This window comes from Crinia signifera, chromosome 6 (assembly GCF_055691185.1).
Source record: "Crinia signifera chromosome 6, ASM5569118v1, whole genome shotgun sequence".
NCBI classification, from domain to species: domain Eukaryota; kingdom Metazoa; phylum Chordata; class Amphibia; order Anura; family Myobatrachidae; genus Crinia; species Crinia signifera.
This window is the reverse complement of record NC_139222.1, coordinates 805,485-939,901: the sequence shown is the minus strand read 5'-3', so window position 1 is coordinate 939,901 and position 134,417 is coordinate 805,485. Positions and strand designations below refer to the sequence as shown.

The 134,417-nt window shown below is 47.5% G+C and overlaps 2 protein-coding genes across 9 annotated transcripts; one reads left to right on the top strand and one right to left on the bottom strand.

Annotated features, from left to right (window-relative positions):
• Positions 1–30,003: 30,003 nt before the first annotated feature.
• Positions 30,004–87,083, bottom strand: LOC146009804 (uncharacterized). 4 transcript variants are annotated; one of them, XM_083150281.1, is made up of 5 exons: positions 86,976–87,083; positions 68,496–68,574; positions 65,167–65,264; positions 63,516–65,049; positions 30,004–31,313 (listed from the first exon to the last, which is right to left on the bottom strand). In XM_083150281.1, exons 2-5 carry the CDS (start codon positions 68,527–68,529, stop codon positions 30,046–30,048), a joined length of 2,934 nt encoding a protein of 977 aa, XP_083006407.1. In that variant the 5' UTR covers positions 68,530–68,574; positions 86,976–87,083; the 3' UTR covers positions 30,004–30,045. The 4 variants fall into 4 exon arrangements, with proteins under 4 accessions (XP_083006407.1, XP_083006410.1, XP_083006408.1 ...); XM_083150284.1 differs by having other exon boundaries at positions 30,004–31,310; XM_083150282.1 differs by lacking the exon at positions 86,976–87,083 and adding an exon at positions 86,492–86,602.
• Positions 87,084–87,174: 91 nt separating this feature from the next.
• On the top strand, positions 87,175–127,580 carry LOC146009820 (uncharacterized). Of its 5 annotated transcripts, none has more exons than XM_083150329.1 (6): positions 87,175–87,319; positions 91,591–91,743; positions 92,819–93,010; positions 100,788–100,866; positions 102,333–102,653; positions 124,916–127,580. In XM_083150329.1, the coding sequence occupies exons 2-6, from the start codon at positions 91,639–91,641 to the stop codon at positions 126,304–126,306; spliced, it is 2,088 nt and encodes a 695-aa protein (XP_083006455.1). In that variant the 5' UTR covers positions 87,175–87,319; positions 91,591–91,638; the 3' UTR covers positions 126,307–127,580. The 5 variants fall into 5 exon arrangements, with proteins under 5 accessions (XP_083006455.1, XP_083006451.1, XP_083006454.1 ...); XM_083150325.1 differs by having other exon boundaries at positions 124,913–127,580; XM_083150328.1 differs by lacking the exon at positions 87,175–87,319 and adding an exon at positions 87,326–89,040 and having other exon boundaries at positions 124,913–127,580.
• The last annotated feature ends 6,837 nt before the right edge of the window (positions 127,581–134,417 follow it).

Sequence of the window (134,417 nt, the reverse complement as noted above, 5' to 3'; positions counted from 1 at the left end):
GGGAAATAAAGCACTGCCACACCGCACGGTCACCGCCACTCTTTGTTATTACAGCTCTTCCTGCCACAGCACAAGAGTCCGACGACCTTCGTTGAGGAAGAGGGGGAAAGAGGAGGACTTTGGGGGACAGTGTGTGTGGTGTGTGCACTCGGGGTGAGGGAGCAGCTTTCCATACTGCTGCCCGCTGTTAGACAGGCGCTGCAGGCGGCGTGCATGCAGTGACAGTGAGGGCTGAGGCAGCTTTAGCAGAGCAGCATGGCGCCTTTTCAGCATGGCGCCTCCCTGCTTTGCAGGAGCTGCTGAGTGGGTAGCGCCGGCCCTGCACCTTCCTCCCCCCAGTGTCAGTGCATGTCCTCGTGTTCTGTTGCTCCTCTTCCTGTGAAGAATGTCTCCCACCTGCACCTTCCTCCCCCTAGTGTCAGTGCATGTCCTCGTGTTCTGCTGCTCCTCTTCCTGTGAAGAATGTCTCCCACCTGTACCTTATTAAAGCCCTTGATATATTTGAAAGTTTCTATCATGTCCCCCCTTTCCCTTCTCTGCTCTAAAGTATACATATTAAGATCTTTTAGTCTTTCCTGGTACGTTTTGTGATGTAGGCCATGCACCATTTTAGTTGCTCTTCTTTGTACAGTCTCTAGTGTATTTATATCCTTCTGGAGATATGGCCTCCAGAACTAAACACAATACTCTAGGTGAGGTCGTACCAATAACCTATACAGTGGCATTATTACTTCTTTCTTTCTACTGCTGATACCTCTCCCTATGCAACCAAGCATCTGACTTGCCTTCTTCATTGCTTTGTTACATTGCCTACCTGCTTTTAAGTCCCCTGAAATAGTGACACCTAGATCCCTCTCTTCCTCAGTAGTTTCCATTATAGTGCCATTTATACTATATTGAGTCTTTGGATTTCTGAGACCCAAGTGCATGATTTTGCATTTTTTGGCATTAAACTGTAGTTGCCATTCTCTTGACCATTTCTCTAATCTGCCTAGATCCTCAATCATTTGTTTTACCCCTCCTGGTGTGTCTACCCTGTTGCATACCTTTGTGTCATTTGCAAAAAGGCACATTTTACCCTCAATTCCATTTGCAATATCACCAATAAAGATATTAAAAAGCACCGGTCCAAGTACAGATCCCTGGGGTACTCCACTTGTAACCATTCCCTCCTTTGACTGTACTCCGTTTACTACAACTCTCTGTTTTCTGTCCTGCAACCACGCTCTTATCCATTCAACTATCTTAGAATCCAATCCCAAGCTTTCAAGTTTATTTAACAGTCTGCGATGTGGGACAGTGTCAAAAGCTTTACTAAAGTCTAGATAAGCTACATCTACAGCCCCACCTTGATCTATTACTTTAGTCACCCAGTCAAAAAAGTCAATAAGATTTGTTTGACATGATCTTCCCCCAGTAAACCCATGCTGTTTTGGATCCTGTAAATTGCTGGTTTTGAGATATTCTACAACTCTTTGTTTTAAGAGTGTTTCCATCAATTTCCCTACTACTGATGTAAGGCTCACTGGTCGATAGTTGCTTACCTCTTCCTTGCTTCCACTTTTGTGCAGTGGGACTACATTCGCTGTTTTCCAGTCCTCTGGGATTACTCCAGTAGCTAGTGACTGGTTGAATAATTCTGTTATTGGTTTTACCAGCTCCCCTTTAAGCTCTTTTAGTATCCTTGGATGTATCCCATCTGGCCCCATTGATTTATCCACTTTCAGTTTTGAGAGTTCTGTGAGGACTTTCTCCTCTGTAAATGTACTTGTCTCTCCCTCAGTTTTCTGACTATACTTGCAACTTAACTGTGGCCCCTTCCCCTCTCTTTCAGAAGTGAATACTGAGCAGAAATAATTATTAATATTATCTGCTATTACATTGTCCCCCTCAAGAAAACTTCCACTCTCTGTCTTCAGTCTAATTATTCCACTTTTTGTTTTTCTCCTTTCACTTATATACCTAAAAAAAGTTTTCCCCCCTTTACCCACTGACTGGGCCATTTTCTCTTCAGCCTGTGCTTTTGCACATCTGATTACCTTCTTAGCCTCCTTCTGTCTAACAAGATGCACCTCTTTGTCCTCATTCTTCTGCGTCTGCTTAAATTTCTTAAAGGCCAACTTTTTTGCTTTCACAATACTTGCTACTTCTTTTGCAAACCACAATGGCTTCCTTTTTCTTGTGTTTTTCCTAACTCTTTTGACACAAAGTTCTGTTGCTTTTAGAATTGCACTTTTTAATTTTTCCCACTTATCCTGCACTCCTTCCAAGTTCCTCCACTCTGCCAAAGAATCCCTTACAGAGTTTCCCATCTCTACAAAATCAGCCTTCCTAAAATCTAACACCTTTGTTTTTGTGTGCGATGAGTCAGTCTCTGTCTTTATTTTGAACCATACTGCTTGATGGTCACTGGATCCCAGATTTTCAACCACATTTATGTCAGATATTCTGTCACCATTTGTAAGTATTAAGTCTAATATTGCATCCTTACGAGTGGGCTCCCTCACCAATTGCTGGAGAGATGCTCCTTGCAAGGAATTCAGCATGTCCCTACTTCTGGTGGAACTTGCAACAGGCAGCTCCCAGTTTACATCAGGTAGATTAAAGTCTCCCATGATTATCACCTCTCCTTTTAATGCCATTTTATTGATGTCCTGCAATAGGCTCTTGTCTAGTTCCTCTTCCTGACCTGGTAGTCTGTAGATCACCCCTATACGAAGAATCGCCTTCTCCCCTGTTTCTATGGTCACCCAAAGGGCCTCCGTTTTTTCTTCAATACTTTGTATTAAGGTAGTCTTTATATATTTTTTCACATATATTGCAACCCCTCCTCCAATTTTTCCCATTCTGTCCTTCCTAAATAAAGTATATCCTGGTATAGCTATGTCCCAGTCATGATTTTCATTGCACCATGTCTCTGTAATAGCCACAATATCCAGTTCATCCCTTGTCATTATTGCAATTAGTTCTGGGATTTTATTTCCTAAGCTCCTAGCATTTGCACACATAGCTCTTAAAGTTGTGTTTGTGCTTCTCCTGCTGCTAGCTATGTTCATCTTTCTGCCTATATCTATTCGGTTTTGATCGGCATTATCTTCTGTTGCAGTGGATAGGCTTTCTGTTCCATTTGCCTGCAGAGACAATACCTCTAGGTTGGGGGAGCAGATTTCTTCATTCTTATTTGGTTCACTGCCCCCCTCTGCTAGTTTAAATAGTTGCTTATGAAGCTTCCAAACTTCTCACTTAATATTCTCCTTCCCCTTGAAGATGGGTGCAGGCCATCACTTTTATATAAGGCTCTGTCTTACCAGGTAGCTTGACTTTGACCTAAATATCCAAATGTTCTGAGTGCAGGAAAAGTTTTACATACAAAGCAAATCTTGTTAGACATCAGAGAAGTCACACAGGTGAGAGGCCTTTTTTATGTTCAGAGTGTGGGACTTGTTTTAAGAGTAAAACAAGTCTTGTTACACATCAGAGATGTCACACACGTAAGAGGCCATTTCCATGTTCTGAGTGTGAGAAATGTTGTAGATCTAAATCAGATCTTGTTATACATCAGAGATATCACACAGGTGAGAAACCATTTCCATGCTCTCAGTGTGGTAAATGTTTTACACTGAAATCACAACTTGATAGACATCAGAGACGTCACACAGGTGAGAGGCCATTTCCATGTTCTGAGTGTGGGAAATGTTTTAAAGAAAAATCGGATCTTACTAGACATGAGAGAAGTCACACAGGTGAGAGGCCTTTTTTATGTTCTGAGTGTGGGAAATGTTTTACACAACAATCACATCTTGTAAAACATCAGAGAAGAAGTCACAGAGGTGAAAAGTCATATACATGCTGAGTGTGGGAAATGGGAAGACCTTTCCTCTGTGCTATCCTCATATCCTGTACCTGTTGTCACTACCGCTGTTATACCCTGTCTTCTATTGGTCAGTTCCCACAAGGCATCCTTGGTAGCTGGTTGGATGGCAGCTCAGTTTTTTTCTCACCGCCATGAGGCTACAAACTGGTTAGACTAGATACAGACAAAGGGGTCAGCCCACCATTCATTTCCTATTACCTTCTACAGTTGTTTATTCTATATCTACAACTTTAAACTGTACTTGTGTAGTTTCACGGCGCCACCGCGCGCACAGTCTCTCATGAAACTAGATGTAATGTACGTTATCAGCATAGCGCGCGCTGCCCAGCGCTGACAGGCCATTGTGGTACTTGTAGTTCCACACTGGACACCACGGCACACCGCTAACAAACGGGGCTTCCAAACTAGACACCTAGACTTCCTCATAGAAGCTAATTAAATGAGTCTGACATGATCTATTTTTGATGAACCCATGCTGAGCCTTGCTTATCACATTCTCCTGTTCTAAGAAATGTAGGATACTATCTCTTATTATTCCGTCTATTATTTTCCCCACAATGGATGTAAGGCTGACCGGTCTATAATTTGTAGCGTTAGTTTTATTACCTTTATTCCATATTGGTACTAAGTTAGCGTAGTACCAATAAGTATATGGGGTGAAGGGTCTTGAAATACACCCTAATTACACACATGTATCATGAGGTGCTATCATGCTGGGACTTGTAGTTCTACAAAGAAAGCCACAGTGCTGATGTGCACAATATTAAGCTCTGCCATCTAATATTGAGCAATAATCAAAGTTCTTGGTATATGTATTAGCCAAATACTATCCCACCAACCAGCATCTGGTGACCTTGTATATCTAGTGGGTCTTTAATACTGAATTTGAATCTGGGCTGTGGCACCCAAAAAAGGCCGGAGACAGCCAGTCACCCCAGGGCGTCACACAAGTCAAAAGTATTAGTGGGTTAATAAGCAGCAAAAGCCGGGGGTTATACATTGTTACATAAGTGACAAATGCTAGAAAGTCTAATATTAGTGGTTAAAATAAATAGTGCTTAATAAATATTACTGTGTGTGATCTCATGGTAACCGGACATGTCACAGTATCCAGGTTGGCTAATTAACATCACCTGGGGTTTCCTGTTAAAAGTATTCAGAGCAGAGGGCAGGGTTCCCAATGCCAGTTAGTGGCTGGGCAATAGGCTTGGGGTGTGGGACGATGCTAGGGACCTCTGTAGTGTTGTACAAACGCTGTGTAGCCTGTGTATTGCCTGATGGAAAACTTGCCATGCTGTAACCTGTGACATGTGTATTGCCTGCTGAAGACCTGCCATGCTGTAACCTGTGAAATGTATATTGCCTGATGGAAAACCTGCCATGCTGTAACCTGTGAGTTGCTAAAACCTGCCATGCTGTAACCTGTATGTGGTCTACCTGTTGCAAATAAAAGACACAACTTAATTTCCATCCGGTGTATGTGAATCTATCTCACTATATATATTTTTGACCTTAATACTACATGGATTCTTCTTGGCATGGACTCTGAGATGTTGGAAGGCGGTATGAGGAAATTGAGAACATATCCGTTGACCTGATTTTTCCAATGCCTAAGAAAAAATTCCGCAAGGGAAAAGTGATCAGGCGCTTATGACAGCAGCTGTGATTCTAAATAAAGCAGCTGCTCAAAATGTGGGGGTGGTCAGTCCCCACTTAGGAAAACACAAATCACGCACAGGGCATGTGAGCAGCGCTGGCAAATTAGGACAATAGTTTGAAATGAATTAATAATTTTTACTGTCAAAATGTATAAAAAACATATATATAAAACATTTACATTAAAGATGCACAATGAATTCCAGTAGTTATATGATAAAAATCACACTACAGGAAAAGTGATACAGGTGTGGAATTGGCCCAGGATTGGGACGGGGGAAGGGGGATTTGGAGGGTAAATGGGGTTTCTCAGTTGGTCACAGGTAAGTGCACTTTGTAGAGGATGATCCTCACTAGTTGTTACGGTGCTTGTGGTTACCGTTGGAGGAGAGAGAAATGTAGGCTTCCGCAATGGCTGGTGAGGTGCTTTCCAGTCTGTGCAAGACTTAATTTCACCGATGATGGTTCAGAATGCGGTGTCCGCCTTGTGAGGTGGAATCTCAAGGAGGGAAGGGGCTTCTGCTCACAACAGGCAATGTCCTCCCACTGTGCTGGCTGGATGGAAGAAGCCGCTGGGGAGTTTAGGGAGCAGTGTCCGCCACAATATATTGTTGGAGATGGAAAGGGTCTGTGAATAGTCGGTCCACACTGGTATCCTGGGCGTGATGATTGGAAGTCCACCTGACGCGTGTTGCTGTCAACTGCAGCTTTATAAAATGCCTTTCCAATGCCTTAAGATTTAATGGTACTGGATGCAGCTGCCTGATGGCCCGTTCGATCTCATCCCACAGATTCTCAATTGGATTGAGATCTGGTGATTGTGCAGCCAACTAAGCAAGGTAAAGTCTCTGTCCTGATCTTCGAGCCATCTGCGGACAATGCCAGCTTTACTACAGGGAGCATTGTCCTGCTGGAAGTATCCATCCCCGACCGGGTACACCATTAACATAACAGGATGTACTTGATCTGCGTACAACACTCACATACCCTTGGCCATTCAGACATTGTTCCACGGGAATCAAAGGACCCATACAATGCCAAGAAAACATCCCCCAAACCATAATATTGCCTCCACCAGCTTGAAGTGTTGTGGCAATGCAGATGGGGTCCATGATTTTGTGCTGTTTTCTCCATATTCGCACCCTGACATCTGCATGGTGTAATTAAAAACTTGATTCATCGGACCACATGACCCTTTTCCAGTCATCTACTGTCCAATCCTTGTGCTCCTTTGTGAACTGGAGACGTCTGCTCTTGTTCCAGGCAGACAGTAGAGGCTTTCTAACAGGTCATCGGCTTCCATAGCCTATACAGTGTAATGTGCAGGAACAGTTCGTTCAGAGACCTTCGCAGCTGCTCCTGGATTAAGATTCCCTGCAATGTGACGTACTGTTGCTCTTCTGTTGGACTGGACAACTCTGGCAAGTCTCCTTTCATATCGAGCATTCAGTAGCCTGTGACGACCCCAAGCCTGACGTTGAGACCTGGTTTTCTGCTGGGTAGTCCACTCTCTGTAAACATTAATAACTGCTGCTCTCGAACACTTCACAGGTGCAGCCGCTTTGCTGTTTCTGGTTAAATCACGTTTTTTGTCGTCCTCTAGTGGCAACAACGTGAAGTTATGGCCGATCTGCGTATAAGAGTCATAATAATTTGGCCCCCCTAGAGCTACCTGGTTGATCCTGCCAGTAGCATACAGATGGGTCTTGTCCCATCCTTGCTGGCGGGTCGCCATGGCGTCTGCGCTGGCAACCCGCCAGCAGCCACGCCAGCGAGGAGACTGAGACGCGCGTGCGTCTCACACGCACGCGCGTCTCAGTCTCCGTCGCTAGCGCGACGGAAACCCTGTCCGTCTCCGCCTCAGGGAGACGGACAGGATTAGGGGGGGGTGCGGGCAGTCGGCGGGGACCCCGGGTTACCGCCGGCAAGCCGGCGGGGACCCGGGGAAACGTATGGAAGCGCCGTCGGAAGGGGACGCGCGCGCCTCTCGTGCGCGCGCGTCCCCTTCTCACGCTCGCCATGGCGCTGGCGGGGGATGGCGGCTGGCGACGCCAGCGCCATCCCCTGCCAAGATGGGAAAAGACCCATCTGTATGCTTGTCTCAAAGATTAAGCCATGCACGTGTAAGTACACACGGCCGGTACAGTGAAACTGCGAATGGCCCATTAAATCAGTATATATATACAAGTTCAAAGTGGGATCCGGCTTTCCATATAATATCAATCAGCGCCGGGTGCCCATACAGCATACACAATAGCTGGGACCAGGGGGGGTATAGCACTCCAGGCGACTTGGTAACAGCAAAAAACACTCAGACCACGATGTGGTTACAACGTTTCAATGCCCGTTTTAATGTGGCATTTTCGTCAGGTATAATGCAGAGATACAAAACAGTCTTACCTTTAAACACCATTGTGAGCACGCCGGAGCACGGGGGGGTGGGAACCTCCGCCCAGACTACTGGCGCATAGGACATGACATCACACAACATGATCAGAGTGCACCCGTCACCATGGTTACAAGAATACACAATCTGTAGCGGCAGAAAAACCATACAGCAACATTAGAAAAATACATCACTGAACATTAAAGCTAAAATTTACATATACAATAATCACATCTAATAGATCAATAAGGAGAGAGCGCAAGGTTATCATAGGATATAGAAACGGAATTTCAGGGACAAATCCTATAAAAATGAGCCCAGGCCAAGGTGTTCGTTAAGGCCTCGGGGCGCAACTGTCCCCAAGCGGAATATCCACCTTGTTTCAAGTTGAATGAGTTTTTTTGACCTGTCACCCCCTCGAATAGAAGGGGGCAAGTGGTCAATCATACGATATTTCAATGATGAGAGGGGGTGGGGGTTATTGCAGAAATGACGTGCGACAGGTTGGTCGCTATGTCCTTTGGAGATGGCATTCCTGATAGCTGACCTGTGGGCTGTCATACGTTCCTTAAATGGGCATTTAGTTTTGCCAATGTATGACAGCCCACAGGGACACAGAATTTGATAAATGACATACCTAGAGGTACAATTGAGGCGGTGTCTAATGTACATGGTTTTACCGGACAGTGGGTGGGAGAAAGTGTCCCCAGGTATCATAAACTGGCACGTGGTGCAGGTACACCTAGTAGTAGTAGTAGTACGTTTATTTATAAGGCGCCGCAAAGTGTCCGCAGCGCCGTACATAGCAAACAAAAAAATTACGAGGTAACGTACAGGGTGTGTTGAAAAATACAGTATAAATAGGGGTATAGCTGGTAGAACTAAAATCAGCATCAGTTCAGAAGTAGGTGTCAAAATTGTCGAGGAGACTGAAGATGAAGTAGAGGAAGGGAAGAACAGGACGGGAGCACAGGTGAGGTAAAGAGGTAGGGTGAGTACGTGAGGAAGGAGGGCCCTACTCATAAGAGTTAACATACTAAAAATAGGTGGGTGGACGAACGAAAAACAACAGGATAAGTAGGAACGGAGGGGAATGGAGGCAGGATAGGAGGATCAAAAGAGGTTAGGAGGAGGGATAGGCTAGTCGAAAAAAGTGGGTTTTAAGGGAGCGCTTGAAGGAGGTAAGGGAATCAGAAATCCTGATGGGTGGCGGGAGGTTGTTCCAGTGCAGGGGGGCAGCGCGAGAGAAGTCTTGGACACGGGAGTGGGAGGAGGTGATTAGGTGAGAGGTCAGTCGGCGGTCAGTGATGGAGCGAAGAGGACGGGAGGGAGTGTGGATAGAGATCAGTGAAGAGAGGTAAGGAGCGGTGGAGGAGGAGAGAGCCTTGTAGGTGGTGGTGAGGAGTTTAAAGAGAACTCGGAAAGGAATGGGGAGCCAGTGAAGAGATAGACAGAGGGGGGAGGCGGAGGTAGAGCGTCGGGAGAGGAAGATGAGCCTAGCAGCAGCGTTAAGAATGGATTGGAGAGGTGCGAGGCGGGTGAGAGGTAGCCCAGAGAGAAGGATGTTGCAGTAGTCAAGGCGGGAGATGACAAGAGAGTGAATGAGAATTTTGGTCGCGTCAGTGGAGAGGAATGGTCTGATGCGTGAGATGTTGCGTAGGTGAAAGCGGCAAGACTGTGAGAGAGCACGAATGTGGGGGGTGAAAGAGAGGGAGGAGTCAATGATAACACCGAGGCAGCGTGTTTGGTCGGTGGAGGTGATCTCGGTTTCACCAATACTGATGGAGATAGTGGGAGAAGATGGGATGATTGGGGGATGGAAGATTAGAAGTTCAGTTTTAGCCATGTTTAGCTTCAGGAAGCGTTGGGTCATCCAGGCTGAGATGGATGTGAGGCATTCGGAGACCTTGGACAGGAGTGATGGGGATAGGTCGGGGGAAGAGAGATAGATTAGGGTATCATCAGCATAAAGGTGGTAATGAAAACCATAGGAGCTGATGAGGGTGCCCAGAGAGGTGGTGTAGAGAGAGAAGAGGAGAGGGCCAAGGACAGACCCTTGGGGAACACCGACTGGCTGCGGGGTAGTAGGAGAGGAGGAGCTCGGAGTGGAGACGGAGAAGGAGCGATCGGAGAGGTATGAGGTGAACCAGGAGAATACCGTGCCAGTGATGCCAAAGGAGCGGAGGGTGTTGAGCAGGAGAGGGTGGTCAACAGTGTCAAAGGCAGCCGACAGATCAAGCTGGATGAGGATAGAGAAGAGGCCTTTGGATTTAGCCGATATTAGATCGTTAGTGACTTTGGTCAGGGCAGTTTCAGTGGAATGTAAAGGGCGGAACCCGGATTGGAGGGGGTCGAGAATGGAGTTAGCAGTAAGGTGGCTTAGGAGACGATTATAGGTCAGACGTTCTAGGAGCTTGGAGGCAAAAGGGAGGAGGGAGATGGGCCTGTAGTTGGATGGAGAGTTGGGGTCCAGATTTGTTTTTTTGAGAATTGGGGAGACAAGAGCGTGTTTGAAGGAGGAAGGGAAGATCCCAGAGGATAGGGAAAGATTAAAGAGGTGAGCCAGGTGAGAGCAGACTGACGGACCTAATGCACCCTTTGCGAGTGTTAGCGTATTCGTCTGTAGGGCCCCAGACAGGTAGATACGGCAGTATTAGGCAGTGAGCCCCAGACCAGACAGGTAGATACGGCAGTATTAGGCAGTGAGCCCCAGACCAGACAGGTAGATACGGCAGTATTAGGCAGTGAGCCCCAGACCAGAAAGGTAGATACGGCAGTATTAAGCAGTGAGCCCCAGACCAGACAGGTAGATACGGTAGTATTAGGCAGTGAGCCCCAGACCAGACAGGTAGATACACCAGTATTAGGCAGTGAGCCCCAGACCAGACAGGTAGATACGGCAGTATTAGGCAGTGAGCCCCAGACCAGACGGTAGATACGCCAGTATTAGGCAGTGAGCCCCAGACCAGACTGGTAGATACGGCAGTATTAGGCAGTGAGCCCCAGACCAGAGAGGTAGATACGGCAGTATTAGGCAGTGAGCCCCAGACCAGACAGTAGATACGCCAGTATTAGGCAGTGAGCCCCAGACCAGACAGGTAGATACGGCAGTATTAGGCAGTGAGCCCCAGACCAGACGGTAGATATGCAAGTATTAGGCAGTGAGCCCCAAAACAGACGGTAGATACGCCAGTATTAGGCAGTGAGCCCCAGACCAGACGGTAGATACGCCAGTATTAGGCAGTGAGTGCCAGACCAGACAGGTAGATACGCCAGTATTAGGCAGTGAGCCCCAGACCAGACAGGTAGATACGGCAGTATTAGGCAGTGAGCCCCAGACCAGACAGGTAGATACGGCAGTATTAGGCAGTGAGCCCCAGACCAGACAGGTAGATACGGTAGTATTAGGCAGTGAGCCCCAGACCAGACAGGTAGATACGGTAGTATTAGGCAGTGAGCCCCAGACCAGACGGTAGATACGCCAGTATTAGGCAGTGAGCCCCAGACCAGACAGGTAGATACGGCAGTATTAGGCAGTGAGCCCCAGACCAGACAGGTAGATTAGGCAGTGAGCCCCAGACCAGACGGTAGATATGCCAGTATTAGGCAGTGAGCCCCAAAACAGACGGTAGATACGGCAGTATTAGGCAGTGAGCCCCAGACCAGACAGGTAGATACGGCAGTATCAGGCAGTGAACCCCAGACCAGACAGGTAGATACGGCAGTATTAGGCAGTGAGCCCCAGACAGGTAGATACGGCAGTATTAGGCAGTGAGCCCCAGACCAGACAGGTTGATACGGCAGTATTAGGCAGTGAGCCCCAGACCAGACAGGTAGATACGGCAGTATTAGGCAGTGAGCCCCAGACCAGACAGGTAGTTACGGCAGTATTAGGCAGTGAGCCCCAAAACAGACAGTAGATACGCCAGTATTAGGCAGTGAGCCCCAGACCAGACAGGTAGATACGGCAGTATTAGGCAGTGAGCCCCAGACCAGACAGGTAGGTACGGCAGTATTAGGCAGTGAGCCCCAGACCAGACAGTAGATATGCCAGTATTAGGCAGTGAGCCCCAGACCAGACAGGTAGATACGGCAGTATTAGGCAGTGAGCCCCAGACCAGACGGTAGATATGCAAGTATAAGGCAGTGAGCCCCAAAACAGACAGGTAGATACGCCAGTATTAGGCAGTGAGCCCCAGACCAGACGGTAGATACGGCAGTATTAGGCAGTGAGTGCCAGACCAGACAGGTAGATACGGCAGTATTAGGCAGTGAGCCACAGACCACACAGGTAGATACGCCAGTATTAGGCAGTGAGCCCCAGACCACACAGGTAGATACACCAGTATTAGGCAGTAAACCCCAGACCACACAGGTAGATACGCCAGTATTAGGCAGTGAGCCCCAGACCAGACGGTAGATACAGCAGTATTAGGCAGTGAGCCCCAGACCAGACGGTAGATACGGCAGTATTAGGCAGTGAGCCCCAAAACAGACGGTAGTTACGGCAGTATTAGGCAGTGGGCCCCAGACCAGATGGTAGATACGGCAGTATTAGGCAGTGAGCCCCAGACCAGACAGGTAGATATGGCAGTATTAGGCAGTGAGCCCAGACCACACAGGTAGATACGGCAGTATTAGGCAGTGAGCCCCAGACCACACAGGTAGATACGGCAGTATTAGGCAGTGAGCCCCAGACCACACAGGTAGATACGGCAGTATTAAGCAGTGAGCCCCAGACCAGACAGGTAGATACGGTAGTATTAGGCAGTGAGCCCCAGACCAGACAGGTAGATACGGTAGTATTAGGCAGTGAGCCCCAGACCAGACAGGTAGATACGCCAGTATTAGGCAGTGAGCCCCAGACCAGACAGGTAGATACGCCAGTATTAGGCAGTGAGCCCCAGACCAGACAGGTAGATACGGCAGTATTAGGCAGTGAGCCCCAGACCAGACAGGTAGATACGGCAGTATTAGGCAGTGAGCCCCAGACCAGACAGGTAGATACGGCAGTATTAGGCAGTGAGCCCCAGACCAGACGGTAGATACGCCAGTATTAGGCAGTGAGCCCCAAAACAGACGGTAGATACGGCAGTATTAGGCAGTGAGCCCCAGACCAGACAGGTAGATACAGCAGTATTAGGCAGTGAGCCCCAGACCACACAGGTAGATACGCCAGTATTAGGCAGTGAGCCCCAAAACAGACAGTAGATATGCCAGTATTAGGCAGTGAGCCCCAAAACAGACGGTAGATACGGCAGTATTAGGCAGTGAGCCCCAAAACAGACGGTAGATACGGCAGTATCAGGCAGTGAGCGCCAGACCAGACAGGTAGATAAGCCAGTATTAGGCAGAGAGTCCCAGACCAGACAGGTAGATCCGGCAGTATTAGGCAGTGAGCCCCAGACCAGACAGGTAGCTACGGCAGTATTAGGCAGTGAGCCCCAGACCAGACAGGTAGATATGCCAGTATTAGGCAGTGAGCCCCAAAACAGACGGTAGATACGCCAGTATTAGGCAGTGAGCCCCAGACCAGACAGGTAGATACGGCAGTATTAGGCAGTGAGCCCCAGACCAGACAGGTAGATACGGCAGTATTAGGCAGTGAGCCCCAGACCAGACAGGTTGATACGGCAGTATTAGGTAGTGAGCCCCAGACCAGACAGGTAGATACGGCAGTATTAGGCAGTGAGCCCCAGACCAGACGGTAGATACGCCAGTATTAGGCAGTGAGCCCCAGACCAGACAGGTAGATACGGCAGTATTAGGCAGTGAGCCCCAGACCAGACAGGTAGATACGGCAGTATTAGGCAGTGAGCCCCAGACCAGACAGGTAGATATGCCAGTATTAGGCAGTGAGCCCCAAAACAGACGGTAGATACGGCAGTATTAGGCAGTGAGCCCCAGACCAGACAGGTAGATACGGCAGTATTAGGCAGTGAGCCCCAGACCAGACAGGTAGATACGGCAGTATTAGGCAGTGAGCCCCAGACCAGACAGGTAGATACGGCAGTATTAGGCAGTGAGCCCCAGACCAGACGGTAGATACGCCAGTATTAGGCAGTGAGCCCCAGACCAGACAGGTAGATACGGCAGTATTAGGCAGTGAGCCCCAGACCAGACAGGTAGATACGGCAGTATTAGGCAGTGAGCCCCAGACCAGACGGTAGATACGCCAGTATTAGGCAGTGAGCCCCAGACCAGACAGGTAGATACGGCAGTATTAGGCAGTGAGCCCCAGACCAGACTGGTAGATACGCCAGTATTAGGCAGTGAGCCCCAAAACAGACGGTAGGTACGGCAGTATTAGGCAGTGAGCCCCAGACCAGACAGGTAGATACGGCAGTATTAGGCAGTGAGCCCCAGACCAGACAGGTAGATATGCCAGTATTAGGCAGTGAGCCCCAAAACAGACGGTAGATACGGCAGTATTAGGCAGTGAGCCCCAGACCAGACAGGTAGATACGGCAGTATTAGGCAGTGAGCCCCAGACCAGACAGGTAGATACGGCAGTATTAGGCAGTGAGCCCCAGACCAGACAGGTTGATACGGCAGTATTAGGCAGTGAGCCCCAGACCAGACAGGTAGATACGGCAGTATTAGACAGTGAGCCCCAGACCAGACGGTAGATACGCCAGTATTAGGCAGTGAGCCCCAGACCAGACAGGTAGATACGGCAGTATTAGGCAGTGAGCCCCAGACCAGACAGGTAGATACGGCAGTATTAGGCAGTGAGCCCCAGACCAGACAGGTAGATATGCCAGTATTAGGCAGTGAGCCCCAAAACAGACGGTAGATACGGCAGTATTAGGCAGTGAGCCCCAGACCAGACAGGTAGATACGGCAGTATTAGGCAGTGAGCCCCAGACCAGACAGGTAGATACGGCAGTATTAGGCAGTGAGCCCCAGACCAGACAGGTTGATACGGCAGTATTAGGCAGTGAGCCCCAGACCAGACAGGTAGATACGGCAGTATTAGGCAGTGAGCCCCAGACCAGACGGTAGATACGCCAGTATTAGGCAGTGAGCCCCAGACCAGACAGGTAGATACGGCAGTATTAGGCAGTGAGCCCCAGACCAGACAGGTAGATACAGCAGTATTAGGCAGTGAGCCCCAGACCACACAGGTAGATACGCCAGTATTAGGCAGTGAGCCCCAAAACAGACAGTAGATACGGCAGTATTAAGCAGTGAGCCCCAGACCAGACAGGTAGATACGGCAGTATTAGGCAGTGAGCCCCAGACCAGACAGGTAGATACGGCAGTTTTAGGCAGTGAGCCCCAGACAGGTAGATACGGCAGTATTAGGCAGTGAGCCCCAGACCAGACGGTAGATACGCCAGTATTAGGCAGTGAGCCCCAGACCAGACGGTAGATACGCCAGTATTAGGCAGTGAGCCCCAGACCAGACGGTAGATACGCCAGTATTAGGCAGTGAGCCCCAGACCAGACAGGTAGACACAGCAGTATTAGGCAGTGAGCCCCAGACCAGACAGGTAGATACGCCAGTATTAGGCAGTGAGCCCCAGACCAGACAGGTAGATACGGCAGTATTAGGCAGTGAGCCCCAGACCAGACAGGTAGATACGGCAGTATTAGGCAGTGAGCCCCAGACCAGACGGTAGATATGCCAGTATTAGGCAGTGAGCCCCAAAACAGACGGTAGATACGGCAGTATTAGGCAGTGAGCCCCAAAACAGACGGTAGATACGGCAGTATCAGGCAGTGAGCGCCAGACCAGACAGGTAGATACAGCAGTATCAGGCAGTGAGTGCCAGACCAGACAGGTAGATAAGCTAGTATTAGGCAGTGAGTCCCAGACCAGACAGGTAGATCCGGCAGTATTAGGCAGTGAGCCCCAGACCAGACAGGTAGATACGGCAGTATTAGGCAGTGAGTCCCAGACCAGACGGTAGATATGCCAGTATTAGGCAGTGAGCCCCAAAACAGACGGTAGATATGGCAGTATTAGGCAGTGAGCCCCAGACCAGACAGGTAGATACGGCAGTATCAGGCAGTGAACCCCAGACCAGACAGGTAGATACGGCAGTATCAGGCAGTGAGCCCCAGACCAGACAGGTAGATACGGCAGTATTAGGCAGTGAGCCCCAGACCAGACAGGTTGATACGGCAGTATTAGGCAGTGAGCCCCAGACCAGACAGGTAGATACGGCAGTATTAGGCAGTGAGCCCCAGACCAGACGGTAGATACGCCAGTATTAGGCAGTGAGCCCCAGACCAGACAGGTAGATACGGCAGTATTAGGCAGTGAGCCCCAGACCAGACAGGTAGATACGGCAGTATTAGGCAGTGAGCCCCAGACCAGACGGTAGATATGCCAGTATTAGGCAGTGAGCCCCAAAACAGACGGTAGATACGGCAGTATTAGGCAGTGAGCCCCAGACCAGACAGGTAGATACAGCAGTATTAGGCAGTAAGCCCCAGACCACACAGGTAGATACGCCAGTATTAGGCAGTGAGCCCCAAAACAGACAGTAGATACGGCAGTATTAAGCAGTGAGCCCCAGACCAGACAGGTAGATACGGCAGTATTAGGCAGTGAGCCCCAGACCAGACAGGTAGATACGGCAGTATTAGGCAGTGAGCCCCCAGACAGGAAAATACGGCAGTATTAGGCAGTGAGCACCAGACCAGACGGTAGGTACGCCAGTATTAGGCAGTGAGCCCCAAAACAGACGGTAGATACGCCAGTATTAGGCAATGAGCCCCAGACCATACAGGTAGATACGGCAGTATTAGGCAGTGAGCCCCAGACCACACAGGTAGATACGCCAGTATTAGGCAGTGAGCCCCAAAACAGACAGTAGATACGGCAGTATTAGGCAGTGAGTCCCAGACCAGACAGGTAGATACGGCAGTTTTAGGCAGTGAGCCCCAGACAGGTAGATACGGCAGTATTAGGCAGTGAGCACCAGACCAGACGGTAGATACGCCAGTATTAGTTAGTGAGCCCCAAAACAGACGGTAGATACGCCAGTATTAGGCAATGAGCCCCAGACCATACAGGTAGATACGGCAGTATTAGGCAGTGAGCCCCAGACCACACAGGTAGATACGGCAGTATTAGGCAGTGAGCCCCAGACCAGACAGGTAGATGCAGCAGTCTTAAGCAGTGAGCCTCAGACCAGACAGGTAGATACGGCAGTATTAGGCAGTGAGCCCCAGACCAGACAGGTAGATACGTCAGTATTAGGCAGTGAGCGCCAGACCAGACAGGTAGATACGGCAGTATTAGGCAGTGAGCCCCAGACCAGACGGTAGATACGGCAGTATTAGGCAGTGAGCCCCAAAACAGACGGTAGATACGGCAGTATTAGGCAGTGAGCGCCAGACCAGACAGGTAGATACGCCAGTATAAGGCAGTGAGCCCCAAAACAGACGGTAGGTACGGCAGTATTAGGCAGTGAGCCCCAGACCAGACAGGTAGATATGGCAGTATTAGGTGTGAGCCCCAGACCAGACAGGTAGATACGGCAGTATTAGGCAGTGAGCCCCAGACCAGATAGGTAGATACGGCAGTATCAGGCAGTGAGCCCCAGACCAGACAGGTAGATACGGCAGTATTAGGCAGTGAGTGCCAGACCAGACAGGTAGATATGGCAGTATTAGGTGTGAGCCCCAGACCAGACAGGTAGATATGGCAGTATTAGGTGTGAGCCCCAGACCAGACAGGTAGATATGGCAGTATTAGGTGTGAGCCCCAGACCAGACAGGTAGATACGGCAGTAACAGGCAGTGAGCCCCAGACCAGACAGGTAGATACGGCAGTATCAGGCAGTGAGCCCCAGACCAGACAGGTAGATACGGCAGTATTAGGCAGTGAGCCCCAGACCAGACAGGTAGATATGGCAGTATCAGGCAGTGAGCCCCAGACCAGACAGGTAGATACGGCAGTATTAGGCAGTGAGTGCCAGACCAGACAGGTAGATACGGCAGTATTAGGCAGTGAGCCTCAGACCAGACAGGTAGATACGGCAGTATTAGGCAGTGAGCGCCAGACCAGACAGGTAGATATGCCAGTATTAGGCAGTGAGCCCCAGACCAGACGGTAGATATGGCAGTACTAGGCACCAGACAGGTAGATAAGACAGCACTAGGCACAAGACAGGTAGATACGTCAGCATTACTCGTATTGTGCACCAGCAGAATTTATAATAATTAATTTTATTATTAGGTACTGCTTGGTAGATATAGCAGCCTAGTATGTTGTTGTACTAGGTAGGCACACTTAGGCAGTAACACTGCCAGTGGCAACAGTGGACTGAGTAAATAATACTGACAACCTCTATATGTATTAATAATATAGCAGCCTAGTAGGTAGAGAAAATAAACTACTAGGTAGGTAGGCAGGCAGGCAGTAGCACTGCCAGTGGTCACCACAAAAGGTAGTTATATTACACACCACCAGTAGCTTTATGCAGTGCACCAGCAGAATTTATAATAATTCATTTTATTATTAGGTACTGCTTGGCAGTGGCACTCAGTGGCACACATCAGTGCACCAGCAGCATGGAATTATTTTTTACAGTCCAACACAGCACAAGTATTTTTTTTTAACTAGTTAGGTACACTAGGTAGGCAGTAGCACTTCCAGTGGCAACAGTGGACTGAGTAACTAAATAATACTGGCAGATTCAGTGCAGGCAGCACCAGTGGACTATATATAATATAATTAATTATTCATATAATATATATTACAGCACCAGAGGTAGGCCCCAGCACAGAGGAGACAGTAATACTACAAGTACACAGTTAGATTGTCCTCCTTGCTAGGGAGAGCCCACCCTAAGCAGAGAGGAGAACAGAGTACACAGCAGCACTGAGGGAGACAGCCCCAGCGAAAAAAATAATTACAGCACAGCACACCACAGGTAGACCGCACAGAGGAGACAGTAGTACCACAAGTATACAGTTAGACTACACAGCAGCACTGAGAGACAGCCCCAGCGAATAAAAAATATTGCGTTCAAGCTCAAGTTTAAGCCCCAGCAGCAGCACCAACACACCCTCTCCCAACCCACTACTAGACTGGAGTGAAGATGGCGGGCGCAGCAGCCGCTATTTAAAGCCTCGCGAAATCCGGAGCAGGGAGATGACGTTCTGACCACGCGGACGGACCCGAGTCAGGCGGGAATCTCCGAGCGCTGCTCGAAATCGGGCTCGGAATGATGACGTTCGTGGGGGCTCGGAATCCGAGTCTGCACATCTCTAATATATAGATAGATATATATATATAAAATATATATATATATAGATAGATATAGATAGATATATAAAATATATATATATATATATATATAAAATATATCTTTATATATATATATATATATATATATATACCAACACTAGTGTCTTCAGCGCCCTAAACTACGTGATGTCTTCAATAATTTTTCAATTAGAATGAGTAAAACATGCACATTTAAAAACAATAATACACTTGTAGCTTCTTGTTTGTTGAAGAATAATCTTTCTTTTATTTCAAAGAGCTTTAGATCAGAACCCAACGCGTTTCGTCTCTCTGGGAGACTTCATCAGGGGTTTTTTCTTTTATAAACTATACGCCTATGGTGACAGATATATCTATCGCAGATAGCTCAGTGTGTACGCGCTACACTGGTGACAGATATATCTATCGGAGATAGCTCAGTGTGTACGCGCTACACTGGTGACTGATATATCTATCGGAGATAGCTCAGTGTGTACGCGCTACACTGGTGACTGATATATCTATCGGAGATAGCTCAGTGTGTACGCGCTACACTGGTGACTGATATATCTATCAGAGATAGCTCAGTGTATACGCGCTACACTGGTGACAGATATATCTCTCAGAGATTTTGGCAAAGTCTTTTGAAATGAAAATCTTCAAGTGTGTATGGGCCTTATGATGGCCATGTTAGAATATATCTTAAGAAAAGTGAGCAATTATAGGGTAACAAGTGTACGTCCCTGTGAGTAACCAAAGTTATGTCATGTAGGTCTAAAGTTACTGTTGGGCAATGAACAGCTTTGTAAAGCATTGTTCTGGATATGTATTTATAAGAACACATTGAGGGAGAATTTGTCATTGAGTCCATGTGGTTTGATCTATCTTGGTCTATCCTGATAACGCAGAGATTTATCTGATAAGATTAGATATGATTAATAACCCAAACCAAATATATTTACTTTATTACCTTTAAATATAACGGCAATGCTGAAATGATTGCACACCCACACAACCTTGTTATAAAATGTATGGCAATGCTTTACTTAAAGAATAGCTTCATTACAGGTATTTGCAAATGCAGACTAACACAAGAAACATAAAATTGATTAGCTAATACTTAAACGGTAATTCTAAATCAAATCAAAATGGACACCTTTCAAGGACAGTGATCAGCCATGATTAAACCTCCTTCATAATTACCTCCAGCCCCCTGTGCTTCCTTGTTCTTCCTCAACTGCCTCCCTCCTCCTTCTATAACTCTGATATTTAAACCTTTATCACATTAATTAAATAATTACTCATAAGCATTGAGTCTTATTGGAAAGCTCTGCTTTCAATCATGATGTCATAATTAACCCAACACCCAACTTCAGTGGCCTTGTGGGTCTACGCATGTGTGGCCTTGTTCCCATCTTATTCAGTTTGTGGAGACTAGCTTTCTGTCCTTGCTACATTATACTGTTAACATCACATTCTTAAGCTTCTAAAACCAAAAACAATTCTCTATAAGAAATCACTCTTACAGCACTGTTCTGAATGATCAGCCATTTTATAATATTATTATGCAAGTCATGCCTAACAAAATGGCTGCTGCTTCTAACAAACACCTGCTGCTTAGCGCAAAGGGTAGGCCTCATACGGCGTGGCTAGTACCTTGTGCAACAAGCTAACGCCACCTGCAGCAATAAATATTTGAGAAAACAGAGTATAACAAAAGTATATAATTATTGATGCGTTATTTCAGTTTTAACAGTCCATCCTCTGAACTTCTCCAAAGAAAGTTCATATCTCTTGCAATGCATCATTTGTTTCTCTCTTAATACATCGGAAAACCTTCTTGAAGCATTTTACTAGTATACAGAAAAATCAATAATATTATCTTGGCAAAAACATTAAACTTCTTAAAGCATATATAACATTGACTTATGCGAACCAGTTATTGGGGTTCAACCAAATAAACCAACTGTAGGGAATCACATCACTCACACCTGTTCAATAAACTAAATTTTTTCCAACCCAAATAATTTAATTCAACTTTCCTTTTAACGTCACCATCAGTTTAGTATTTGTGATGCTTGTACCATATTTTAATTATATTCACAAATTCAAACACAATTTTATAAACTTGGGATCATGTAAATAAGTGTGTTTCTTTAATATACCATGTGTTACTTTCAAATCTTTATGTTGAATCACCACTGTATTAATTAGTAAAAGTAAATTTTATTACAATAGATCTTGTTTGTAACCATTTAGAAACCTTAAGTTTGTAAATATAATATAATCCTTGTGGTAATGTCCATGGCTTATGAGACAGTATGTTTGAGAAAACATCATAAGAAACAATTCAATGAGTACCCTTTTTTATCAAGATTTTCCTACATAGAAAATTAAGTGTTGTTTGATTTGGCTGCAATTTATAAGTAGCCATTAACCCAACATTACCGGAGTGATGTCGTAGATGACAATATAACCAACAATCAGTTTACCTTATTGTTCTTTTTATCAGCTCATGATGAGCGTCTTAAAGAAGAAATGTCAGTTTGCATATAGATATTATGTTTGCACCATTGTTACCATCCTTACTTAGAATGCCTCTTCTTTACTGATACCTTACTAGATGTATTCTATCAATGGTTCTGGTTTGGATGTTCTTAGTTACTTTTATGTTATTACTCATATATTTATTTTAAACCTTCTAATTAGTTTAACATATTGGCTATCAGTATTTTATTACCATCCTCTGATGCATACCGAAACCTGGGAGCATCAGTAGTATGATGTATATGTGTGTCTGTTATGATTATAGTGGGATTAAAATTAAAAGCAGAAGTAGAATACACCACCATGACTCTAGTAATACCTCTTTGATAACTATAGGTCCAACTGGAAAGTCCGGGAGTGGAACCTCCCGAACTGGCATGCCTCGAAGGAGGCTACCATCTTTCCGAGCAATTGGATGCACTGATGGACTGACACCAGAACCGGTGTAAGGACTGCCACTACCAGCAGTTGAATGGCTACCATTTTGTCCTCCAGCAGGAACACTTTCTGTTCCACCATATCCAGAAACATCCCCAAGAACTGGAGACGCCTGGATGGGTTCCGTGAGGACTTTTGCAGGTTCAAAATCCACCCGTGCGAAGACAGTACCTGCATCGTGGTGGTGATATCCGCTCTCAACAGGTCCTCTGATCGCGCCTTTATCAGCAGATCTTCAAGGTATGGGATAACATTTACCCCTTGAGCCCTTAGCAAGGACATAATTTCCGCCATCACCTTGGTAAAGATGCGCGGAGCTGTGGACAGGCCAAAAGGCAAGGCCTGGAACTGAAAATGCTCGTTCTCGATTGCGAACCTGAGCTACACCTGGTGCGGTTGCCATATGGGAATGTGAAGGTACAAATGGAGCAGGCTTCTTCTTTGCTGGCGAATCGCCAGAACGTCAGCGCTGGCGATCCGCTAGCAGCCTGGCTAACCATCTGACTGAGACGCACGCGCGTCTCAATCTCCGTCGGCGGGGCGACGGGAACCCTGTCCGTCTCCGCTTCAGGGAGACGGACAGGGTTAGGGGTGGGGGGGCAGGCGGCGGGGACCCCGGGTGACCGCCGACAAGCCGGCGGTGACCCGGGGGAAGTGCCATCGGAAGGGGACGCGCGTGTCCCCTTCTCGCTATGGAGATGGCGCTGGCGGGGGATGGCGCCTGGCGTCGCCATCGCCTGCAAAGATGGGATCTGCCCCATCTGTATGCGTCCTTCACATCCAAGGACACTAGGAACTGCCCTTCCTTGAGGCCAGCAACAACAAACCTCAGAAACTCCATCCTGAACTTGAACACCTTTAAAAAGGGGTTCAAGGAATTCAGGTTGAGGATGGGTCTCACCGAGCCATCCGGCTTCGGTACTACAAACAGGGTGGAGTAATACCCTTTGCCCTGTTCCGGAACAGGTATTATTAACCTGGGAGTCCTGTAGCTTTTGCACTGCTTGCCTGAGGACAAGCTGATCCCCTGCCACTGCCGAGAGCCCGGACCAAAAGAATCTGTGCGGCGGCAACCTGTCGAACTCCAGCTTGTAGCCTTGTGAAATAAGACCCCTGACCCATGGACTGAGGCAGGAGTCCTCCCACACCTGGCTGAAAAACGACAGTCATGCCCCCACCACGAGCAGGTCTCATGGTGAGTGGGGCGCCCTCATGCTGAGGGCTCTTGGGGAGAAGTGCCTGAGCTGCAGTCTGAAGGTGCAGAGGACCCAGTCTTTCTGAATTTACCATGCGTGCCTCTGTTAGCATTTGAGCCACCTCTCACCTTAGGGTGAAATTTGTTGGTCCGAAAGGACTGCTGGCTCTAGCCTGAAAAGGGCCGTCTGGGCTGGCTAGAGGGAGTTGGGAGAAAAGTGGATTTCCCGGAGGTAGCCTTAGAAATCAACTCATCAAGTTCCGCACAAAACAGGCGTTCTCCCGTGAACAAAAGATTCTCAACGCTACGCTTGGAGTCAGCTACCCAATGATATAGTCACAGAGCACTGCGGGCGGAAACCGCCATGGCTGAGTTACGCGCATTAATAGCGCCCACCACCTTTTGTGCATCACCTGAGCCGTGGACATGTCGCCCAGCAATCCCTCTTGGATTTGGGTCACCCAGGTATGAATGGACTTTGCCATCCAGCAACTAGAAAGTACCGGGCGCATAGCCGCCCCACTGGCCGTATACATAGACCTGAGGGTACCATCTAGTTTTTTATCCACTGAATCCTTATGTGTGGAAGTCCCGGGCACTGGGAGTACCATCTTTTTAGACAAACGGGCCATTGCGGCATCTACAACTGGAGGCTCCTCCCACACCTGCCTGCATCAAAGGGGAAAGTGGACTTGAAGCGTTTGGACACTTGAAATCTCTTTTCAGGATTTTTCCAAGCCGATTTGAAAGCATCTTCCACATCCGCCTGTTCAGGGAATACCACACAAAAAAAGGATCACCTTCAACAGGTGCAGCCAGAGGGAGATCTAGGACTTCTCTTATGGCCAGTATTAAAGACGCAGACCCCTGTAGCAGTGACAGAGACCCCTGAGAACCTGGTTGTGTATCATCCACATCCTCCTCCTTTGACTCAGGCGTAACCGCAGCTAAATCACGTTTGCGGGACAGGACACCCCCGGGAGTGTTCCAGCATTAATGCTGCTTGCCCAGGCAGGTTCCTGAGAGTCCCCCTGTGATCCTCCACACAGTTGTGAAGGAATACCACTGAGCTGTGGGGACCCCCCACTAGTCTGGGGTGACATACAGAGTGGATGCAGGAACAAACAGTGCTGCAAATCATACACATAACTTTCTAACCATCTTATAAATGTTATCACCCCACAATACACACAGTAATACACCAAACAGTCAGAGTCAGTGTGACGTGTATAGAAGCTGTGTGTAGTCTCTAACACTTATATGTGTGACCAGGAATGCTTAACAAGCAAGTGGGGAAAGGGCCCAGAGATACTGAGGGGACCAGCATACCCTTACCCTGAGCTCCCTGACTGAGGAGACCAGCATACCCTTACCCTGAGCTCCCTGACTGAGGAGACCAGCGCACCCTTACCCTGAGCTCCCAGACTGAGGAGACCAGCACACCCTTACCCTGAGCTCCCAGACTGAGGAGACCAGCACATCCTTACCCTGAGCTCCCAGACTGAGGAGACCAGCACACCCTTACCCTGAGCTCCCTGACTGAGGAGACCAGCGCACCCTTACCCTGAGCTCCCTGACTGAGGAGACCAGCACACCCTTACCCTGAGCTCCCAGACTGAGGAGACCAGCACACCCTTACCCTGAGCTCCCAGACTGAGGAGACCAGCACACCCTTACCCTGAGCTCCCAGACTGAGGAGACCAGCACACCCTTACCCTGAGCTCCCTGACTGAGGAGACCAGCACACCCTTACCCTGAGCTCCCAGACTGAGGAGACCAGCACACCCTTACCCTGAGCTCCCTGACTGAGGAGACCAGCACACCCTTACCCTGAGCTCCCAGACTGAGGAGACCAGCACACCCTTACCCTGAGCTCCCTGACTGAGGGGACCAGCACACCCTTGCCCTGAGCTCCCAGACTGAGGAGACCAGCACACCCTTACGCTGAGCTCCCAGACTGAGGAGACCAGATCACCTTTACCCTGAGCTCCCAGACTGAGGAGACCAGCACACCCTTACCCTGAGCTCCCAGACTGAGGAGACCAGCACACCCTTACCCTGAGCTCCCAGACTGAGGGGACCAGCACACCCTTACCCTGAGCTCCCTGACTGAGACCAGCACACCCTTACGCTGAGCTCCCAGACTGAGGGGACCAGCGCACCCTTACCCTGAGCTCCCAGACTGAGGGGACCAGCGCACCCTTACCCTGAGCTCCCAGACTGAGGAGACCAGCACACCCTTACCCTGAGCTCCCAGACTGAGGAGACCAGCGCACCCTTACCCTGAGCTCCCAGACTGAGGAGACGAGCACACCCTTACCCTGAACTCCCTGACTGAGGAGACCAGCGCACCCTTACGCTGAGCTCCCTGACTGAGGAGACCAGCATACCCTTACCCTGAGCTCCCTGACTGAGGGGACCAGCACACCCTTACCCTGAGCTCCCTGACTGAGACCAGCACACCCTTACCCTGAGCTCCCTGACTGAGGAGACCAGCGCACCCTTACGCTGAGCTCCCTGACTGAGGAGACCAGCGCACCCTTACCCTGAGCTCCCTGACTGAGGAGACCAGCACACCCTTACCCTGAGCTCCCTGACTGAGGAGACCAGCACACCCTTACCCTGAGCTCCCTGACTGAGGAGACCAGCACACCCTTACCCTGAGCTCCCTGACTGAGGGGACCAGCGCACCCTTACCCTGAGCTCCCAGACTGAGGAGACCAGCGCACCCTTAACCTGAGCTCCCTGACTGAGGAGACCAGCACACCCTTACCCTGAGCTCCCTGACTGAGACCAGCACACCCTTACCCTGAGCTCCCAGACCGAGGAGACCAGCACACCCTTACCCTGAGCTCCCTGACTGAGGAGACCAGCACACCCTTACCCTGAGCTCCCAGACTGAGGAGACCAGCACACCCTTACCCTGAGCTCCCAGACTGAGGGGACCAGCACACCCTTACCCTGAGCTCCCTGACTGAGACCAGCACACCCTTACCCTGAGCTCCCAGACCGAGGAGACCAGCACACCCTTACCCTGAGCTCCCAGACTGAGGGGACCAGCACACCCTTACCCTGAGCTCCCAGACTGAGGAGACGAGCACACCCTTACCCTGAGCTCCCAGACTGAGGGGACCAGCACACCCTTACCCTGAGCTCCCTGACTGAGGAGACCAGCGCACCCTTACCCTGAGCTCCCTGACTGAGGAGACCAGCGCACCCTTACCCTGAGCTCCCTGACTGAGAAGACCAGCGCACCCTTACCCTGAGCTCCCAGACTGAGGAGACCAGCGCACCCTTACCCTGAGCTCCCAGACTGAGGAGACCAGCGCACCCTTACCCTGAGCTCCCAGACTGAGGGGACCAGCGCACCCTTACCCTGAGCTCCCAGACTGAGGAGACCAGCGCACCCTTACCCTGAGCTCCCTGACTGAGGAGACCAGCGCACCCTTACCCTGAGCTCCCAGACTGAGGAGACCAGCACACCCTTACCCTGAGCTCCCTGACTGAGGAGACCAGCGCACCCTTACCCTGAGCTCCCAGACTGAGGAGACCAGCACACCCTTACCCTGAGCTCCCAGACTGAGGAGACCAGCGCACCCTTACCCTGAGCTCCCAGACTGAGGGGACCAGCGCACCCTTACCCTGAGCTCCCAGACTGAGGAGACCAGCACACCCTTACCCTGAGCTCCCTGACTGAGGAGACCAGCGCACCCTTACCCTGAGCTCCCTGACAGAGGAGACCAGCACACCCTTACCCTGAGCTCCCTGACTGAGGAGACCAGCACACCCTTACCCTGAGCTCCCTGACTGAGGAGACCAGCGCACCCTTACCCTGAGCTCCCTGACTGAGGAGACGAGCGCACCCTTACCCTGAGCTCCCAGACTGAGGAAACCAGCGCACCCTTACCCTGAGCTCCCTAACAGAGGAGACCAGCACACCCTTACCCTGAGCTCCCTGACAGAGGAGACCAGCACACCCTTACCCTGAGCTCCCTGACAGAGGAGACCAGCACACCCTTACCCTGAGCTCCCTGACTGAGGAGACCAGCGCACCCTTACCCTGAGCTCCCTGACAGAGGAGACCAGCACACCCTTACCCTGAGCTCCCTGACTGAGGAGACCAGCACACCCTTACCCTGAGCTCCCTGACTGAGGAGACCAGCGCACCCTTACCCTGAGCTCCCTGACTGAGGAGACGAGCGCACCCTTACCCTGAGCTCCCAGACTGAGGAAACCAGCGCACCCTTACCCTGAGCTCCCTAACAGAGGAGACCAGCACACCCTTACCCTGAGCTCCCTGACAGAGGAGACCAGCACACCCTTACCCTGAGCTCCCTGACAGAGGAGACCAGCACACCCTTACCCTGAGCTCCCTGACTGAGGAGACGAGCACACCCTTACCCTGAGCTCCCAGACTGAGGGGACCAGCACACCCTTACCCTGAGCTCCCAGACTGAGGAGACCAGCGCACCCTTACCCTGAGCTCCCTGACTGAGGAGACCAGCACACCCTTACCCTGAGCTCCCAGACTGAGGAGACCAGCGCACCCTTACCCTGAGCTCCCTGACAGAGGAGACCAGCACACCCTTACCCTGAGCTCCCAGACTGAGGAGACCAGCGCACCCTTACCCTGAGCTCCCTGACAGAGAAGACCAGCACACCCTTACGCTGAGCTCCCTGACTGAGGAGACGAGCACACCCTTACCCTGAGCTCCCAGACCGAGGAGACCAGCACACCCTTACCCTGAGCTCCCTGACTGAGGAGACCAGCACACCCTTACCCTGAGCTCCCTGACTGAGGAGACCAGCACACCCTTACCCTGAGCTCCCTGACTGAGGGGACCAGCACACCCTTACCCTGAGCTCCCAGACTGAGGGGACGAGCACACCCTTACCCTGAGCTCCCAGACTGAGGAGACCAGCACACCCTTACTCTGAGCTCCCTGACTGAGTAGACCAGCACACCCTTACCCTGAGCTCCCAGACTGAGGAGACCAGCGCACCCTTACCCTGAGCTCCCTGACAGAGGAGACCAGCACACCCTTACCCTGAGCTCCCAGACTGAGGAGACCAGCGCACCCTTACCCTGAGCTCCCTGACAGAGGAGACCAGCACACCCTTACGCTGAGCTCCCTGACTGAGACGAGCACACCCTTACCCTGAGCTCCCAGACCGAGGAGACCAGCATACCCTTACCCTGAGCTCCCTGACTGAGGAGACGAGCACACCCTTACCCTGAGCTCCCAGACTGAGGGGACCAGCACACCCTTACCCTGAGCTCCCAGACTGAGGAGACCAGCATACCCTTACCCTGAGCTCCCTGACTGAGGAGACCAGCATACCCTTACCCTGAGCTCCCTGACTGAGGGGACCAGCATACCCTTACCCTGAGCTCCCAGACTGAGGAGACCAGCACACCCTTACCCTGAGCTCCCTGACTGAGGAGACGAGCACACCCTTACCCTGAGCTCCCAGACTGAGGAGACGAGCACACCCTTACCCTGAGCTCCCAGACTGAGGAGACCAGCGCACCCTTACCCTGAGCTCCCTGACAGAGGAGACCAGCACACCCTTACCCTGAGCTCCCAGACTGAGGAGACCAGCGCACCCTTACCCTGAGCTCCCTGACAGAGGAGACCAGCACACCCTTACGCTGAGCTCCCTGACTGAGACAAGCACACCCTTACCCTGAGCTCCCAGACCGAGACCAGCATACCCTTACCCTGAGCTCCCAGACTGAGGAGACCAGCATACCCTTACCCTGAGCTCCCTGACTGAGGAGACCAGCACACCCTTACCCTGAGCTCCCTGACTGAGGAGCTGGTTAGCAGTAATAGATACAATTACACATCTATATAATACGTGCAAGGCTATAAACACTGTAATGAGCGTTTTATAAGCTCAGTTTCACTTGCTGTCTCTTCTGTAGTTCTCTTCCACCCAGTCGGGAGCTGCCAGCGCCGCTGAGGAGTGTCTGCTGCTGTATAATGGCAACCAAAGCATGCAGAGAGAAGCAGGAAATTGGTGCCAGAGAGCTGTGTCCCCGCTCTGAATAAGCCCGGCCCCTTAAAATGGCACTGGTGCTTATACTAATCTTTATACTGGCGCTGTTGCTATTCCTAGCCAAACTTAGTAACACATGCCTTGGTGGTCGTGGCAGTGTATAGCATCCAGTGTGAGCAGGGGGCTGCGCGGTTCCCATGCAGGGACATTGCCGTCATCTTGCCACACATCAGCCGGGATACCCCACTAAAGGGGACCCCGGGAAACACTTACTGCAGATGTCTTCAGACTGAGCCAGGGTGTGAATCGATGCAGTGCAATGCCCACCACGAAAAGCACCCACACAGGACAGTGGTCCTGCAGCAGGGACAGTTCGGCCAGCAACTGTAACCCTCCCCTGGCTTACCACAAAGCAGGGAGCGGTTTTGACCAAAACCAGCTCCCCAAAATAATTAACAAAATGAAATGAAGAAAAACTCTCTTCTGGAGCTTCATGTAAGTGCAGCCTCTCTCCGAGGGCACATTTTTCTAAACTGACTTGTGAGGAGCCAGTACACCCACTGTGAAGAGTTTTATGTGCCCGTCTCCTGCAGAGGACTCTCTTTCCCCAATGTATTAAGAACCCAGTATACCATATGGATGATAGAGAAACATCTCTTACACTCAGAGCATGGAAATGGTTTCTCACCTTTATGAATTCTCTGATGTATAACAAAATTTTATTTCCATTTGAAACATTTTTCAAATGCAGGGCATGGAAATAGTTTCTCACCTGTGTGAATTTTTTGATGTTTAACAAGTTTTAATTTGTATGTAAAACATTCCCCACACTCAGAGCATGGAAATGGTTTCTCACCAGTGTGTCTTCTCTGATGACTAACAAGGTCACATTTGCGTCTAAAACATTTCTCACACTCAGAGCATGGAAAAGGTTTCTCACCTGTGTGACTTCTCTGATGCATAACAAGATCACATTTGCGTCTAAAACATTTCTCACACTCAGAGCATGGAAATGGTTTCTCGGCTTTGTGACTTCTCTGATGTATAACAAGTTTTGATTTGCATGTAAAACATTTCTCACACTCAGAGCATGGAAATGGTTTCTCACCTGTGTGACTTCTCTGATGTATAACAAGTTTTGATTTGCATGTAAAACATTTCTCACACTCAGAGCATGGAAATGGTTTCTCACCTGTGTGAATTATCTGATGACTAACAAGATATGATTTGCATGTAAAACATTTCCCACACTCAGAGCATGGAAATTGTTTCTCACCTGTGTGACTTCTCTGATGACTAACAAGATGTGATTTCCATGCAAAACATTTCCCACATTCAGAGCATGGAAATGGCCTCTCACCTGTGTGAATTCTCTGATGACTAACAAGATGTGATTTGCATGTAAAACATTTCCCACATTCAGCGCATGGAAATCTCCTCTCACCTGTGTGATGTATCTGATGTCTAACAAGATGTGATTTGCATCTAAAACATTCCCCGCAATCAGAGCATTGAAATGGCCTCTCACCTGTGTGAATTTTCTGATGCCTAACAACAAATGATTTCTGTGTAAAACATTTCCCACACTCAGAGCATTCATATGGCCTCTCGCCTGTGTGAATACTCTGATGTCTCACTAGACTTATTTTCTGAGGAAAACATTTCCCGCACTCAGTGCATTGATACGGCCTCTCATATGTGGGACTTCTCTGATATGTAACAACATGTAGGTTAGATATTACACATTTCCCACCCACAGAACAGAGACACTGTGTATCACATGTATGAGCTGCAGGCTGTGTATTAGAAGAACAGGCATCACGGTTAGAGGGATCAGATGGTATATCAGCGCTGTCAGGTACTGGGGGTATATATAGAGTAGTGGGGATGTCTCCTGAAGAGTCCTGTGTGATGTCATCTTCTAGTTTAGTATCTGCAGCCAAGATGCGATCTCCCTCCAGGGCATCTCTGCTTGTGTCTCCTCCTGCTGGAGATAATATAACTATTATTATACAGTGTACACACATAACTCCGCACTACAGAGAGTATACAGCAATTCCCATCTGTCCCTGCTTGTGTCTCCCCCTGCTGGAGATAATATAACTATTATTATACAGTGTACACACATAACTCCGCACTACAGAGAGTATACAGCAATTCCCATCAGTCCCTGCTTGTGTCTCCTCCTGCTGGAGATAATATAACTATTATTATTATACAGTGTACACACATAACTCCGCACTACAGAGAGTATACAGCAATTCCCATCAGTCCCTGCTCGTGTCTCCCCCTGCTGGAGATAATATAACTATTATTATACAGTGTACACACATAACTCCGCACTACAGAGAGTATACAGCAATTCCCATCAGTCCCTGCTCGTGTCTCTCCCTGCTGGAGATAATATAACTATTATTATTATACAGTGTACACACATAACTCCGCACTACAGAGAGTATACAGCAATTCCCATCAGTCCCTGCTTGTGTCTCCCCCTGCTGGAGATAATATAACTATTATTATACAGTGTACACACATAACTCCGCACTACAGAGAGTATACAGCAATTCCCATCAGTCCCTGCTTGTGTCTCCCCCTGCTAGAGATAATATAACTATTATTATACAGTGTACACACATAACTCCGCACTACAGAGAGTATATAGCAATTCCCATCAGTCCCTGCTTGTGTCTCCCCCTGCTGGAGATAATATAACTATTATTATTATACAGTGTACACACATAACTCCGCACTACAGAGAGTATACAGCAATTCCCATCAGTCCCTGCTTGTGTCTCCCCCTGCTGGAGATAATATAACTATTATTATACAGTGTACACACATAACTCCGCACTACAGAGAGTATACAGCAATTCCCATCAGTCCCTGCTTGTGTCTCCCCCTGCTGGAGGTAATATAACTATTATTATTATACAGTGTACACACATAACTCCCCACTACAGAGAGTATACAGCAATTCCCATCAGTCCCTGCTTGTGTCTCCCCCTGCTGGAGATAATATTATTATTATTATTATTACACAGTGTACACACATAACTCCGCACTTCAGAGAGTATACAGCAATTCCCATCAGTCCCTGCTTGTGTCTCCCCCTGCTGGGGATAATATAACTATTATTATACAGTGTACACACATAACTCCGCACTACAGAGAGTATACAGCAATTCCCATCAGTCCCTGCTTGTGTCTCCCCCTGCTGGAGGTAATATAACTATTATTATTATACAGTGTACACACATAACTCCCCACTACAGAGAGTATACAGCAATTCCCATCAGTCCCTGCTTGTGTCTCCCCCTGCTGGAGATAATATTATTATTATTATAATTACACAGTGTACACACATAACTCCGCACTACAGAGAGTATACAGCAATTCCCATCAGTCCCTGCTTGTGTCTCCCCCTGCTGGAGATAATATAACTATTATTATACAGTGTACACACATAACTCTGCACTACAGAGAGTATACAGCAATTCCCATCAGTCCCTGCTTGTGTCTCCCCCTGCTGGAGATAATATTATTATTATTATTATTACACAGTGTACACACATAACTCCGCACTACAGAGAGTATACAGCAATTCCCATCAGTCCCTGCTTGTGTCTCCCCCTGCTGGAGATAATATAACTATTATTATTATACAGCGTACACACATAACTCCACACTACAGAGAGTATACAGCAATTCCCATCAGTCCCTGCTTGTGTCTCCCCCTGCTGGAGATAATATAACTATTATAATACAGTGTACACACATAACTCCATACTACAGAGAGTATACAGCAATTCCCATCAGTACCTGCTTGTGTCTCCCCCTGCTGGAGATAATATAACTATTATTATACAGTGTACACACATAACTCCGCACTACAGAGAGTACACAGCAATTCCCATCAGTCCCTGCTTGTGTCTCCCCCTGCTGGAGATAATATAACTATTATTATACAGTGTACACACATAACTCCGCACTACAGAGAGTATACAGCAATTCCCATCAGTCCCTGCTTGTGTCTCCCCCTGCTGGAGATAACATAACTATTATTATTATACAGTGTACACACATAACTCCGCACTACAGAGAGTATACAGCAATTCCCATCAGTCCCTGCTTGTGTCTCCCCCTGCTGGAGATAATATAACTATTATTATTATACAGTGTACACATATAACTCCGCACTACAGAGAGTATACAGCAATTCCCATCAGTCCCTGCTTGTGTCTCCCCCTGCTGGAGATAATATAACTATTATTATTATTATACAGTGTACACACATAACTCCGCACTACAGAGAGTACACAGCAATTCCCATCAGTCCCTGCTTGTGTCTCCCCCTGCTGGAGATAATATAACTATTATACAGTGTACACACATAACTCCGCACTACAGAGAGTATACAGCAATTCCCATCAGTCCCTGCTTGTGTCTCCCCCTGCTGGAGATAATATAACTATTATTATACAGTATACACACATAACTCCGCACTACAGAGAGTATACAGCAATTCCCATCAGTCCCTGCTTGTGTCTCCCCCTGCTGGAGATAATATAACTATTATTATTATTATACAGTGTACACACATAACTCCACACTACAGAGAGTATACAGCAATTCCCATCAGTCCCTGCTTGTGTCTCCCCCTGCTGGAGATAATATAACTATTATTATTATACAGCGTACACACATAACTCCGCACTACAGAGAGTATACAGCAATTCCCATCAGTCCCTGCTTGTGTCTCCCCCTGCTGGAGATAATATAACTATTATTATACAGCGTACACACATAACTCCGCACTACAGAGAGTATACAGCAATTCCCATCAGTCCCTGCTTGTGTCTCCCCCTGCTGGAGATAATATAACTATTATTATTATACAGCGTACACACATAACTCCACACTACAGAGAGTATACAGCAATTCCCATCAGTCCCTGCTTGTGTCTCCCCCTGCTGGAGATAATATAACTATTATTATATAGTGTACACATATAACTCTGCACTACAGAGAGTATACAGCAATTCCCATCAGTCCCTGCTTGTGTCTCCCCTGCTGGAGATAATATAACTATTATTATACAGTGTACACACATAACTCCGCACTACAGAGAGTATACAGCAATTCCCATCACTCCCTGCTTGTGTCTCCCCCTGCTGGAGATAATATAACTATTATTATACAGTGTACACACATAAATCCGCACTACAGAGAGTATACAGCAATTCCCATCAGTCCCTGCTTATGTCTCCTCCTGCTGGAGATAATATAACTATTATTATTATACAGTGTACAAACATAACTCCGCACTACAGAGAGTATACAGCCATTCCCATCAGTCCCTGCTTGTGTCTCCCCCTGCTGGAGATAATATAACTATTATTATACAGTGTACACACATAACTCTGCACTACAGAGAGTATACAGCAATTCCCATCAGTCCCTGCTTGTGTCTCCCCCTGCTGGAGGTAATATAACTATTATTATATAGTGTACACACATAACTCCGCACTACAGAGAGTATACAGCAATTCCCATCAGTCCCTGCTTGTGTCTCCCCCTGCTGGAGGTAATATAACTATTATTATACAGTGTACACACATAACTCCGCACTACAGACAGTATACAGCAATTCCCATCAGTCCCTGCTTGTGTCTCCCCCTGCTGGAGATAATATAACTATTATTATTATTATACAGTGTACACACATAACTCCGCACTACAGAGAGTATACAGCAAATCCCATCAGTCCCTGCTTGTGTCTCCCCTGCTGGAGATAATATAACTATTATTATTACACAGTGTACACACATAACTCCGCACTACAGAGAGTATACAGCAATTCCCATCACTCCCTGCTTGTGTCTCCCCCTGCTGGAGATAATATAACTATTATTATACAGTGTACACACATAACTCCGCACTACAGAGAGTATACAGCAATTCCCATCACTCCCTGCTTGTGTCTCCCCCTGCTGGAGATAATATAACTATTATTATTATACAGTGTACACACATAACTCCGCACTACAGAGAGTATACAGCAATTCCCATCACTCCCTGCTTGTGTCTCCCCCTGCTGGAGAGAATATAACTATTATTATTATACAGTGTACACACATAACTCCGCACTACAGAGAGTATACAGCAATTCCCATCAGTCCCTGCTTGTGTCTCCCCCTGCTGGAGATAATATAACTATTATTATACAGTGTACACACATAACTCCACACTACAGAGAGTATACAGCAATTCCCATCAGTCCCTGCTTGTGTCTCCCCCTGCTGGAGATAATATAACTATTATTATTATACAGTGTACACACATAACTCCGCACTACAGAGAGTATACAGCAATTCCCATCAGTCCCTGCTTGTGTCTCCCCTGCTGGAGATAATATAACTATTATTATTATACAGTGTACACACATAACTCCACACTACAGAGAGTATACAGCAATTCCCATCAGTCCCTGCTTGTGTCTCCCCCTGCTGGAGATAATATAACTATTATTATACAGTGTACACACATAACTCCGCACTACAGAGAGTATACAGCAATTCCCATCAGTCCCTGCTTGTGTCTCCCCCTGCTGGAGAGAATATAACTATTATTATTATTATACAGTGTACACACATAACTCCGCACTACAGAGAGTATACAGCAATTCCCATCAGTCCCTGCTTGTGTCTCCCCCTGCTGGAGATAATATAACTATTATTATACAGTGTACACACATAACTCCGCACTACAGAGAGTATACAGCAATTCCCATCAGTCCCTGCTTGTGTCTCCCCCTGCTGGAGATAATATAACTATTATTATTATACAGTGTACACACATAACTCCGCACTACAGAGAGTATACAGCAATTCCCATCAGTCCCTGCTTGTGTCTCCCCCTGCTGGAGATAATATAACTATTATTATTATACAGTGTACACATATAACTCCGCACTACAGAGAGTATACAGCAATTCCCATCAGTCCCTGCTTGTGTCTCCCCCTGCTGGAGATAATATAACTATTATTATTATTATACAGTGTACACACATAACTCCGCACTACAGAGAGTACACAGCAATTCCCATCAGTCCCTGCTTGTGTCTCCCCCTGCTGGAGATAATATAACTATTATACAGTGTACACACATAACTCCGCACTACAGAGAGTATACAGCAATTCCCATCAGTCCCTGCTTGTGTCTCCCCCTGCTGGAGATAATATAACTATTATTATACAGTATACACACATAACTCCGCACTACAGAGAGTATACAGCAATTCCCATCAGTCCCTGCTTGTGTCTCCCCTGCTGGAGATAATATAACTATTATTATTATACAGTGTACACACATAACTCCACACTACAGAGAGTATACAGCAATTCCCATCAGTCCCTGCTTGTGTCTCCCCCTGCTGGAGATAATATAACTATTATTATACAGTGTACACACATAACTCCGCACTACAGAGAGTATACAGCAATTCCCATCAGTCCCTGCTTGTGTCTCCCCCTGCTGGAGAGAATATAACTATTATTATTATTATACAGTGTACACACATAACTCCGCACTACAGAGAGTATACAGCAATTCCCATCAGTCCCTGCTTGTGTCTCCCCCTGCTGGAGATAATATAACTATTATTATACAGTGTACACACATAACTCCGCACTACAGAGAGTATACAGCAATTCCCATCAGTCCCTGCTTGTGTCTCCCCCTGCTGGAGATAATATAACTATTATTATTATACAGTGTACACACATAACTCCGCACTACAGAGAGTATACAGCAATTCCCATCAGTCCCTGCTTGTGTCTCCCCCTGCTGGAGATAATATAACTATTATTATTATACAGTGTACACATATAACTCCGCACTACAGAGAGTATACAGCAATTCCCATCAGTCCCTGCTTGTGTCTCCCCCTGCTGGAGATAATATAACTATTATTATTATTATACAGTGTACACACATAACTCCGCACTACAGAGAGTACACAGCAATTCCCATCAGTCCCTGCTTGTGTCTCCCCCTGCTGGAGATAATATAACTATTATACAGTGTACACACATAACTCCGCACTACAGAGAGTATACAGCAATTCCCATCAGTCCCTGCTTGTGTCTCCCCCTGCTGGAGATAATATAACTATTATTATACAGTATACACACATAACTCCGCACTACAGAGAGTATACAGCAATTCCCATCAGTCCCTGCTTGTGTCTCCCCCTGCTGGAGATAATATAACTATTATTATTATTATTATACAGTGTACACACATAACTCCACACTACAGAGAGTATACAGCAATTCCCATCAGTCCCTGCTTGTGTCTCCCCCTGCTGGAGATAATATAACTATTATTATACAGCGTACACACATAACTCCGCACTACAGAGAGTATACAGCAATTCCCATCAGTCCCTGCTTGTGTCTCCCCCTGCTGGAGATAATATAACTATTATTATTATACAGCGTACACACATAACTCCACACTACAGAGAGTATACAGCAATTCCCATCAGTCCCTGCTTGTGTCTCCCCCTGCTGGAGATAATATAACTATTATTATATAGTGTACACACATAACTCTGCACTACAGAGAGTATACAGCAATTCCCATCAGTCCCTGCTTGTGTCTCCCCTGCTGGAGATAATATAACTATTATTATACAGTGTACACACATAACTCCGCACTACAGAGAGTATACAGCAATTCCCATCAGTCCCTGCTTGTGTCTCCCCCTGCTGGAGATAATATAACTATTATTATACAGTGTACACACATAACTCCGCACTACAGAGAGTATACAGCAATTCCCATCAGTCCCTGCTTGTGTCTCCTCCTGCTGGAGATAATATAACTATTATTATTATACAGTGTACAAACATAACTCCGCACTACAGAGAGTATACAGCCATTCCCATCAGTCCCTGCTTGTGTCTCCCCCTGCTGGAGATAATATAACTATTATTATACAGTGTACACACATAACTCTGCACTACAGAGAGTATACAGCAATTCCCATCAGTCCCTGCTTGTGTCTCCCCCTGCTGGAGATAATATAACTATTATTATATAGTGTACACACATAACTCCGCACTACAGAGAGTATACAGCAATTCCCATCAGTCCCTGCTTGTGTCTCCCCCTGCTGGAGGTAATATAACTATTATTATACAGTGTACACTAATAACTCCGCACTACAGACAGTATACAGCAATTCCCATCAGTCCCTGCTTGTGTCTCCCCCTGCTGGAGATAATATAACTATTATTATTATACAGTGTACACACATAACTCCGCACTACAGAGAGTATACAGCAAATCCCATCAGTCCCTGCTTGTGTCTCCCCTGCTGGAGATAATATAACTATTATTATTACACAGTGTACACACATAACTCCGCACTACAGAGAGTATACAGCAATTCCCATCACTCCCTGCTTGTGTCTCCCCCTGCTGGAGATAATATAACTATTATTATACAGTGTACACACATAACTCCGCACTACAGAGAGTATACAGCAATTCCCATCACTCCCTGCTTGTGTCTCCCCCTGCTGGAGATAATATACACTATTATTATTATACAGTGTACACACATAACTCCGCACTACAGAGAGTATACAGCAATTCCCATCACTCCCTGCTTGTGTCTCCCCCTGCTGGAGATAATATAACTATTATTATTATACAGTGTACACACATAACTCCGCACTACAGAGAGTATACAGCAATTCCCATCAGTCCCTGCTTGTGTCTCCCCCTGCTGGAGATAATATAACTATTATTATACAGTGTACACACATAACTCCACACTACAGAGAGTATACAGCAATTCCCATCAGTCCCTGCTTGTGTCTCCCCCTGCTGGAGATAATATAACTATTATTATTATACAGTGTACACACATAACTCCGCACTACAGAGAGTATACAGCAATTCCCATCAGTCCCTGCTTGTGTCTCCCCTGCTGGAGATAATATAACTATTATTATTATACAGTGTACACACATAACTCCACACTACAGAGAGTATACAGCAATTCCCATCAGTCCCTGCTTGTGTCTCCCCCTGCTGGAGATAATATAACTATTATTATACAGTGTACACACATAACTCCGCACTACAGAGAGTATACAGCAATTCCCATCAGTCCCTGCTTGTGTCTCCCCCTGCTGGAGAGAATATAACTATTATTATTATTATACAGTGTACACACATAACTCCGCACTACAGAGAGTATACAGCAATTCCCATCAGTCCCTGCTTGTGTCTCCCCCTGCTGGAGAGAATATAACTATTATTATTATACAGTGTACACACATAACTCCGCACTACAGAGAGTATACAGCAATTCCCATCAGTCCCTGCTTGTGTCTCCCCTGCTGGAGATAATATAACTATTATTATTATACAGTGTACACACATAACTCCGCACTACAGAGAGTATACAGCAATTCCCATCAGTCCCTGCTTGTGTCTCCCCCTGCTGGAGATAATATAACTATTATTATACAGTGTACGCACATAACTCCGCACTACAGAGAGTATACAGCAATTCCCATCAGTCCCTGCTTGTGTCTCCCCTGCTGGAGATAATATAACTATTATTATACAGTGTACGCACAGAACTCCGCACTACAGAGAGTATACAGCAATTCCCATCAGTCCCTGCTTGTGTCTCCCCCTGCTGGAGATAATATAACTATTATTATACAGTGTACACACATAACTCCGCACTACAGAGAGTATACAGCAATTCCCATCAGTCCCTGCTTGTGTCTCCTCCTGCTGGAGATAATATAACTATTATTATTATACAGTGTACAAACATAACTCCGCACTACAGAGAGTATACAGCCATTCCCATCAGTCCCTGCTTGTGTCTCCCCCTGCTGGAGGTAATATAACTATTATTATTATACAGTGTACACACATAACTCCGCACTACAGAGAGTATACAGCAATTCCTATCAGTCCCTGCTTGTGTCTCCCCCTGCTGGAGATAATATAACTATTATTATACAGTGTACACACATAACTCCGCACTACAGAGAGTATACAGCAATTCCCATCAGTCCCTGCTTGTGTCTCCCCCTGCTGGAGGTAATATAACTATTATTATACAGTGTACACACATAACTCCGCACTACAGAGAGTATACAGCAATTCCCATCAGTCCCTGCTTGTGTCTCCCCCTGCTGGAGGTAATATAACTATTATTATACAGTGTACACACATAACTCCGCACTACAGACAGTATACAGCAATTCCCATCAGTCCCTGCTTGTGTCTCCCCCTGCTGGAGATAATATAACTATTATTATTATTATACAGTGTACACACATAACTCCGCACTACAGAGAGTATACAGCAAATCCCATCAGTCCCTGCTTGTGTCTCCCCTGCTGGAGATAATATAACTATTATTATTACACAGTGTACACACATAACTCCGCACTACAGAGAGTATACAGCAATTCCCATCACTCCCTGCTTGTGTCTCCCCCTGCTGGAGATAATATAACTATTATTATACAGTGTACACACATAACTCCGCACTACAGAGAGTATACAGCAATTCCCATCACTCCCTGCTTGTGTCTCCCCCTGCTGGAGATAATATAACTATTATTATTATACAGTGTACACACATAACTCCGCACTACAGAGAGTATACAGCAATTCCCATCACTCCCTGCTTGTGTCTCCCCCTGCTGGAGAGAATATAACTATTATTATTATACAGTGTACACACATAACTCCGCACTACAGAGAGTATACAGCAATTCCCATCAGTCCCTGCTTGTGTCTCCCCCTGCTGGAGATAATATAACTATTATTATACAGTGTACACACATAACTCCACACTACAGAGAGTATACAGCAATTCCCATCAGTCCCTGCTTGTGTCTCCCCCTGCTGGAGATAATATAACTATTATTATTATACAGTGTACACACATAACTCCGCACTACAGAGAGTATACAGCAATTCCCATCAGTCCCTGCTTGTGTCTCCCCTGCTGGAGATAATATAACTATTATTATTATACAGTGTACACACATAACTCCACACTACAGAGAGTATACAGCAATTCCCATCAGTCCCTGCTTGTGTCTCCCCCTGCTGGAGATAATATAACTATTATTATACAGTGTACACACATAACTCCGCACTACAGAGAGTATACAGCAATTCCCATCAGTCCCTGCTTGTGTCTCCCCCTGCTGGAGAGAATATAACTATTATTATTATTATACAGTGTACACACATAACTCCGCACTACAGAGAGTATACAGCAATTCCCATCAGTCCCTGCTTGTGTCTCCCCCTGCTGGAGATAATATAACTATTATTATACAGTGTACACACATAACTCCGCACTACAGAGAGTATACAGCAATTCCCATCAGTCCCTGCTTGTGTCTCCCCCTGCTGGAGATAATATAACTATTATTATTATACAGTGTACACACATAACTCCGCACTACAGAGAGTATACAGCAATTCCCATCAGTCCCTGCTTGTGTCTCCCCCTGCTGGAGATAATATAACTATTATTATTATACAGTGTACACATATAACTCCGCACTACAGAGAGTATACAGCAATTCCCATCAGTCCCTGCTTGTGTCTCCCCCTGCTGGAGATAATATAACTATTATTATTATTATACAGTGTACACACATAACTCCGCACTACAGAGAGTACACAGCAATTCCCATCAGTCCCTGCTTGTGTCTCCCCCTGCTGGAGATAATATAACTATTATACAGTGTACACACATAACTCCGCACTACAGAGAGTATACAGCAATTCCCATCAGTCCCTGCTTGTGTCTCCCCCTGCTGGAGATAATATAACTATTATTATACAGTATACACACATAACTCCGCACTACAGAGAGTATACAGCAATTCCCATCAGTCCCTGCTTGTGTCTCCCCTGCTGGAGATAATATAACTATTATTATTATACAGTGTACACACATAACTCCACACTACAGAGAGTATACAGCAATTCCCATCAGTCCCTGCTTGTGTCTCCCCCTGCTGGAGATAATATAACTATTATTATACAGTGTACACACATAACTCCGCACTACAGAGAGTATACAGCAATTCCCATCAGTCCCTGCTTGTGTCTCCCCCTGCTGGAGAGAATATAACTATTATTATTATTATACAGTGTACACACATAACTCCGCACTACAGAGAGTATACAGCAATTCCCATCAGTCCCTGCTTGTGTCTCCCCCTGCTGGAGATAATATAACTATTATTATACAGTGTACACACATAACTCCGCACTACAGAGAGTATACAGCAATTCCCATCAGTCCCTGCTTGTGTCTCCCCCTGCTGGAGATAATATAACTATTATTATTATACAGTGTACACACATAACTCCGCACTACAGAGAGTATACAGCAATTCCCATCAGTCCCTGCTTGTGTCTCCCCCTGCTGGAGATAATATAACTATTATTATTATACAGTGTACACATATAACTCCGCACTACAGAGAGTATACAGCAATTCCCATCAGTCCCTGCTTGTGTCTCCCCCTGCTGGAGATAATATAACTATTATTATTATTATACAGTGTACACACATAACTCCGCACTACAGAGAGTACACAGCAATTCCCATCAGTCCCTGCTTGTGTCTCCCCCTGCTGGAGATAATATAACTATTATACAGTGTACACACATAACTCCGCACTACAGAGAGTATACAGCAATTCCCATCAGTCCCTGCTTGTGTCTCCCCCTGCTGGAGATAATATAACTATTATTATACAGTATACACACATAACTCCGCACTACAGAGAGTATACAGCAATTCCCATCAGTCCCTGCTTGTGTCTCCCCCTGCTGGAGATAATATAACTATTATTATTATTATTATACAGTGTACACACATAACTCCACACTACAGAGAGTATACAGCAATTCCCATCAGTCCCTGCTTGTGTCTCCCCCTGCTGGAGATAATATAACTATTATTATACAGCGTACACACATAACTCCGCACTACAGAGAGTATACAGCAATTCCCATCAGTCCCTGCTTGTGTCTCCCCCTGCTGGAGATAATATAACTATTATTATTATACAGCGTACACACATAACTCCACACTACAGAGAGTATACAGCAATTCCCATCAGTCCCTGCTTGTGTCTCCCCCTGCTGGAGATAATATAACTATTATTATATAGTGTACACACATAACTCTGCACTACAGAGAGTATACAGCAATTCCCATCAGTCCCTGCTTGTGTCTCCCCTGCTGGAGATAATATAACTATTATTATACAGTGTACACACATAACTCCGCACTACAGAGAGTATACAGCAATTCCCATCACTCCCTGCTTGTGTCTCCCCCTGCTGGAGATAATATAACTATTATTATACAGTGTACACACATAACTCCGCACTACAGAGAGTATACAGCAATTCCCATCAGTCCCTGCTTGTGTCTCCTCCTGCTGGAGATAATATAACTATTATTATTATACAGTGTACAAACATAACTCCGCACTACAGAGAGTATACAGCCATTCCCATCAGTCCCTGCTTGTGTCTCCCCCTGCTGGAGATAATATAACTATTATTATACAGTGTACACACATAACTCTGCACTACAGAGAGTATACAGCAATTCCCATCAGTCCCTGCTTGTGTCTCCCCCTGCTGGAGATAATATAACTATTATTATATAGTGTACACACATAACTCCGCACTACAGAGAGTATACAGCAATTCCCATCAGTCCCTGCTTGTGTCTCCCCCTGCTGGAGGTAATATAACTATTATTATACAGTGTACACTAATAACTCCGCACTACAGACAGTATACAGCAATTCCCATCAGTCCCTGCTTGTGTCTCCCCCTGCTGGAGATAATATAACTATTATTATTATACAGTGTACACACATAACTCCGCACTACAGAGAGTATACAGCAAATCCCATCAGTCCCTGCTTGTGTCTCCCCTGCTGGAGATAATATAACTATTATTATTACACAGTGTACACACATAACTCCGCACTACAGAGAGTATACAGCAATTCCCATCACTCCCTGCTTGTGTCTCCCCCTGCTGGAGATAATATAACTATTATTATACAGTGTACACACATAACTCCGCACTACAGAGAGTATACAGCAATTCCCATCACTCCCTGCTTGTGTCTCCCCCTGCTGGAGATAATATACACTATTATTATTATACAGTGTACACACATAACTCCGCACTACAGAGAGTATACAGCAATTCCCATCACTCCCTGCTTGTGTCTCCCCCTGCTGGAGATAATATAACTATTATTATTATACAGTGTACACACATAACTCCGCACTACAGAGAGTATACAGCAATTCCCATCAGTCCCTGCTTGTGTCTCCCCCTGCTGGAGATAATATAACTATTATTATACAGTGTACACACATAACTCCACACTACAGAGAGTATACAGCAATTCCCATCAGTCCCTGCTTGTGTCTCCCCCTGCTGGAGATAATATAACTATTATTATTATACAGTGTACACACATAACTCCGCACTACAGAGAGTATACAGCAATTCCCATCAGTCCCTGCTTGTGTCTCCCCTGCTGGAGATAATATAACTATTATTATTATACAGTGTACACACATAACTCCACACTACAGAGAGTATACAGCAATTCCCATCAGTCCCTGCTTGTGTCTCCCCCTGCTGGAGATAATATAACTATTATTATACAGTGTACACACATAACTCCGCACTACAGAGAGTATACAGCAATTCCCATCAGTCCCTGCTTGTGTCTCCCCCTGCTGGAGAGAATATAACTATTATTATTATTATACAGTGTACACACATAACTCCGCACTACAGAGAGTATACAGCAATTCCCATCAGTCCCTGCTTGTGTCTCCCCCTGCTGGAGAGAATATAACTATTATTATTATACAGTGTACACACATAACTCCGCACTACAGAGAGTATACAGCAATTCCCATCAGTCCCTGCTTGTGTCTCCCCTGCTGGAGATAATATAACTATTATTATTATACAGTGTACACACATAACTCCGCACTACAGAGAGTATACAGCAATTCCCATCAGTCCCTGCTTGTGTCTCCCCCTGCTGGAGATAATATAACTATTATTATACAGTGTACGCACATAACTCCGCACTACAGAGAGTATACAGCAATTCCCATCAGTCCCTGCTTGTGTCTCCCCTGCTGGAGATAATATAACTATTATTATACAGTGTACGCACAGAACTCCGCACTACAGAGAGTATACAGCAATTCCCATCAGTCCCTGCTTGTGTCTCCCCCTGCTGGAGATAATATAACTATTATTATACAGTGTACACACATAACTCCGCACTACAGAGAGTATACAGCAATTCCCATCAGTCCCTGCTTGTGTCTCCTCCTGCTGGAGATAATATAACTATTATTATTATACAGTGTACAAACATAACTCCGCACTACAGAGAGTATACAGCCATTCCCATCAGTCCCTGCTTGTGTCTCCCCCTGCTGGAGGTAATATAACTATTATTATTATACAGTGTACACACATAACTCCGCACTACAGAGAGTATACAGCAATTCCTATCAGTCCCTGCTTGTGTCTCCCCCTGCTGGAGATAATATAACTATTATTATACAGTGTACACACATAACTCAGCATTACAGAGAGTATACAGCAATTCCCATCAGTCCCTGCTTGTGTCTCCTCCTGCTGGAGATAATATAACTATTATTATACAGTGTACACACATAACTCAGCACTACAGAGAGTATACAGCAATTCCCATCAGTCCCTGCTTGTGTCTCCCCTGCTGGAGATAATATAACTATTATTATTATTATACAGTGTACACACATAACTCCGCACTACAGAGAGTATACAGCAATTCCCATCAGTCCCTGCTTGTGTCTCCCCCTGCTGGAGATAATATAACTATTATTATACAGTGTACACACATAACTCCGCACTACAGAGAGTATACGGCAATTCCCATCAGTCCCTGCTTGTGTCTCCCCTGCTGGAGATAATATAACTATTATTATACAGTGTACACACATAACTCCGCACTACAGAGAGTATACAGCAATTCCCATCAGTCCCTGCTTGTGTCTCCCCCTGCTGGAGATAATATAACTATTATTACACAGTGTACACACATAACTCCGCACTACAGTGAGTATACGGCAATTCCCATCAGTCCCTGCTTGTGTCTCCCTCTGCTGGAGATAATAGAACTATTATTATTATACAGTGTACACACATAACTCCGCACTACAGAGAGTATACGGCAATTCCCATCAGTCCCTGCTTGTGTCTCCCCCTGCTGGAGATAATATAACTATTATTATACATTGTACACACATAACTCCGCACTACAGAGAGTATACAGCAATTCCCATCAGTCCCTGCTTGTGTCTCCCCCTGCTGGAGATGATATAACTATTATTATACAGTGTACACACATAACTCCGCACTACAGAGAGTATACAGCAATTCCCATCAGTCCCTGCTTGTGTCTCCCCCTGCTGGAGATAATATAACTATTATTATACAGTGTACACACATAACTCCGCACTACAGAGAGTATACAGCAATTCCCATCAGTCCCTGCTTGTGTCTCCTCCTGCTGGAGATAATATAATTATTATTATACAGTGTACACACATAACTCCACACTACAGAGAGTATACAGCAATTCCCATCAGTCCCTGCTTGTGTCTCCCCCTGCTGGAGATAATATAACTATTATTATACAGTGTACACACATAACTCCGCACTACAGAGAGTATACAGCAATTCCCATCAGTCCCTGCTTGTGTCTCCTCCTGCTGGAGATAATATAACTATTATTATACAGTGTACACACATAACTCCGCACTACAGAGAGTATACAGCAATTCCCATCAGTCCCTGCTTGTGTCTCCCCCTGCTGGAGATAATATAACTATTATTATACAGTGTACACACATAACTCCGCACTACAGAGAGTATACAGCAATTCCCATCAGTCCCTGCTTGTGTCTCCCCCTGCTGGAGATAATATAACTATTATTATTATACAGTGTACACACATAACTCCATACTACAGAGAGTATACGGCAATTCCCATCAGTCCCTGCTTGTGTCTCCCCCTGCTGGAGATAATATAACTATTATTATTATACAGTGTACACACATAACTCTGCACTACAGAGAGTATACAGCAATTCCCATCAGTCCCTGCTTGTGTCTCCCCCTGCTGGAGATAATATAACTATTATTATTATACAGTGTACACACATAACTCCGCACTAGAGAGAGTATACAGCAATTCCCATCAGTCCCAGCTTGTGTCTCCCCTGCTGGAGAGAATATAACTATTATTATACAGTGTACACACATAACTCCCCACTACAGAGAGTATACGGCAATTCCTATCAGTCCCTGCTTGTGTCTCCCCCTGCTGGAGATAATATAACTATTATTATACAGTGTACACACATAACTCCGCACTACAGAGAGTATACAGCAATTCCCATCAGTCCCTGCTTGTGTCTCCCCCTGCTGGAGATAATATAACTATTACTATACAGTGTACACACATAACTCCGCACTACAGAGAGTATACAGCAATTCCCATCAGTCCCTGCTTGTGTCTCCCCCTGCTGGAGATAATATAACTATTATTATACAGTGTACACACATAACTCCGCACTACAGAGAGTATACAGCAATTCCCATCAGTCCCTGCTTGTGTCTCCCCTGCTGGAGATAATATAACTATTATTATTATACAGTGTACACACATAACTCCGCACTAGAGAGAGTATACAGCAATTCCCATCAGTCCCAGCTTGTGTCTCCCCTGCTGGAGATAATATAACTATTATTATACAGTGTACACACATATATCCGCACTACAGAGAGTATACAGCAATTCCCATCAGTCCCAGCTTGTGTCTCCCCTGCTGGAGATAATATAACTATTATTATACAGTGTACACACATAACTCCGCACTACAGAGAGTATACAGCAATTCCCATCAGTCCCTGCTTGTGTCTCCCCCTGCTGGAGATAATATAACTATTATTATACAGTGTACACACATAACTCCGCACTAGAGAGAGTATACAGCAATTCCCATCAGTCCCTGCTTGTGTCTCCTCCTGCTGGAGATAATATAACTATTATTATACAGTGTACACACATAACTCCGCACTACAGAGAGTATACAGCAATTCCCATCAGTCCCTGCTTGTGTCTCCCCCTGCTGGAGATAATATAACTATTATTATACAGTGTACACACATAACTCCGCACTAGAGAGAGTATACAGCAATTCCCATCAGTCCCTGCTTGTGTCTCCTCCTGCTGGAGATAATATAACTATTATTATACAGTGTACACACATAACTCCGCACTACAGAGAGTATACAGCAATTCCCATCAGTCCCTGCTTGTGTCTCCCCCTGCTGGAGATAATATAACTATTATTATACAGTGTACACACATAACTCCGCACTACAGAGAGTATACAGCAATTCCCATCAGTCCCTGCTTGTGTCTCCTCCTGCTGGAGATAATATAACTATTATTATTATACAGTGTACAAACATAACTCCGCACTACAGAGAGTATACAGCCATTCCCATCAGTCCCTGCTTGTGTCTCCCCCTGCTGGAGGTAATATAACTATTATTATTATACAGTGTACACACATAACTCCGCACTACAGAGAGTATACAGCAATTCCTATCAGTCCCTGCTTGTGTCTCCCCCTGCTGGAGATAATATAACTATTATTATACAGTGTACACACATAACTCAGCATTACAGAGAGTATACAGCAATTCCCATCAGTCCCTGCTTGTGTCTCCTCCTGCTGGAGATAATATAACTATTATTATACAGTGTACACACATAACTCAGCACTACAGAGAGTATACAGCAATTCCCATCAGTCCCTGCTTGTGTCTCCCCTGCTGGAGATAATATAACTATTATTATTATTATACAGTGTACACACATAACTCCGCACTACAGAGAGTATACAGCAATTCCCATCAGTCCCTGCTTGTGTCTCCCCCTGCTGGAGATAATATAACTATTATTATACAGTGTACACACATAACTCCGCACTACAGAGAGTATACGGCAATTCCCATCAGTCCCTGCTTGTGTCTCCCCTGCTGGAGATAATATAACTATTATTATACAGTGTACACACATAACTCCGCACTACAGAGAGTATACAGCAATTCCCATCAGTCCCTGCTTGTGTCTCCCCCTGCTGGAGATAATATAACTATTATTACACAGTGTACACACATAACTCCGCACTACAGTGAGTATACGGCAATTCCCATCAGTCCCTGCTTGTGTCTCCCTCTGCTGGAGATAATAGAACTATTATTATTATACAGTGTACACACATAACTCCGCACTACAGAGAGTATACGGCAATTCCCATCAGTCCCTGCTTGTGTCTCCCCCTGCTGGAGATAATATAACTATTATTATACATTGTACACACATAACTCCGCACTACAGAGAGTATACAGCAATTCCCATCAGTCCCTGCTTGTGTCTCCCCCTGCTGGAGATGATATAACTATTATTATACAGTGTACACACATAACTCCGCACTACAGAGAGTATACAGCAATTCCCATCAGTCCCTGCTTGTGTCTCCCCCTGCTGGAGATAATATAACTATTATTATACAGTGTACACACATAACTCCGCACTACAGAGAGTATACAGCAATTCCCATCAGTCCCTGCTTGTGTCTCCTCCTGCTGGAGATAATATAATTATTATTATACAGTGTACACACATAACTCCACACTACAGAGAGTATACAGCAATTCCCATCAGTCCCTGCTTGTGTCTCCCCCTGCTGGAGATAATATAACTATTATTATACAGTGTACACACATAACTCCGCACTACAGAGAGTATACAGCAATTCCCATCAGTCCCTGCTTGTGTCTCCTCCTGCTGGAGATAATATAACTATTATTATACAGTGTACACACATAACTCCGCACTACAGAGAGTATACAGCAATTCCCATCAGTCCCTGCTTGTGTCTCCCCCTGCTGGAGATAATATAACTATTATTATACAGTGTACACACATAACTCCGCACTACAGAGAGTATACAGCAATTCCCATCAGTCCCTGCTTGTGTCTCCCCCTGCTGGAGATAATATAACTATTATTATTATACAGTGTACACACATAACTCCATACTACAGAGAGTATACGGCAATTCCCATCAGTCCCTGCTTGTGTCTCCCCCTGCTGGAGATAATATAACTATTATTATTATACAGTGTACACACATAACTCTGCACTACAGAGAGTATACAGCAATTCCCATCAGTCCCTGCTTGTGTCTCCCCCTGCTGGAGATAATATAACTATTATTATTATACAGTGTACACACATAACTCCGCACTAGAGAGAGTATACAGCAATTCCCATCAGTCCCAGCTTGTGTCTCCCCTGCTGGAGAGAATATAACTATTATTATACAGTGTACACACATAACTCCCCACTACAGAGAGTATACGGCAATTCCTATCAGTCCCTGCTTGTGTCTCCCCCTGCTGGAGATAATATAACTATTATTATACAGTGTACACACATAACTCCGCACTACAGAGAGTATACAGCAATTCCCATCAGTCCCTGCTTGTGTCTCCCCCTGCTGGAGATAATATAACTATTACTATACAGTGTACACACATAACTCCGCACTACAGAGAGTATACAGCAATTCCCATCAGTCCCTGCTTGTGTCTCCCCCTGCTGGAGATAATATAACTATTATTATACAGTGTACACACATAACTCCGCACTACAGAGAGTATACAGCAATTCCCATCAGTCCCTGCTTGTGTCTCCCCTGCTGGAGATAATATAACTATTATTATTATACAGTGTACACACATAACTCCGCACTAGAGAGAGTATACAGCAATTCCCATCAGTCCCAGCTTGTGTCTCCCCTGCTGGAGATAATATAACTATTATTATACAGTGTACACACATATATCCGCACTACAGAGAGTATACAGCAATTCCCATCAGTCCCAGCTTGTGTCTCCCCTGCTGGAGATAATATAACTATTATTATACAGTGTACACACATAACTCCGCACTACAGAGAGTATACAGCAATTCCCATCAGTCCCTGCTTGTGTCTCCCCCTGCTGGAGATAATATAACTATTATTATACAGTGTACACACATAACTCCGCACTAGAGAGAGTATACAGCAATTCCCATCAGTCCCTGCTTGTGTCTCCTCCTGCTGGAGATAATATAACTATTATTATACAGTGTACACACATAACTCCGCACTACAGAGAGTATACAGCAATTCCCATCAGTCCCTGCTTGTGTCTCCCCCTGCTGGAGATAATATAACTATTATTATACAGTGTACACACATAACTCCGCACTAGAGAGAGTATACAGCAATTCCCATCAGTCCCTGCTTGTGTCTCCTCCTGCTGGAGATAATATAACTATTATTATACAGTGTACACACATAACTCCGCACTACAGAGAGTATACAGCAATTCCCATCAGTCCCTGCTTGTGTCTCCCCCTGCTGGAGATAATATAACTATTATTATACAGTGTACACACATAACTCCGCACTACAGAGAGTATACAGCAATTCCCATCAGTCCCTGCTTGTGTCTCCTCCTGCTGGAGATAATATAACTATTATTATTATACAGTGTACACACATAACTCCGCACTACAGAGAGTATACAGCAATTCCCATCAGTCCCTGCCCCGGTGGTGATAACACAGCACTGCTCACCACTACATCATCGTGTTGCTATGATGTCATCAATATGTCAGCTGGTGACAACATCCACCCATGCTTCCCTCATACATACAGGGAACTTGTGGGCTGAGTTACACACAACTGCGCCTCCACTACACAAAGTGTTCCAAAAATGATGTGTGAGCAGGAGCGGATTGGGGACTAGAAGTGTCCCTGGAATATATCTGGAAGTGGCCTCATGTGGGTGGCAGCAAATAATTAATGGGCGGAGTTACTGCAGTGTATGGTGAGAAGGACATGGGACAGTGGCCAGCAGCGGAGAGAGGAGTACAGCAGGCAGGAGAATGCAGGGCCATGTTTGGCATTGCCGCTGCTGATACATTGCCTGGCAGGGGAGAATCCAGAACAAAACAGGGGGGCACAGAGAATGAGGGGGGTTATTTGCGCATGTTTCCAAAACAGTTGGCATTACCTCAAAACAAGGGCATGGCCTGAAAAGGAATGACGAGGAGAGACAGTGGGTAACAGTGAGCAGATGACTGAGAGAGGCAGAGGGTGATGTGTTGGAAATATGAATGATAGTGAACATAGGATTTTACTACCTACAGGTAAATCCTTTTCATGTAGTTCATACGGGATACTGATCACCCGCCTCAGTGCCGTGTCCTGATTGCAGTTCACTGGTAATCTTTCTCTACTGGTTTCTCTAAGTGGTTTGTATCTTCTAGGTTGTTAAAAACCTGAATTTGAGCACCTGAGTTTTGGTGACATTGTTGCTCGTTACTAATCACAATAGTGATTCTTCTAAAATTACAGTAACGGGGTTAACTAAATTTAGTTGAGTATGTTGTTCGTGATTGTTGTGGTGTGCTGGTGTGAATCTCACCACATTGCTTGTTAACGTTAGACCTACCTCACATACATTCAGCCTTCCTCCGGGCACAGTTTCCTTAACTGGCTAGTAAGGGGAAGTAGAGGGGAGGAGCCAGCACACCCTGGTTGAAGTAATGTTATGTGCCTGTCTCCTGTCGGAAGAATTCTATTCCCCAATGTATTGAGACCTCAGTATCCCATATGAATGATAGTGAAATTATAGTTATGTGGTTTAAAATCACTACACATAGATAAATGGTAAAATACATTCTTTCCTCTCATTGTTTGGTATCCGTACGATCACCGTCTCATTTGCTGCGCTATGGTGGTTGGTTTAAATACGCAGCATATACCAGTAATAAGTTATGAACTGTACTTATAAAAACATGCATTTAAAGCCACGTGGAGAAGTGAACAGATGGTTTCCAGTTCACAGCAGGGACCCCTGGACATGATGACAAGCAAAGATAAGGAGAGACGAAATCTGACCTCTTGACCAATTTAGAACTTTATTGAATACCATTGTCTGGACCCTATATATTGTCTGAGCAAGCCAGAGATTTCCCTTCTTGCCTGTGCTCAGAACTGAATACAGAACACTGGCCCAGTGTGCGCTTGCGAGTGAGAGACGGTAACTATACTTTATATGTATTTGTGTATTGCATTATAGCTGAATTGAACTTGCATTAGTTTTCCCTCTTTGTTATTATTGTTAGAAGACTGTGTAAGAAATGTATACCATGTGGTCTTTTTATATTCTGTTACCCCCTTGTCCGCTAGGGACTGAATTATACTGTTTGGATCCCTGATCTACGGATATTTACAGTCTTGTCTGAGTTATTACTAAAGAGCTAACAGCGTCTGACATTTAGATATATATACGGTTTGTGAAAGTACATTGTACTAATAAGGATACCGCCATAAGGGTGTCACTGCAGCGTCTGATACACTTAGATATATACGGTTTGTGAAAGTACATTGTACTAATAAGGATACCGCCATAAGGGTGTCACTGCAGCGTCTGATACACTTAGATATATATACGGTTTGTGAAAGTACATTGTACTAATAAGGATACCGCCATAAGGGTGTCACTGCAGCGTCTGATACACTTAGATATATATATGGTTTGTGAAAGTACATTGTACTAATAAGGATACCGCCATAAGGGTGTCACTGCAGCGTCTGATACGCTTAGATATATATATGGTTTGTGAAAGTACATTGTACTAATAAGGATACCGCCATAAGGGTGTCACTGCAGCGTCTGATACGCTTAGATATATATACGGTTTGTGAAAGTACATTGTACTAATAAGGATACCGCCATAAGGGTGTCACTGCAGCGTCTGACACTTAGATATATATACGGTTTGTGAAAGTACATTATACTAATAAGGATACCGCCATAAGGGTGTCACTGCAGCGTCTGACACTTAGATATATATACGGTTTGTGAAAGTACATTGTACTAATAAGGATACCGCCATAAGGGTGTCACTGCAGCGTCTGACACTTAGATATATATACGGTTTGTGAAAGTACATTGTACTAATAAGGATACCGCCATAAGGGTGTCACTGCAGCGTCTGATACTTAGATATATATATGGTTTGTGAAAGTACATTGTACTAATAAGGATACCGCCATAAGGGTGTCACTGCAGCGTCTGATACGCTTAGATATATATGGTTTGTGAAAGTACATTGTACTAATAAGGATACCGCCATTAGGGTGCCACTGCAGCGTCACGAAGGCTGATAAGGTCCGCTACGCTGTGCTACGTTAGGTACGCCCATAAAGGGTAACAGTTTGTGAAAACATTACGCAAACTGCGACACTTACTTATTGGCCATCGGATTGAAGATATATGGGTTTCCATAGGACATACACTCGTAGAGCCCGAATCACATCCAAGGAAGACGGTCAAAGTGAGGCCTACTAGCCGGAACCACAATGGCTTGGTTCAAATGAAAAGCAGACACCACTTTCGGGAGAAACCGCGGGTTGGTACGCAACTTCGCCCTGTCCTCGTGGAAAATCATATAGGGGCTTTTGCACGACAAGGCCCCCAGATCAGACACAAGTCTCGCTGAGGCCAAAGTCATCAGAACCACTGCCTTCCAGGTGAAATGTCCAGAGCCTCGAACCAAGACACGTCCAAGGCCCATGGGGAAGTGGGTGGCACAAAAGGAGGCTGTATGTGCAGAATACCCTGAAGGAATGTCTGGACCTCCGGCAAGGTTGCCAACTTCCTCTGAAAAAATATAAAGCCGAGACCTGGACCTTCAAAGGACCCAGGCATAGGCCCAAATCGAAACCGGATTGCAAAAATCAGAGCAGCCTCTCCAATTTGAATTCAGCCGGGGGAAACCTTAGTTTCTCGCACCAACTAACATTTTCTCCAAATATGATAGTAAGGCAAGGATGTCACTGGCTTCCTAGCCTGTGTCATCGTAGAAATCACAGACGGGTGCAAGCCTTTTTCCGCTAGGATATGCCACTCAACGAAGCTGCTCTAAGACCTGCATGAGCAGGTCTCGGTCCAGCAGAAGATGGTACGGAGCTTCTACCTGAATGGAGAGAAGGTACGGATTCCACGTCCTTCTTGGCCAATTTGGGGCCACCGGAATGGCCTCTAACCCATCTCTTCGGATCTTTTGGTGAATCCGAGCAACCAACAGAATCAGAGGGAAGATATAGACCAGAGGAAATTCACAATTCATAACCAGAGCATCCACACCCTCTCAAAAAAATAGAAAATTACCTGTGATGGCGCTATGCTGCCTTTGGACTCTACAGACCCCCAGTTATCACCCAATAACTGAAAACACAATACAATAAACAAAAATTGGGGATTTCCAACCACGGGCGCAAGATGGATTTGTAGTCTTTTAGGTCTTCCTGAGTTCTCCTTAGCAGTTTCTCGACCATATAAGGGAAATTTAGAAGGAAAGATGGTGGTTACTTCTGACCATCACAAAGACCTACTACAATGAACACAATAGATATTCTTGTGTGAAAGAAAAAGCAAGCGTACCCTACTTACAGTAGGCAGGGCAGCGTAAAGGCACATAACGGTTTCTTTTCTTCTTTTCTTTTTTCTTCTTTTTATTCTTGTTGTTCTTTTCCTGCTTTTTCCTCTTCTCTTTCCTTCCGGGACCCACTTTCGCAGTGTGCTCCTCAGATGTTGTTAGGTGATAAGTGTAGTGGGAAGAAATATGCAATATGTAGATTTATTATTTGTTCACCATATAACAGAACAAAATGCAACACCCGGTGATTTGATGAATGAAATAATGGTGATTAGATCGTACCTTACTCACCAAAAATATAAGTAAGGTACACATACAAAGGTTTCTTTCACTCAGAGAGGTTATTTTTCATCTAAAGACCATAAGTGTGATGGCGTACCCCAACTCACGTCAAGAGAAGTTTCTTTACACACGTAGCGTGTTCTTTATTCGATGGGGCTTGATTTTAGTCAGAAGACCAAATTTTTTTCTCAAAATGATATAGTGAAAACAAAACAATATAATAGAAAACGTGTTAGCTCAAATTCGTATTTCTCTGTGTCTTTAGAGGCACAGGAATTTTATAGTGGGGGGTGTTTATGCTCATATCGTACCATAACTCACACGTGGTGGTGCAGTATAAAACTTGTAAAGGTATCTTTCTGTGGAAGGGGACTCCCTCCACTGTAATACTTCTTGTGTTTAAAAGGATAGAGATGGGGAAATGTGTCCCGAAGAAGAAAAAGTCCCAACAAGAGACTGTATTGGCGTACCCAAACTCACAATTATACAGCGTTTTCACCACATATAACGGTATCTTTTTACTCCTGGGTCTGGGGATCTTTGTAGTCAATATATCACTTCAAACAGTTCCAAAAAGGAGATAGTCTCTTCAAAAATGTATTTTATTGTAAAAAAAGCAGTAGAAAAAATCCTTCATCCCAACAATGAAAGGATCCCAACAAATATCCAAAGGACTTCCACAACACAAGTCCCAAAGATTACCAAAACAGAGTAAAAATACAAAACATGATAAAAATCACTTTTAAAAAAATTCTTTAAAAATACATACAAAATCCAGAAAAAGGTGTCCAAGGGAAGGATGAGGGCTGCTCACTCTCCACAGAAATCTGTCAACGTGTTTCGGTGTCTACACACCTTTTTCCAGACATCTGATGATGTTGGGATAAAGGATTTTTTCTACTGCTTTTTTTACAATAAAATAAATTTTTGAAGAGACTATCCACACCCTCTGCCTGAGGATCCCGCATCCATGAATAGTACCTGGCCACCTTCCAATTTAATCTGGAGGCCATTAGGTCTATTTGTGGAAGTCCTCACCGATCCACATTCGTGTTTCAGACTCCATTCCCCCGGGTGAAGGTCGTGGCGACTCAGGAAGTCCGCCTCCCAGTTGTCCACTCCGGGGATGAAAATGGCCGAGATCGCCTGAACATGGGACTCTGCCCTCGAAAGGATCTTCGACACTTCCCTCATGCAGGACTTGCTTTTCCTTCCCCCTTGGCGGTTCAAAAAGGCCACCGTTGTCGCATTGTCCGACTGTATCCGGATCACATGTCCTACCAGCAGAGGAACAGTCTGTAGAAGGGCATAATAGACTGCCATCAATTCCAAGTTGTTTATGTGGAGTTTTGTCTCCCAAAAGATGTCTCCTTGAAGATGAGAGTCGGACCATTTGCTGAGTAGGTCCAATTGGAAGATCCTGGAGTGGAACCTTCCAAATTGGAGGGCCTTGAATGAAGCCACCATCTTGCCCAGCAGTCTGATGCATTGGTGTACTGAAACTCTCCGTGCCGCCAGCAGATTCACAATGAGCAGTTGTAGGGCTGAAATTTTGTCCTTTGGTAGAAAGACTTTCTTCTCCACTGTATCCAGGACCATGCACAGAAAGAGAAGAGAATGCATTGGGACGGTACCAGAGAGGACTTTAGAAGATTCAGAAGCCATCTGTGCTATGAAAGGGTCCACATGGAGACCGCTATTGGCTTGTCGTAAAGCCACTTCCGACCGAGGCTTTAAGAGCAGGTCATCGAGATAGGCAATGATGCTGATCCCCTTCTTCCTGAGAGGGATCATCATCTCCGCCATCACCTTGGTGAATATGCGCGAGGCGGTCGATAGACCGAATGGTAATGTTTGAAATTGATAGTGCTCCTCCCTCAAGGCAAACAGCAGGTAAGATTGATGAGGAGGCCAAATCGGGATGTGAAGGTAGGCGTCCTTCACATCTAAGGAAGCCAAGAACTCCCACTTCTCCAGAGTCGCAATAACGGCCCGTAGTGACTCCATATTGAATTTTTGCACCTTCAAAAAGGGGATAAGCGCATCTAAATTTAGAATGGGAGGGGGGAGACTGGGATAATTACCTTTGCCGCAACCAGCTTGTGAATTTCCCGATGCAAGACCAGCTGATCTGTCGGGGAAGCTGGTAGTCGTGACGTGAAGAATCTGCGAGGTAGTTGTCTTGCAAACTCTAGTCTGTAGCCCTGAGAAATAAGACTCCGCACCCAAGAGTTTAGGCCCGAGGCCTCCCAGACGTGGCTGGAGTGCCATATGAGCACCCACCGTGCCAGGAACCTGCTGAGGGGACAAACAGTCATGCAGTAGGCTTAGCTGCAGCTGCACTGGAGGGGTGTTCATGTGCTGCAGAAGAAGAGGGCTTCCTGAACTTACCACGGGAGCCTCTATCGACCCACCTCTGGCATTAGGGCAAAACTTGGATTCCCAAAAGGACTAAAGGCCGGGTCCGGAGAAGGGCTGTTTAGGCACCGACAGAGCAGAGGGGAGAAATTTCCCCGTGGTCGCTTTAGAGATCAGATTGTCTAATTCTCTATCAAAAAACCTTTCCCCTGTGAAGGGAAGGCTTTCCACACTGCGCTTAGAGTCGGTGTCAGAAAACCACTGGTACAACCAGAGGGACCTGCGCTCCGACATTGCCATAGCTGTGTCTTGAATGTGGCATAGTTTCTCAGAAACCTGTGCCACCAACATATCACCCATCATGCCCTCCTGTATTTGGGAGGCCCGTGTGAAGATGACTAACACTGGATGCTGACATGCCCCACTGGCAGTATAAAATGGCCTTAAGGGTATTATCAAGTTTCCTGTTGGATGCGTCCTTAAGAGAAGAGGACCCAGGTACCGGGAGAACCACCTTTTTACACAGACGAGACACCGAGAAGTCCACAATTGGTGGCTCCTCCAACACTTTCCTATCCGCTGGGTGAAATGGAAAGGCGGACTTCAAACGTTTAGTTACTTTAAAGCGCATATCAGGGTTCTTCCGTGACGCTTCGAATGTGTCCTCTAAGTCAGTCTGTTCAGGAAACACAATATGCTGCCTTTTCTGGGTAACAAACGTGTTCAGTTCAAAATAAGATGTTATCCCTGTCTTGCTGCACTCTGACTGCACATTTGAACTGAACACTGTCCCATTGCTGGACACCCAAACAGCAGGACACTTTTTTCCCCACCTCCAGTGGCCGTGGACCTCAATCCACTCGTCCAGGTCACATGCTAGAGAGGATCCAACTCCCATCTGGGAATACCCAACCATCCAATCGATTGGACAGACCATCGGCCCATTGCGGCTTATTATGAGTGGAGAATACAGCTTGGAAACACCTCCAGTGGCCATGGAAACATCATCTATCTTCTTCCAGGCCACCCACTAGATAGGATCCACTACACCCTGCTATGTGCTCCACCTGTCCCCCCCATGCCCATTGGGGCCCAACATTGCTTCCCCAGCTTTGGGAGAAATACCCAGATCTACGGAACACCATCTAATTCCATCTGTTACCAATGGGATAAGCCAGTGTCCCGCAATATAGCCCATGGAGGGGTAACTATACCAATACTCAATTGTGTAATAGCATTGTCTTTTTGCCAAAACATCACAATCAGTCCAGCAAGCAGAGTGTTTTTATACATTTTATTGTTCATATGTACATGATTGTTCTTCAATTTTTTCCTTTTAGAAATTACTGTATATACAGGTTGTTTATTATTATCATTAATATTAAAATTGTTTGTAAGGATCATCCAATCTGTCAAATCCATTTCTTCAATCATCAAATCCAGCGCTGCCACAGAACTTTGTGTTCTGACCCCCCCTTTCCTTTCCATTTATCGGAATAAAGTGCAGCTGCTAATTCAACACCACTCATATACTGCGCCCCCCACACAGTGTCCACCAAACCCCCTTCACTCCGTCAAACATGTCGCTACGGCGCCTTAGACACTCCCATTGTGGTTTAGTGTTGAAGGTATTGTATTCAGCCCACCCCAACCCCCGCATCCCTTCCCCCTTCCTAGAAGGACTTTTCACAGAGAATGCAATGAAAGAGGCCGATTCAGTCAATCTTGCTGGAAGAAGGCGCTATTCCATCACTGTGCATTACACGGCATGCTCTATGGTTCTTGTGTGCATTACACGGCATGCTCTATGGTTCTTGTGTGCATTACACGGCATGCTCTATGGTTCTTGTGCATGGACTCACACCAAAAGGCTTTTATGGGAAAAAAAAATTATGTTTGTCTAGTTTCATTAAATATAAGGTTTGTAAATGTTTCAATTAAAAAATTATTATAATAACAATAAAAAACATTGTTCCCTCCACCGCCATAGAGGTTTTCCTATTTGAGTAATAAGTAGCACTTTGTGTACTCAGTAGCACTTTGTGTACTCAGTAGCACTTTGCGTACTCAGTAGCACGGACAGATTTTTGTTGTACTCTGCTGTAACAGTTACAGCTATAAGTGATATCTCTATAAGTATAATGGAGATAGATAAAAGCTCCTCCCTAAGTTCTTGGATGCAAAAACACTGTCTTTAGCCTCTCTATACAGTATTTCCTATTTGCGGTACTCAGTAGTAATGAGCTGCATTAGGTGGACAAGTGGAGGGGACTCTAACTACAGATACTTGCAGCTTCCCTTACTGAGGTCATATAAACTACGACTTAGTCTAGTCTGTAAGCCAAGAGTCTCCTCTATCATATGGTACCAGTCTCAAGTCTCTAGGATACATAGAACCGGAGATATCAGCGTGCAAAATAGTCAAAATTTTCCCTCCTTGACTAGAATGGATCCATTAATTCAGACCCACCATGGGTTCTGATGTTAGCAGTTACCCTTTCCGGGGGCCTCAGAAACTTGGGGTTCATATATTCTTGTAGATAAACGTCTCATCTTCCATACAAACCCAGTTCTGACCAAGGAAACTAGAGAAATTAAGCTTTAAGCTCATTTAATATAGATTGTAAGCTCCACTGGGGCAGGGACTGATGTGAATGATCAGTCCCTGTGGGGAATATGTGTGCGCTATACAAGAAACTATTAATAAATACATTTTAATTTTTCCATATATCATTAGTATAGTCAGGTTCCCTTATCTGTGTGCCAAATAGATTAAGTGCAATTTGGCTTTAATGCACTGTGCTCTGATTACACGGTCAATGCCGCCTGATGTATTAGGAGAGGGCTGATTTCATGAAAGCGTCTACTCCTTCTTATTGCCGACTCAACACATAAGGTTAGCGCTGGGACACTTAAATGGGTAAATAGTATTCATTGACAAAATTAATTATCACAGTACACACACAACGATTATACTAGCTCACAGCAGAAGTACAGTTGGAGCCACAGCGATGTATACTGTGTAAGCTCGCGCCGCTCGGCGAATGTTGATACCGTTCCATCGGTACAGTATATCAATCCACCGCTAGATAGGTGGAGCATTAGCAACCCAGAGGTAACGACTTGTATTGAACGGTGAACATCCACGCCCCTTGGCGGATTGGAGCGCAAGAAGAAGAGAGGATCGCCAAAACCTCTGCAATGGCGCGCTGGCGGCAAGAATGAGAGGCGCTCCATCTGTAGGTATAGGAGTGCACACTGTTTTGCATCCTCTGATTTATCGAAGGATCATCAACATTTTCAGCTTGAAACTGTATTTTATCCTCAGTAATAATAGATTTTTTATTTAACATTGAATTCTATATTTTAAAAAATCAGGTACCGCAATGGGCACCAGATTCGTTCCAATTTATGCCAATCTATTTGTGGGCACATGGTTTCTGGGATATTGGAAAATATATGGGGAAAAATATCTATTTGGAGAGAACTTGGTGTCTTACATACGGTACATAGACAATACTGTATATATTTTTTTCATTTGGAAAGGAGGGAGAGACCGAATAAATCACTTTTGAGGCACATTATAACATGACTAACTTGTAAGATATTTATATAGAGGAAGGTGAGATCTGAAACTGTAATTACACTAAACAAACAGTCAAGAACATACAACGTGGTTACCAGCTGCCATCATGACTGGTGATCCTCTAGGGCCAAAAAAAGCTGACATGTATAACCGTGAGGTTTATAGGTTTATAAACTTATTTCTACTTGTTAATGAGTCAGGGTATACTACCCTCACTGATGTCTTCTGGGACATGATCTAACAAGAAAGAAACCTTTGTGAGTGACACATCAGGTGTGTAATTGTGAATAATGGTGCACATTATTAGTGTGATAACTCAGGATCTACTATCAATTCCTATACCTATAATTCTCCGTTATATTAATGAAGACTTGAGAGACATTACTACATATTGTATATTATCATTTTTCATTGTATACATTTACCTTTATTACAAGTCAATCATTATACTGATAACCCAATTACTGATGTATGAGATAAACCAGAGAGTGCGGGGAGGAGACTGGTCAGATCTCTGGGCTGGTAACACACAGTGACATGATGTAAGGGGGAGAGCAGGAGTATAATAGGGGCTGATGGCTCCTGATGTATGAGATAAACCAGAGAGTGCGGGGAGGAGACTGGTCAGATCTCTGGGCTGGTAACACACAGTGACATGATGTGAGGGGGAGAGCAGGAGTATAATAGGGGCTGATGGCTCCTGATGTATGAGATAAACCAGAGAGTGCGGGGAGGAGACTGGTCAGATCTCTGGGCTGGTAACACACAGTGACATGATGTGAGGGGGAGAGCAGGAGTATAATAGGGGATGATGGCTCCTGATGTATGGGATACACCAGAGAGTGCGGGGAGGAGACTGGTCAGATCTCTGGTCTGGTAACACACAAGGACATGATATTAGGGGAAGAGCAGGAGTATAATAGGGGATGATGGTTCCTGATGTATGAGCTACACCAGAGAGTGCAGGGAGGAGACTGGTCAGATCTCTGGGCTGGTAACACACAGTGACATGATGTGAGGGAGAGAGCAGGAGTATAATAGGGCTGATGGCTCCTGACACCCCTAATGGGCAGATACATGTGTCTCATTAGTCTGTACTGACAGAGGAGGGTATATGATAAGAGATTGCTGTAATGACTTAGTAATGAGAATATGTCACTCCGATAAGTAATGAGTGTTTATTACTCACCTGTGCTGATATCTATAGGGATAGCCTCCTCCTTAAACTGCTGATAACCCCTCACATATGTCTCTTCTTCTCCCTCTGTATCTTCTGCCTTTATATCAGTCACATACGTCTCTTCTCCCTCTGTATCTTCTGCCTTCATATCAGTCACATATGTGTCTTCTTCTCCCTCTGTACCTTCTGCCTTCATATCAGTCACATACGTCTCTTCTCCCTCTGTATCTTCTGCCTTCATATCAGTCACATACGTCTCTTCTCCCTCTGTATCTTCTGCCTTTATATCAGTCACATACGTCTCTTCTTCTCCCTCTGTATCTTCTGCCTTTATATCAGTCACATACGTCTCTTCTCCCTCTGTATCTTCTGCCTTTATATCAGTCACATACGTCTCTTCTTCTCCCTCTGTATCTTCTGCCTTCATATCAGTCACATATGTCTCTTCTTCTCCCTCTGTATCTTCTGCCTTCATATCAGCCACATACGTCTCTTCTTCTCCCTCTGTATCTTCTGCCTTCATATCAGCCACATACGTCTCTTCTTCTCCCTCTGTATCTTCTGCCTTCATATCAGTCACATACGTCTCTTCTTCTCCCTCTGTATCTTCTGCCTTCATATCAGTCACATATGTCTCTTCTTCTCCCTCTGTATCTTCTGCCTTCATATCAGCCACATACGTCTCTTCTTCTCCCTCTGTATCTTCTGCCTTCATATCAGTCACATACGTCTCTTCTTCTCCCTCTGTATCTTCTGCCTTCATATCAGTCACATACGTCACTTCTTCTCCCTCTGTATCTTCTGCCTTTACATCAGTCACATACGTCTCTTCTTCTCCCTCTGTATCTTCTGCCTTCATATCAGTCACATACGTCTCTTCTTCTCCCTCTGTATCTTCTGCCTTCATATCGGTCACATACGTCACTTCTTCTCCCTCTGTATCTTCTGCCTTCATATCCGTCACATACGTCTCTTCTTCTCCCTCTGTATCTTCTGCCTTCATATCAGTCACATACGTCACTTCTTCTCCCTCTGTATCTTCTGCCTTTACATCAGTCACATACGTCTCTTCTTCTCCCTCTGTATCTTCTGCCTTCATATCAGTCACATACGTCTCTTCTTCTCCCTCTGTATCTTCTGCCTTCATATCGGTCACATACGTCACTTCTTCTCCCTCTGTATCTTCTGCCTTCATATCCGTCACATACGTCTCTTCTTCTCCCTCTGTATCTTCTGCCTTCATATCAGTCACATACGTCTCTTCTTCTCCCTCTGTACCTTCTGCCTTCATATCAGTCACATATGTCTCTTCTTCTCCCTCTGTATCTTCTGCCTTCATATCGGTCACATAAGTCTCTTCTCCCTCTGTATCTTCTGCCTTCATATCCGTCACATACGTCTCTTCTTCTCCCTCTGTATCTTCTGCCTTCATATCAGTCACATACGTCTCTTCTCCTCCCTCTGTATCTTCTGCCTTCATATCAGTCACATACGTCTCTTCTCCCTCTGTATCTTCTATCTTAATAACAGTCAGGAATTCACCCTAAATAAAGACAATAACATTACACGGTATAATCAGTGTATGAGACACCCAGCTTCTGTACAGATAATATAGTCACAGTCACTGTGGTATATTGGTGAGACCCTAAATCCCACCTACCTGATCCTCCAGTGGGGTCCTGTGATTCTCCTCTGTACAATCCTGGGAATACAGAGGACAGGAACATATCTCTGGGGTATTCCTGTTACTGGGCCCATCTGTAGGAGACACACAATGACTGAGGACATAGTATATATGTGATTATCCTGGGAATACAGAGGACAGGGACATCTCTCTGGGGTATTCCTGTTACTGGGCCCATCTGTAGGAGACACGCAGTGACTGAGGACATGGTATATATGTGATTATCCTGGGAATACAGAGGACGGGGACATCTCTCTGGGGTATTCCTGTTACTGGCCCCATCTGTAGGAGACACGCAGTGACTGAGGACATTGTATATATGTGATTATCCTGGGAATACAGAGGACGGGGACATCTCTCTGGGGTATTCCTGTTACTGGGACCATCTGTAGGAGACACGCAGTGACTGAGGACATGGTATATATGTGATTATCCTGGGAATACAGAGGACGGGGACATCTCTCTGGGGTATTCCTGTTACTGGCCCATCTGTAGGAGACACACAGTGACTGAGGACATTGTATATATATGTGATTATCCTGGGAATACAGAGGACGGGGACATCTCTCTGGGGTATTCCTGTTACTGGGCCCATCTGTAGGAGACACGCAGTGACTGAGGACATGGTATATATGTGATTATCCTGGGAATACAGAGGACGGGGACATATCTCTGGGATATTCCTGTTACTGGGCCCATCTGTAGGAGACACACAGTGACTGAGGACATTGTATATATGTGATTATCCTGGGAATACAGAGGACGGGGACATCTCTCTGGGGTATTCCTGTTACTAGGCCCATCTGTAGGAGACACGCAGTGACTGAGGACATTGTATATATGTGATTATCCTGGGAATACAGAGGACGGGGACATCTCTCTGGGGTATCTCTGTTACTGGGCCCATCTGAAGGAGACACACAGTGACTGAGGACATTGTATATATGTGATTATCCTGGGAATACAGAGGACGGGGACATCTCTCTGGGGTATTCCTGTTACAGGCCCCATCTGTAGGAGACACGCAGTGACTGAGGACATGGTATATATGGGATTATCCTGGGAATACAGAGGACGGGGACATCTCTCTGGGGTATTCCTGTTACTGGGCCCATCTGTAGGAGACACGCAGTGACTGAGGACATTGTATATATGTGATTATCCTGGGAATACAGAGGACGGGGACATCTCTCTGGGGTATTCCTGTTACTGGGCCCATCTGTAGGAGACACACAGTGACTGAGGACATGGTATATATGTGATTATCCTGGGAATACAGAGGAGGGGGACATCTCTCTGGGGTATCTCTGTTACTGGCCCATCTGTAGGAGACACACAGTGACTGAGGACATGGTATATATGTGATTATCCTGGGAATACAGAGGACGGGTACATCTCTCTGGGGTATTCCTGTTACTGGGCCCATCTGTAGGAGACACACAGTGACTGAGGACATGGTATATATGTGATTATCCTGGGAATACAGAGGACGGGGACATCTCTCTGGGGTATTCCTGTTACTGGCCCCATCTGTAGGAGACACACAGTCACAGAGTACATTGTATATATGTTATTATCCTGGGAATACAGGGGACGGGGACATCTCTCTGGGGTATTCCTGTTACTGGGCCCATCTGTAGGAGACATGCAGTGACTGAGTACATTGTATATATGTGATTATCCTGGGAATACAGAGGACGGGGACATCTCTCTGGGGTATTCCTGTTACTGGGCCCATCTGTAGGAGACACGCAGTGACTGAGGACATGGTATATATGTGATTATCCTGGGAATACAGAGGACGGGGACATATCTCTGGGATATTCCTGTTACTGGGCCCATCTGTAGGAGACACACAGTGACTGAGGACATTGTATATATGTGATTATCCTGGGAATACAGAGGACGGGGACATCTCTCTGGGGTATTCCTGTTACTAGGCCCATCTGTAGGAGACACGCAGTGACTGAGGACATTGTATATATGTGATTATGCTGGGAATACAGAGGACGGGGACATCTCTCTGGGGTATCTCTGTTACTGGGCCCATCTGAAGGAGACACACAGTGACTGAGGACATTGTATATATGTGATTATCCTGGGAATACAGAGGACGGGGACATCTCTCTGGGGTATTCCTGTTACAGGCCCCATCTGTAGGAGACACGCAGTGACTGAGGACATTGTATATATGTGATTATCCTGGGAATACAGAGGACGGGGACATCTCTCTGGGGTATTCCTGTTACTGGGCCCATCTGTAGGAGACACACAGTGACTGAGGACATGGTATATATGTGATTATCCTGGGAATACAGAGGAGGGGGACATCTCTCTGGGGTATCTCTGTTACTGGCCCATCTGTAGGAGACACACAGTGACTGAGGACATGGTATATATGTGATTATCCTGGGAATACAGAGGACGGGTACATCTCTCTGGGGTATTCCTGTTACTGGGCCCATCTGTAGGAGACACACAGTGACTGAGGACATGGTATATATGTGATTATCCTGGGAATACAGAGGACGGGGACATCTCTCTGGGGTATTCCTGTTACTGGCCCCATCTGTAGGAGACACACAGTCACAGAGTACATTGTATATATGTTATTATCCTGGGAATACAGGGGACGGGGACATCTCTCTGGGGTATTCCTGTTACTGGGCCCATCTGTAGGAGACATGCAGTGACTGAGTACATTGTATATATGTGATTATCCTGGGAATACAGAGGACGGGGACATCTCTCTGGGGTATTCCTGTTACTGGGCCCATCTGTAGGAGACACGCAGTGACTGAGGACATTGTATATATGTGATTATCCTGGGAATACAGAGGACGGGGACATCTCTCTGGGGTATTCCTGTTACAGGCCCATCTGTAGGAGACACACAGTGACTGAGGACATGGTATATATGTGATTATCCTGGGAATACAGAGGACGGGGACATCTCTCTGGGGTATTCCTGTTACTGGACCCATCTGTAGGAGACACACAGTGACTGAAGACATGGTATATATGTGATTATCCTGGGAATACAGAGGACAGGGACATCTCTCTGGGGTATTCCTGTTACTGGCCCATCTGTAGGAGACACGCAGTGACTGAGGACATTGTATATATGTGATTATCCTGGGAATACAGAGGACGGGGACATCTCTCTGGGGTATCTCTGTTACTGGCCCATCTGTAGGAGACACGCAGTGACTGAGGACATGGTATATATGTGATTATCAGATGCTGGGTGTATATAGGGGACCCCCATACCTGCTCTCCCCTGTACAATAAATGTCTCCTCTTACCCAGTGATGTGAGGGGCCGGTGATTCTCCATCATCACGTCCTTGTACAGACCCCTGTGTTCCTCTTTATACTCCCCCTCCTGCATGGAGAGATAGACAGTGACACCCTGACACCTTATAGGCACCTGACACACACAATGATATATACTATAGAAGAACCACACAGATTATCCGGACTCTCTCTTAGTGATATACTATACAATGTGAGATAACTACTACCATGGTGTATACAGACCACAGGACAGAACGCTGGAGGTATACGGGGCACTGGCCAAGTGTAATATATAATAACATTTTATTAACAACTAGTAAAATAATAGAAAATCCCACAAAATGGCAAAATATTAGTTATAAAAGCAAAAGGCAGAAATAACACAGCACTATATGATGTCACCATGGCCCTTATTCTGGTTGGTGCGGTAATATCCGCGTGCGTTCGTGCCGCCTATGTTTTGTGTCTGCACATGTGCGAGCGGGGCGTACGGCCAAATCCCGCATGATATGTGAACACTCCGAACAGGGGGTGGAGAGGGGCGTGAAGGGCTGTTTGGGCTCATTACCATATGTTTACACCCCGCGTTTCATGGGCGTTCCCATGCAAACGCTGGGCGTACGTATGGTAATGCAGTCGTGACGCACGTGTAGGGGGCGGACATATGACATCGCCGGATGTCAGCTGCCCGCCCAGATCCCTGCTTTTGCACGGAGAAATGTCCGTGTGGTCTGAGGTTGCGGGAGCTGGCGGACCACTCGGTCCTGCATTCGATGGTCTGCGACCATCGAATGATGGGGGAGGTTCCCTGAGATGGAGGAGGTGTATTCATGATAAATACACGTGCGGTCCTTTCGGACAGCTTCTTACCGCGTATGGACGGAGTTGGCAAGTTGGCTCTGCACCTAATTCTACTACTTGGTAGTGACTAAACCACTCCCCTAATTATGATGTCACCATATGTGCAAGCTCTGCACCTAATTCTACTACTTGGTAGTGACTAAACCACTCCCCTAATTATGATGTCACCATAGGTGGGAGCTCTGCACCTAATTCTACCACTTGGAAGTGACTAGGCCAGGCATGTCCAAAGTCCGGCCTAGGGGCCAATTGCGGCCCGTGCTGTCATTTCAAGCGGCCCGCAGCCTCCAGCCAGAAGTGGGTGGAGCATCCGATATGGGAAACACAGCACTAAAGGTGGGGCCCTGGCGAGCGTGCCTTTACCTTGCTGTCTGCAGCAGTGAGGAGGTGCCGGCCGCCACAGTGAGATGTGTTTGGCGTCTTTTGGGTGAGTATGCCTCCAACCCCTGCAGCTGCAATTGTATATCACCCTCCTCCGCAATCACAGTGACAGCAGTATTTGGGGAGGGGGGCAGCAAGGGGGAAGCTTGCTCCTGTAACATGCAGAGCGGAGGAGGGCAGCAGCGGGAGCCCAAGCATCTCCTGTCCTTGCAGTTCCTGCCTCTCCGTCGTCTGGCTCACACAAGGGGCTGGGAAACTTACAGAGAAGGGAGGGGGCAGGCAGGGGAACCTACAGTCAATGGGGGCAGAGTGGGGGACATACAGAGAAGGTGGGTCAGGCTGGGGGACATACAGTGAATGGAGGCAGTGATGGACATTCAGGGAGAGAGTTTCAGAGAAAGGGAGCAGCATGTGAGAAGTCTTGGAGACCGGAGAGGGAGGAAGTAACCAGTAGGCAGGAGAGACGAGGTCCGTTAACGGAGAGCAGAGGACGGCAAGCAGTGTAAAGATAAGGTGAAATATATGAGTGGGAAAGTAGTGGGCGAGGATGCGTGAGTGCGAGTAGCAGGAATTGGATTCTGAAAGGGAAGTGAAGCCAGTGTAGGGCATGTAGGAGAGGAGAGGTGGATGTAGTGCGTATGGTGAGGAAGATGAGCCGGGCAGCAGCAGCACTGAGGACAGATTGGGGGAGAGAGGTGGGTGTCAGGGAGCCAGTGTAGGGCATGTAGGAGAGGAGAGGTGGATGTAGTGCGTATGGTGAGGAAGATGAGCCGGGCAGCAGCAGCACTGAGGACAGATTGGGGAGAAAGGTGGGTGTCAGGGACCCAGTGTAGGGCATGTAGGAGAGGGGAGGTGGATGTAGTGCGTATGGTGAGGAAGATGATTCCGGGCAGCAGCAGCAGCACTGAGGACAGATTGGGGAGAGAGGTGGGTGTCAGGGAGCCAGTGTAGGGCATGTAGGAGAGGGGAGGTGGATGTAGTGCGTATGGTGAGGAAGATGATTCCGGGCAGCAGCAGCATTGAGGACAGATTGGGGAGAGAGGTGGGTGTCAGGGAGCCAGTGTAGGGCATATAGGGTAGGGGAGGTGGATGTAGTGCATATGGTGAGGAAGATGAGCCGGGCAGCAGCACTGAGGACAGATTGGAGGAGAGGTGGGTGTCAGGGAGCCAGTGTAGGGCATGTAGGAGAGGGGAGGTAGATGTAGTACGTATGGTAAGGAAGATGAGCCGGGCAGCAGCACTGAGGACAGATTGGGGAGAGAGGTGGGTGTCAGGGAGCCAGTGTAGGGCATGTAGGAGAGGGGAGGTGGATGTAGTGCATATGGTGAGGAAGATGAGCCAGGCAGCAGCACTGAGGACAGATTGGGGGAGAGAGGTGGGTGTCAGGGAGCCAGTGTAGGGCATGTAGGAGAGGGGAGATGGATGTAGTGCGTATGGTGAGGAAGATGAGCCGGGCAGCAGCAGCACTGAGGACAGATTGGGGAGAGAGGTGAGTGTCAGGGAGCCAGTGTAGGGCATGTAGGAGAGGGGAGATGGATGTAGTGCGTATGGTGAGGAAGATGAGCCGGGCAGCAGCAGCACTGAGGACAGATTGGGGGAGAGAGGTGGGTGTCAGGGAGCCAGTGTAGGGCATGTAGGAGAGGGGAGGTGGATGTAGTGCATATGGTGAGGAAGATGAGCCGGGCAGTAGCAGCAGCACTGAGGACAGATTGGGGAGAGAGGTGGGTGTCAGGGAGCCAGTGTAGGGCATGTAGGAGAGGGGAGGTGGATGTTGTGCGTATGGTGAGGAAGATGAGCCCGGCAGCAGCAGCACTGAGGACAGATTGGGGAGAGAGGTGGGTGTCAGGAACCCAGTGCAGGGTATGTAGGAGAGGGGAGGTGGATGTAGTGCGTATGGTAAGGAAGATGAGCCGGGCAGCAGCAGCACTGAGGACAGATTGGGGGAGAGAGGTGGGTGTCAGGGAGCCAGTGTAGGGCATGTAGGAGAGGGGAGGTGGATGTAGTGCGTATGGTGAGGAAGATGAGCCGGGCAGCAGCAGCACTGAGGATAGATTGGGGAGAGAGGTGGGTGTCAGGGAGCCAGTGTAGGGCATGTAGGAGAGGGAAGGTGGATGTAGTGCATATGGTGAGGCAGGTGAGCCGGGCAGCAGCAGCACTGAGGATAGATTGGGGAGAGAGGTGGGTGTCAGGGAGCCAGTGTAGGACATGTAGGAGAGGGGAGGTAGATGTTGTGCGTATGGTGAGGAAGATGAGCCCGGCAGCAGCAGCACTGAGGACAGATTGGGGAGAGAGGTGGGTGTCAGGGAGCCAGTGTAGGGCATGTAGGAGAGGGGAGGTGGATGTAGTGCATATGGTGAGGAAGGTGAGCCGGGCAGCAGCAGCACTGAGGATAGATTGGGGAGAGAGGTTGGTGTCAGGGAGCCAGTGTAGGGCATGTAGGAGAGGGAAGGTGGATGTAGTGCGTATGGTGAGGAAGATGATCCGGGCAGCAGCAGCACTGAGGACAGATTAGGGGAGAGGTGAGTGTCAGGGAGCAAGTGTAGGGCATGTAGGAGAGGGGAGGTAGATGTAGTGCATATGGTGAGGAAGATGAGCCGGGCAGCAGCACTGAAGACAGATTGGGGGAGAGAGGTGGGTGTCAGGGAGCCAGTGTAGGGCATGTAGGAGAGGGGAGGTGGATGTAGTGTGTATGGTGAGGAGGATGATTCCGGGCAGCAGCAGCACTGAGGACAGATTGGAGGAGAGAGGTGGGTGTCAGGGAGCCAGTGTAGGGCATGTAGGAGAGGGGAGGTGGATGTAGTGCCTATGGTGAGGAAGATGAGCCGTGCAGCAGCAGCACTGAGGACAGATTGGAGGAGAGAGGTGGGTGTCAGGGAGCCACTGTAGGACATGTAGGAGAGGGGAGGTGGATGTAGTGCCTATGGTGAGGAAGATGAGCCGTGCAGCAGCAGCACTGAGGACAGATTGGGGGAGAGAGGTGGGTGTCAGGGAGCCAGTGTAGGGCATGTAGGAGAGAGGAGGAGGATGTAGTGTGTATGGTGAGGAAGATGAGCCGGGCAGCAGCACTGAGGACAGATTGGAGGGGAGAGGTGGGTGTCAGGGAGCCAGTGTAGGGCATGTAGGAGAGAGGAGGAGGATGTAGTGTGTATGGTGAGGAAGATGAGCCGGGCAGCAGCACTGAGGACAGATTGGAGGGGAGAGGTGGGTGTCAGGGAGCCAGTGTAGGACATGTAGGAGAGGGGAGGAGGATGTAGTGTGTATGGTGAGGAAGATGAGCCGGGCAGCAGCAGCACTGAGGACAGATTGGGGGAGAGAGGTGGGTGTCAGGGAGCCAGTGTAGGGCATGTAGGAGAGGGGAGGTGGATGTAGTGCCTATGGTGAGGAAGATGAGCCGGGCAGCAGCAGCACTGAGGACAGATTGGGGGAGAGAGGTGGGTGTCAGGGAGCCAGTGTAGGACATGTAGGAGAGGGGAGGTGGATGTAGTGCCTATGGTGAGGAAGATGAGCCGGGCAGCAGCAGCACTGAGGACAGATTGGGGGAGAGAGGTGGGTGTCAGGGAGCCAGTGTAGGGCATGTAGGAGGGGGGAGGTGGATGTAGTGCCTATGGTGAGGAAGATGAGCCGTGCAGCAGCAGCACTGAGGACAGATTGGGGGAGAGAGGTGGGTGTCAGGGAGCCAGTGTAGGGCATGTAGGAGAGAGGAGGAGGATGTAGTGTGTATGGTGAGGAAGATGAGCCGGGCAGCAGCACTGAGGACAGATTGGGGGAGAGAGGTGGGTGTCAGGGAGCCAGTGTAGGGCATGTAGGAGAGGGGAGGTGGATGTAGTGCGTATGGTGAGGAAGATGACCCGCGCAGTAGCAGCAGCACTGAGGACAGATTGGAGGAGAGAGGTGGGTGTCAGGGAGCCACTGTAGGACATGTAGGAGAGGGGAGGTGGATGTAGTGCCTATGGTGAGGAAGATGAGCCGGGCAGCAGCAGCACTGAGGACAGATTGGGGGAGAGAGGTGGGTGTCAGGGAGCCAGTGTAGGGCATGTAGGAGAGAGGAGGAGGATGTAGTGTGTATGGTGAGGAAGATGAGCCGGGCAGCAGCACTGAGGACAGATTGGAGGGGAGAGGTGGGTGTCTGGGAGCCAGTGTAGGACATGTAGGAGAGGGGAGGTGGATGTAGTGCGTATGGTGAGGAAGATGAGCCGGGCAGCAGCACTGAGGACAGATTGGAGGAGAGAGGTGGGTGTCAGGGAGCCAGTGTAGGGCATGTAGGAGAGGGGAGGTGGATGTAGTGCGTATGGTGAGGAAGATGACCCGCGCAGTAGCAGCAGCACTGAGGACAGATTGGAGGAGAGAGGTGGGTGTCAGGGAGCCACTGTAGGACATGTAGGAGAGGGGAGGTGGATGTAGTGCCTATGGTGAGGAAGATGAGCCGGGCAGCAGCAGCACTGAGGACAGATTGGGGGAGAGAGGTGGGTGTCAGGGAGCCAGTGTAGGGCATGTAGGAGAGAGAGGGGAGGTGGATGTAGTACGTATGGTGAGGAAGATGAGCCGTGCAGCAGCAGCACTGAGGACAGATTGGGGGAGAGAGGTGGGTGTCAGGGAGCCAGTGTAGGGCATGTAGGAGAGAGGAGGTAGATGTTGTGCGTATGGTGAGGAAGATGACCCGGGCAGCAGCAGCACTGAGGACAGATTGGGGGAGAGAGGTGGGTGTCAGGGAGCCAGTGTAGGGCATGTAGGAGAGAGGAGGAGGATGTAGTGTGTATGGTGAGGAAGATGAGCCGGGCAGCAGCACTGAGGACAGATTGGAGGGGAGAGGTGGGTGTCTGGGAGCCAGTGTAGGACATGTAGGAGAGGGGAGGTGGATGTAGTGCGTATGGTGAGGAAGATGAGCCGGGCAGCAGCACTGAGGACAGATTGGAGGGGAGAGGTGGGTGTCAGGGACCCAGTGTAGGACATGTAGGAGAGGGGAGGAGGATGTAGTGTGTATGGTGAGGAAGATGAGCCGTGCAGCAGCAGCACTGAGGACAGATTGGGGGAGAGAGGTGGGTGTCAGGGAGCCAGTGTAGGGCATGTAGGAGAGAGGAGGAGGATGTAGTGTGTATGGTGAGGAAGATGAGCTGGGCAGCAGCAGCACTGAGGAGGGGAGAGAGGTGGGTGTCAGGGAGCCAGTGTAGGACATGTAGGAGAGGGGAGGTGGATGTAGTGCGTATGGTGAGGAAGATGAGCCGGGCAGCAGCACTGAGGACAGATTGGAGGAGAGAGGTGGGTGTCAGGGAGCCAGTGTAGGGCATGTAGGAGAGGGGAGGTGGATGTAGTGCGTATGGTGAGGAAGATGACCCGCGCAGTAGCAGCAGCACTGAGGACAGATTGGAGGAGAGAGGTGGGTGTCAGGGAGCCACTGTAGGACATGTAGGAGAGGGGAGGTGGATGTAGTGCCTATGGTGAGGAAGATGAGCCGGGCAGCAGCAGCACTGAGGACAGATTGGGGGAGAGAGGTGGGTGTCAGGGAGCCAGTGTAGGGCATGTAGGAGAGAGAGGGGAGGTGGATGTAGTACGTATGGTGAGGAAGATGAGCCGTGCAGCAGCAGCACTGAGGACAGATTGGGGGAGAGAGGTGGGTGTCAGGGAGCCAGTGTAGGGCATGTAGGAGAGAGGAGGTAGATGTTGTGCGTATGGTGAGGAAGATGACCCGGGCAGCAGCAGCACTGAGGACAGATTGGGGGAGAGAGGTGGGTGTCAGGGAGCCAGTGTAGGGCATGTAGGAGAGAGGAGGAGGATGTAGTGTGTATGGTGAGGAAGATGAGCCGGGCAGCAGCACTGAGGACAGATTGGAGGGGAGAGGTGGGTGTCTGGGAGCCAGTGTAGGACATGTAGGAGAGGGGAGGTGGATGTAGTGCGTATGGTGAGGAAGATGAGCCGGGCAGCAGCACTGAGGACAGATTGGAGGGGAGAGGTGGGTGTCAGGGACCCAGTGTAGGACATGTAGGAGAGGGGAGGAGGATGTAGTGTGTATGGTGAGGAAGATGAGCCGTGCAGCAGCAGCACTGAGGACAGATTGGGGGAGAGAGGTGGGTGTCAGGGAGCCAGTGTAGGGCATGTAGGAGAGAGGAGGAGGATGTAGTGTGTATGGTGAGGAAGATGAGCCGGGCAGCAGCAGCACTGAGGACAGATTGTCAGAGAGCTATGTAGGAGATTACAGTAGTCCAGTCTGGAGATGACCAGAGAGTGGATGAGGGTCTTAGTAGCATCCTGGGTGAGAAAGGGTCCTGGAGATGTGTCTGAGATGGACTGGGGGAGGGGTTGAGTGTGTGTTGTGAAGAAGAGGGAGGAGACAAGTCTCTGGCTAAAGTATACCACATGCTGCTCCCCCTGTATACTAGGACACTTCAGGCTACTCCCACTGTATAGTAGGACACTAAATGGTGCACCCACTTTATAGTAGGATACTTCATACTTCTCTCCCTGTATAGCATACCTCTCAACTTTTGAAAAGGGGGCGTGGCCTCACGGAGTGACGCGAACTTCGGCCACGCCCCCGTTTTCGCCGCTCGTCGGTGCTGAATAGACGCTGTGCGCATGCACACAGCGTCTATTCTCGGCAAGCTCGGGGGGCTCCCAACTGTCCCCCCCACCGCGGGACAATGGCGGCCCCGGGCGGGACGCGGGAACGTCCCCGAATATCGGGACGTTCCCGCGGTAAGCGTGACAGTTGGGAGGTATGGTATAGTAGCAAACAAAACAGTGCATCTGAGAACCACGACTTAACTAATGTACATCATGCAAACTATGCACCATATGAACACCTTTCTAAAGATATCACTGAGCATGTTGATTAGTTTACACTTTACAGCAAAGGGGATACATCATGGGTAGTACAACTGTCATCAAGATGAAATAAATGGTATGTTAGAGAAAAGTAAGCATGAACTTAACCATAAGGAGTAATAAAAATAATAATAATAATAATAAAATGTGAATAAATATAGATGAAAACTGTGAGAAAAAAAAATAAAGAATAAATATAAACTAAGAAGATGTGAAGAAATAAAGAAATAAAATAAGAATAAAAATAGAGACACAAATTGATGACATCAAAAGAATACACATGTGATAATATGTTAGCACTATATATATATATATGTTTGATGCCAGCACGCTGCAGTAACGTGATTTGCTCACTCTTCTCACTTGTTATGATAAAGGTAAGCACATGTATGTACCTTTTATTGCACGTATAACCTTGACAAAGGGGTGTCATATACCCCGAAACGTTGGAAGCTTTTTTGCTGAAAATATATTTTTTCAAAAAATCCCCAGAGTGCCGCTGTTGTCTCTTCACTATCCTGTACTTCTGTTCCTGAAGGCACCTGGGTTACCTGTACTGCTGGAGGAGTGCCAGGCCTACACCTCTACCTCTATATATATATATATATATATATATATATATATATATATATATATATATATATATGTGTGTGTAAAGCTGGGTACACATATGTACAATTTAATTTTTCTTGCGACCGTTCGATCGACCGAATACACGTTCGGCCGTCCGAAACATACGACCGATCTGCGCGTACACATATGTACAATTTTACTTGCGACGTCCGATGTACTCCCGTCCAAACAATCGCAAGAAAAAGATTGTACCACCGTACACACTCTCCCGTTCTGGCTATTCGCACGATAAAAATGTACACAACATTATCATAATGGGCTGGATTTAAAAGAGCATACCAAAACGAGGCGTGATCACGGAACAAAGAATCGTTCGTGTAGTACAGTGAATAGAGCCGTGACTATTCAGATCATTGCTAGCTGTACTGGATATACGTACGTACGTTCGTTCGTCTATCGGTGCATTTGGGCCTTTTTAATCATGAGCTTGAGGAGAAGGAAGGCTCGTGCGTGCATTTTGGCTGCTATGGCCATTAGATTGCGGGCTATTAAAAAAAGAAAAAGGACCAAGAATCGGAGCTGCTGGACCAGAGACTGGCTTCTGAGGAGAGACACCTTCTCCCACATGCCATTGCTACAGGAGATACGGGAGAACAATCCTGATGATTTCAGGAATTATCTCCGTATGGATGACGCTACCTTTATGGAGCTGCTGACACTGGTTACCCCTTTAATAGAGAGAGAGGACACCTATTTCAGGAGGCCCATTTCTGCAGAGCAGAGACTGGTGGCAACGCTGCGTTACCTGGCAACAGGCAGGACCCTTGCCGACCTGAGATTCACCACCGCAATATCATCTCAAGCGCTGGGGTTGATAATACCAGACACCTGTGATGCCATCGTCCAAGTTCTTCAGGACAAATACATGAAGGTAAATATGGAAATTACATACATGTCCCCCATATGTATAGCTGTGCACATACCTGTACCCTATATGTATATCTTTACAATGCCTGTTGATTTAATCTTTTACACCAGTGGGTGGGGGGTCATTTTGATAAGGCGGGTAATAGCTTTGAGGCTGCAATGGGGGAGGGCTGATGGGTCTAAAATCAACCAAACAGATTATTAATACGCATATACTTTTATATTGCAGTTTCCATCGACCAAGGAGGAGTGGCAAAATATTGCACGTGATTTCCGTGATCTTTGGAATTTCCCTAATTGTGGTGGAGCTATCGATGGCAAACACGTCAGGATCATGCCCCCTGCAAAGAGTGGATCTTTTTATTATAATTATAAGGGGTTCTTCAGCATTGTTCTAATGGCCATCGCTAATGCCCGATACGAGTTTGTATTTGTGGACATTGGGAAAAATGGTAGAGTTTCAGATGGAGGAGCCCTGGAGAATACCTTTTTCCACGACCAACTGAAAAAAAATGAACTGAATCTGCCAGAGCGGACTGAAAATGAGCACGGTTTGAACTTTGTTTTTGTGGCGGATGAGGCCTTTGCATTGCACCCTAATGTCCTTAAACCCTACCCACAAAGGGCACTGAACAGGGAACGACGCATTTTTAACTATCGCCTGTCACGTGCCAGGCGAGTGGTTGAAAATGCGTTTGGGATTCTGAGTAATAAATTCAGAATTTTTCACAGTGCCATCAATCTGCGCCTAGATAAGATTGACAAAGTGGTGCTGGCCTGTTGTGTGCTGCACAACTACATGCGCAGAAAAGCGGTGCACACACAACAACTGGGGGCTACAGTGGACGAGAGCCAAGTTGTTGACGAGCCTATTGGTCTGACAGCTTTGGCAACTAATTTAAACACCAGAAATGCATCAACGCAAGCAAAGTTGTCAAGAGACGAGTACTTGAATTATTTCAATGGTGTTGGGGCTGTGGAGTGGCAGAATGACATGATTGCTTAAAAATGTACCTTTTTGTCATTGTAAATATATTGTTTTTTGGTGTGTAATAATCAATATTTTGCCAATAAAATTTGTATACTCACAGTTCCGCACAAGTTGTCCTCTGCGTCTTCTTGCAGCAAGGAGGGGGAGGTGGAGGCCGAATCACGGCAAGTGAGTGGTAGTACTCAGGTGCCAGGCATTCCAGGAGGGCACAATGCCACGGCACCTGGAGTGCAGACTGTACCCAGTACTGGTGTTTATGTATACTGGTGTTTATGTACTAGCAAGTAGTTGCTCCACCACACCTATTTCTATGCCAATTTCTCCTGGTACTTTGTACGTATGTATATCTGTGCCCTATAGTCACCCTGCATGGTAAATGATATTTTCACACGGACACCAACTAGATTACAGAATTTTTAATTTTTATATAAATTATTAACTTATAAACTTATAAAAAATATAACATAAATAACAAGTAAATAAATAATAAAGAAATACTTAAACATAAAAATATTTAAAACAATAATGCACTTAAATAAACTATATAAAATATTTACATATGGTGGTAAACTTGTCCCACCCCATAATCCCCTGTATCCATCGGTGGTTGGGAGGGAGATGGACTTTCCAATAAACTCTGGAAGGGGCCACCAGGTGGACCTGGTGGGAGCGTATTAGCCAACGTTGCCGGTTGGTGCTGCCTTTGCCCAGTTGGTGGCTGTAAATGTTGATACTGGGGATATTGCACCGGGTGAAATACCGCTTGTTGGGGTATAGGAGCTGGGCTGATGGGTTGAAATTCAACCCTAGGCAGAGGGGTCTCATCGGTGAGACGTGTGTTCCGGGACAGAGTCCCCACACGGGCCCGGTACAGCGTCTCATAAAATATGCGCTCTACCTCCACCCTTGTAGCCGGGTCCAACTTTCGCAAATTGTCAGCTAATACACTCCCCACCCGGTCCGCATCATCCTCATCCATGCTCATCAATCTGTTGGCAGACTCCAGGATCTTGGTGGTTGCCACGTCCGCAGCATCTGGAGTCTGCCTCGGCCTTTTGCGCCCTCTTCTTGATGGCGCTTCTGCTGGAGGTTGAGCGCTTGTTTGCGGTTCAGCGCTGGTCATGGCGGTTGGTGTGGGGGTGGAGCAGAGGGCCGGTGAAGGCAGCTGTGATGCCACCTCCAGCGATGCCGAAGATTCATCCTCGGCAAATAGCGATGGCTGTAACAAAACAAGATGACAATGATGTATCACTATCGATTTTTAAGACTTCCATATATTTTTATATCTACGCAGAAGAACGCAGCCCATACACCACCATGTTGCTGCCATGGATGAAAGTGAGCTAGTTGAAGAGGCGTTATGACTGGCATCTCTGGAAACTAATTATTTAGATACCAGACATACCAAATACTAATTTAAACACCAGAAATGCATCTATGCGTGCTAAATTAACAGGGATGAATACATGCAGTATTTTATTGGTGTTGGCGCTGTGGATTGGCAGAATGATATTATTCCGTTAATTTTAGACAACAAAAAATATTACAATAATCCGCGCCAGAAAGACTACAACAGAGAGGTCAGTTGCAGGGGGCGATACCCCCCCTTTTCATTTTACATGTTCACAATTTTTATACTGTACTTGCTGTTATATTTATCTGGTTTAAAAAAAATTTTTTTAAATAAAATACGTCTACTTACTGTGCCGCAAATGGTGTCATCAGAAAGCTCTTGGTTGCACGCGGAGGTGGAGGGGGCAGGCTGGTTCCTTGTAGTGTTGCTGACCGAATCCCTGGGCAGCTCCTGGTCCACCGTGAAGGCCAGCAGGTCGTAGTACCACAGCCTGGGCACATAGACTTGGTCTGCCCCTGCCCCAGACCGCTTTGAGGACTCCACCTTATTTAGTTCCTTTTTAAATACGGTCCTCATATTAGCGATCCGAGTCCGGACCCACTCTACATTTGCTGTGGGGTAGTAGGTCTGGCTCACCCTCACCAGCTCCTCCAGAGCAGATAGCCTCTTCTGCCGATTCGAATGGTCTTTGGATTTGGTATTCCAGAGACAATTCTGATCCCTGTAGGCCTCAATGAAGTCCTTCATAAATTCGACATTTTTTTCTGCCATGGTTGAATTTCTGTTCCAAAAAATAAAATAAAAAGGCATATTATTTTCTTGATACACAAAGCACACCATAAACCATTTAATGTACAGGTGTTCAGTCTGTGGGACACTAGATATACTGTAGCTATAGTACAGGAGTTGAAACTCTGTGGGACATAGGATACACGGTCACTACAAGCCCCAGCATACCCATGGCCCACAGATTGAAGTCCCTGTCATAGAAAACTACACATTTTGTTTTAATACTCACCGAAATAATTGTCGATACAGTCCGGAAAATTCGCTGCGCTGCTCCGATCAATCCAACAGCAACGACGGAATATTCTTTCGTGCTGAACGTGGCTTGAAACACAGTGATTGGATGAGCACACGAATCTCCGCCCCACTCACGTGCTTCGCGTCACACAGACACGGGACATCGAGGAGCCATGTCGGAGGGTCTGGCGCCACCGCATATGGGGGAGGCCAGTACAGAACCTACAGAACCTTTGTTTTCCAATTCAGCACTGATAACAACAGATAAAGAAATCGCTGACAACAAGGAGAAAAAAGTGACGCGCGCATCCGCCATGTCATCTGCAGAGGTGGAACTGATGGTCAAAATGCTGGATAGAAGGGACTACGATTGTTCGAGAAAAACATACCCCAAGACAAATTATAGAAAAGAAATTATTATGCAGCGTGTATGCAAGGAGATAAAGGAGAAGTTTGGGAAAAGAAGGTCCAAATACCAGCTCCAAAAACGGTGGTCGGACCTGAAGCACAAGGAGCAGGCCAAGCTCAAGAAAATTCGTGGAATTATTAAAAGAAGTGAGTCCAATGCCCTAGGTAGCTTTATTAATATACTGTCATGATCCATTACATTTTGTGTGTTTTGCTGACATGTTGCTTGTTTTTACTCAGAGGAAATCCATCCCAGGAGAAGACATGAGGAAGGCAGAGACAGGGCCTCCAACCTAAAAATAAAGAAGGAGAGTACAACAGGTAAGGTTTTGTACCAGCACACCAACAGAACAACACATGTTTTATACACACAACAAGGGGTAGTAATATGTCACTTTACCTTGTCACTATAGATGATATCCAGGCTGCGCAGCCGATGGAAGGGACCGCAGAGGGCCACCAAGTGATTGCGATCACCAGCAGTGTAGATGGTGAGTGTATACTGCAAATCATCTTTATGGGATAGTGACGTATCATTTGTGGAAAGGTAAACCTTTCTTTATCTGTACTTATTATAGATATCATCGAGATTTCAGATGTCAGTGCAGAGGGGGAGAAGAACACACCATCACCTGACACGTCCAGCGACGAAAGCACAATGCAAGAAAACATGACACAAGTCCATAAATGTCTACAAGAACTTAGCGGGAAAGTCCATACCGTAGCCCAAAAAATTTCAAAAATCCAAAAAGGCGTAGCAGTAGTACACTCTTTATATGAGAAAATTTACAACGGTTTGCATTGTAAAGTCAAAAAATAGTTTGTGTACTTTATTTAACTTTTTTTCTCCTTCTTGTTTATTTGGAGGCCAGAAGCATGGTGCATGTCGTGGCAAGCAGTCTCACGGCAGCAACGCATCCCATGTGAGCAGGCCGGGATGTTCCCATGTGATGCGTTGCTGCCGTGGGACCGCTTTCCACTACATACACCACCATGTTCAAATGTGTTTTTATGTTTTTTGGATGGGTGGGCTTTCCTGCTAAACCTTCACACGTGGCACTTATGTCATGGCAAGCAGTCCCACGGCAGCAACGCATCACATGTGAGCAGGCCGGGATGTTCCCATGTGATGCGTTGCTGCCGTGGGACCGCTTTCCACTACATACACCACCATGTTCAAATGTGTTTTTATGTTTTTTGGGTGGGTGGGCGTTCCTGCTACACCTTAACGCAAGCACCTGTATAGAGAAAATATGTCCATTTGCACATTTAGATTTTGGCAGGTACCACAGCTGATATACTGCATGTTTTTTGGATGGGTGGGCTTTCCTGCTAAACCTTCACACGTGGCACTTATGTCATGGCAAGCAGTCCCACGGCAGCAACGCATCACGTGTGAGCAGGCCGGGATGTTCCCATGTGATGCGTTGCTGCCGTGGGACCGCTTTCCACTACATACACCACCATGTTCAAATGTGTTTTTATGTTTTTTGGGTGGGTGGGCGTTCCTGCTACACCTTAACGCAAGCACCTGTATAGAGAAAATATGTCCATTTGCACATTTAGATTTTGGCAGGTACCACAGCTGATATACTGCATGTTTTTTGGATGGGTGGGCTTTCCTGCTAAACCTTCACACGTGGCACTTATGTCATGGCAAGCAGTCCCACGGCAGCAACGCATCACATGTGAGCAGGCCGGGATGTTCCCATGTGATGCGTTGCTGCCGTGGGACCGCTTTCCACTACATACACCACCATGTTCAAATGTGTTTTTATGTTTTTTGGGTGGGTGGGCTTTCCTGCTAAACCTTCACACGTGGCACTTATGTCATGGCAAGCAGTCCCACGGCAGCAACGCATCACATGTGAGCAGGCCGGGATGTTCCCATGTGATGCGTTGCTGCCGTGGGACCGCTTTCCACTACATACACCACCATGTTCAAATGTGTTTTTATGTTTTTTGGGTGGGTGGGCGTTCCTGCTACACCTTAATGCAAGCACCTGTATGTGATATACTCTGTTCAGGTCCGACCACCCAAATAAACAAAGTGTTCACAGTATTTTTTGTCAGTATTTCTTAATAAATGTTAAGTGTTTATGCAGAACAATGAACATCACATATCTATCTATCTATCTATCTATCTATCTATCTATCTATCTATCTTCTATAACTATATCTGTCAGGAATGCACACACAACGATTATTTATTTCAAAAGGAATGCACACACAACGAATATTCTTTAACAGCATGGCGCGGAAAGTACGGGGGAGAAGACTTCCTGTTGTTTACATGCTGCGCTGATGGAGGGATGACGCAGCTAGTCAACACCCACATGGGCGTGCTGCTTTTGGGAGGAATGATCGCAGGAACGGGCTGCATATCGATCGAACGTGCGTACACATGTCACTTTTCTTTCGATATGGAGCCGTCCTGTCGGAAGAATATTAAGCAGCAAAGAACCTGCGACCGACCGACCGTGGACGGCCAAGAGCGTTTTTGGCCGTTTATCGATCGCAACGAAGGGATCGGGACAGCGTACACATATATACAATCGAACGGCCGTTCGTCCGCAGATCGGAAGAACGGCCCGACGATTGTACATATGTGTACCCAGCTTTATATGTGTTGTGGCCGGCTCTCCAACCTAAATTCAGCTGCAAGCGATGCCTGGGTGCACACTGAGAGAACGCGCTGGCGCTCTTAAGGTACATATACAGTGGAGAAGTGGCACTCCCCGGACTTCAGAAAAAAGCGACACCAGGCCTTTTACTGGGTCAACGTTTCAATTGCGGTTATGAAATTTTCATCAGGACAACCAGAAACATAGAAAATACACAATTTATACTTACATGTCAGAAGAACAAACAAACACATGATCCCCGGCCAGCTCCCACGCCGCCGCGTCCTCCGGGCCGCCTTAAGATGACGTCACCTAGTGACTGGGGTGTGCGTCACTGGCATGCGCCAGGACGATGCCTCGTTGCTGGGCTGCACATCAAGCTCAGGCATAGACGCCGGGCATTACTATGGTAACGTCGGCTGACAGAAGCAGGAGGCGGAAATGTATTGGCCGTAACTTCACTGCGGAGTACAGCGCATAATGTTAAGTCTGCCGTGACGGAGATAGTCAAGGCGACTAGAAATAGTCGTTAAAGATTAACTCGTTTTACTCTGTGTAATATATGTTATTATTCTCTGTGCACTGTGTACCATTATAATTATTATGTTGTTGAGATATTTCTCCCTTCCAGCTCCCCCCAATGCCGCGATTACCCCTTCACCTTGACGATCTCTGCTACGGCAGACTTAACATTATGCGCTGTACTCCGCAGTGAAGTTACAGCCAATACATTTCCGCCTCCTGCTACTGTCAGCCGGCGTTACCATAGTAACGCCCGGCGTCTATGCCTGAGCTTGGCGTGCAGCCCAGCAACGAGGCAGCGTCCTGGCGCATGCCAGTGACGCACACCCCAGTCACTAGGTGACGTCATCTTAAGGCAGCCTGGAGGACGCGGCGGCGTGGGATCTGGCCGGGATCATGTGTTTGTTTGTTCTTCTGACATGTACGTATAAATTGTGTATTTTCTATGTTTCTGGTTGTCCTGATGAAATATATATATATATATATCCTGGAACAGGCTGGCACTCACTTCCAGATTGTGTATATGCCTGGGGTAGCTCTCCAATGGTCCCTTGACGGAGCCATACAATACATCCACAAATAAAGATAGCACTCACCAGGGCAATACGTGCTGCTGTGTTTATTCCATCAGCAGATCATACACAAATACCGGTACATGTCAGGTCGACGTTTCGCCCTTACTCATGACCACATCAAAGACAGACTTTTGAAACGTCGACCTGACATGTATGTATTTGTGTATGATCTGCTGATGGAATAAACACAGCAGCACGTATTGCCCTGGTGAGTGCTATCTTTATTTGTGGATATATATATATAGACTGAGGCAGGCTGTATTATTTATTATTATTAGTTGTGGCACTTTACCTGCCACCTGTGGCTGCCCCTCAGAGTCAGTCAGTCTGGTGCTGCTGCCGCCGCTGCCCGTCAGATCCGGCTCCCCAGCCCAGCGCATAAACATTCCTGCGCGCTGCTGCTGCTGGGGAGCATCATGTGGGCAGGCAGCGCTGCCATAGTTCCTCCAGAACGCGGGAGCAGCTGTGTGCGCTCGCGCATGCGCACCAGCCCTCCCGCGGCCATTTTAACTTTGGAAGCCGCCGAGGATGGCCGCTGCCATCTTTAATTAGGGCATAGTGCTGCGGCCCAGCACGGAGATAGGGAGGGTGAGCGGCCACTTTTGATCTAAAATGTGCCGGCCCACCGGGAAACGGCCCTGTTTCCCGGTTGGCCAATCCGCCCCTGCTTGCACCCCTGCTAATGCAGCTCCCCTGTATAGTAAGATACCACATACTGCTCCTCCTGTATAGTAGGGCACCACAGGCTGCTCTCCCTGTAAAGTAGGACACCATAGGCTCGCTCTCCACCTGTATAGTAGAACACCACATGCTGCTCCCACTGTATAGTAGGACACCACATGCTGCTCCCCCTGTAAAGTAGGACATCACAGGCCCGCTCTCCCCCTTTATAGTAGGACACCACAGACTACTCAACCTGTATTGTTGCACAGTACATGCTCATTCACCTGTATATTGACTGAGGCACTACATGCGACTCCTCCTGTATAATAGGTTCCATTACCTGACCGATAAACTAACGCTCCGTTCTCGAAAGGTAGTGCCTAGTTCCTTCTCTTGAGGACTACACATCCCAGAATGCTTTGCCACAGTTCTAGTTTTCCAAACAAGCAATACGGTGGCAATGCATGCTGGGACTTGTAGTTTCACCCAGAGTATTCGGAGAAGTGGTAATTATCGATCCCTCACATGCTATATGTTCTATTATACATATATATATATATATATATATATATATATATATATATATATATATAAAAAATGCTGTTACTATACAGAGAGGCGAGGTAATGGCATCACAAGGCAAACAGGAAATGTAATCATCAGGCAATGACGTCACGTACACAATAGCGTCATCACCGTGACCTGGAGGAGCGGGGACTGCAGCCTGTGTCCCCCCCTCATTATTATATCCTATCCCCACATACTCACCCGGAGGCCGCCATACCCCACTTCTCTCTGCGGTCCAAAGTACTTCCGGGATGTGCGTTCCACGATACTTCCGGGCGGTGCGGTTCAAGTTACTTCCGCGATGTGCGTTCCAGGATAGTTCCTGCCTGTGAGATCCAAAGTACTTCGGGGATGTGCGTTCCAGGATACTTCCGGGCGGTGCGGTCCAAACACCGGAAGTGTTATGACGTCACATGTAGAGTGTTCTTTGTGGATTTCTGAGGACCGGTACTAGCTGCAGGTAGTACAGGGGGAGCAGCATGTAGTGTCCTACCATATACAGGGGGTGCTGCCTGTGGTTTCGTACTATACATTAGGAGCAGCATGTAAGTAACTACTATACAGGGGGAGCAGCATGTAGTGTCCTACTATACAGTTTGTGCAGCATGTGGTGTCCTATTATACAGGGGGCACAGCCTGCGGTGTCCTACTATACAGGGGGAGCGGTCTGTGGTGTCCTACTATACAGGGGGAACGGCCTGTGGTGTCCTACTATACAGGGGGAGCTGCCTGTGGTGTCCTATTATAAAGGGGGAGCGGCCTGTGATGTCCTATTATACAGGGGGAGCTGCCTGTGGTGTCCTTCTATACGGAGGGAGCAGCCTGTGGTGTCCTACTAGACAGGGGGAGCAGCCTCTGGTGTCGCAATGTAACAAAGCAATGAGGAAGGCTAGTCAGATGCTTGGTTGCATAGGGAGAGGTATCAGCAGCAGAAAAAAAGAAGTAATAATGCCACTGTATAGGTCATTGGTACGACCTCATCTGGAATACTGTGTCCAGTTCTGGAGGCCATATCTTCAGAAGGATATAAATACATTGGAGAGTGTACAAAGAAGGGCAACTAAAATGGTGCATGGATCTGGAGACATATGAAGAACAAGCAAATATCTTGAAAGCACAATTCACAGCAAAAGGATATGATCCAGATAAAGTGGAAAATGCCTTGAGAGAAGGGGCCCAACTGGATAGAGTGGAGGCTATCAAGAAGGGACCAAAGAGGAAGAAGGAGAAACTAATGGGAGTACCCTTTATCACAAAATTCAACTCCCAACATAAACAAATCGAGCAAATAATTAAGAAACATTGGGGCATACTGAAAAGCGACCCGTTGTTGGAGAAGCATGTGGGATCTATGCCTAAATTTATATACAGGAAGGCTGATAATATAAAAAACATGGTAGTGAGAAGTGCCATAAATGTACCAAAGAATGGAAATAACATAAAATCTAAAGGCTTCTACAGATGTGGCACTTGTAGCATCTGTAAAGTATGTAAATCCAATAGCAGTAAGATCCCTGAGTACAAATCAAATCAAACAGGAGAAAGCTTTTTAATAAAGGATTTTATCACATGTGATTCGAAGTATTGTATTTACATGCTAAGTTGTTCGTGTGATAAACAGTACATAGGGAAGACCTCTAGAGCCTTAAAAATACGGCTTGCTGAACATGTGAGGAACATTAGAAAAGGGGTAGAAACACATAATGTATCACAGCACTTTAAAATGCATCATGGAAGTGACCCCAGCCAGATCAAAGCTTTTTGTGGAATTAGGGTCATTAATCCAAACTGGAGAAGGGATGACAGAGATGTCAGACTTTCACAGATGGAAATGCGCCTGATTTACAATATGAAAACTCTGGTTCCCCGCGGCTTAAACGCCGACTTTGAGTTAAAATGTTTTCTCACATAAACTGCATATTTTTTGAGGTGCCCTCTTTTTAAGTGTCTAATTATTCTCCTTGTATTTTTTCTATGTGCGATGGTATGGTGTGATGACCCTTGAATATGGGACTTATACAAATGGGAGAATCCCCTGCTCCGTGATACCGGAAGTTGACATGGTATCTAGGAGATCAAGCTGTTTGCGTTCCATCTACAACAGGAAACTCCGGAATACAGCGCAATCCGGAAGTAACAGCAATCTGTCCTGACACGCATATGCGTTACATAGGACGGATGTGACGCCCATCCCCGGAAACGGAAGTACGGGAGATGAACGCCGCACCGCATGAATGGAGGAAATTATGAACTGGACTCCGTAATTGTAATTTAAAAAGTTGTAATGAATTTTTGTGTATATATATTTACTAACGCCAGCCATTATTATTATTGGGGATGTTTTATAAATTGATTTTTTAACATGTAGGATATTTTTGTATGGAATTAGGTAATGATGAAGTAGGGACTCTGTGATTTTTTTAGCCGGGTTTTAGACGTGACCGGGAGGCTGTAGGGTATATAAACCCCCCCCGGGATCATTTTAATGTTACACCCTGAGGAAGAACAAACTGTGTTTGAAACGCGTTGGTGTGCTTGAAGGATTTTATGCTGGACCCCTATCTTCTGTCCTTTCAACATCTGTGGACTCGCCGCCCCTGACTAGCCCCCATTCCGGGTGAGGGTTGTAGGACGAGGCTGTGCTTTGAAGATGTGGAGTGTCCTGTTTTATTATTAAAGTGTGAACTTTTTACTTGAAAATTTGCAAGTGTCCCAGAGTCTGCTTCATCTCAGCAAAAGAAACCTTTGGATGCATATAGGGCATTTACCCTAGGTGAGTCCTGTTCCAAAAGTACATATGTTGATGATCGTGTAGAAAAGAAACCTTGAAGTGAACCTCTCCTAGCTAGTCTGGGTGAGTGTCTTTGGTGTTTGACCATCTAGTGGGAATTTACTGTATACCGATGGTAACCGAGAGATTTCTCTTTCTTTTCCTGGTGGCCTGAGTATCCTGGATGTGAATATCCTATTGAAAAATATTTTCAGAAAGAATCCTGTGAACAGCGCTGAAGGGATCCACTTCCTTTTGTTGTATAAAATGGTGCATGGCCCACATCACAAAACTTACCTGGATAGACTAAAAGATCTTAACATGTATAGTTTGGAGCAGAGAAGGGAAAGGGGGGACATGATAGAAATCTTCAAATATATCAAGGGTTTTAACATAGTACAGGAGGGAAATTTTCTTCAAAGGAAAACAAGTAATAAAACACGAGGACATGCACTGAAGCTGGAGGGAGGTAGGTTCAGGGGAAATGTTAGGAATTACTTCACAGAAAGGGTAGTGGATAAGTGGAATAGCCTCCCATCAGAGGTGGTAGAGGCTAAGACAGTAGAACAATGTAAACATGCTTGGGATAGGCATATGAATATCCTTACAAAGAAATAAGGATTAAAAAGGGTTGTTTACCTGAAGGGTAAAAAGGGGCAGACTAGATGGGCCAAATGGTTCTTATCTGCCGTCACATTCTATGTTTCTATACAGGGGGAGCAGCCTGTGGTGTCCTACCATACAGGGGGAGCAGCCTCTGGTGTCCTACTATACAGAGGGAGCAGCCTCTGGTGTTCTACTATACAAGTGTAGCGGCATGTGGTGTCCTACTAGACAGGGGAAGCAGCCTGTGGTGTCCTACTATACAGGTGTAACAGCATGTGGTGCCCTATACAGAGGGAGCAGCATGTGGTGTCCTTCTATACAGGGGGAGCAAAATGTGGTGTCCTTCAATGCAGGGGGAGCAGCCTGTGGTGTCCTACTATACATGGGGAGCAGCCTGTGGTGTCCTACTACATTGGAGGAGTAGCCTGTGGTGTTCTATTATTATACAGGGGGAGCAGCCTGTGGTGTCCGGTTATTATTATACAGGAGGAGCAGCCTGTGGTGTCCTGTTATTATACAGGAGGAGCAGCCTGTGGTGTCCTGTATTATTATACAGGGGAGCAGCCTGTGGTGTCCTGTTATTATTATACAGGGGGAGCAGCCTGTGGTGTCCTGTTATTATTATACAGGGGGAGCAGCCTGTGGTGTCCTGTTATTATTATACAAGGGGAGCAGCCTGTGGTGTCCTGTTATTACTATACAGCGGGGCAGCCTGTGGTGTCCTGTTATTATTATACAGGGGGAACAGCCTGTAGTGTCCTGTTGTTATTATTATTATTATACAGGGGGAGCAGCCTTTGGTGTCCTGGCTATTAGCTGTGCAGAGTAACCTATTAGCAATACAGCATTGTGTGACAGTCACTGGGGCATCTTATGTGTGACCAGGGCTGTGTGACATGGGGGATAGAGGAGGACTCAGTGCTTCATATATATGTTACATGTGTGCTCTGTGCTGTGTATTATAATTATTATACTTACTCCTAGACCACTAAGCTGTGGGGATCCAGAGAGTTTACTACACGTCACTGTGGTGTCCTGTTATTATTATACAGGGGGAGCAGCCTGTGGTGTCCTGTAGTTATATACAGGGGAAGCAGCCTGTGGTGTCCTGTAGTTATTATACAGGTGGAGCAGCCTGTGTTGTCCTGTTATTATTATACAGGGGAGCAGCCTGTGTTGTCCTGTTATTATTATACGGGGGGAGCAGCCTGTGGTGTCTTGTTGTTATTATTAATATACAGGAGGAGTAACCTTTGGTGTCCTGGCTATGAGCTGTGGGGTGTAACCTATTAGCAATACAGCATTGTGTGACAGGCACTGGGGTGTCTGATGTGTGACCAGGGCTGTGTGACATGGGGGATAGAGGAGGACTCAGTGCTTCATATCTATGTTACATGTGTGCTCTGTGCTGTGTATTATAATTATTATACTTACTCCTAGACCACTGAGCTGTGAGGATCCAGAGAGTTTACTACACGTCACGTGAGGATGAGACGCGTCACTGATTCCCTGAGGATGGAGAAGGACGGGAGTCATATGTCTGAGAGGATACTAAGTCTCACCCTGGAGATCATCTACCTGCTGACCGGGGAGGTGACAGTGACATCACTTATATCTATAGTAATAATACAGGGACGTGACCGGGGAGGTGACATCACTTATATCTATAGTAATAATACAGGGACATGACAGTGACATCACTTATATCTATAGTAATAATACAGGGAGGTGACAGTGACAACACTTATATCTATAGTAATAATACAGGGACGTGACCGGGGAGGTGACAGTGACATCACTTATATCTATAGTAATAATACAGGGACGTGACCTGGGAGGTGACAGTGACATCACTTATATCTATAGTAATAATACAGGGACGTGACCGGGGAGGTGACAATGATATCACTTATATCTATAGTAATAATACAGGGACGTGACCGAGGAGGTGACAGTGACATAACTTATATCTATAGTAATAATACAGGGTGGTGACAGTGACATCACTTATATTTATAGTAATAATACAGGGACGTGACCGGGGAGGTGACCGTGACATCACTTATATCTATAGTAATAATACAGGGAGGTGACGGTGACATCACTTATATCTATAGTAATTATACAGGGAGGTGACCGGGGAGGTGACAGTGACATCACTTATATCTATAGTAATAATACAGGGAGATGACCGGGGAGGTGACATCACTTATATCTATAGTGATAATACAGGGAGGTGACCGGGGAGGTGACATCACTTATATCTATAGTAATAATACAGGGACGTGACCCGAGAGGTGACAGTGACATCACTTATATCTATAGTAATAATACAGGGATGTGACCGGGGAGGTGACAGTGACATCACTTATATCTATAGTAATAATACAGGGACGTGACCGGGGAGGTGACAGTGACACCACTTATATCTATAGTAATAACACAGGGAGGTGACCGTGGATTTGACAGTGACATCACATATCTATAGTAATAATACAGGGATGTGACCGGGGAGGTGACATCACTTATATCTATAGTAATAATACAGGGATGTGACCGGGGAGGTGACAGTGACATCACTTATATCTATAGTAATAATACAGGGAGGTGACCGGGGAGGTGAGAATCTGGGAACATCAGTGATATTTGGTATTGCCTTTATACACAGGAGTACACAGTAGTGAAGAAGACATCCGGTGAGTGTGAGACACCCAGCAGCCGTCCCCGTGTGTCAGGAGGACTGAGCAGGACCCAGAGCCCCATAACGGTGCCTCCACCTCACTCACTGATACATGAGAGGCACAATGACCAGAAGATCCTGGAACTCACCAACAAGATCATTCAGCTGCTGACCGGAGAGGTGACTGCTGGGAATGGGACGTTATACAGTAACACCGGGGGATGTGACCGGAGAGGTGACTGCTGGGAATGGGACGTTATACAGTAACACCGGGGGATGTGACCAGAGGTGACTGCTGGGAATGGGACGTTATACAGTAACACCGGGGGATGTGACCGGAGAGGTGACTGCTGGGAATGGGACGTTATACAGTAACACCAAGGGATGTGACCGGAGAGGTGACTGCTGGGAATGGGACGTTATACAGTAACACCGGGGGGGATGTGACCGGAGAGGTGACTGCTGGGAATGGGACGTTATACAGTAACACCGGGGGATGTGACCGGAGAGGTGACTGCTGGGAATGGGACGTTATACAGTAACACCGGGGGATGTGACCGGAGAGGTGACTGCTGGGAATGGGACGTTATACAGTAACACCGAGGGATGTGACCGGAGAGGTGACTGCTGGGAATGGGACGTTATACAGTAACACCGGGGGGGATGTGACCGGAGAGGTGACTGCTGGGAATGGGACGTTATACAGTAACAACGGGGGATGTGCCCGGAGAGGTGACTGCTGGGAATGGGACGTTATACAGTAACACCGGGGATGTGACCAGAGAGGTGACTGCTGGGAATGGGGCGTTATACAGTAACACCGGGGGATGTGACCGGAGAGGTGACTGCTGGGAATGGGACGTTATACAGTAACACCGGGGGATGTGACCGGAGAGGTGACTGCTGGGAATGGGACGTTATACAGTAACACCGGGGAGATGTGACCGGAGAGGTGACTGCTGGGAATGGGACGTTATACAGTAACACCGGGGGATGTGACCGGAGAGGTGACTGCTGGGAATGGGATGTTATACAGTAACACCGGGGGATGTGACCGGAGAGGTGACTGCTGGGAATGGGACGTTATACAGTAACACCGGGGATGTGACAGGAGAGGTGACTGCTGGGAATGGGACATTATACAGTAACACCAGGGGATGTGACAGGAGAGGTGACTGCTGGGAATGGGACATTATACAGTGACACCGGGAGATGTGACCGGAGAGGTGACTGCTGGGAATGGGACGTTATACAGTAACACTGTGGGATGTGACCGGAGAGGTGTCTGCTGGGAATGGGGCGTTATACAGTAACACCGGGGGATGTGACCGGAGAGGTGACTGCTGGGAATGGGACGTTATACAGTAACACCGGTGGATGTGACCGGAGAGGTGACTGCTGGGAATGGGACGTTATACAGTAACACTGTGGGATGTGACCGGAGAGGTGTCTGCTGGGAATGGGACTTTATACAGTAACACCGGGGGATGTGGCCGGAGAGGTGACTGCTGGGAATGGGACGTTATACAGTAATAACGGGGGATGTGGCCGGAGAGGTGACTGCTGGGAATGGGACGTTATACAGTAAAACCGGGGGAATGGGACCGGAGAGGTGACTGCTAGGAATGGGACGTTCTACAGTAACACTGGGGGGGATGAGACCGGACACGTGACTGCTGGGAATGGGACGTTCTACAGTAACACCAGGGGAATGTGACCGGAGAGGTGACTGCTAGGAATGGGCTGTTCTAAAATAACACCAGGGGAATGTGACCTGGAGAGGTGACTGCTGGGAACGAGACGTTCTACTGTAACACCGGGGGATGTGACCTGGGAGGTGACTGCTGGGAATGGGACGTTATACATTAACCTGGGGGATGTGACCGGAGAGGTGACTGCTGGGAATGGGACGTTATACAGTAACACCGGGGAGATGTGACCGGAGAGGTGACTGCTGGGAATGGGACGTTATACAGTAACACCGGGGGATGTGACCGGAGAGGTGACTGCTGGGAATGGGACGTTCTACAGTAACACCGGGGGATGTGACAGGAGAGGTGACTGCTGGGAATGGGACGTTATACAGTAACACCGGGGGATGTGACCGGAGAGGTGACTGCTGGGAATGGGACGTTATACAGTAACACCGGGGGATGTGACCGGAGAGGTGACTGCTGGGAATGGGACATTATACAGTAACACCGGGGGATGTGACAGGAGAAGTGACTGCTGGGAATGGGACATTATACAGTAACACCGGGGGATGTGACAGGAGAGGTGACTGCTGGGAATGGGACGTTATACAGTGACACCGGTGGGATGTGACCCGAGAGGTGACTGCTGGGAATGAGACGTTATACAGTAACATCGGGGGATGTGACCGGAGAGGTGACTGCTGGGAATGGGACATTATACAGTAACACCGGGGGATGTGACAGGAGAGGTGACTGCTGGGAATGGGACATTATACAGTAACACCGGGGGATGTGACCGGAGAGGTGACTGCTGGGAATGGGGCGTTATACAGTAACACTGGGGGATGTGACCGGAGAGGTGACTGCTGGGAATGGGACGTTATACAGTAACACTGGGGGGGATGAGACCGGACACGTGACTGCTGGGAATGGGACGTTCTACAGTAACACCAGGGGAATGTGACCGGAGAGGTGACTGCTAGGAATGGGCTGTTCTAAAATAACACCAGGGGAATGTGACCTGGAGAGGTGACTGCTGGGAACGAGACGTTCTACTGTAACACCGGGGGATGTGACCTGGGAGGTGACTGCTGGGAATGGGACGTTATACATTAACCTGGGGGATGTGACCGGAGAGGTGACTGCTGGGAATGGGACGTTATACAGTAACACCGGGAGATGTGACCGGAGAGGTGACTGCTGGGAATGGGACGTTATACAGTAACACCGGGGGATGTGACCGGAGAGTTGACTGCTGGGAATAGGACGTTATACAGTAACACCGTGGGTGTGACCGGAGAGGTGACTGCTGGGAATGGGGAGTTATACAGTAACACCGGGGGATGTGACCGGAGAGGTGACTGCTGGGAATGGGACGTTCTACAGTAACACCGGGGGATGTGACAGGAGAGGTGACTGCGGGGAATGGGACGTTATACAGTAACACCGGGGGATGTGAGTGGAGAGGTGACTGATCGGAATGGGACATTATACAGTAACACCGGGGGATGTGACCGGAGAGGTGACCGCTGGGAATAGTGCGTTATACAGTAACACCGGGGGGATGTGACAGGAGAAGTGACTGCTGGGAATGGGACATTATACAGTAACACCGGGGGATGTGACAGGAGAAGTGACTGCTGGGAATGGGACATTATACAGTAACACCGGGGGTTGTGACAGGAGAGGTGACTGCTGGGAATGGGACGTTATACAGTGACACCGGTGGGATGTGACCCGAGAGGTGACTGCTGGGAATGAGACGTTATACAGTAACATCGGGGGATGTGACCGGAGAGGTGACTGCTGGGAATGGGACATTATACAGTAACACCAGGGGTGTGACAGGAGAGGTGACTGCTGGGAATGGGACATTATACAGTAACACCGGGGGATGTGACCCGAGAGGTGACTGCTGGGAATGAGACGTTATACAGTAACATCGGGGGATGTGACCGGAGAGGTGACTGCTGGGAATGGGACCTTATACAGTAACACCGGGGGATGTGACCGGAGAGGTGACTGCTGGGAATGGGACATTATACAGTAACACCGGGGGATGTGGCCGGAGAGGTGACTGCTGGGAATGGGACGTTATACAGTAAAACCGGGGGAATGGGACCGGAGAGGTGACTGCTAGGAATGGGACGTTCTACAGTAACACTGGGGGGGATGAGACCGGACACGTGACTGCTGGGAATGGGACGTTCTACAGTAACACCAGGGGAATGTGACCGGAGAGGTGACTGCTAGGAATGGGCTGTTCTAAAATAACACCAGGGGAATGTGACCTGGAGAGGTGACTGCTGGGAACGAGACGTTCTACTGTAACACCGGGGGATGTGACCTGGGAGGTGACTGCTGGGAATGGGACGTTATACAGTAACACCGGGGGATGTGACCGGAGAGGTGACTGCTGGGAATGGGACATTATACAGTAACACCGGGGGATGTGACCGGAGAGGTGACTGCTGGGAATGGGACGTTATACAGTAACACCGGGGGATGTGACCGGAGAGGTGACTGCTTGGAATAGGACGTTATACATTAACCTGGGGGATGTGACCGGAGAGGTGACTGCTGGGAATGGGACGTTATACAGTAACACCGGGGGATGTGACCGGAGAGGTGACTGCTGGGAATGGGACGTTCTACAGTAACACCGGGGGATGTGACAGGAGAGGTGACTGCTGGGAATGGGACGTTATACAGTAACACCGGGGGATGTGAGTGGAGAGGTGACTGATCGGAATGGGACATTATACAGTAACACCGGGGGATGTGACCGGAGAGGTGACCGCTGGGAATAGTGCGTTATACAGTAACACCGGGGGGATGTGACAGGAGAAGTGACTGCTGGGAATGGGACATTATACAGTAACACCGGGGGATGTGACAGGAGAAGTGACTGCTGGGAATGGGACGTTATACAGTAACACCGGGGGATGTGACAGGAGAGGTGACTGCTGGGAATGGGACGTTATACAGTGACACCGGTGGGATGTGACCCGAGAGGTGACTGCTGGGAATGAGACGTTATACAGTAACATCGGGGGATGTGACCGGAGAGGTGACTGCTGGGAATGGGACATTATACAGTAACACCGGGGGATGTGACAGGAGAGGTGACTGCTGGGAATGGGACATTATACAGTAACACCGGGGGATGTGACCCGAGAGGTGACTGCTGGGAATGAGACGTTATACAGTAACATCGGGGGATGTGACCGGAGAGGTGACTGCTGGGAATGGGACCTTATACAGTAACACCGGGGGATGTGACCGGAGAGGTGACTGCTGGGAATGGGACATTATACAGTAACACCGGGGGATGTGACAGGAGAGGTGACTGCTGGGAATGGGACCTTATACAGTAACACCGGGGGATGTGACCGGAGAGGTGACTGCTGGGAATGGGACGTTTTACAGTAACACCGGGGGATGTGAGCGGAGAGGTGACCGATGGGAATGGGACGTTATACAGTAACACCGGGGGATGTGACCGGAGAGGTGACCGCTGGGAGTGGGACCTTATACAGTAACACCGGGGGATGTGACTGGAGAGGTGACTGCTGGGAATGGGACTTTATACAGTAACACCGGGGGATGTGACCGGAGAGGTGACTGCTGGGAATGGGAGGTTATACAGTAACACCGGTGGGATGTGACCGGAGAGGTGACTGCTGGGAATGAGACGTTATACAGTAACATCGGGGGATGTGACCGGAGAGGTGACTGCTGGGAATGGGACATTATACAGTAACACCGGGGGATGTGACCCGAGAGGTGACTGCTGGGAATGAGACGTTATACAGTAACATCGGGGGATGTGACCGGAGAGGTGACTGCTGGGAATGGGACATTATACAGTAACACCGGGGGATGTGACAGGAGAGGTGACTGCTGGGAATGGGACCTTATACAGTAACACCGGGGGATGTGACCGGAGAGGTGACTGCTGGGAATGGGACGTTTTACAGTAACACCGGGGGATGTGAGCGGAGAGGTGACCGATGGGAATGGGACGTTATACAGTAACACCGGGGGATGTGACCGGAGAGGTGACCGCTGGGAGTGGGACCTTATACAGTAACACCGGGGGATGTGACTGGAGAGGTGACTGCTGGGAATGGGACTTTATACAGTAACACCGGGGGATGTGACCGGAGAGGTGACTGCTGGGAATGGGACTTTATACAGTAACACCGGGGGATGTGACCGGAGAGGTGACTGCTGGGAATGGGAGGTTATACAGTAACACCGGTGGGATGTGACCGGAGAGGTGACTGCTGGGAATGGGACGTTATACAGTAACACCGGGGGATGTGACCGGAGAGGTGACTGCTGGGAATGGGACGTTATACAGTAACACCGGAGGATGTGACCGGAGAGGTGACTGCTGGGAATGGGACGTTATACAGTAACACCGGGGGGATGTGACAGGAGAGGTGACTGCTGGGAATGGGACGTTATACAGTAACACCGGAGGATGTGACCGGAGAGCTGACTGCTGGGAATGGGCCGTTATACAGTGACACCGGTGGATGTGAACGGAGTGGTGACTGCTGGGAATGGGACGTTATACAGTAACACCTGGGGATGTGACCGGAGAGGTGACTGCTGGGAATGGGACGTTATACAGTAACACCGGGGGATGTGACCGGAGAGGTAACTGCTGGGAATGGGACGTTATACAGTAACACCGGGAGATGTGACCGGAGAGGTGACTGCTGGGAATGGGATGTTATACAGTAACACGGGGGGATGTGACCGGAGAGGTGACTGCTGGGAATGGGACGTTCTACAGTAACACCGGGGGATGTGACCGGAGAGGTGACCGCTGGGAATGGGACGTTTTACAGTAACAGTGGGGGATGTGACCGGAGAGGTGACCGCTGGGAATGGGGCGTTTTACAGTAACAGTGGGGGATGTGACCGGAGAGGTGACCGCTGGGAATGGGGAGTTTTACACTAACAGTGGTGGATGTGACCGGAGAGGTGACCGCTGGGAATGGGACGTTATACAGTAACACCGGGGGATGTGACCGGAAAGGTGACTTCTGGGAATGGGACCTTATACAGTAACACTGGGGGATGTGACCAGAGACGTGACTGCTGGGAATGGGACGTTATACGGTAACACCGGGGGATGTGACTGGAGAGGTGACTGCTGGGAATGGGACGTTATACGGTAACACCGGGGATGTGACCGGAGAGGTGACTGCTGGGAATGGGACGTTATATAGTAACACCGGGGGATGTGACCGGAGACGTGACTGCTGGGACGTTATACAGTAACACCGGGAGATGTGGCAGGAGAGGTGACTGCTGGGAATGAGACGTTATACAGTAACACCGGGGGGATGTGACCGGAGAGGTGACTTCTGGGAATGGGACGTTATACAGTAACACCGGGAGATGTGACCGGAAAGGTGACTGCTGGGAATGGGACGTTATACAGTAACACTGGGGGATGTGACCGGAGAGGTGACTGCTGGGAATGGGACGTTATACAGTAACACTGTGGGATGTGACCGGAGAGGTGTCTGCTGGGAATGGGGCGTTATACAGTAACACCGGGGGATGTGACCGGAGAGGTGACTGCTGGGAATGGGACGTTATACAGTAACACAGGGGATGTGACCGGAGAGGTGAGTGCTGGGAATGGGAAGTTATACAGTAATACCGGGGGATGTGACCGGAGAGGTGACTGCTGTGAACGGGACGTTATACAGTAACACTGGGGGATGTGACCGGAGAGGTGACTGCTGGGAATGGGACGTTATACAGTAACACCGGGGGATGTGACCAGAGAGGTGACTGCTGGGAATGGGAGGTTATATAGTAACACCGGGGGATGTGACCGGAGACGTGACTGCTGGGACGTTATACAGTAACACCGGGGGATGTGACCGGAGAGGTGACTGCTGGGAATGGGACGTTATACAGTAACACCGGGGGGATGTGACCGGAGAGGTGACTGCTGGGAATGGGACGTTATACACTAACACCGGGGGATGTGACCGGAGAGGTGACTGCTGGGAATGGGACGTTATACAGTAACACCGGGAGATGTGACCGGAGAGGTGACTGCTGGGAATGGGACGTTATACAGTAACACTGGGGGATGTGACCGGAGAGGTGACTGCTGGGAATGGGACGTTATACAGTAACACCGGGGGATGTGTCTGGGTGATGACTGTATCATTGTGTGTCAGGTGCCTATAAGGTGTCAGGATGTCACTGTCTATCTCTCCGTGCAGGAGGGGGAGTATATAGAGGAACACAGGGGTCTGTACGAGGACGTAATGATGGAGAATCACCGACCCCTCACATCACTGGGTAAGAGGAGACATTTATTGTACAGGGGAGAGCAGGTATGGGGGTCCCCTATATACACCCAGCATCTGATAATCACATATATACAATGTACTCAGTCACTGTGTGTCTCCTACAGATGGGCCCAGTAACAGGAATACCCCAGAGAGATGTCCCCGTCCTCTGTATTCCCAGGATAATCACATATATACAATGTCCTCAGTCACTGTGTGTCTCCTACAGATGTGCCCAGTAACAGGGATACCCCAGAGAGATGTCCCCTTCCTCTGTATTCCCAGGATAATCACATATATACCATGTCCTCAGTCACTGTGTGTCTCCTACAGATGGTCCCCGTAACAGGAATACTCCAGAGAGATGTCCCCGTCCTCTGTATTCCCAGGATAATCACATATATACAATGTCCTCAGTCACTGTGTGTCTCCTACAGATGGGCCCAGTAACAGAGATACCCCAGAGAGATGTCCCCGTCCTCTGTATTCCCAGGATAATCACATATATACCATGTCCTCAGTCACTGCGTGTCTCCTACAGATGGGCCCAGTAACAGGAATACCCCAGCGAGATGTCCCCGTCCTCTGTATTCCCAGGATAATCACATATATACAATGTCCTCAGTCACTGTGTGTCTCCTACAGATGGGCCCAGTAACAGGAATACCTTAGAGAGATGTCCCCGTCCTCTGTATTCCCAGGATAATCACATATATACCATGTACTCAGTCACTGTGTGTCTCCTACAGATGGGGCCAGTAACAGGAATACCCCAGAGAGATGTCCCCGTCCTCTGTATTCCCAGGATAATCACATATATACAATGTCCTCAGTCACTGTGTGTCTCCTACAGATGGGCCAGTAACAGGAATACCCCAGAGAGATGTCCCCGTCCTCTGTATTCCCAGGATAATCACATATATACAATGTCCTCAGTCACTGCGTGTCTCCTACAGATGGGCCCAGTAACAGGAATACCTCAGAGAGATGTTCCCGTCCTCTGTATTCCCAGGATAATCACATATATACAATGTCCTCAGTCACTGCGTGTCTCCTACAGATGGGCCCAGTAACAGGAATACCCCAGAGAGATGTCCCCGTCCTCTGTATTCCCAGGATAATCACATATATACAATGTACTCAGTCACTGTGTGTCTCCTACAGATGGGCCCAGTAACAGGAATACCCCAGAGAGATGTCCCCGTCCTCTGTATTCCCAGGATAATCACATATATACCATGTGCTCAGTCACTGTGTGTCTCCTACAGATGGGCGCAGTAACAGGAATACCCCAGAGAGATGTCCCCGTCCTCTGTATTCCCAGGATAATCACATATATACCATGTCCTCAGTCACTGTGTGTCTCCTACAGATGGGCCCAGTAACAGGAATACCCCAGAGAGATGTCCCCGTCCTCTGTATTCCCAGGATAATCACATATATACCATGTCCTCAGTCACTGTGTGTCTCCTACAGATGGGCCCAGTAACAGGAATACCACAGAGAGATGTCCCCGTCCTCTGTATTCCCAGGTTCTAGAAGAGACGTATGTGACTGATATGAAGGCAGAAGATACAGAGGGAGGAGAAGAGACGTATGTGACTGATATGAAGGCAGAAGATACAGATGGAGAAGAAGACCAATATGTGACTGATATGAAGGCAGAAGATACAGAGGGAGGAGAAGACACGTATGTGACTGATATGAAGGCAGAAGATCCAGAAGGAGTAGAAGAGACATATGTGAGGGGTGATCATCAGTGTAAGGAGGAGGAAATCCCTACAGATATCAGCACAGGTAAGTAATAAATAATTATTACATATCCGAGTCACATATTCTCCCTGCTTATGGGTACTTTGGGTCGATTTGGAATACCTTGAAGGAAGTGGCTTGGTGCATTTTTCAGAGTGTTGTTTCTCTTGAAGATAATTCTTGATTTGGTACTTATGTAATATCTGGGCTCCCGTTTTTCTTATAAGACCGCGTCCCCTCGCGGGGCTCGCTGCGCTCGCCACGCTTCGGGCACGGTGGCTCGCTGCTCTCGCCACACTATATAAAATCAACTCCATGCATAGTTGGATAGTAGGGGTATGAAAAAATGGGGTGCATTTAACATGGGAGCCCAGATAATACATAAGTACCCTTGATTTCTCTTCTATTGGCTAATAACCAAGAATCTTAAAGTTATTGTTTATGATTTTCTTAATCTGCATGGAATGGGAGTTCTATATGGAGATAAATTTAGAGCTGTAATTGAATTCATTATCCACATTCCCCTGAGCCATATGATCTTTTGTTTCAAGAAGCAGTGTTTTCTCTATATCTAACACATCTCTTAATGCCTCATTTAATAGCTCAGGGGGATACCCTTGTTCTTGACACGACTCTACTAAGGTCATAGCTTTTGATTTAAAAGTTTGTTGGTCTGAACAATTCCTTTTGAGTCTCAATAGTTGGCTCTTTGGAATGTTGGTATTGTTGGCGGGGATGACAGCTGTTAAAGCTGAGATAGTTATTACAGTCCACCTCTTTATTGAAGGTGGAAGTTGTTATCGCATCATCTTTGATCCCGAGCGCAATATTCAAGAAGGTAATGTGTTCATGGTGAATAATGTGGGTGAATTTAAGACCAAAAGTATTATCATTAATAAATGTGAGAAATTTAAGTGCAATGTCCCAGCCACCACGCCAAATGAAAAACATATCGTCTATATATCCGTCATAAAATGCCAAGTTCGCCCCGAAGGGATGCACCCCAGACATACTCCTCCTCAAACTGTCCCATATATAGATTTGCAAAACTCTGGGCGAACTTGGTGCCCATGGCAGTCCCAAGTGTCTGCAAAAAAAAAGTAATTATGTGACAAAATAAAAGTGACTGAATCTAAAATAAACTTAAGACAGCTGTCACTCAGGTCTTCATATTTGGCCAGATAGTACTGCAATGCCTGGACACCCTGATCATGCGGGATATTTGTGTAGAGAGCCGCTACATCGCATGTTATCAACAGGAAGTCACTCTTCCACTCACACCCCTGAATGTTTTTAAGGAAGTGTGTGGTGTCTCCAATATGGGACCTGAGTGACAGTACCGAAGGATGAAGAAGAATCAACAAATGCTGAGAGTGAAGTAGTGATGGACCCGACTCCTGAAATTATGGGACGACCAGGAGGTGATGATAGGGGTTTATGTATTTTAGGGAGGTGATAATAGATCGGTATTACGGGATGTGCATTATAAAGAAAAGAAAATTCCCTCTTGGATATTGCGCTCACATCAAGACCCTTAGCAGAAAGTCTTTAAGAAGTGAACAATACTCAGTAGTTGGATCCCTTTCAATATTTATAAAATTTTGGGTTATTAAACTGGCGATACGCCTGTGTAACATAATCTATCTTGTCTTGGATTACTGTGCTACCGCTCTTTATAATAATTGATTGATCTTCCTGAAGTGTCTTTAATGCCCTCCTTTCATTAGGGTGCATATTATCCGTTTTTTTTGAGGTTTCAGAGACCTTACAGATCTCTTTAAAATCATTAAGGGTCAAAGAATAAAAGGCTTCTATGCATCCACTTTTATATTAAGCTGGATAAAACTTTGGTTTTGGCCTCATAAATAGGGCCCACTCCCGTGGATGATGGACTTTCCCTTTCTAAGGTTTCTAGAAATCCAAGTAAGTGCTATACCTTTGTGCAGCTGAAATAACACCTGCCAAGAATAAGTCGTCAGGTGTGCTCATTAGATGGAAGCACCAGATTGGTGGTTGGATAGATAAATAAATATGGAGCCTGTATACACAGGGGCATCTTCTGAGGAAACCGGTATTTTGTTACATCTGAGAAATGCATCAAGAGCCCGATTACACTGTGGGGCAATTTGCTGATCACCACTTTAAGCCAATCCCAGCTGTCCTCGAGTGCGGCCAAAATACGTAACTGCCATTCTTTTCTGCGGACTGCATGGCCGCTCCTGAGGGAGACGGGGAGACTGTGAGTACAGGCACTTTGCACCTGGTGCCAGAGGGGTGCGAGAGCAGAGCAAGTAGAAATAAGTATATTTAGGCAATGATGGCAGCTGGTAACCGGAATGTATGTTCCTGACTCTGTAACGGATCTGGGTGTGAACCCACCGTAGGAGCAACGTGATGGCATGTGTGGACAATGGTGGTGGGCAGAGCCCTCAGCCGGGACCGCTGTTTAGAACGGCCACAGCAAAACCCTACTCTGACGCTATTGGCCGTCCCGGGCAGGTGACCGTACACTCTATCCGAGTTCTTCAGTTGCGGATGAGGAGGACCAATCAGGAGACGGACATAAGAAAGACATTGCTACGAGTGATCTTTTTCTTTTCTTCTGGTACGCATATCACCTTATTTTCCAAGGATATTCACAATATGGGTGAAATGTAATAGGATGAGAGATTCAGAAAGTGAGAGATTTGGTAAGAAATTCTAAAGCAGCAATCATTTGCACTGCAAAATCAAACTGATTTCTCTTTCGTGCAGTCCGGTAACACAGCTCACGATGGGATGTAGGGGGGTCCGCCAGGAGCCAGGCACCTATGCTTCTAATTCTTTGGGAGCAGGCTCCTCCGTACTGCATCCCATAATACTCCAGTTAGTTTTAGGTGCCCACAGGAGTGGGTGCTATGCTGCGCTGCAGTTTTTCTTTGGATTTTTTTCAGATTAGTTAGGCTTTTTATTGTTTTATTAATGCACTAGCTTAGAGCAGGTTTCCAGTGTGTTGCTTCTCACACACTGAGAGCGCAGCAGAGGCTGACAGAAGCGCATACACACTGAGAGCGCAGCAGAGGCTGACAGAAGCGCGTACACACTGAGAGCGCAGCAGAGGCTGACAGAAGCGCATACACACTGAGAGCGCAGCAGAGGCTGACAGAAGCGCGTACACGCTGAGAGCGCAGCAGAGGCTGACAGAAGCGCATACACACTGAGAGCGCAGCAGAGGCTGACAGAAGCGCATACACACTGAGAGCGCAGCAGAGGCTGACAGAAGCGCATACACACTGAGAGCGCAGCAGAGGCTGACAGAAGCGCATACACACTGAGAGCGCAGCAGAGGCTGACAGAAGCGCATACACACTGAGAGCGCAGCAGAGGCTGACAGAAGCGCATACACACTGAGAGCGCAGCAGAGGCTGACAGAAGCGCATACACACTGAGAGCGCAGCAGAGGCTGACAGAAGCGCGTACACGCTGAGAGCGCGGCAGAGGCTGACAGAAGCGCACACACACTGAGAGCGCAGCAGAGGCTGACAGAAGCGCATACACACTGAGAGCGCAGCAGAGGCTGACAGAAGCGCATACACACTGAGAGCGCAGCAGAGGCTGACAGAAGCGCATACACACTGAGAGCGCAGCAGAGGCTGACAGAAGCGCATACACACTGAGAGCGCAGCAGAGGCTGACAGAAGCGCATACACACTGAGAGCGCAGCAGAGGCTGACAGAAGCGCATACACACTGAGAGCGCAGCAGAGGCTGACAGAAGCGCATACACACTGAGAGCGCAGCAGAGGCTGACAGAAGCGCATACACACTGAGAGCGCAGCAGAGGCTGACAGAAGCGCATACACGCTGAGAGCGCAGCAGAGGCTGACAGAAGCGCATACACACTGAGAGCGCAGCAGAGGCTGACAGAAGCGCATACACACTGAGAGCGCAGCAGAGGCTGACAGAAGCGCATACACACTGAGAGCGCAGCAGAGGCTGACAGAAGCGCATACACACTGAGAGCGCAGCAGAGGCTGACAGAAGCGCATACACACTGAGAGCGCAGCAGAGGCTGACAGAAGCGCATACACACTGAGAGCGCAGCAGAGGCTGACAGAAGCGCATACACACTGAGAGCGCAGCAGAGGCTGACAGAAGCGCATACACACTGAGAGCGCAGCAGAGGCTGACAGAAGCGCATACACGCTGAGAGCGCAGCAGAGGCTGACAGAAGCGCATACACACTGAGAGCGCAGCAGAGGCTGACAGAAGCGCATACACACTGAGAGCGCAGCAGAGGCTGACAGAAGCGCATACACACTGAGAGCGCAGCAGAGGCTGACAGAAGCGCATACACACTGAGAGCGCAGCAGAGGCTGACAGAAGCGCGTCCTGTCAGCTCTCTGTGTGCAGAGGGACACCTTTTTATTCCCTCTGCACAGCGCTTAGTCTCTCTGGGTAATTATTATTATTATTATTATAATTGTATTTATAAGGCGCCACAAGTGTTTCGCAGCGCCGTACAAAGGAACAATACAGGGAGACAAAACTATTTTAAATACCTATGTATTTACTGTGCTTTTTAAATTAAATGATATACTGGTGTTTGACATACTTCACTATCCGGATTTATTCATTTATTTTCATGTGCTGAATGATTTGGAGACAACAGCGCAGAACTCACACTCTCAAGCGCCTGATAAGTGACCTTTCCCATCTTTTCTGTTACATGGTGTTTTTGGTGAAGGTTTGTTTTGAGGAACCTTAGTGGAAAGGGCACCAATTAGGCAGCTATATGCGCAATAGAACCGTTCTCTAAACCCCTGTTCACAAAACTTGGCATAACATTGAATAAATAACAAAAATACAGTACAAATAAAGAGCGCCACAGATCAATACACATTACAGCTTGGATATAAGTAGTGAGGACTCAATCAACATACAACTAGAGGCTTGAGGCCAATGATGGAGATGAGTATGAAGATGGTCACTGAGTGTTGGAGTAAAGGAGAGCTGTGAGTGAAATGTGAAGAGAAGTGGGCTTTGACAACAGGAGGGAAGAGGGCCCTGCTCGGAGGAGCTTACAATCTAGTAGGAAGGGGAGACAGACAGATTACAAGAGGTGCAAGCGAGTGGGTGGTGGTTAGATAGCAGGATGTAAACAGGCAAGGGGTCGGAGAACCAGCTGGTTTATGCAGTGGAAGGGTACGCTTTGATGAATAAGTGAGTTTTCAGTGCCCGTTTGAAGCTTTGCAAGGTCGGGGAGAGTCCAATGGAGCGAGGGAGTGCGTTCCACTGAAGGGGTGCAGCACGGGCAAAGTCCTGTACTCTAGCATGGGAAGCAGTGATCAGGGTGGAGGAGAGACGACAGTCGTCAGCCGACCGTAGAGGGCGGGAGGGTGTATGAATGGAGATGAGGTTAGAGATATATGGAGCAATGGAATTAGAGATGGCCCTGTGTGTGAGTGTGAGGTGTTTGAAGAGGATTCTCTGGGCCCCGGGGGTAGGGGAAGAGGCTTTCCTGGGCCCCGGGGGTGTCCTAACCGGCTCCTTGCAGAAAGGGATCGTGGGGGACGGACCCCCCGCTATGGCGCCCGCCATCTTGAAGGGTTTAGGGACGGAAATCCCGCCAGGGAAGTGAAGTCCCTTACAGGAGTCCGGCGCTGCTGGACAGCTCCATTGTGGTCCCACTGAGGGAGGTACAAGGAGGTGAGAGAGACATCTGCGGGAGCGGCTGAAGGGGGAGACAGCACCAGATGGGCTAGTCTCCCCGCTGATGCAGAGACTTGGTCTCTTCCTGCTCTGTGTTTGGCGCCTTTTCCCCATGCTGCGGAGCTGACAAGGTGATTTTACACAGACTCCAGTCTCTTCAGAGAAGCGCTTCCCCGCTGATCGCTGACAGGATTACCAGCTCCGATAAGTACACTGATACATTGCTCTGTGCGGTGCCTGTTCATTTTGCATTGTGTTATATACATGACTGAGGGGTTTACTTCTGCTGCTGTGAAGGAGGGAGCGCTGGACATGTTTATTTACTGCAAAAAGTGTGATGCTAAATTTACATGTGAACATGAGGATCAGGGGGATTTATGCCCGTCCTGTGAGGCTGTTCCCAGTGGGTCACGCGCCAACAGAACGGAGATAGCTGAACCTGCCTGGGCTTTGGCATTGGGCAGGTCTATGAATGCTCTTACTGAGGCTTTGAATAGGCAGAAGGACTCCTTGTTAGGGTCTCCTGGCCACTTTACTTCGTCTCAGGTGTCTGGGGGGTCACTTGCCCCGGCTCAGGGGGACCCCATTTTGCTGCAGGCTATGCAGGATACTGCTCAGGGGGTTCATAAAATGACTGCCCTGATGGAGCAGTTTACAAATCCTCTGATGAGAGTGTGCCTAGGCACCCGGTTTCTACACCACCTATTTTACAGGATTTGGATGATGATGGTGTGTGTGAGGAGAACTGGAGTTGGGACATGAGTGATGAAGCTGAGGCTTTAACTTCAGGCATTGAGGATTTGATTGTGGCTGTTAAGCAGACCGTGAACCTTGCAGAGGAGGAAAAGACTCCTGTCTCTTGTGTCGCGGGGAGTCGCAGGGATCCTGTGTGTTCCCCCTCTGATGAGGGAATGTCATCTCTTTTAAATGAAGCAGGAAAGACTCCTGATAAGAGATTGTTGATAGCAAAGAGGTATGCAAATATGTACCCTATGCCAGAGGAGCATACCAAATTATGGGAAAAAGCCCCATTAGTGGATGCATCAGTTGCTAGACTGTCAAAGGCCACTGCCTTGCCTGTCCAGGGGGGGGTGCTGCCTTTAAGGACCCGGTGGACAAGAAAGTGGAAGGCTGTTTGAAGGCTATTTTTGAAGGTGTGGGTTATACCTTGAGGCCTATTATTGCTTCTGCTTGGGTCACAAAAGCTATGATCAAGTGGGCGGAGGAGCTGGCTGGGCTGCTCCACCAAAATTCTGAGGCTTTTATTCTGGTGGAGAAATTGAGATCTGCCGCAGAGTATGTGTGTGAGGCCGGTGAGGAAGGAGCTAAGATGGCGTCCAGAGTGTCTGTGACTTCAGTGTCTGCGAGAAGGGCTCTTTGGCTCAAAGCGTGGGAAGCTGATAGTGAGTCTAAGAAGTCCCTTGAAAACTTGCCTTTTAAGGGGGAGTTATTGTTTGGCTCGGAGCTGGAAGCCATTATCAAGCAGGCTACTGGGGGCAAGAGTACGTTTCTTCCCACTACTTCCAAGTTCAGGCTCCAAGTTTGGAGTTTTCAAGCCGTCTTTTCGGGGCGGGGCGTCCAACAGAGGACAGTCTGGCTGTGGCAGATTTCAGGCCGGCAGAGGAAAGGCTCCCAAAGGCCGTTTTGGTGCCTTTACAAAAAAGCATGCAGCCAAAGGGGATGACAAGTCCTCTGCATGACGGGGCGGGGACTCCCCGTTCTGGGCTCAGAGTGGGGGGTCGTCTCCTACATTTTCGGGACAGGTGGAGAGAATCCATAGTGGATCCTTGGGTCTTTTCCATAATTTCCGAAGGTTACCAGATAAATCTCGGGGGCACGCCACTCAAGAGATTTCTTCCTACACCCTTGCCGCGGTCAGCGTCACTGAGGTCCGCTCTGTTGGGAGCAGCTGTGTCTCTCAAAGAAAAGGGAGTGGTAATTCTGGTACCTCAGGGGGAGAGAAAACAAGGGTTTTATTCAATCCTCTTCCTAGTCCCCAAGCCAGACGGGTCTTTCAGGCCCATACTAAATTTAAAATCTTTAAATCTTCACTTGTGGGTAGATCACTTCCGAATGGAGTCTCTGCACTCTGTGCTCCTGAGCATATAACCGGGAGAGTTCCTGGCATCGGTCGATATTCAGGATGCATATCTCCATGTGCCCATTTTCAAGGATCACCAATCTCTCCTCAGGTTTGCAATAGGAGAGAACCATTGGCAGTTTCAGGCACTGCCGTTTGGTTTGGCAACGGCTCTGAGAGTTTTCACAAAGGTGATGGCGGTCATGGCTGCAGCTCTCCGTCCAAAGGGAATAGTAATTATTCCTGATCTAGACAACCTTTTATTCAAGGCGGAGTCGGCGGGAAAACTTCAGGAACACCTGAGTGTTGCGACGCAGTTCTTGCAGGGGAATACAGGAGTGGTACTGCGCTCACCTTCTTGGTACCTTGATATGATGTTGTTTATCAAGATCAAGGTGCCCGTGGTATGTATAAGTGGGGTGCGTGCCTGTGCACCAATGTTTGGTGACCACTGATGTAGCCTAATGCTTACACTCTGAAAAAACGGAGACTGTAAAGTGGGTGACCCGGTATGAAAGTACAAGATACAACTGGTATAGTGCAATATACAAAAAGTTTATTGGTGAGAATAAACCTGCACTGAATTTGTCTCAGATAGATGGTGAGTCCGAGTGGCCCAGTCTGGGCTGGTGCTGATGGCAACAAGCACGTACTGGGACTGGGTCTGAGTGACCTGGACAGCACAGTGGGTGGTGGCGATGGGGGATATGGCGTTACTCTGTGATGGGGCAAATACACAGGTAAAAGTGAAGAAACAGACAGTCTGGTGCAGGGATGGAACACAAGTCTCTGCGGTCGTAGTAAGTGTGTATGTCACCGGTGGCTGGCGTCCCTAACCGCCCGGTGGTGCATCCCAACACTTACCCGATACCAGTCCTTCTGTGATGCGGTCAGACGTCCCTCGTTCCCGGGTCTCTGAAGATCTTCACCGGCGCTGACACAGCGTGCCGCCGGCCGCTATGAGAACACTGCTCTGACGGCTAGCGCCGTCACTTCCGGGTTCGGATGGAGATCGTGCGCCCGGAGTTCAGGTGCTGCCGGAGCTGTGTTTGCTCGACTCCCGTGGCATGGGAGGAGGCTTGTAGGTGGATGAGGGTGGATGGAAGTGCAGTCAGGTGTCCAACGCGTTTCAGCCGAATACGGCCTTTTTCAAGGATGTGGGACTGTTGTGCTGTGACCGAGTGTATAGGAGAGGAAACCCCTCCCCTGAACATATGATTGGTCAATGCAAATTCAGAGGTGATGCAGCTAGCTTCTGTATGGCTGAATAACTTGATGGGATGTGCAAACGATACAACCTCAAAAACTGGCAGTAGTGTTGCATTAAATGTCTGGCACGGAGCCAATTAGCCTAATTGGCCATTCTGGAAGTCTAGGTTAAGTCCCCCCGGATGTAAGGTCTTCAAGTTAAAGATCCAGTACATTTCTCTCCTATTAAGCAGTTCATTGTAATCACCCCCTCTCCAATTTCTGTTGGGGGATTCAATGGCTGTAAACGTGAGGCCGGTTGGATCTGAATTGTGCTTGATTTTGAAGTGCATGGAAACACTATGTTTATCATACCCGTTTTTTATGTTGCGGATATGTTCATATAACCTAGCTTTAAATGGTCTGATCGTCCTCCCCACATACTCTAAACCACAAGGGCATTTGAGCAAATAAACAACCCCCCTGGTTTCGCATGTGAGGTGCTGTTTGTAGTGATAAGTCTTGTTGATAGTGACAGATGTCCAAGTGCTCTGTCCCTTTGTGGTGGTCATGGTCAGGTTCTTGCAGCCTGCACACCTACCGCAGCGGAAGAAACCTTTTGTATCTGTCAATCTAGTTTGTGTACTTATTGTGGGTGGTAGGTGATTCTTCACTAGTCTCTGTCTTAAGTCTGGTGCCTTCCTGAAGATTACTGTAGGTTTGTCTGATATGTGTTGACATAGATCATGGTCCTGCCTCAGTATATGCCAATGCCTCTGTAATATGCGTTTGAGTTGTTGGGACGACTGGTTGTATTGTGTTATAAAGGTGACATCCTGTGGTCCCTGTTTAATGCCGGGGTCTTTGCTGGTCAAAGTGTCCTCTCTGTCTAATGCGGCTATCTCTTTGTATGCCTTGTCTACCAATTGTATGTCATATTGTTTAGCCAAAAATTGGTCCTTCATGTCATTGGCCTGTGTTTCAAAATCTTGAAACCTTGCAGGAACAGGGTTGGGTGCTAAACCTTCTCAAGTCACATCTAACACACACTCAGAGTCTGCAGTTCCTCTGGGTAATTTTGGGCACACACCTTCACAGGGTGTTCTTACCACACCCCAAAGCAGTGGAGATTCGGCAGATGGTGCTGACAATTCTCCTGGCCCCTGCACCGACGGTGTGGCAGAGAGTAAGGCTGCTGGGCAAGATGGTAGCGACCTTCGAGACGCTGCAGTTTGCCAGATTCCATTCAAGGCCATTCCAATGGAACATACTAGCATGCTGGTCCGGCAATGCCAAACCAATGAAACAGGAGCGGCTGATCTTGTCTCAGGAGGCAAGAATGTCCCTGGAATGGTGGACGGATTTATAGACTCTGCAGATGGGGGCGGTCCCTTTGCTCCTGGCACTGGTTGGTCATCACGACGGATGCCAGTCTCATGGGCTGGGGGCAGTGGTGCTTCATCTGAAATTGCAGGGCCTTTGGTCAGAGGAGGAATCCAGTCTTCCCATAAACATACTGGAACTGAGAGCAGTATGGAATGCCTTGTGCCAAGCAGAGGAATTTCTGAAGGGTTTGCCAGTACGAGTACAATCCGACAATGCCACTACAGTGGCATACTTAAATCACCAGGGCGGTACTCGGAGCAAGATGGCAGAGATTGTGAGAATCTTCACCTGGGCGGAGGTACAGGTTCCAGCACTGTCACCCGTTTTCATTCCAGGGATCCGGAATGTGGAGGCGGACTATCTCAGCAGGGTGGTCCTGCTGGAGGGGGAGTGGTCACTCCATCGGGAGGTGTTTCAGAAGATGGTGGACAGATGGGGACTGCCAGACATAGACCTTATGGCGTCCAGGACCAATTGTCACAACCCGGCAAGGGGGATATACCTCAGGCCCTGTGCCTTCCTTCCTCACCTTGAACAATTGCTTTACCTGCTCCAGAGTTCACCTGTGTTCAGAGGAAGTTCCCAAGGCTCCAGGATATCCAGGCTCACCTGTGTCCTTGTCTCCAGCGTTTCTCTCAGCTGCTGTTACTTACCTGGTTCATTCCATCTCCAGAAGACTCCTGCGATACCATCCCTGCAGTCGAGTATCAGGTGCCTCGCTGAGCACCTCTCTAGCTCTTAAGCCAGCTATCACCATCAGAGACTTATATCATCCTGTCCTGATCTTGTCGACAAGTCCCCGTCAACACCTGGGTTGACTAACGGCTATTGTGCTCCATATAGAGCTGGGGTAGCCAACCCTAGTCCTCGAGAGCTACCAACAGTGCATGTTTTGCAGGTCTCCTCACAGAATCACAAGTGAGCTAATTAGCTCCATCTGTGTATCTTTTAAAATGTGTCAGTGATTAATGAATGCAGCTGTGCAGCAGCTAGGTTGTCTGGAAAATGTGAACTGTTGGTAGCTCTCGAGGGCTAGGGTTGGCTACCACTGATATAGAGTATACCACCATTGTCCTATCCAGCCAATACACCTGTCTACATTCCCGTCGACATCCCAAGTCGTCACTCCTGCAGTTCCCAGACTGCCCCCGTCGTCACTCCCGCAGTTCCCAGACTGCCCCCAGTCACCCTGGTCTCCCAAGGCCGTTCCAGGGTTCATCCTCCCGAGTCCCAGCCCGCGACCTGCCTGTCAGACGCAGCTAAGTCCAAAGTCCCTTACGGGACTCCCTGGTGAACACCGCTGGCAGGTTAGACTCCGCACCCCTGTTCCTGGTCTCCACCAACACTCTGGTTCGCTGTGCTCCTGTCCCCTCATGTATGTCAATCATCAAACCCCCAGTATTCCGCTACGCAGCGCCCTCCACTGGTCCACCACGGTCACAGCCGGGAACACAACAAACCCCTGAGCTGACAATTGCGTTGTAAGTTTTTCAATGTAGTATAATCCCAATGGTGGAGGGTAGACTCCGTCACTGCCTCGCTCCGTCGCTGCCTCGCTCCCTCACTCCATGACTGCATCACTGCCTCACTCCGTCACTGCCTCACTGCCTGACTCCCTCACTCCGTCACTGCCTCACTGCCTCACTCCGTCACTGCCTCACTCCGTCACTGCCTCACTCCGTCACTGCCTCACTCCCTCACTGCCTCACTCCCTCACTGCCTCACTCCCTCACTGCCTCACTCCGTCACTCCCTAACTGCCTCACTCCCTCACTGCGTCACTGACTCACTCCCTCACTGCGTCACTGCCTCACTCCGTCACTCCCTCACTCCCTCACTGCCTCACTCCCTCACTGCGTCACTCCCTCACTCCCTAACTGCCTCACTCCCTCACTGCGTCACTGCCTCACTCCGTCACTCCCTCACTCCGTCACTGCCTCACTCCCTCACTGCGTCACTCCCTAACTGCCTCACTCCCTCACTGCGTCACTGACTCACTCCCTCACTGCAGGATTTTATACTCCCTCACTGCGTCACTCCCTCACTCCCTAACTGCCTCACTGCCTGACTCCCTCACTGCCTCACTCCGTCACTGCCTCACTCCGTCACTGCCTCACTCCGTCACTGCCTCACTCCCTCACTGCCTCACTGCGTCACTCCCTAACTGCCTCACTCCCTCACTGCGTCACTGACTCACTCCCTCACTGCAGGATTTTATACCCGAAGGCAGTATAATAGTTAAATATATATCTATCATTTTATTATACATTGTCTATTGTTTAAGTTCTAAATAATAATTTGCTATTGAATGTATCATATTTGAAACAAGGTGGCCATCCATTCTTTATTGTTATTTGATAGCTAATTGGATAAAATATAATATACACATAAAACAGTGTATGAAATTATTATTGTGAATTCAGCCTAAGGTCAATTGAGGTAATTAGCGCAGAATTTCCCTTCTATAAAATTTAATCCATTAAATATCTCTTTTAATCCGCCAAGAAGCACAATTTTGTATAGGGCCCTCTGACCAAGTCTACCTTAGGAAACGCATCAGGGCGTTCCCTCCACACGCTATCTCCCCGTCTCCCGATCCCTGCAGCGTCTGGCGGTTTCTGAGGAACAGGATACGTGTGAGCTGACTTGCCTGGTATTCTCTGTATAAGCCGTGTGGTAACCAGCCCACAGTGTGTACGAGTTACATCTATTGTGTCCTGGAAGCTTACGCTCTGGTTTACCTAATAAATGTGCTCTTTTAATACACTACTAGGTGATTCATCGCGCCCTACGGGCGCTCTTCACACCGTCGTAAGGGGCTGCGCCCCCTTAATTTGTGAACGTTTGTATATGAGAAATAAGGTTAGAATTGTATGAAAGATGCCCTGTATTGCAACTTAGGTGTCCGCGAATCGCGGGAGGGGGGGTCGCGGAGGGTGCCGCGAATTGCAGGAGGGGGGGTCGCGGGGGATGCCGCGAATTGCAGGAGGGGGGGTTGTGGGGGGTGGATGCTGCGAATCGCGGGAGGGGAGGGATTGCAGAGAATCGCGGGAGGGGGGTCGCGGGGTGGGTTGCCGCAAATCGCGGGAGGGGGGTTACGGGGGCAGGGGTTGCGGCGAATCATGGTAGGGGGGGTCGCAGGGGGTGTGCCGTGAATCACGGGGGGGTGTGTGTGTGCCGTGAATCGCGGGAGTGGGGGTTGCGGGGGGGGGTGGGGGGGTGTGACGCGAATCGCCACAAGAAAAAATCAACACAAAAAGGTCAACACATGTAAATGTTGACATAAGTGTGGCACTTCATTGGTGTCCATGTCGACACATGAGAATGAATATGAAAATATTCAAAAAATGAAAAAAAAAATTCAAAAACTCATGTCAACCTTTTTCATTGTCGACCATAGCCATGTCAGTGTTTCCATGTGCAATTTAATTCTGGAGCTGCCGCGAATCGCGGGGGGGTGCAGCGAATTGCGGGAGGGGGGGTCGGGGGGGTGGGTGCCACGAATCGCGGGAGGGGGGGTTACGGGGCGGGGGTTGCGGCGAATCATGGGAGGGGGGGTCGCGGGGGTGTGCCGTGAATCACGGGAGGGGGGGTCACGGGGTGGGGTGCCGAGAATCGCGGGGGAGGTGTGTGTGTGTGTGCCGTGAATCACGGGAGTGGGGGTTGTGGGGGGGGGGGGGGGTGGGGGGGGTGTGACGCAAATCGCCACAAGAAAAAATCAACACAGAAAGGTCAACACATGTAAATGTTGACATAAGTGTGGCACTTCATTGGTGTCCATGTCGACACATGAGAATGAATATGAAAATATTAAAAAAATGACAAAAAAAATTCAAAAACTCATGTCAACCTTTTTCATTGTCGACCATAGCCATGTCAGTGTTTTCCATGTGCAATTTAATCCTGGAGCTGCCGCGAATCACGGGGGGGTGCCGCAAATTGCGGGAGGGGGGGTCGCGGGGGTGGGTGCCGCGAATCACGGGAGGGCGGGGTTCACAGGGGTTCCGGTGGGGGGTTGCCGCGAATTGCGGGAGGTGGGGGGTCACGGGGGGTGCCGCGAATCGCGGGAGGGGGGGTTGCGGGGGGGTGTGACGCGAATCGCCACAAGAAAAAATCAACACAGAAAGGTCAACACATGTAAATGTTGACATAAGTGTGCCACTTCATTGGTGTCCATGTCGACACATGACAATGAATATGAAAAAATTAAAAAAATTAAAAATAAATCTTCAAAAACTCATGTCAACCTTTTTCATTGTCGACCATAGCCATGTCAGTGTTTTGCATGTGCCATTTAATCCTGGGGCTGCTGCGAATTGCGCGGGGGGGGTGTGCCCTGAATCGCGGGAGGGGGGTCGCAGGGGGGGTGCCGCCAATCGTGCAAGGGGGGGTCGCGGGGGGGTTCTTTTTGCCGTGAATCGCGGGAGGGAGGTTGCGGGGGGGTGTTTTTTCCGCGAATCGGGGGGGGTCACGGGGGAGGGTTTGCCGCGATTCGCGGGAGGGGGGGGGTCGCGGGGTGGTGGTTATGCCGCGAATTGCGGGAGGGGTCGTGGGGGGGTTCTTTTTGCAGCGAATCGCGGGAGGGGGGGTCGCGGGGGTGTTTTTGCTGCGAATCGCGGTAGGGGGGGTCGCGGGGGAGCGGGTGTTTTTGCCGCGAATCGCGGGAGGGGGGGCGCGCGGGGGGGAAGGTTTTGCCGCAAATCGCGGGAGGGGGGCGCTCACCTGGTGGCTGTGGAGTAGCAGTGCTGGGCAACATGGGAAGGTAGTGGGTGTCTGGCACTGTCTGTGGGCTCACTGGGCTGGTTCTCTGTCACATACCTCCCAACATGACCCTCTCCAGGAGGGACACAATGCTCTGTTTCTAGACTTCCCCTTAATGTATGATTGCCATCACCTGTTTTAAACAGGTTAATTTCTCAGAAAGGTGTTCAGCACAGATGAAGGCAATCACACATTAAGAGGAAAGTCCAGGAACAGAGCGTTATAGACACAGACACCCACTTTGAGTGACAGATGTAGCCAAATATATAGGAGATGAAGCGTTCTCTCTCATTCCTCTTCATATAGAATCAGACTCCAGGTGTGGGTTACTGCCACAACCAGGGAAAGGTGCTGCAGGCACGATATTCAAAGTGCTTTCGTGCTCGCTTGTGACCCCTCTTGGGAAAAAAAAAACAGTTTTTGCTGGACTTTGTGCTTATAATATCTTGTGCCATCGTGATAACATAATAGCGACACGGGGATGTAGTGGTGAGCAGTGCTGTGTTATCACCCCCGGGGTAGGGACTGTAGTATGGAGTTATGTGTGTACACTGTATAATAATAATAGTTATATTATCTCCAGCAGGGGGAGACACAAGCAGGGACTGATGGGAATTGCTGTATACTCTCTGTAGTGCGGAGTTATGTGTGTACACTGTATAATAATAATAGTTATATTATCTCCAGCAGGGGGAGACACAAGCAGGGAATGATGGGAATTGCTGTATACTCTCTGTAGTGCGGAGTTATGTGTGTACACTGTATAATAATAGTTATATTATCTCCAGCAGGGGGAGACACAAGCAGGGACTGATGGGAATTGCTGTATACTCTCTGTAGTGCTGAGTTATGTGTGTACACTGTATAATAATAGTTATATTATCTCCAGCAGGGGGAGACACAAGCAGGGACTGATGGGAATTGCTGTATACTCTCTGTAGTGCGGAGTTATGTGTGTACACTGTATACTAATAGTTATATTATCTCCAGCAGGGGGAGACACAAGCAGGGACTGATGGGAATTGCTGTATACTCTCTGTAGTGCGGAGTTATGTGTGTACACTGTATAATAATAGTTATATTATCTCCAGCAGGAGGAGACACAAGCAGGGACTGATGGGAATTGCTGTATACACTCTGTAGTGCGGAGTTATGTGTGTACACTGTATAATAATAGTTATATTATCTCCAGCAGGGGGAGACACAAGCAGGGACTGATGGGAATTGCTGTATACTCTCTGTAGTGCGGAGTTATGTGTGTACACTGTATAATAATAATAGTTATATTATCTCCAGCAGGAGGAGACACAAGCAGGGACTGATGGGAATTGCTGTATACACTCTGTAGTGCGGAGTTATGTGTGTACACTGTATAATAATAGTTATATTATCTCCAGCAGGGGGAGACACAAGCAGGGACTGATGGGAATTGCTGTATACTCTCTGTAGTGCGGAGTTATGTGTGTACACTGTATAATAATAATAGTTATATTATCTCCAGCAGGGGGAGACACAAGCAGGGACTGATGGGAATTGCTGTATACTCTCTGTAGTGCGGAGTTATGTGTGTACACTGTATAATAATAGTTATATTATCTCCAGCAGGGGGAGACACAAGCAGGGACTGATGGGAATTACTGTATACTCTCTGTAGTGCGGAGTTATGTGTGTACACTGTATAATAATAGTTATATTATCTCCAGCAGGGGGAGACACAAGCAGGGACTGATGGGAATTGCTGTATACTCTCTGTAGTGCGGAGTTATGTGTGTACACTGTATAATAATAATAGTTATATTCTCTCCAGCAGGGGGAGACACAAGCAGGGACTGATGGGAATTGCTGTATACTCTCTGTAGTGCAGAGTTATGTGTGTACACTGTATAATAATAGTTATATTATCTCCAGCAGGGGGAGACACAAGCAGGGACTGATGGGAATTGCTGTATACTCTCTGTAGTGCGGAGTTATGTGTGTACACTGTATAATAATAATAGTTATATTATCTCCAGCAGGGGGAGACACAAGCAGGGACTGATGGGAATTGCTGTATACTCCCTGTAGTGCGGAGTTATGTGTGTACACTGTATAATAATAATAATAGTTATATTATCTCCAGCAGGGGGAGACACAAGCAGGGACTGATGGGAATTACTGTATACTCTCTGTAGTGCGGAGTTATGTGTGTACACTGTATAATAATAGTTATATTATCTCCAGCAGGGGGAGACACAAACAGGGACTGATGGGAATTGCTGTATACTCTCTCTAGTGCGGAGTTATGTGTGTACACTGTATAATAATAGTTATATTATCTCCAGCAGGGGGAGACACAAGCAGGGACTGATGGGAATTGCTGTATACTCTCTGTAGTGCGGAGTTATGTGTGTACGCTGTATAATAATAGTTATATTATCTCCAGCAGGGGGAGACACAAGCAGGGACTGATTGGAATTGCTATATACTCTCTGTAGTGCGGAGTTATGTGTGTACACTGTATAATAATAGTTATATTATCTCCAGCAGGAGGAGACACAAGCAGGGACTGATGGGAATTGCTGTATACTCTGTAGTGCGGAGTTATGTGTGTACACTGTATAATAATAGTTATATTATCTCCAGCAGGGGGAGACACAAGCAGGGACTGATGGGAATTGCTGTATACTCTCTGTAGTGCGGAGTTATGTGTGTACACTGTATAATAATAGTTATATTATCTCCAGCAGGGGGAGACACAAACAGGGACTGATGGGAATTGCTGTATACTCTCTCTAGTGCGGAGTTATGTGTGTACACTGTATAATAATAGTTATATTATCTCCAGCAGGGGGAGACACAAGCAGGGACTGATGGGAATTGCTGTATACTCTCTGTAGTGCGGAGTTATGTGTGTACGCTGTATAATAATAGTTATATTATCTCCAGCAGGGGGAGACACAAGCAGGGACTGATTGGAATTGCTATATACTCTCTGTAGTGCGGAGTTATGTGTGTACACTGTATAATAATAATAGTTATATTATCTCCAGCAGGGGGAGACACAAGCAGGGACTGATGGGAATTGCCGTATACTCTCTGTAGTGCGGAGTTATGTGTGTACACTGTATAATAATAATAATAGTTATATTATCTTCAGCAGGGGGAGACACAAGCAGGGACTGATGGGAATTGCTGTATACTCTCTGTAGTGCGGAGTTATGTGTGTACACTGTATAATAATAGTTATATTATCTCCAGCAGGGGGAGACACAAGCAGGGACTGATGGGAATTGCTGTATACTCTCTGTAGTGCGGAGTTATGTTTGTACACTGTATAATATTAGTTATATTATCTCCAGCAGGGGGAGACACAAGCAGGGACTGATGGGAATTGCTGTATACTCTCTGTAGTGCGGAGTTATGTGTGTACACTGTATAATAATAGTTATATTATCTCCAGCAGGGGAGACACAAGCAGGGACTGATGGGAATTGCTGTGTACTCTCTGTAGTGTGTAGTTATGTGTGTACACTGTATAATAATAAATGTTATATTATCTCCAGCAGGGGGAGACACAAGCAGGGACTGATGGGAATTGCTGTATACTCTCTGTAGTGCGGAGTTATGTGTGTACACTGTATAATAATAATAGTTATATTATCTCCAGCAGGGGGAGACACAAGCAGGGACTGATGGGAATAGCTGTATACTCTCTGTAGTGCGGAGTTATGTGTGTACACTGTATAATAATAGTTATATTATCTCTAGCAGGGGGAGACACAAGCAGGGACTGATGGGAATTGCTGTATACTCTCTGTAGTGCTGAGTTGTGTGTGTACACTGTATAATAATAGTTATATTATCTCCAGCAGGAGGAGACACAAGCAGGGGACTGATGGGAATTGCTGTATACTCTCTGTAGTGCGGAGTTATGTGTGTACACTATAATAATAGTTATATTATCTCCAGCAGGGGGAGACACAAGCAGGGACTGATGGGAATTGCTGTATACTCTCTGTAGTGCGGAGTTATGTGTGTACACTGTATAATAATAGTTATATTATCTCCAGCAGGGGGAGACACAAGCAGGGACTGGTGGGAATTGCTGTATACTCTCTGAAGTGCGGAGTTATGTGCGTACACTGTATAATAATAGTTATATTATCTCCAGCAGGGGGAGACACAAGCAGGGACTGATGGAAATTGCTGTATACTCTCTGTAGTGCGGAGTTATGTGCGTACGCTGTATAATAATAGTTATATTATCTCCAGCAGGGGGAGACACAAGCAGGGACTGATGGGAATTGCTGTATACTCTCTGTAGTGCGGAGTTATGTGTGTACACTGTATAATAATAGTTATATTATCTCCAGCAGGAGGAGACACAAGCAGGGACTGATGGGAATTGCCGTATACTCTCTGTAGTGCGGAGTTATGTGTGTACACTGTATAATAATAGTTATATTATCTCCAGCAGGAGGAGACACAAAGCAGGGACTGATGGGAATTGCCGTATACTCTCTGTAGTGCGGAGTTATGTGTGTACGCTGTATAATAATAGTTATATTATCTCCAGCAGGAGGAGACACAAGCAGGGACTGATGGGAATTGCTGTATACTCTCTGTAGTGCGGAGTTATGCGTGTACACTGTATAATAATAATAGTTATATTCTCTCCAGCAGGGGGAGACACAAGCAGGGACTGATGGGAATTGCCGTATACTCTCTGTAGTGCGGAGTTATGTGTGTACGCTGTATAATAATAGTTATATTATCTCCAGCAGGAGGAGACACAAGCAGGGACTGATGGGAATTGCTGTATACTCTCTGTAGTGCGGAGTTATGTGTGTACACTGTATAATAATAGTTATATTATCTCCAGCAGGGGGAGACACAAGCAGGGACTGATGGGAATTGCTGTATACTCTCTGTAGTGCGGAGTTATGTGTGTACACTGTAGAATAATAGTTATATTATCTCCAGCAGGGGGAGACACAAGCAGGGACTGATAGGAATTGCTGTATACTCTCTGTAGTGTGGAGTTATGTGTGTACACTGTATAATAATAATAGTTATATTATCTCCAGCAGGGGGAGACACAAGCAGGGACTGATGGGAATTGCTGTATACTCTGTAGTGCGGAGTTATGTGTGTACACTGTATAATAATAATAGTTATATTATCTCCAGCAGGGGGAGACACAAGCAGGGACTGATGGGAATTGCTGTATACTCTGTAGTGCGGAGTTATGTGTGTACACTGTATAATAATAGTTATATTATCTCCAGCAGGGGGAGACACAAGCAGGGACTGATGGGAATTGCTGTATACTCTCTGTAGTGCGGAGTTATGTGTGTACACTGTATAATAATAATAGTTATATTATCTCCAGCAGGGGGAGACGCAAGCAGGGACTGATGGGAATTGCTGTATACTGTCTGTAGTGCGGAGTTATGTGTGTACACTGTATAATAATAATAGTTATATTATCTCCAGCAGGGGGAGACACAAGCAGGGACTGATGGGAATTGCTGTATACTCTCTGTAGTGCGGAGTTATGTGTGTACACTGTATAATAATAGTTATATTATCTCCAGCAGGGGGAGACACAAGCAGGGACTGATGGGAATTGCTGTATACTCTCTGTAGTGCAGAGTTATGTGTGTACACTGTATAATAATAGTTATATTATCTCCAGCAGGGGGAGACACAAGCAGGGACTGATGGGAATTGCTGTATACTCTCTGTAGTGCGGAGTTATGTGTGTACACTGTGTAATAATAATAGTTATATTATCTCCAGCAGGGGGAGACACAAGCAGGGACTGATGGGAATTGCTGTATACTCTCTGTAGTGCGGAGTTATGTGTGTACACTGTATAATAATAGTTATATTATCCCCAGCAGGGGGAGACACAAGCAGGGACTGATGGGAATTGCTGTATACTCTCTGTAGTGCGGAGTTATGTGTGTACACTGTATAATAATAGTTATATTATCTCCAGCAGGGGGAGACACAAGCAGGGACTGATGGGAATTGCTGTATACTCTCTGTAGTGCGGAGTTATGTGTGTACACTGTATAATAATAGTTATATTATCTCCAGCAGGGGGAGACACAAGCAGGGACTGATGGGAATTGCTGTATACTCTCTGTAGTATGGAGTTATGTGTGTACACTGTATAATAGTAGTTATATTCTCTCCAGCAGGGGGAGACACAAGCAGGGACTGATGGGAATTGCTGTATACTCTCTGTAGTGCGGAGTTATGTGTGTACACTGTATAATAATAATAGTTATATTATCTCCAGCAGGGGGAGACACAAGCAGGGACTGATGGGAATTACTGTATACTCTCTGTAGTGCGGAGTTATGTGTGTACACTGTATAATAATAGTTATATTCTCTCCAGCAGGGGGAGACACAAGCAGGGACTGATGGGAATTGCTGTATACTCTCTGTAGTGCGGAGTTATGTGTGTACACTGTATAATAATAGTTATATTATCTCCAGCAGGGGGAGACACAAGCAGGGACTGATGGGAATTGCTGTATACTCTCTGTAGTGCGGAGTTATGTGTGTACACTGTATAATAATAATAGTTATATTATCTCCAGCAGGAGGAGACACAAGCAGGGACTGATGGGAATTGCTGTATACTCTCTGTAGTGGGGAGTTATGTGTGTACACTGTATAATAATAGTTATATTATCTCCAGCAGGAGGAGACACAAGCAGGGACTGATAGGAATTGCTGTATACTCTCTGTAGTGCGGAGTTATGTGTGTACATTGTATAATAATAGTTATATTATCTCCAGCAGGGGAGACACAAGCAGGGACTGATGGGAATTGCTGTATACTCTCTGTAGTGCGGAGTTATGTGTGTACACTGTATAATAATAGTTATATTCTCTCCAGCAGGGGGAGACACAAGCAGGGACTGATGGGAATTGCTGTATACTCTCTGTAGTGCGGAGTTATGTGTGTACACTGTATAATAATAGTTATATTATCTCCAGCAGGGGGAGACACAAGCAGGGACTGATGGGAATTGCTGTATACTCTCTATAGTGCGAAGTTATGTGTGTACACTGTATAATAATAGTTATATTATCTCCAGCAGGGGAGACACAAGCAGGGACTGATGGGAAGTGCTGTATACTCTGTAGTGCGGAGTTATGTGTGTGCACTGTATAATAATAATAGTTATATTATCTCCAGCAGGGGGAGACACAAGCAGAGATGCCCTGGAGGGAGATCGCATCTTGTCTGCAGATACTAAACTAGAAGATGACATCACACAGGACTCTCCAGGGGACATCCCCATTACTGTATATATACACCCAGTACCTGACAGCGCTGATATACCATCTGATCCCTCTAACCGTGATGCCTGTTCTTCTAATACACAGCCTGCAGGTCATACATGTGATACACAGTGTCTCTGTTCTGGGGGTGGGAAATGTGTAATATCTAACCTACATTTTGTTACGCATCAGAGACGTCACACAGGTGAAAGGCCGTATCAATGCACTGAGTGCGGGAAATGTTTTACACAGAAATCAAGTCTTGTTAGACATCAGAGAAGTCACACAGGCGAGAGGCGGTATGAATGCTCTGAATGTGGGAAATGCTTTAAAGACCAATCAAATCTTGTTACACATCAGAAATATCACTCTGCGGAGAAGCCATTTCCATGCTCTCAGTGTGGGAAATGTTTTACACTGAAATCACAACTTGTGAAACATCAGAGAAGTCACACAGATGAGAGGCCATTTCCATGTTCTGAGTGTGGGAAATGTTTTAAGATTAAATCAAGTCTTGTGGAACATCAGAGAATTCACACAGGTGAGAAGCCATTTCCATGTTCTGAGTGTGGGAAATGTTTTAAGATTAAATCAAGTCTTGTGGAACATAAGAGAAGTCACACAGGTGAGAAGCCATTTCCATGCTGTGAGTGTGGGAAATGTTTTAAGAGTAAATCAAGTCTTGTGGAACATCATAGAATTCACACAGGTGAGAAGCCATTTCTCTGCTCTGAGTGTGGGAAATGTTTTAAGAGTAAATCACATCTTGTGGAACATCAGAGAATTCACACAGGTGTGAGACCATTTCCATGTTCTGAGTGTGGGAAATGGTTTAAGAGTAAATCAAGTCTTGTGCAACATCAGAGAAGTCATGCAGGTGAGAAGCCATTTCCATGTTCTGAGTGTGGGAAATCTTGTAAGAGTAAAGCAAGTCTTGTGGAACATCAGAGAAGTCACACAGGTGAGAGGCCATTTCCATGCTCTGAGTGTGGGAAATGTTTTACACTGAAATCACATCTTATTACACATCAGAGAAGTCACACAGGCGAGAAACCATTTCCATGTTCTGAGTGTGGGAAATGTTTTGCACAGAAATCACATCTTGTAAGACATCAGAGATATCACACAAATGGGAGGCCATTTCCATGCTCTGAGTGTGGGAAATGTTTTACATACAAATCAGATCTTGTTAGACACCCGAAAAGTCACACAGATGAGAAGCCTTTTCTATGTTCTGAGTGTGAGAAATGTTTTACACAACAATCACTTCTTGTAAAACATCAGAGAAGTGAAACCGGTGAAAAGTAATATACATGCTGAGTGTGGGAAATGGGAAGGCCTTCCCTTAGTGCTATCCTGATATTAAATAGCACTCAGTGGCTGGAAAGGGCCTTTGGGGTTATTTTTACATATACATACTGTGGGGCAATACAGTATTTGGACGTCCACCGATTGTTGACAAACTTAAAAAGATGTCCACCATAGGTACACTTCCACTGTGAGAGACAGAATGTGAGAGTAACAGGAAATATCATTGTACGATTATTAGACAATTTGTACATTCTTGTGGAAAATAAATTTTTGGACAATCATAAAGTTAAGCTCAATACTTTGTATTTTAACCTCGGTTGGCACTTACAGAGGTCAGATGTTTCCTGTAGTGTCCAGGTTTGCAGACACTGTAGCAGGTATATAGCAGGTATAGGTATATTCCATGCAGATCTTCTCTAGCTCTGTCATGTTTTGGGGCTGTTGCTGGGCAACACGGACGTTAAACTCCCTTCACAGATTTTCCATTGGGTTGAGGTCTGGAGACTGACTAGGCCACACCAGGACCTTGAAATGCTTCTTATGGAGCCGCTCCTTAGTTGCCTGGGCGGTGTGTATGGGGTCACTGTCACTGTGTGTATGGGGTCACTGTCATGCTGGAAGACCCGGCCACGTTCCATCTCCAATGCTCTTACTGAGGGAAGGAGATTTTTGGCCACGATACATGGCCCCATTCATCCTCTCCTTAATACGGATCAGTCGTCCTGTCCCCTATGCAGAAAAGCAGCCCCAAATCATGTTTCCTCCCCCATGCCTCACAGTGGGTATGGTGTTTTTGGGATGTCACTCATCATCTCCCTCCAAACACAGCGAGTGGGGTTTATACCAAAAAATTCTATTTTGTTCTCATCTGACCACATGACATTCTCCCAATCCTCCTCCGGGTCCTCCAGATGGTCACTGGGAAACTTTACACAGGCCTGGACATGTGCTGGGTTAAATGCATAAAAGGAGATACCAGAATATAAAAATCGTGCGCTATAAAAGCACTTAGACTTTATTAGACTTTATACATTGTCTGATCAAAGATGAAGTAAGTACCTATATATCTATACCATTCCACATAGTAGCCCCTACAGACACTGCAGTGCATTATGTGATCAGTGTCAGGGTCTCTCCCCACGACACTCATTTCTCTGTCCGCTGGTAGAAGATAGAGGGAGAAACTGAAAACTCAGCCTCTGTACCTTTATTGACATCTGTATGCAATATCCCTGCCACACAACTGTTCTTATGCCTAATGTTTGTCTAGAGATGACATTTTTTTCTTATTACTAAGATAAATAAAGGTTAAGTTTTAAATCCTTCAAATTTGATCACAATTCTGTATATAGTGCCCCCAACCCAAGTCTTCTTTTCTTCGTGTATTTTTCAACCTCAGCCAGTTGTCAGCAATGTTTTCATCAAATACCAGCAGATCTATTACATAGTAACATAGTAATTAAGGCTGAAAAAAGACGTTAGTCCATCGAGTTCTACCTATCTAACCTGTAACTACTGACATGAGTAATACCCCTTTCTCCTTCATCCACTAGGTGTCACTGGAGTTACACTGGGGAATAGAAGGCGACCACAGGGAGCATGGGCACTTTAAATAAAAGATTAGAGTGGCTAACTCCTCCCCTTCTACTTCCCCTCCAGGTCAGTCTTAGTTTGTGCCCGAAAGGGAGCGGACACACACTAGGTGCTCTCAGAGCACATAAGAGATTTTTTAATCAGCATGGGTTTTTACACTGCGCAGAGGACAGGCAGATAGTAATACACTATCTGCCTGCTACGTGGGAGCCTGCCGGAGGGAGCCGGCCGCCTCCATGGTGGGTGCACCCGGATCCCTGGCTGCAGAGACCACGTCTCGGGAGGCAACGGGCGCTGCCCACCAAAGCACGCCGCGGTCCTCCCCCAGCCTTACCGCCGACGGCAGGCGAGTTGTAAGTATTCCCTGCCACCGCTGCTAGCGGCGGTGGTCAGGGTGTATTAGGAAAATGGCGGCAGCAGAGGGTTTCAAGCCTGGCGCCGGAGAAACGAGAGCTGCCGGGCGGGGGGCGAAGCTACCGCGTGGTACTCCCAGCAGCCCCGGCTATCCCCAGCGCTCTCTGAGACACGCGCGGCGGCCATCTTTTTTCTGGCGCCGCTGCGATACGACTGTGGGAAGCTCCTGTACCGCTGCAGCCCCACCAAAGGCTTCAAGTACATCGCTGATCCTGGTGACCGTCCTGCTATAAGCTCTCCCGGTACTGTGAGTTACAGTGGGGGGTTGAGAGCTTAGAGAGAGATGGTTGGGCTGTGTTAAAAACTAGGGCTATAGCGCTCCTTGGTTACATACCATGGCGCTGTTCAAACCCTGTGGCAGCTCCTTTCCTTCACTATCTCTCCTATCCAGTCCTTCTACCTGGACTAATCTATACCTACTCTCCCTTGGGTGTGTGGTAGTGTGTGGATTCTGTGACATATTTGTACAATGGCAGGGGGAAGCTCCAAGAGAATTGCCTGTAAGACTTGCAATGCTAAGTTTACCCCTTCAGCCCCTGGGGATCTTAACTGTGAAAAATGCACTGTTATTCCCTCTGTGTCACAAACCCCTGTGGACCCACCTTTTTGGGCCTCACAACTAACTGAGGTTATGTCCTGTTTATCCTCTGAGTTAACACCGTCTCAGAGAGATAGAGAGACCTCTAGAACACAGCAGAGTGACTTAGCCTCTGCAGTCCAGAGCCTCACTAGAGCCCTAGCTCCAGGGCAGGCTGAGCCTCGCCCTTCCTCCTCAAGGCAGCCCCCACCTTTGCAGAGGAGTTGGGCTTCACCTTTACATCACTCCCCTGACTGATGAGATGCCAGACCTAGGGGAGGGAGCATTTGCGCCCCCTGGGGACGATGTACAGGATGTGTTAGTATATGACACACAGGACCCTGCTCAACCCTCTCAGGGTATTGAGGACCTTATTCAAATGGTCAAAGTGGCCTGTAATGTGACAGAGGGAGTTGACACACCTTCCCGTCCTTCCCTTTTTGTGAAAAAGCAAAAGCTGTCCTCCAATTTCCCAGTAGCTGAGGAACTGGATGAGCATGTTACAGAGGCCTGGAAAAACCCAGACAAACGGTTTCAAGCCCCTAAAAGGTTCTTTCAGAACTATCCACTGCTGCCGGAAGGCCGTAAAAAAGTGGAAATTCCACCGGGGGTGGATTCATCTGTTTCCCGACTGTCCAAAAAGACTGTCCTTCCAGTCCCTGGGGCTACCACCCTCAAGGACGTCTCTGACCGTAGGTTGGAGATGACCTTGAAAAGCATCTTTTCAGCTGCTGGCGTGTTACAGCGTCCGGCGCAGATTGGTTGTTGGGTGAACAAGGCAATAGGTGTATGGGCGTCACAAATCTCGGCTGAGGTGAGTGACGGATCAGACCCAGCTACTATTATGCAGTTGTCTGAACAATCCAGGATGCTTCGGCCTTCCTAATAGAGGCATCCTCAGATATATGTGTGGTGGCGGCTAGAATTTCTGCCTTATCCATTTCAGCCCGCAGAGGCCTCTGGCTGCGACAGTGGCAGGCTGATGCGGAATCTAAAAGGGCGGTGGAATCCATGGCCTTTAACGGCGAGCTCCTGTTCGGTCCAGAGCTGGACAGATGGATATCTCAGGCCACAGGCGGGAAGTCACACTTCCTTCCGTCGGCGGCTCCACCCCCGTCTCGCAGAACCTCCCACATGCCTTCCTTTCGTGCCTTTTGTCCCTCTAGTAGGTTCAGAGGTAGATCCAGGGGAGGTGCCCCTTCACAGAGAGGAACCAGAGGTCGTGGAAGAGGCGCTTCCACTACCGGTCTGGACCCCAAAGCCACCAAGCAAGCCTACTGCATGACGGTCCTCCGTCCCACTTGGGGGATCCCAGGGTGGGAGCTCGTTTACGGAACTTCGGCTCCGTGTGGCTCCAGTCCTGTCAGGACGCCTGGGTAAGAGATCTTGTGACCCTTGGTTACAAGATTCGCTTCAGCATGTCTCCCCCAGACAGGTTTTTCAAGACCGGTCTTCCTCTTCCTCCAGAGAAAGGACAACAGCTTTTAGCCGCCATCGCCAAGATGCAGGACATGGGAGTAGTGGTTCCGGTCCCCGCGGAACAGCGTACCCGGGGCTACTACTCCAGCCTGTTCCTCGTACCAAAGCCGGATGGCTCGGTACGCCCTATTCTCAACCTGAAGGATCTGAACCCGTACTTGCACGTGGCCAGATTCAAGATGGAGTCCCTACAGTCTGTGATACAGGGTTTGGAAGAAGGAGAGTTTTTGGTATCCATAGATATCAAGGACGCCTACTTACACATTCCCATTTGGGCCCCGCACCAAGCATATCTGCGGTTCGCGGTGCAGGAGCGGCATTGGCAATTTCAGGCCCTCCCGTTCGGCCTCTCGTCCGCACCTCGGGTCTTCACCAAGGTGATGGCGGTCATGATGGAGGTTCTCCGCATGCAGGGGGTTACTATCATCCCCTATTTGGACGACCTTCTGCTGAAGAGTCGTTCAAGGGACACCCTGCTCTAGCACATTCTTCTCACACAGAAGATCCTCACATCACACGGGTGGATCCTCAACTTTGCCAAGTCGCAGCTTCACCCCACTCAGCGTCTCTTGTTTCTAGGGATGATCCTGGACACCAGTCAGATGCGGGTGTTCCTTCCAGCGGACAAGATTCCCAGTGTTCATCCCCGGAGTGGAGAACTGGGAGGCCGACTTTCTAAGTCGGCGGGACGTACATCAAGGAGAGTGGTGCTTGCACCCTCAAGTCTTTCAGAAGCTGATACATCGCTGGGGCTGTCCCCAAGTGGACCTGATGGCGTCCCGCCACAACTTCCAACTTCCCCGGTTCTTCGCAAGAACACGAGATCCTCAGACAGAAGGGGTCGACGCGCTGGTGGCTCTGTGGCCCTTTCAGTATGTGTACCTCTTCCCACAATTCCCGTTGATACCCCGGGTACTTCAACGGATCCGGAGAGAGGGGGTCACGGCTCTGTTGGTGGCACCAGACTGGCCTCGTCGGTCTTGGTACACCAGTCTGACAGCTCTGCTGATCGACGAGCCATGGCCCCTGCCTCTTCAGGACGACCTTCTCAGCCAGGGACCCTTCATCTACCCAGATTTAGGTCGTCTTCATTTGACGGCTGCTGAGAGGTCCATTCTGAGGAGGGCAGGTATACCTAGTGCTGTTATACCCACCATGCTTCTTGCTAGGAAAGAGGTCACCTCAGCGCACTACCACAGGATATGGCGCTCTTATGTGGCTTGGTGCGAGAGGCGTGGGGTCTCCACATGCCTGTTCAAGAAGGCGAGACTCCTCCTTTTTCTGCAGGAAGGTTTGTCTGCAGGGCTGAGGCTGAATACTTTAAAAGTTCAGGTCTCAGCTCTCTCTATCTTTTTTCAGAAGAAGTTAGCATTTCTTCCAGAGGTTCAAACCTTTTTTCAGGGGGTGCTTCGTTTGCAGCCTCCCATTCGTCCTCCAACGGCTCCCTGGGACCTGGACTTGGTGCTGGAGTACCTTCAGTCCTCGGTTTTTGAGCCCTTGGAGGAGGTGGACCTTCGCTACCTTACTTGGAAGGTCGTACTTTTGTTGGCTCTGGCATCTGCCAGACGTGTATCGGAACTGGGGGCTCTTTCTTGTCGCTCCCCGTTTCTACAATTTCATCCTGACAGAGCGGAGCTCCGTACCAGCCTGGCCTTCCTCCCAAAGGTGGTATTGGCTTTTGATTTGAACCAGCCCATTGTGGTTCCTGCCTTCCCAGAGGACTCCCCGGAGGCGAGATCCTTGGATGTGGTTAGGGCTCTAAGGATTTATGTAGCCTGTACAGCCTCTATCAGGAAGTCTGATTCGCTGTTTGTGACCTACGACCCTGTGCGTCGTGGATGGCCAGCCTCAAAACAGACGCTGTCCAGGTGGATTCGGTTGACTATACGTCAGGCCTATGTCACCTCTTCACGGACTCCTCCTAGTTGCATTACAGCGCATTCAACCAGGTCGGTTGGGTCCTCTTGGGCGGCTGCCCGAGAGGTTTCTCTACAGCAGCTCTGCCGAGCGGCTACCTGGTCTGGCTGCAGAACCTTCGTTAGGTTCTACAGGTTCGATACCTTTGCGGCTCCTGCTTCAGTGTTTGGCCGCAGGGTGTTAAGGGGTTCTCAGCGCTCACCCACCCGGGATTGAGGGCTCTGGGACGTCCCCAGTGTAACTCCAGTGACACCTAGTGGATGAAGGAGAAAGAGGGATTTTGTATTTACCGTAAATCCTTTTCTCCGAGTCCACAGGTGTCACTGGACGCCCACCACAGCGCTGTTCTCCTTAAGTTGCCTTTGGGCTTATATCCTACAAGGACCATTACTTTGGAGTTTCCCTGCTAGGGTTACGTTGGTTATGTTACACTGTCTGTTGACTGTGTATGTTTGAACTTTCAGTGTTTTCTCACTGTTTTTTCTTTCTTCTTGTATTGAATGTTGTATGTGGAATTAACCTCCTCTTCGGAAGTGTGTTTTATCTTCCTGCTCCCTTCCGGGCACAACCTTTCTGACTGACCTGGAGGGGAAGTAAAAGGGGAGGAGTTTGCCACTCTAATCTTTTTATTAAAAGTGCCCATGCTCCCTGTGGTCGCCTTCTATCCCCAGTGTAACTCCAGTGACACCTGTGGACTCGGAGAAAAGGATTTACGGTAAGTACAAACTCCCTCTTTCAGACATACGCAGAAATCATGGGTTTTTTCACATGAACACGCCCAAACCCGGGACTAGTGTATGTCTGAAAGGGTATACCCGGGATTTCATTCCCGGATACTGAGCACCTGCAATTGACCAGGGTTTTTCCCGGTATTTAACTCCCGGGTATAATACCCGGCTTATGTCTGAATGGGTTTACCTGGGTTTTTCAGTATTAAACATGTGATGTTGCTTTTTTTTTGCTGCCGGGGCGTGTCCCATTTTAATGATGAAACACTGAAATGCTTGAAAGCCTGGCTTCTGTGTGAAAGGGGTATACCCGGGTTTTTCCCGGATTTGAGGTGTAGTGTGAAAGGGGGTTTGTTACTAAAATCCCGGGAGTGACCTGGGTTGAAAATCCCGGGTAAACCTGGACAAAATCCCAGGTACAGAAACAATGGGTTTTTAGAGTTCTGCACACATAATTGTATTTAAGCCCTTAAATGATCGGGCAGAGTTCCACTGTGTGTTACTTGGCACCAGTGGGGGTGCGATCCCAAACGTTATGGACAGAAGGAAGACAATAGAAAAAAGAGTTTGTGTGGAGGCACTCCTTTTTAAGAATCAACATGGATATGGAGACGGCCACATGTAGCGAAAATAAGAGGTTAAAATCAACACTGACGTACATACATTAATAGTGTTTTTGAAAGAAAAGAATTTGGTGTTTTTATAGATTTAAAATGTAGGCAGAGAGGACTGTAAATATAGGTGCTTAGGTACATCTAGGGGTAACTTCCCCACCAAACTGTCCAGCAGAGGGCACTGTTACTCCACCTGGTTATCCCCTTAATAGATTATATCCACCTCAATCTCTGGGCAGATTGCCAATCTTGTACAAATAGTTACAATGACCTAAATGAATGTCTACAATTGAAAAATAGACACTAGGTTTTTTTTTTTTTAAGAGTATCACATATCCCATACATAGAACCAGTTACACTATGAAAAGCCAATTGAAGCTCATATATAAAGTGTGAACTGGTAGGGATCATAGCTGTGATGGATCAAATACGAGCAGAAACACAGCCTGGTGGGGAATGTTGATTTTAACCTCTTATTTTCGCTACATGTGGCCGTCTCCATATCCATGATATTTCTAATAAAGATAAAAAAGGAGCTCCCACTTTTTAATGTAAAAAGGGATTTATCCATTATTGCCAATTTTTTGGTTGATTCTTTAAAGGAGTGCCTCCACACAAACTCTTTTTTCTATTGTCTTCCAAAATCCCAGGTAGTATGTCTAAAAGGGGTTTAAGTCATATCTATAGGATTCCCTTAGTGGCTGCATCCAGTGTTGATGTAAATTCATTAGCAGTAGTTGCTGTAACCACCCCACCGGCAATGAGTTCCAGAATGTTACTGCTCTA

Excerpts from the sequence above, each read along its gene's own strand:
- LOC146009804 (XM_083150281.1), bottom strand. The coding sequence starts at position 68,529 with ATGATGGAGAATCACCGGCCCCTCACATCACTGG. Across the intron at positions 65,265-68,495 it reads CCGGCCCCTCACATCACTGG|ATGGGCCCAGTAACAGGAAT; the intron begins GTAAGAGGAGAC and ends TGTCTCCTACAG. Across the intron at positions 31,314-63,515 it reads CCCTATAGATATCAGCACAG|CAGGAGGAGACACAAGCAGA; the intron begins GTGAGTAATAAA and ends TATTATCTCCAG.
- LOC146009820 (XM_083150325.1), top strand. The coding sequence starts at position 91,639 with ATGAGACGCGTCACTGATTCCCTGAGGATGGAGAAGGACGGGAGTCAT. Across the intron at positions 93,011-100,787 it reads TTCAGCTGCTGACCGGAGAG|GAGGGGGAGTATATAGAGGA; the intron begins GTGACTGCTGGG and ends CTCTCCGTGCAG. Across the intron at positions 102,654-124,912 it reads CCCTACAGATATCAGCACAG|CAGGGGGAGACACAAGCAGA; the intron begins GTAAGTAATAAA and ends TATTATCTCCAG.